General features: G+C 49.4%; 3 protein-coding genes across 4 annotated transcripts; all 3 read right to left on the reverse strand.

The window, feature by feature from the left end:
* Positions 1–7,236: 7,236 nt before the first annotated feature.
* On the reverse strand, positions 7,237–15,636 carry CENPA (centromere protein A). The gene is made up of 5 exons (XM_031466731.2): positions 15,402–15,636; positions 9,948–10,039; positions 9,354–9,431; positions 8,892–9,047; positions 7,237–8,516 (listed from the first exon to the last, which is right to left on the reverse strand). Exons 1-4 carry the CDS (start codon positions 15,490–15,492, stop codon positions 8,913–8,915), a joined length of 396 nt encoding a protein of 131 aa, XP_031322591.1. The 5' UTR covers positions 15,493–15,636; the 3' UTR covers positions 7,237–8,516; positions 8,892–8,912.
* Positions 15,637–18,568: 2,932 nt separating this feature from the next.
* On the reverse strand, positions 18,569–32,240 carry SLC35F6 (solute carrier family 35 member F6). Of its 2 annotated transcripts, none has more exons than XM_010991214.3 (6): positions 32,046–32,240; positions 25,005–25,077; positions 24,135–24,306; positions 23,663–23,875; positions 22,782–22,892; positions 18,569–21,464 (listed from the first exon to the last, which is right to left on the reverse strand). In XM_010991214.3, exons 1-6 carry the CDS (start codon positions 32,120–32,122, stop codon positions 20,995–20,997), a joined length of 1,116 nt encoding a protein of 371 aa, XP_010989516.2. In that variant the 5' UTR covers positions 32,123–32,240; the 3' UTR covers positions 18,569–20,994. The 2 variants fall into 2 exon arrangements, with proteins under 2 accessions (XP_010989516.2, XP_010989517.2); XM_010991215.3 differs by lacking the exon at positions 25,005–25,077 and adding an exon at positions 25,113–25,290.
* A 20,748-nt stretch (positions 32,241–52,988) lies between these two features.
* KCNK3 (potassium two pore domain channel subfamily K member 3) lies at positions 52,989–88,056 on the reverse strand. The gene is made up of 2 exons (XM_031466719.2): positions 87,715–88,056; positions 52,989–54,669 (listed from the first exon to the last, which is right to left on the reverse strand). The coding sequence occupies exons 1-2, from the start codon at positions 87,995–87,997 to the stop codon at positions 53,747–53,749; spliced, it is 1,206 nt and encodes a 401-aa protein (XP_031322579.2). The 5' UTR covers positions 87,998–88,056; the 3' UTR covers positions 52,989–53,746.
* Positions 88,057–132,501: the final 44,445 nt, after the last annotated feature.

Raw genomic sequence — 132,501 nt, forward strand, 5'->3', positions numbered from 1 at the left:
AAAAAATATATATGTATGTGTATATATATATATATATATATATATATATATATATGTATGTATGTATATAAACTCATCTGTCTTTATCTGATTTTTTGATACTCTTTTATGAAGTCAGCCCTTCTGTTGAGCTAATTTTCCCCCTGTAGTTGCATGAATCAGAAGCTCTCTAAATCAGAATTCAAGCAAATATTTATTGAGCATTTCCTGCATATTTTATGTACCTTATTCATTTAATCCCCACAGCAGACCTGTGAGAAAGATACCATGACACCCAGTTTATGGTGGAGGGAAATAATATTTCAAAGGCAATTAAGTCACCCAAGGTCAAACAGCTCAAAGGGGCAGAGCCTAGATCAAGACCCTGATCTGACCCCAGGATCTGTGTTTGTTCCACCCCTAGAGTGCAGGGATGTAATGCAGCGGGACAAAGGAAGAAGTTCAGGAAGCAGGTGGCCTGGAGGGCAGGAGAGGGGAGCCGCTGAGGGTTGGGGGTAGGGTGGGGAGGATTAACCTTGGGCCAGGCTTATAGTGCAGCACCAGCAAGAGGTACTGTGGCAAATCAGGAGAGGCACCAGCTTTAGAATCAGATTGTTGTGAACCAGATAGTGTGAGCCTCAGTTGCTGCATCTGTAACCTGGGCTAACAGTACCCATCTCCCAAGGTCATCTAAGGGTGGATGGCACAGTGCCTGCATCAGGAGACCCCTCGATGTATGGTGGTTATTATTGAAATTGACAGCGATGCTTGCTGAGCAGCTGCAGCGTAGAGTGAAGGTGAAAGTCCTCCGGTAGGCTCAGGAATATGTGGTGAGAAAAACAGAAGAAACCACTGTCGATAGCCCGGGGGAAGCTTGTCAGGGAGAGGAAGGGTCGGGGCTGGGGTGGCTAGGAGGAGGGGCAGCAGGGTCAGGGGAAGAGTTTTGCAGCTGCAAGGACATGGCCACATGTCCCAGCCCCAAGGACAAGCGAGAATCAGCCACATGAAAGCCTTTGGAAAAGGAGGATTCTTGACCAATGTGCTCAGTCTCTTTGTTTTTACAATTATTTTCTAATCTAAATGCCTGCATAGATGCTGCCATTGTAACAATCTAATTGTTTTTATTCCTTTTTTAAAAAATTGAGGTATAGTTGATTTACAATGTTTCAGTTGTACAGCAAAGTATTTCAGTATATATCTATTCTTTTTCAGATTCTTTTTCATTATAGGTTATTATAACATATTAAATATAGTTCCCTGTTCTATGCAGTAGGACCTTGTTTATCTGTTTTATATGTAGTAGTGGGTATCTGCTAATCCCAAATTCCTAATTTATCCCTCCTCCCACTTTCCCCTTTGGTAACCGTAAGTTTGTTTTCCATGTCTGTGAGTCTATTTCTGTTTTGTAAATAAGTTCATTTGTATCTTTTTTTAGATTCCACATGTAAGTGATATCATATATTGTCTTTCTCTGTCTGATTTACTTCACTTAGTATAACTTCTGGGTCCATACCTGTTGTTGCAAATAGCAATATTTCATTCTTTTTGTGGCTGAGTAGTATTCCATTGTGTATATATACAACTTCTTTAGCCAGTCATCTGTTGATCGACACTTAGGTTGCTTCCATATCTTGGCTATTGTAAATAATGCTGCTATGAATACTGGGGTGCATGTATCTATTTGAATTAGTTTTCTCTGGATATGTGCCCAGAAGTGGGATTGCTGGATCATATGGTAAGTCTATTTTTAGTTTTTAAAGGAACCTCCATACTGTCCTCCATAGTAGCTGCACCAAACTACATTTCCACCAACAGTGTAGGAAGGTTTCCTTTTCTCCACACCCTTCCCAGCATTTATTATTTGTAGACTTTTTGATGGTGGCCATTCCGACTGGTGTGAGGTGACTGGGGGGTTTCTTTCCCTTCAGGTTTCCTCCTGGGCTGTTCTTGCCTCCTTGGAGTTTGGAGGTGAGCCTGAGTGTTGCAAATCTCTCTAATCCTGATTTTAAAAAAAAACTATTAAATATCTTTCTATGAACTTTTTTTCTTTTTCATTGGGAAGATATAATATTACAAAATTTGAAAAAATATTCTATTGAGGGTTTAGAATTACAAAACTAATATTCTTGTTGCAATATATTTGACAACAGAGAGGAAGAGTTAACAGTCACCACTTTCTTTGCCACTCCACCTCAATATTAAGTTCAGGTTGTATCTTCCTACATTTCTCTCTATATCCTTGCAAACATTGACAAACACAAATTTTAAATTATTAAAAAAAATAATATATTCAGAGTTGTGCACCTACAGATGAGAGTTTTATTCCCTCTTTTTTGAAAAAAAAAGTGCTTTACACTATATCCATCATACTTTATAATTTGCTCTTAAAAAGACTTATTATTTCATGAAAACCCTCCAGGTCAATAGATTTATTAATTTTAATAGCTACATAATATAGATATGCCATATTTCATGGTATGGATAAACCACACATTATTTAACCATTCCGGTAGTTTCCAGTTTTTTGCTATAGCTAACAGAATAGAGAGTGTGCAGAAATAGGCATAAGAATTTATGGGAACTTAATATATAATAAAAGAGGCCTTCTAATTCTATAGAGGAAAATTCCAAAGACTGTTTATTTAATAAATGATGCAGGTATAATTTGCTAGTTTTCCAGAAAAAAAAAATAAAATTAGACCTGTATCTTGTACCGTATCTACAAATCATGGTCAACCATCATTCTACTTTTGTCCATGACTTTGACTACTCTGGGTACCTCATATAAATGGGATCATATAGTATCCGTCTTAGTGTGTCTAGCTTATTTTACTTAACATAATGTCCTCAAGGTCCATCCATGTTGCAGCATGTCACAATTTCCTACGTTTTCAAGGCTAAATAACATTCCACTGTATGCACACACCATATTTGGCTTACTTCACTCTTCTGTCAATGGACAGTCATTGCTTCCATGTTTTAGCTACTACGAATAATGCTATAATAAACACAGGTGTACAAATATCCCTTAGAGACTTTGCTTTCAATTCTTTTGAGTGTATCCAGAAGTGGAATTGATGGATCACATAGTAAATCTATTTTTAAATATTTTTAGGAACTGTCACACTGTTTTCCATAGTAGCTGAACCATTCTGTGTTCCCACCAACAGTGCACAAAAGTTATACATTTCTCCACATCCTGCCAACAGTTGTTATTTTCTTCTTGATACTTAATGGATGTCAGGTGGTATCTCATTGTGGTTTTGATTTGCATTTCTGTAATAACTAGTGATGTAGAGTATCCATTCATGGGCTTCTTGGCCATTTGTATATCTCCTTTGGAGATATGTCTATTCAAGTCCTTTATTGATTGATTGACTTTTTATTTTCTTATTGAAGTATAGTCAGTTTACAATGTTGTGTCAACCTCTACTTTTGAATCACTTTTTTTTGTTGGTTTTAATTCTCTATATACTCTCATATTAATCCCATATCAGATATGATTTGCAAGTATTTTCTCTCATTCTGTGATATTTGTCTCATATATATCATTATATATTATATATACATCATTGTTATTATATATCATTGTTATTTGTCTCATTATATGTATCATTGATTACATACACATCATTATGTTATTATACATATCTCACTATATATATGTAACAAATATTTGTATTTCTGCCTTTTCCCTCTGTTGATAGTGTCCTTTGAGGCACAGAAGTTCTTAATTTTCATGAAGTCAAATTTGTCTTTTTTTCTTTTACTGTCTGTGCCTTTAGTGTCATATCCAAGAAATCACTGCCAAACCCAATGTTGTGAAGCATTTGCTCCATGTTTTCTTCTAAGAGTTTTATAATTGTCACTCTTACATTTAGGGTTTTGGTCCATTTTGAGTTGATTTTTCTATACAGTGTTAGGTAAGGTTCCAACTTTACTCTTTTGCATGGGGATATCCAGTTTTCCTCAACCATTTGTTGGATTGTCTTTTCCTCATTGAATAGTCTTGGCACCTGTCTCAAAAAACATCTGACCATACACGCAAGGGTTTGTTTCTAGGCGTTCTATTCTATTCTATTCCACTCCATTCCATTCCATTCCATTGGTCTGTCTATCTTTATGCCAGTGGTCATTTGGACCACTCTCCCACTAAAGACAACTAAAAAAGTTGGACAAATACATATTTTTTCTTAAAAGCATTAAATTGCTAACAAGATAGTGATTACTTATTAGTTATTACTGATCCGAGACCAAAGGGAGAATGGAAATCTAGAGGTGAGCTTAACAGCAAATTAAGCCTAACCCTTTCTCCTGGTGATGTCTGCCAGTCCTAAAAATGTAGCTGAGAAATGAGCTAAGCTTTTGGCAACCTTGTAGGGCTAGGGAAACAAAGGCTGAAGTACAGGCCTGCCAAGGTAAGTGTGATAAGCAGAACTTGGAGGGCTGGTTGTACCTTAGAAATAAAGTGAATGAGAAGCAATTTCAACCTGACACTGCACCTTGGCTTTGAATCATCTGGGTGGCTCAGAAAATCTCAGACCTAAAACTGAATTAAGGTGGTTCTGAATGTCTAGTGCCTCCAGGCACCTGGTAGAAAAAGCCCAACCCTACCTCGAGGAAGATACCATTCTAGGCCTCAAGTTACTTCCTCACATAGATGTGTCAGGCATCACATCAAATGTAATCAACACCAAAGAGAAAAACACGTGAGTGCGATTCAACAGAAACCACAAATAGAAACAGATCCACAGGGAGTCTAAACATAAGCATTAACAGACACAGTCTGTAAGCAACTACGCTCACTGTTAAAGGATAGAAAAGCTAAGTCTGACATTTTCAGCAGGGAACTAGAAACTATAAAAAATTTTCAAAAGAATCAAATAAAAATTCTAGAACTAAAAATACAACCACCAAAGTTAAGAAAATAGTCTGGTTTAAAAGTAGATTAGACATAGCTGAAAGAAAGTCAATGGATCAGAGGGTAGGACATGAGAATCAAGGACGTATGCAGCACTGACAGAATAAGGATGGAAAATAGAGGAGGGAAAGAAACATCAAGGATACAGTGAGAAGGCCCAGCAGACAGATAACTGGCATCCCAGAACGAGGGGAGAAAGAATGAGAAGAGGCAGCATCTGAAGAAAGGATGGCCGAGAATTTTCCAAAATTGATGAAAGACATCAGTCCACATCCAATAAACCCAATGAATGCCAAGGAAGATGAATGCCACTTAGACACAGCAGGATGACACTGCAGAATACCAAAACCAAAGAAAAATCTTTTAAGAAGAGACAGTCAGAGAAACAGCATTAGCTTCAAAGGAGCACCCGTTGGACTGACTGCTGACCTCTCAACTGCAAAAACAGAACCAGAGAAAGGTGGAATCAGCTTTCTTACGTGAAGAAGAAAGTAACTGCCAATCTACACAGTAAGAAACTCAACATAAATTCACAAGGATGAGGAGGACAGGAGAGGAAAAAAACAATGATAAAAATCCTGGAAGTTAAGAAGGCATATGGACAAGTAGGAACTGACTTCCAAGAGAGTGGAATCCTAAACTAGTGGTGAGGAAAGCTGAGCAGCGTGACAAGGTACTGGCAAAATCTTTCTAAGGCCCAGGAACAAAGAGTACCAAGTACTTCCGCAGCTGGGTGTGAGTGGGGTTGGCTAACATAAAGAGGATTGGTTGAAGGCTGTTTAGGAAAGAAGTCCCCAAATGTTCCTCTCCTACCACTCAATCACTGGGTGACTCTCTTCCTCCCATCCCAGCAAAGCCTGGAGGCTGATTCTCAAGAGAAGAGAAAATCGAGTCTCTGGGCTTGGGGAGGCCAAAGCCAGGGAGATTAAGGAAGCTTATGCACCGTGAGCTTTGAATGTGGATATCCTCAGAGCTCCTCCACTCAGCTCCCAGACCCAGCTAGGCCTCTGCTGTCCAACCTCCTGCTTGGACTTGGCTGGGGACTTGGCTGGCCTAAGAGAGCAGGGGCTCCCCCAGAAAAGACCCACCTGACAATTCTACAGTAAAGCTCCAACAGGCCCCATCAACGTGCTCAGAACTACCCATTAGCCTTTCTCTCCCACTCTTAAACAAGAATTGTTAAACATGAAAGGAAAACCTCCTAAGTGAAAGGGAGACTTGAGCACGAAAAACAAAAACAACTTAGAGGAAACAGGATAAAGCAGCAGAAAGAAGACAAAAACTGTAATAAAAATAAAAATAAAAATAAATATCCTTAAAATGGTATTGCATCCATGAAACAAGAGTGGGATGTGATAGATCACATTTTTCAGCTGTCTGAGCTCCACTCTCACCCTTGCAGGGTCACCTCCATGACACAGGGAGGTTAGAAGGCGACCAGCTGGGCTCCCAGACTCCCTTGCAGGTGCTTCTGACCAGGTGCTGCAAACGGAACAAGCGGCGGGGCCTGGAAGGTGGGACACAAAGGAGAAATTTTTCTTTGGTTTTGGTAGCGCCTTTGGCAGCAGAAGCAGCAACGGAAGATGGGTGCTTCCTCCCTGTCAGCGGTGGTTGCGGCAGCACAGGCCGGAGCGGGGGCGTGATTCCTGCTCAGTAGCAATGGTGTGGTTCTAACGCAGTGGCAGCAGGGCCGTGCTTCCAGCCCAGCAGCAGTGAGTATGTGTGGGCTTCTGGCACTGGAAGCTTCTGATCTTGGGGGGGGCATCTTCTCTTCCTTTTTGCTCTTCCAGACCTCTTGACATCATTTAATTGATCCCTTCCATCAAACTCCACTTTGCTTGAAATACGCAAATTGGTTTCTGGTTTTTTTTTCTTTTTTTTGAGTAAACACTGACTGACTGGGATGCTATAAATAAAGAACCATTCAAAAAAAAAAAAAGAGAATTCTTGGGTATTAAAAATGTGAAAGCAGAAATAAAAAATTCAACAGATATATATATATATATATACATATAACTGAATGATTTTGCTGTACACTTGAAATATTGTAAATCAACTGTACTTCAGTTTAAAAAAAGATAAACAAGAGAAATATTAATCTTGAAAAAAAAATTCAATAGAAAGGTTAGAAGATAATGTTGGTGAAATCACCCAGAAAGCAGAAAGAAATGAAAATAAAACTCCAATAACATCAGCAAGGGTAAGTGCTCAAAGTTGGCAGTAAATTGTAATAATATCATATAACACTATCATGTATAAATTCTCGATGATGCTGAGAGCACACATCCCGCATTAGAATGTGACATGGCTACATGTGTAGTCGGGTCCTGGTGAACACAAGTTTAGGAGAGCAGAGAAGTATCAATTTAAAGAAAACTAGAGGAAGGGTATAATCTTCTAATGAATAACACTCTGACAAGAATTTTAAGTATATGCATAGATAGAGAAGCTTTATTTGAATGTCTATGTAAATATGAGCTGATGTCAAATAGGAAAAGGTTTTTCCAAAGGGTTAAAATTTATCAAATTTTAGTTTGGTTCTTCCCTTTAGTTTGCCTCTGAATTCAGCTGGCTGACACTTCATTATTATTAGTATCCGCCCTCACTAATCATTTTCAACGCATACAAAACCTAGAAATCTTTGGGTGACACTTCTCATTTCTCTGGAAATCTCTTAAACTGCTTTCAGTTACAACAGAAGGGCAAAGTTTTTATCCACTCATACTCTGCTCCACTGGAGGCAAAAACACATCCCTCAATCCTCTTGTTTAAATTGTGGCTTTTAGCAACGTGTCCAAATGACGAACTTGACGCTAACACATAAAGAACACAGTATGATCTCTGTGCAACAGTACCTTCAATTTTTCTCATTAAAGAATTATTTTTATTTTTATTATTTCTCCACAAAGAAGTTATAAAAATACCTATAAAAACATTGAAAAGGCACTTTAGAAGCCTGGAATATAAAGTATAAATTATGATACATCTTCTATGGTTTGCAAATAAGAATAAAATAAATTCTACAAGCTAGAATTTCTGAATGATTTTGATAGGAATCTACTCGAAGGAACCAGAACAACACATCACCTTAAAGACTGTCTATTTTCATCCCAATCGAGTTTTTAAAAAGCTATAATCTGTTGACAGGCACAATCCACACAGGAACTTGCTGTTGCCACTAATGATGAAATTAACCTGAAGGACAGAGATTTGTATGTGAGATGTGCCAGGCTCTTCTGTGCAACTGACTGAAGGAGTCTTCTCTTACTTTTCCCCCTTCTGTTTTAAATAAAAGTAAATATACATATGGTAAAAAATTTAAATGGTACAGATAGATCTAAAATAATAAGTAAATATCCTTTTCTCCCGTAACCTAGAAAATCTGATGTCTTCAAAATCATCAAACAGTCACATGAATAATTTGCAAAGTGAAGTCAACCTTGGAGTCTCTTCATCTGAAATGTGTCCATTTTCTCATATATTACCTCTGTTACAGAGGAAAGCCATGCAGTCATCTCTTTAAAAAAAAAAACTAATTACAAAAGCAACGTGCACACTCCGCTCAGAGACAGCAAGTCCAGGCAGCACCTCATACTCCATGGATCTGGTCTCACCCCTGAAATTTAGGAATCACACTTACTAACAAGGCATTTTCAAACATCAGAGCTTTAACTTAATCAACATTAAGTCATCGGATCTTTGTAAATTGGAGAAGATTAACTCTGCCAGAGATTCAGCTTGTCTGGTCACAACTTAATTGAAAGATATCTTTATTTAACATTGTGCAAAAGGGCATGAGCTGTAGAATCCCAAGCGTTCAAGTTAAAACTTGGTCAAATCTTTTCTAAAGAACAGAGGGAAGGTGAGGCATCAGAGGACTAAGGATGGAGAAGGAAAATTCCTTCAGAGAAAATCCCACCCCAGTGATGAGAAGCTGGCTGTTCTTTCCCCCCGAAATGCACTCACGCTCTGGTGAGCAGGAAAGGCTTACAGAGACACAGGCGACAGGAGCTCAGCCGAGCCCTTCCTGAATGCCTCGGATCCTCCTGGCCAGTTGCACATCCTTCGGGAAGAGAGTAACACGGCCGGCGTGTAAGGAGAGGAGGTAGGCGTCCTCAAAGAGATGAACCAGAAACGCTTCCGCTGCCTAAGGACAGAAAGAGGAGAAAGACTGACAGACGAGGTGTCACGGGCTGCTTTTTGCTTAGAGACATGCTCAACTCAGTCTCTGAGGGCTTGAAGGACTATAGGAAAGACAAAGGAGACTGAACATTGCATGGGAATTCTGCTACCGCCAAATAAGAACCTGGCCTCCATGCCCTGAGTGTTCCTTGTTGCTCTTTTTAAGGAAGTGAGATTCAGCCTGACAGTCTACAGTCAGCCACTCGGAGTTCCAGAATGCCTTTCCCCCATACTCACCCCTCACCCAATTGTACCTTGGCCCCCTTCTTACCTCTTGTAGGGCCAACAGGGCTTGGGCTTGCCAATTGAAGTCCACACCACGAGTGAATTGAACACATATTTCTCTTGCCTGTGAAGGAGTGGGGATGGGAGCAAGGGAGAAGGGGAGTGGGGAGGAGCAGAGAGTAAAAGGAGATTCGAGAGAAGACAGACTCCCTCCACAAGTCTCCATGAATCTTCATTTCCGTTATTCCTTCCTGGCCCTTAATCTTAGGACTTAACTAGTAACTGGCATCAAGTCCAGGGAGCTTAGAAATCGGCAAGTCTCTTCTTTTTTTGGTGGTGGGGAGAGAAGGAGACAGTCTCCTGGGGCAGGACAAGGGATGAAAGGGTGGCTGGATGAGAGGGTTCCTGTTTACACAGTCAAAGAACACAATTTCAAAGGTGGTAGTTATTAGAAATTAATTCTGTAAAGAACTGGAAGGTGCCCTTGGCGGGCTCATGTTTTCAGAAAAAGAAGAGTCCCCAGCCAGGTTAGAGACGAGGTCCTTTGCCCTTTGGGCAAGAGATGACAGGGCCCCAATACCTGGGAAATTTATAGACAGGAGGCCACACGGGGGTTGGCAGGGAGCTTCCTGGAGCTTACCAGGCGGCAGAACGGGGCCTTCCTTAACAATAGGTGTGTGCTCTTCTGAAGAACTCGGATCTCTCTCAGTACCCGATGTCTCCGACGACGAACTGGAAGGGAGGAAGCGCCTGAGCAAAAGAGTCGGGTCATAGGGGTAAAATGCCACGGAAAAGAGGGGACGCACTGTACCCTGGCTGTCAAACTGCCAAAGCATAGGCCGTAATAGGCTCCACAGACATAGGGCTTTCTGTCTGCTGTAGTCACTGCGGTTATCTTCAGCAGCTGGAGAACAGCGGACAGGTGCTAAATAAATATTTGGTAAATGAATGAAAAATGATCCTCTGAAGGTCTTATTTTAAATGCCAGCTCTTCCATGCAGCCTTTCCCGACTCCCAATCCCTTCCAAACCGATGGGTCACCTCCCTCCTCTGGGCCCCACAGTACTTTGTGTATCTCCTCTTATCTTTCCCACCGAGATTGGAAACCGAGTTATTTTGGTTTTAGGTCTTTTTTTAAGAGCTGGAAGGAATCTGAGAGATTTTCTAGTACAATTCCCTTGCCACGGTTATCCTGAGGCCCCGAGAGGTGAAGACAGTTGGCCACAGCTCATTAGTGGCCGAGGTGGGACCTCAGAAGTGGCATAACTCAGTGCCAATGCCTTTGGGCCCTGGAGTCAAAGCCTAGTTCCAACAACAAACAAGAAAAAAAATCTGAACAGCATTTCCAAAAAGTAGAAATCAAAAAAGTCAAACTCTCTGATCAGAAATTAAAAACACAGGAATAAAAAAATAAGAATTTTTCTAACTCTTGATACTTCATTGAAATTAGACTACTTAGAAATGAATAAAAATTAAAAGTCTACATCTCAAAACTCAAGAGATAAAGCCAAACAGTACTAGAGGAAAATGCACAGCCTTGAGATCTATCTACTAGAAAATAAGAACATTAAAAGATAACTTGGCTAAGTGTTCAACTCACGTATTTAGAAGAGAAGAGAATTATTAAAATAAACCAAAAGAAGGTAGAGTAAAAGTAATATTAAGGGTAATAAACTAAGTTAATGAAAAAAGAGTACAAAACCCAAAACAGTACAGTTGCTCCATAAATTAAACCAAGAGCCTATAAAAATGAATGGACTGCTGATAAGTTGACCACAAAAACTAACATTTTGAAGAATAGAATTTGCTTCAGAAATGTTATTCATGGTCCAGCCAAGAAGAGAACCCACACCAAGTAGCTGAATAGAAAAAATTTAATACAGTGAACTAATTACCAAGTGTGAGAAGAGGTACCAGAGTGAACGGGGACAGAGAGGCAGGGCAGGATGCCCTGGCAGTGGAGACTTTATCCCAGGACCAGAGAAGCAGGGCAGTGTCCAGGGGACGTTTTAGGAGGAAGAGGAGAAAGAGGGAGGCCCCATACCCAGGAGATGAGTCGCTGGCACCTGTCTCCCTCCTCATCACCCGCCTGCAATCCACCATCGCTGGAGGCAGCCTTTATTAATCAGACAGAGCAGTCACAGAAAGTGTAATGAGCACAACTAAAGATCACCAAGCAAGGCCAACACCATGAAAGGACAGGAACAAACTCAATACACAAAACAACCAGTACAAGAGGGACCTGTGAAGAGAGAGAGACTTTGAAATATACAGAATAACCTCAGAGGGATAGGGGAAGATGTGAAGTCTATGACCCAAGAACAAGAACAAGAACAAGTGCTTATCTACTTACAATAGACACAACCTAAATGTCTATCAACAGATGACTGGATAAAGAAGTTGTGGTATATTTATACAATGGAATACTACTCAGCCATAAAAAATAATAATGCCATTTGCAGCAACATGGATGGACCTGGAGAATGTCACTCTAAGTGAAGAAGCCAGAAAGAGAAAGAAAAATACCATATGATATCCTTTATATATGGAATCTAAAAAAAAACAAAGACAAACGAATTTATTTACAAAACAGAAACAGACTCACAGACACAGAAAACAAACTATGGTTACCAGGTGGGGAAGTGAGTGGGAAGGGATAAATTGGGAGTTCTAGATTTGCATGCACTAACTAATATACATAAAATAGACATAAGGTTTATACTGTATAGCACAGAGAATTATATTCAATATCTTGTAGTAACTTATGGTGAAAAAGAATATGAAAATGAATATACGTGTTTCTGTATGACTGAAGTATTGTGCTGTACACCAGAAATTGACACATTGTAAACTGACTATACTTCAATAAAATATATTTTTTAAAAAAAAGAACAAATGCTTATGAAAAGCAACCAATCAGAGAGGTCATGGGATGGAATGGAACTGGGATTAAATTCAATAGTTGGGTCTTGAAGTGCTGATATAAATTGGGATTTAATTCCAAAGTGATAAGAAGCCACAGAAGAGCTTTAAGCAGGACAAAGAGATAATCCATTTACATTTAAAGACCATTCCAGCTGCTGTGTAAAGAAAGAACCAAAAAGGGCCAAGAGTGGAAGTGAAGTAGTAGCTGGGTTAGGATGCTGGGGGCTTGGATTAGGCAGTGGGGGTTGAGAAGGCAACAAGTGGCATGCTTAGGATGCGATCTGGAGGTAGGACTGCCTGAGCTTACATATGGATTGGATGAAGGTAGGGGTAAGATGAAAAAGCTCTCCCAGGCTTCTGGCTTCAACAACTCTGTGGGGGGCTGTGCCATTTCCTGAAGTGGGGGAAGTGGGGATGAAGAGGCAGGAGGGGAGTAACAAAATGTTCAGTTTAGATGTGTTTAGTGTGGCAGACCCAAGAGTTGTCAGGTGGAAAGGCAGTTGGACACTGGTACGGGGGTCAAAGGGGAGATCTGGGCTGGAGATATAATTGTGAGCGTTATCAGTGTATGCGTGGTATTAGAGTCACAGGAAAGGATGAGCCCACCTGGGGAAAGGAAGGAAAGGAAAAGGAGACCACAGAAGTCCAACTTGCTGAAGAGACGTAGCACAGGCAGCAAAAATGCCGAGCAGAAACTGCAGAGTACATGTATCACAGAAGCCAAGGGGATGGTGTGTTTCAAGGAAAACACGGCCCGCTGAGTCAGATCTTCTGAGACTGGGTAAGAGAAGGACACAGGCTTGTCTGGAGTTGGCAACATGAAAGTAGCTGGTGATCTTGACAAGAGGAGTTCAAGTAGAAGTAAGGGTAATGGTTGTGGGAGTCAGATTGGAATGGGTTGAAGGGTGGCTGGGAAAAGGGGAAACAGACAGATGTGTCAGACTTAAGTCTGGCTATTTTGCAAAGAGTAGCGATGTAAGTGCACACGATAAAGCACAATAAACAAGTTATGGCTGTAACGTTCTTATGCAACCCCCCCCCCAAAAAAAAACACCTCTAGTCGAAAACTCAGTTCAAAATAATAAAATGCAGTTTTTGGACTACTTAATAAACTTGTGTCTAAATAACAAGTGAGACAATAATGATGGTATGGGGGAAAATAAAATCATATTTTTACTTCACACCATACACAAAATATCAATTCCTGGTGGACTGATAACATATGAAAAAGGCAAAATTTAAAAACCTTTAGTAAATAATATAAAAGAATATATTTTAAAACTTGAAGTAGGGTAGGACTTCTTAAACAAGATACAAAGTGTACAAACCAAAAAAGGAAAGATGCATCAATTTGATAAAAAAAATTAAGAACTTCTGTTCATCAAAAAATACCATGAAGGAAAATGACAATTCCTAAAAAAAATTATGATGAGCTTGGAGGGGAACTTTCCAACGACTACACAAGAGCCCTTTCTTCGGGTTCATATATATCTGTTCACCTGTATCCTTCAAGCAGGGACATTCAATGGTTATAATACCATTTAATTCATACCATCCTATCTAAAATATTGTCACTGGAGTTGCATATCTGGATTTCCATTAAAAAAAAAAAAAGGTAGCTATGAAGGGCAGTAGAGAGAGACAGGGAATATCAGGGAGGCAAGGGTGTGGGAATAAGGCAACACTCCTGCCCTTTAGATCAGAAATAGCAGAGCACATCTGTCGAATGCCAAGGAAAGGAGCATGAATTTAATTCTAAGTGCAGGTGGAAAGGATAACAGAAAGCCCCTGGGAAGGTGACAAAAGAATATAGCCAAGAGCTCATGGAGGAGGAAGAGGAGGACCTTTTGATGGAAAGGGGACACCAAGCTTCTCTGTCATGAGAAGATAAAGGGGAATCCAGTCTGGAGGCTTCTATTTCCTCAGGGAAGCATGAGGCAAGGTCATCAGCAGCCCAGAGTGAATGAGGGGACTGGAGTTGTAAGGATGCTTCTACATCAGGAAACAGTGAACATCATAATTAATATTCCCATTAAAATTATGAATGAGACAAAGATGACCAAAACCCTGCTCTTATTCAACACTAGTCTCAGGGCCTCACTAATACAGTAAGAAATAAAATGTATAAAAATGAAAAAGAAGATTCAAAAATCATTATTTGCAGACAGTAAAATAGCCTACTTAAAATTTTAAATTAAAGTAACTGTAGGACTATTAGGACTAACATGAGAATTCAGCAAGTTAGCTGGAGGCAAAGGTTATTTAGGTTTAGGAAAGGAAAAGAATCCCAGTCACAAACTGAAACATCTATAATCGATAATACTTTTTTTCACCCGGCTCTTAGCTACATAGCGGAAGACAAGTAAAGCAGCTGTTGCCACAGTATACAGTTCTTATTCCTGGGTCTTCCATCCACCAGACCACCGCACAGAAACTGAGGACCACAGTGGGGTCTTCTTTCCCAGCACATCACCTCTGGAAGGAACAAGGTGAGAGCACTGCTTGATTAGAGCACTTTGGTTAAGGCCCAACATAGCCATTCACTGAAGGAAAAAACCAAACCAAACCCCAAAACCTGGAAGGGCACTTTCTAAAAGTAAAATTGTTGTTTGAAATTGTCACAAAAAGCAGCCAATAATTTTGCAACTTAAAGTAAACACTTATTTAAAAAAATCCTGTGTCTGTTGGAACAAGCTGTGTCACTTTGTTCAAGATATCACGTCTGTCTGCGCCTCAGTTGTCTAATCTGTAAATTGGGCACAATATAAAGTTGAGTTAATTCATGTAAAGAATTTAACACAATGTCTACATAGCGGTAAGCACTCAACACATGCTAGTAGACTCAAGAATGAGTCTTTGGAGACAGGTTGTCTGGGCCGTCCTTTCTCATCCTCGGAACTGCCTTCCCCAGTCCCTCCCCCGGCCTTGGAACTTGGGCAGTTCGCGAGCAGATGCTGGACGGCAGAACCGGTTTGCGCCCCTGCAGAGGATGGCCAGCGGACCGAGAGGCGGGAGCTGGGGCTCGATCCCAGGCTAAGCAAGCGAGCCTCGGATTTTTGTTTTTTGTTTGTTTTTGCCTGTGAAATGGGCAGGCGGACCTGGCCGTGCCCACCTCACAGACGGGCTGCAGGGAGGCCGGCGCGGAGGGAAAGGGATCGCGGCGGGTTACCTAAGGAGGGGCGCGGCCGGGGGGCGGCGGGAGGCGGGCTCGCGGTGCGCCTCCTTGGGGTTTCGGGCTTGCGGCTCCGGCGCGGGCCCATGGCGGGCGCGCAGGGTTGCGGCCCCGCAGCTCCTTCTCGGCCTTCGCAGGGGAAGAGGCTGGAGTGCAGGGGAAGGCCAGGAACGACCTGGCCGCGTGCAGCGGCTGGGTGGTGTTCAAATTGCCCGCACAGAGGCTGACTCACTGCCGGCGTTTTTTAAAAACCGAATTCAGAGACTCCCAGTGGCTGCTTCTGGAACGCTCCTAACGCAGAGCGACTGCGGAGAGGACCAATGAGAGCACAGACAGGGAGGCTCACGGGGGCGGTGATAGGAGGATACTGCGGGGACATGGCGGATCGACGGTAGGAATCAGCCAATGGGGACTTGGAAGAGTGAAAGGAGGCGGGAGCTGCTCCTGCCCTCTGCTTGGTGGAGGAGCTCATCGTTGAGTCAGACCCAGGTCCTCCGGTCGCCCCTACTCCAAAAAGGAAACCTCGATTCTGAAGATGTAGATAGATGGTGCGTGTGCGGAACGCGTTTCTCTAGACGAATCACGCTGCGCACTTAGTGTTTTGCTCTACCTACCCCGAACCCCGAGGTGCTTTTAAAGATGAAGGAGACCCACAGAGAATGTGACTACCCTGTGTCTTTCCTGTGACCAGGAACACCCCACGAATATGACTCAAAGGTCAGCTTAACTGCATGAACATTATTTATGATTAGGGTCGTGGGACAGCCAGGATGAGGGCTGTAACCATGAGGTCAGGCGGGGCTGGCCTGGCTCTATATTTGGATCACATGCTCCAGTTTTTCGATAGAATCATCCCAAGGGAAAAGACCCTTTCCCTTCCTGTTGGAGATAATAATACATTCAGGTCAAATGTAGAACTAGGTGATTAGAATAAAGGGGATTTTATTGTCTACACTTTGCTTTTCTGCATTTTCTGATGTTCTACAGTTAAATGTGTACTGTAATCAGGAAAAATGTTACAAAATCATTTTATGGAATCCTTGTTAACTGCCGCAGATAATGCAAATGGTGCAGCCACAGTGGAAAACAGTATGGTGATGGATGAAAAAAATTAAACATTGAATTACTATATGATTCAATATTTCCACTTCTGGGTATATATTTAAAAGAATTAAAAGCAAGAACTTGCACAGGTATTTGTACAGTAATGCTCATAGTAGTGTTATACACAATAGCCAAAAATGAACAGATAGACAAAATGTGGTATATACATACAATGGAATATTATTCAGCCTTAAAGAGAAAGTAAATTTTGATACATATTAAAGGCATTATATGCCAGACACAAAAGGACAAATATTGTATGATTCCACTTATAGAAGGAAGGTCATCCATATCATTGAAAACAGCAATATTTCATTTTTTATGCCTGAATAATATTCCATTATATACAGATATATATCTCACAATATGCATATATATCACAATTGGGAGATATATCTCACAATTGGGAGATATATATCACAATTGTGAGATGTATCTCACAATTGTGAGATATATCTCACAATTTCTTTATCTATTCATCCATTGATGAACACTTAGGTTGTTTCCAAATCCCGGCTATTGTAAATAATGCTGCGGTGGATATGAAGGTGTTTATACCTTTTCTTGTTTTCATTTTCTTTGAATACCTAGAAATGGAATTGCTGGATCACATGGTAGTTCTATTGTTAATTTTTCGAGGATCCTCCATACAATTTACCACCAGCAGTGCACAAGGATTCCTTTTCACTAATGGCTGCACTAATTACTCCCACCAGGGCACAAGGGTTCCCTTTTCTCCGTATCCTGTTATTTCTTGTGTTTTTGATAACAGCCATTCTTACAGGTGTGAGCTGATGATAGCTCATTGTGGTTTTGATTTGCATTTTCCTGATGCTTAATGATGTTGAGCATCTTTTCATGTGCCTAGTGCCCATCTTTTTATAAGCTGTTTCTTCCTCCTAGAATATTCCTTTCCTGCTCACCTTGCAATACTGGGCTCAAGCAGAGCTGACAGCTCTGGGCAATTTGTCCGTCTCTCCCTACTACCTGCCCTGCCCCTCAGACAAAGGCCTCTCACTGCACACCATGCTGAGCTGGAATTCTTCCTTTACATATTCACTTCTTCTGTTTTCTCTGATGGAGCCAGTTCTTGGAGCAGTTCAGTTCTCAATAAAGTTTGCTGAATTCTAGGATAGAAATCCCTTATGAAAAATTTTCTGGACCAGAGCTGTTAATGAAGAAAGGCAGTTTATAAACTTTTATGGCTACAGAGGGAACCTCCTGCTGACCTTGGGTTTTCCAAAGATGTAGTCAACAGAAGGCCAGAGGGGTCTTAACCAAGGGAAATAGGAAAGAATGAAATCATAAGCATGGCAGGGAAGTGAACACACTGAGGAATGCTAAGAACCTCTCTTAGTAGGCAGCCAAGGTCTTGAGAAGTAACCTCTCTTGTCCAAGGTCACCCAGTCGAGGGAGAGGCGGGGCTGAGGACACAGCTCGATGACTCTGGATTCTGCTTCTTTACCCCACACCACGTGGCCGTTTGCCCCACTCCTACCGTCCTCTCCTCTCAGGGTACTCTGACCTCCTTGAATGCTGTTTGCTTGTTCTAGTAGAGACCTTTGGACAGAATGAAGGCCAACACAACCACCTGGCAGGATCCTAAATCTCTCTTGTGGGCAGCTTCCTGGCAGAGGAGCCTGAGGGCTACTCCAAGCCTGGACTGTAGTCCTAGATGAAGCCCCTACCCCAGGGTCCCCCAGGACCATTCTGGAAGGGGGAGGGACTGGCCAGTTCACTGCAATGCAGATGGTCTGAATTGCACTGTATGTGAACCAATGTTAACAGAAGTCTCTTATCAGTCAATTCTAATTTGGGGTCCAGACCCCCCTTACTCCACTCAGAACAGTAGGCCACAGCTAGACATTCCTCACAACCCTTTACACTCAGCGAGAGACTGGAGGTCCTTAACCTCCCCATCCCTCCCCCAAGGGACCAGCAAGACACAGCACAGGCTCTCAAACTCACGCTCCACAGCAGCCCAGACAGCAGGATAGAGTGACCACATCTCCAGGGTTTGAAAGGGCACCTAGAGTCAAACATAAAATGTTCACGAGGCATCATATTTTCTCTTATAATCGATGTGAGGTTTATGCTCTACTCCACAATTGTATGTTTGAACAACACATTTCTTCCCCTCCAAGCAAAACTCATGCTCCTCCCCAGGGCTCTGCTGGGACTTCAGCGCTTGACAGACCACCCTGGTGGGCAGTGCAGCCTTACATGGCGCTTCACTGTGCACTGGAGTTTACAGGCACCTTCCCTTTAGTATCTTAGGTAATATTCACACCCATCCAGTGAGATGGAGGCTTTCCCATTTCAGAGATGTGAACACCCAAAGCTCTAGGAGGTAAAGCAAGTTGCCCGAGTGGGTGACAGGCCTGAGTGAGTCCCCCCTCGCCATGCTGTGCCCTCACCCCTGAAGTCCCACTATTAACCCTCAACCCTTCAATGTTAAAATCCACAGTCCCTTTGGCAGCACTCAGAGGGCTACGACTTTTGCACACCTGAGTATAGAGGCAAGGGTAGCCCACGCAGAGCAGTCCTGGACCCTTGGTTAGGGCTCCTGGCTATGCTTCTATGCAAGAATGGGATGGGCAAGGACTGAGAACCAGGACATCTGGCTTTGCCAGTCTCTGGCTGTGTGTCCTTTGGAAGTATCTTCCTCTCTGGGCTTCAGTTTCTTCATCTGAACAATGCGTGGGGAACTTAGTGGTTTCTATGCTTTGGGACATTCAAGCTTTTCCATTCCAGCATTCTAGACTGTACCTCCAAGAATGTCCCAACCCTTGGGCTCCATCCCTCTTGTTAAAAAGATGTCCATATTGCCAATTTCCCTTTTCTTTGTAAAAATAAAGCCTGAAACAACATTGTAAGGCTCCAGCTTTCTGGACAAGGCAGCTTGGTCCCCACCACCCCCATTCTCCATTTCCCCCTTTCTGTGGCACATTCTGTGGCCACAGGAGCTCAGGGCTCCCTGGGATTCAGAGCTGACGGGATGGGAGGCCCTCCGATCCCAAAAAACTGTAAGAACCTGCTGGAACCCCGCAGCCCTGGGGCTTTGCTTGTCAGAGATCCCTTCCCCCAGGATCTCCTTTAAGGAAGGCATCTGGTGTTTTGTTTCATGATTGAGCTGCCCAGGAAAATGGTCTGAGGCTCCAGAAACTGCCAGACGGAGGAGCACTGGGACAAGGGGTGCTCAGCTCCCTGGGGTCCCTGATGCCAGCCCCCTCGCTTCAGGGTGGGTTTACTGGGAGGGCAGCAGCACATGATGCTTCTTTCTCCAAACACAGATGGGAAAGTACTTTGGAAGTACGCCCCAAAGATTCCAGGAAGTACGCCCCAAAGATTTGGAATCGGGTAAACCCCACGTGGGAAACTGGATCCATAAGGAAGTCACTTAACCTTCTCTGAGCCACAGTTTCCTCATCTGCACCCACCTGTGCAGGCTGTTACGCACAGAAAGCAAGCTAAGCACTGAATACAACACCTGGCTACCAGAAATCGCTCTATAAATAGTAGCCTCCTGGTAAATCCATCACCCTGGAGGGTTCTCCATGGAGTCGAGTTGCTGGGGGTGGGGCTGAGGCCCAGGTGTGCTCTACACCCTAGCCTGCTGCCGGATCCGGGAGCCCAGGGCAGGAGAGCCCTTTTGCCAAACTTACAACTCTGGGCCTCAGTTTCCTCATCTTTAAAATGGAACATGGGGAGTTCATAAAAGCAGCTATCCAGGGCTGCCTAGAATTTCCTTGTAATCTCCCCCAGGTCAGGAGGCCTTGAGTGTGTAAGCAAGTTCGCCAAAGCAGGTGAGGGGAGAACACCGCGGGCGGGGAGCATTTCCAATAAATGGGCTGTTACTTCTTCCTCGGGTTGGTCAAAACCACAGGCCCACAGAATGGGCCCAGCTGGGCTGGAAGGCACTGAAGCCACACCATCAACACCTTCTGCTTTACAGAGCAGGACGGCAAGGCACAGAGTGACTCATACAGGGCCAGGGAGCACACATACTAAGTCTGCAACAAGGCAATGGCTGAAAGCAAGGCCTCCGGACAGGGTCAGGGAATATCTTACAAGTTTTAGAATATACAGCGCTTAGTTCTGCTTGAATTTGCTCACTGACCTCTCTCCTTGGGAGAACCACATTCAACTCATGATTTGGGAGGCCCTCGAGCTGTTGGTTCCTGTGATTCTGCTTCATGTTTCAGCTCCAGTGTTGCAGGAGGGGACTCAGGGGCTGGGGGAGCCTGGTGGGGGGTGGGTCACTGCACTCAGGCCTGTCGGGGCTGGGTACCACTTCTCAGCAGGTGGTGGTGACAAAGGAGGAGCTGGGTGTTATGTTTTCTGTGGCAGCAGCTGCCCCGGGGGTCTTTGGGGAGGGGCAGGGCGAGGCCTGGGGGACAGGGCACTTGGGGTTCACCAGCCCACGTGGCCTCAGCCTCAGGGTGAACAAGGAGTGTCCTGGGGCAGCAGAGGTCCCACAGGAGGCTCAGCTGCCATCGTTGATGGGAGTCCGGGAGCCCCCCAGCAGTCTCTCATGCTCGCCCTCCTCCATGGGGGGCCGGCCCCTGCCCAGGCGGGTCAGCAGCGGGCGGTGCAGCCCATTGTAGAGGGCGGTGCCGGTCAGGAGGATGAGGAAGCCGAGGATCTGCAGTGGGTGGAAGGCCTCCCAACCCAGCGCCAGGCTCACTGCCCAGATGACAATGGTCCGCAGGCTGTCCAGCACCATTCGGGTGGTGGCACTCAGTTCCTTGGTGACGCTGATGCCCGCAAAGTTGAAGAAGGCGATGCTGCTGATGTTGCCCAGCAGCGCCAGGGCGATGAGCGGCTGGTGGCCCACCTGGCAGAAGGCGTCCAGCGCATCCTCCAGCGTCCCGCGAGGGCTTCCGCTGAAGGAGCCGGCAGGGATGTAGTACATGGGCACCAGCAGCAGGGAGAGGATCACGAAGCCAAAGAGGCCTGCGGGAGGGGAGCAAGCATGTCACGCTCTCTGCTGGGCCCCCAGCCTCCCAGCACATTCCGCCCAGCAAGTCCGCTGATCTGCTGGCCACCCCTTCCTAGAGGCCCTCCCCCCAGCCCCTTCCTTTCAGATCCTGGAGCCGTCTTGCTTATCAGGAACTCATAATGGCCCACAGACTGGGCTCTGGCAGCCCCAAATTCACCTTCATCCACATTTTTCTTACTGGACCCAAAATAAGAAATACATTTTATCCATGACCAGTATACGTGTGCACAGACATGTACATACACTTTCACAAAATAGCTACCCTTACGATTTACAATGCTCTCTGACACTTATAAATTCTATTCTTTTCATTTACAAAAGGATTGCTAGTGGCAACCACAACATGGCTCTCCCAAGTGGAAAAATGTAGCTAATTTAATGCCACTGGTCTGTGACAAGGAGTTGGGCCAGAATGTAAATCAATGTACTGCTTCATTCAGAAATCTCTTTTCTCTTGCTAGGGAAAAAAAATGAGGGGAAATAATCAGTGTGCTCAATGACGCAGCTGACTTAGTTAACATTCTGCCCTCCATTCACAGTGGGCAAGGCACAAACAGCTCCCTGACTGGTCCATTGGTCACACGTTGGTAGCACTGCTCTAATCCACCCTGCTAGTTACATATTTTTTTAAGCATAATTTTGATTTACTTCCCTGCTCAAAAACCTTTGATGGTTCTTCCCTACCTGTCATTTAAAGTTTAAATCCACTAGTCTGATGTTCAAGGTTCTCTACGATATGACCTGGACATATTCAATTCCTGGTCATTTCCCCAACATCAAACCTGTATCTCACCCAATCTTTTCCTCAATGGTTTCCAAGTCCATGTCCAGCTCCCCATGTCTTCTCTCTGGCTGGAGTTCCCTCCTTCCCACTGTTGCCTATTAAACTGTGCAGCTCAAATGCCACCCTCACTGTGCCAAGACACTCAGATATGCTTGGCAAGTGAAGTGTCACTTAAGCAAAAATGGTCTGAGCTAAAATGCACTGCCTAGTCCTTCTTGCTGGTCAATTTCTCTAGAGTGGGACTTGCATCTCATTTTTCATTGTCCTTGTCCTCCCTTAGCTCCTGGCTGCGTGCACAGCAGGCGTCAGAGTGTTTGTCAACACATACATGGTGAAGAGAGGAAGGAAGGGGGGCAGGAGGCTCACCCCACCCAGAGGTCCCCAGCACCTTGCCCTGCATCCCTACTTGTGCATTCACCCCACGTGCTACCCTGCAGTGAGAGCCCCGGCCCAGTGCCCTCCCGCCGGCCCGTGTGCTCACACACACCCTCAGTGCCAACTGCCCGCAGCGGGTGCACGTTGTGCTTGTAGACGAACTTCTCCTCTAGCACCATCTGGATGGAGACGATGATCTGGGCCATAATGATCAGCAGGTCCCCTATGGGAAAGAAGGGGCCCAGGGTGAGGCCTGGGCTGCACCAGGGTTGGGAGGCAGGGTGGCAGGCCCAGGGCTGAGGGAGACAGCTCCCACAGGGACATATAGCACCCGAAGCCCCTGACTCTGTAGGGCACCATACAGTCCATGAGGCTAGGTCATGACAACCTGGCACCTGATCTCCCAGCCCCTGGGGGGTGGGGCAGGCCAGCAGGGCAGGCATTATCACCCACTCAGGGCTGAGGTTCCAGAAGGTCCGGGGACCTGTCTGAGCCTGAGAGCTGCACAATGGAGTAAGCAGATCTTCTGAAAAGTGACAGGCTTTCAGATGGACATTTCGGGTTTAATCCTGCCTCTGGGCAACTAGGGTGGTCACTTCACTGTAAAAAGGGCTGCAAGGCTGCCTTTCTGGGATGGTGGGGATGGCTGTGATGACAAGCACACAGCGGGTAGCAGGGGGTGGGCCCTTGGGAAGTACTCACTCTGTATTCCTGTCCTCTCCCAGATCCAGCAGTTTGTGCTGGAAAGTATATTGCAGCACAAGCCCGCTCCCTCCTCTGACCTCCCTGCTCCTTATGTACTCCTCCCTCCTGCTGCCTGCCCCTCTCAGCTCCTCCCTACACTCTTTCCATCACCTCGAGAGCAGGTGCATGTCTGCATCAGCTGGTGCCCGCCACACCCTCCCCCAGGGTTTGGTGTACGGCAGTGCTTGTAAAAGTTTGGTGGTGACTCTGTGCTGGGCAGCCCAGTGGGACCTCCAACCCCGGCCACACCTGTGATCACTTCGCTGAGCTTGTGCTGCCCATCGTGCTTGCTCAGAAGGTCGGCCAGGCCCACGACCACCAGCCCCGCGATGGTTACCAGGATGCCCAGCCACTGGCTCAGCACCAGCCTCCGTCCCAGGAAGGCCACTGAAAAGAGGCCAGTGAATATGATCACGGCTCCCCGCAGCATCTGGAAGCTGGAGGCACTGGTCATGTTCAGCGCTAGGAGAGGAGAGACGCGCAACATTAGCTCCTGAGGGCCAAGCTTGTCTATTCCCTGAAGTGTCCTCAGGGCTGAAGACGTGCCCGGCACATAGTAAGTACTCAATAAATCCTGGATCGGGGTGTGTGTGTGTGTAAAGGTCAGTAGGGAGGGGCAGGGATACTGAAGATGCTCTGGGGTAGGGGTGGCTCTTTCCCCAGCAGCCCCCGTGGGCCACAGGCTTCACTGAGCCCTTCGCAGCCTGGCCTGGCTACTCACCCACATACATGATGCTGGTCCCAGTCATGTCACAGAGGGCTGGGGGCAGGAAGAGGAGGGGGTTGAAGGGCTGCTGGGGGTCGGCGCTGGGGTCTGGGGTCCCTGCTAGCCTGCACTGGAGCAGGTAGAAGGCAGCCAGGCAGGAGAACTCCCCCAGGAACATGCCCACTGCCTGCAAGGAGAGAACCATAGGAGTTCAGAGCCAGAAGGGTGACCACCCAGAACAAAATTTTTAAAACGCAACCTTTCTTTAAACAAGAGTTTATCTATAACCCCAACACGTAAAACAGACAAAGGCAGAACTGCTGTGTCAAACATCTCAATGGGACCCTCAGGCTGCAGACAGCCCGGTCTGAAAAACCACCAATCTGGGCCAATCCCTGTTCAAGTTCCAAGTGGAGAAATCAAGGCCCGAGAGGCTCAAGAATTTATTTTAGGTCACAAATCAAGTTGTTGTCAGAGCGGAAGCTAAAATCTGAGTCTCTCACTTTCCAGGCTAGCAATAAGGCATCTTCCATTTATGGTGTCTGCCCTGTCCCAGGGGGGTCTGGGCTCCCTGGAATTGGAGAGCAGGTTTTACACGGGGCTTGACTTTTCCAAATGTGTCCTGACTTGGCCATGGTGAGGGTTGGCCTCACGGTGCCCAGGGCGTGACCGCTCACCAGGACTTGTGCAAGCCTCCTACAGGGGACAATGCCCTTTGCTCCCATCCGGAGGGCACTGCATACCCGGCCTCTGCTCTGAGACGGGAGAGAGAGAAGCGAGTGGCTCCCAGGCACTCCACCCCTAGGTCAGGAGATAGCAGGGCCTTACGGGGCACCTGTCCTATAAGCCTGGGATTTGGGAGGTAGGGAAGTCAGGGACAGATACCTGGAGAAAAGGATGCTGGAAGCTGTGTTCCTTGCTCCCTCCACAGCCTGGGGCCACAAAGTTGTCTGCCCACCTGCAGCAGAGAGAGAGGAGGTCAAACCCTCCTACCTGGTCCTGGGGCCTGCGGTGAGCTCACTCCTCGCAAGGCTGAGAGGCCAGACTCAGGGGACTCTGTCTGGGGCGGGGCTCCCTCTCCAAGGGGCCAGTCTCCATGACAAGGAGCCTTCATCTGAGATTGTGGACAGAATGTGGGGGCCTGGGAAACTTTAGCTGAAATTTCATGAACCTGCAACAGAAATTGTGCATTTCCTCAAATTATGAAGGTAGTACTATGGTCCCTGCAACTTTGTCACATGTGGAAATCACAGCTATTGTCATGATCACATTAGAGTCCCTGTAGAAACTGTGAAGTCATCATTTATAGTCATCACTACTCCAAAATTACAGTAATTAGACCCAATGCTTATAATTTCATGGGTTAAGAAATGCACGTGCACACACATGCACACTCCGATATCACAAACTGGCCTTTTTTTAGTTTTGATAACTTTATTTCAACATAATTGCCTTCTTCTGTAATTCTTGGTCTTTTATGTGTACATTTAAAAACACTACTCTAAGCTTCACCAGGCTACAAAGGGAACGATGGCTCAAAAACATCAAGTCCCTGGTCTACAAGGTCATGGAAGCCCTGGGAAATGACTGCCTGCCACAGACCACCCGGTCACCTTCACATAACCCAAAGGATCTGGAGGGTTTCTCTAGCACTGGCTCTGAAGCAGGTGGCAAGCACACGGCACTTGTGGAGCGGCCTGCCATCCAGCGCCCCGGCAGATGGGCCTGACTGGCGATGGCATGCTTCCCTGCCGAGCCCGGACCCCGCTGGGGCCCTGCTCTGGGCAGCTACCACCAGCCCTTCTGCACTGACCAGCGTCTGCACTCAAGCTCCCACCCCCCGAATTTTGGCTGGGCTTAGTTATGTCCCTGGGATCGAATCTGTCTTTAATTTGAAAGCCCGTCAGATATTTAGAGAGGTTTTCACCTTCAAATCTGCTCCTCTGCTGGGTAAGCAGCCTCAGTCGTTGCTAACCCTTCACTTCCCTGGGTGTTGACTTCGGGACGTGCTACGGTGGGCCCAGGCCCACAGCCAAGGGCAGGTAATCTGGTCCAGATGGAGGCTGGCAAGACGGATGTCCCTCCCTCGTGCTGGACATCCTGCTTAGTTCTGGCTCTCGGCTAGCGGGGCAGGACAGGACAGGGGAGGTGGGTGAGGACCACATGCCAATGGTATGGCTCACATAGGCTGGTCTGCTCTCCGGCCCAGACTCCCTTTTACAGACAGAGCCTTCAGAGAGGGTCTGGGTGAGACAATTGAGCAAAACAGAGAGAAGTGAGGAAGAGGGAAGAGGTCAAGCTTTACCAAGGGCACAGAAATAACTGCCCTGGAGCGAGGGCAGGTCAGAGAGCTAGTTCCCAGGGCTCTTCTAGGAGGGACAAGGCAGGTCCTGCCAAGTTCACGAAGGTCAACCAGAAGCTTGGGGCAAGGGCTGGTGCGGAAGCCCTTTCGTCATCCTGGGGCCACAGCCAAAGCACAGACTGGCTGGCTCAAGAAGACCCCTGATCTAGTAGTGGGGCCACCTCCTGGTCCCCCCGGGCCCCTGCCTACGCACTTTACAATCATGACAACGCACATCTGTATCACTTTCTGGTTCCAGTCATTGTCACTTGAGAGGGTGTGAGCTCAGCATGCAGCAGCTTCCCCATCTCTCAATCCCCTGCTCCTGGCACATTATCATACAGAAGTGCAAACATTTTTCTGTTGAGTGATTGGGACCTCCAGACCCCACTGGACAAATTTTAGGCAGGTACTACAGTCCATATGCAATGGCTCCTAATTTCCCACCTGGTCTGAGGCGCCCCCTGCTGGTAGGACCAGCTGGGTCTGTCCTTCCCTAGGGAGGCAGGGGAGCTGGCTAGAGGGCTGAGCTTCCTCCCCTCCCTCAGGGCTGTCTTTGCTTTCTCCAAGGGTTGGGTCTGCCTGAACAGGCTGGGGCTGGCAAGTTCCCAGCAAGGGAAATGGAATCTTTTTGTATCTGAGGGACTGGGGCAGGTTTACAGCCCCAGGAATTGGGTGTCAGAACAGGCTGCCCTGCCCAGCCTCTGGCCAGGGAGGAGTTCAGGCTTGCAGTCACTTTGGGATAGAATCAGGCTTCTCATTCTGCCCTGGGAAAGGCTTTGGCTCACTGTGCAATCACAGAAGGACCCCACGTACCACAGAACAAGAGCCAAAATCCAGCACCAGTTTATCTGGGGATGACAGCAATGACCCCCACCTCCCTACCCCACCCCAGTGGGATAGCACTTGTGTCTTTGCAAAATGCTTCATTAACATGTTTTTTACAAATGTTCAACTCCTTGAGTATTGACTTTGTACAAAGCCTGTGCTGTGCACTTCATGTGGGTCGTGTGGTTTAAGCCTCACAACCAGCCTCAGGGTGGAGGGGTGGAGAGAGCCAAGTTCAGGCTCATATAGTTAACAATAGGCAGATGCTGGGCCAAACCCATCTGCTTGGATTTATTTTCAGAAAAGGCAGCAGGAGACACAGAAAACTCAGACTTTTGAGTCTCATAGGTTGGATAGTTATAGTTTTCTCACCTATAAAATGGGGTAATAATGCCAACACTGATGAATTGGCAAAAGTAATAAATGAGACATATAAGACCTGGCACATGAAGGTAGTCACTGAAAGTTCGTTTCTGCCCTTTCTCCGTGTCTCCTCTGTTGAGCAGGAGCCATCGCCCTGTGTGTTGCGTGGGCATGGCCCCAGCTCTGCTCCAGCCTGAAAGCTTCTGGGAGAGCATCCATCCTCTCGGACCCACCCTGCGGTTCCCCAGAGCCGCAAAGTGCTGAAATAGGAGAACACACTCAGCCGTGGTCTCAGGAAGCTCCTTATTTGACAGATGAGAAACCCAGGGGCCAGAGAAGGCTTGAGGGATACAGGGAAGCCCTATACCCAGAAGCCTGCACCTCCAGTTTCAAGTTTCCTCAACACCTATCATCTTCTTATTCCAGGCTCTTCCCACTCTCCTGGCTGAGGTGGGGAGGTCAGCCCTGCAGATGGGCCCTCCACTCTCTCTAGACATTGTATCCTGGGAAAAGCCATGGTCTCTAGGGCAGGAGGCCAGTAGGCCTCAGAGGGTGATGGGTGGTGCCCCTTGCGGGGTGTAGGGGTGGGGTATTGTGTGTGTGTGGTGTGTGTGTGAGTCACCCTCACGTGGCCTTGCCCAGCCAAACTCAAAGCTCAGCATTCTGAGAGTTGTGTGCGTCTATGTGTGGGCCGAGGTGGCGGACAGAGACTGAGGAAGTGGCTGATGTAGCTGCCTCGGACTGATTAGCTGTGTGTCCATTCCCTGCAGAATCTGTGCCATTTCCTTTCACATCCGGAGACTGTCAGTCCCAATGCGTCAGCTTTTCTCTCCTGCCTGGGATCTTCAGAAGTGCCCTGGGGCTTCGATGTCACAGCAAGTGGCCTGGGCTCACGTGGTGATAAATGATGACAAGCCCTCTCATCTCCTAAGTATTAGGAAACCCTCAGTAGAGCTTACACTGTGTACAGGAAGAAGGTGGGGCAGGTATTATCAGCCCATTTTACAGATGAGGCTTGGAGATGCCCAATGACTCATCTAATCCCACAGCTTCTAAGCCTCAAGCTCCTTCCACTACTACACTGCCTTCCTGACTTAAGGCTTTCTCCAGCTGGCCTAAACCCCTTTGAAGCAACTATCCCATCCCAGCTCATGGAACCTAAGGCTAGGGGAAGCGGCAGCTGCCAAGGCAAATGTTAGAGCTGGCACAGAAGGCACAGTGAGAGTCCTTCCCTAATGGAGGCCCAGTGATCCCAGGCCTCTCGTCACCTTCCTGGCAGGGTCCCTGGACCCAGCAGGCCTGACTGTTGGAGAAGAGACCCCCATGACTCCTTGCTGGCTGGGTGGGCTTCACAGACTGCAGAAGTTTAGGAGGGATGGGATCTGAGCCTTACTGAGTGAGTGGCCACCTGACCCTCACTCTTTCCATGCAGAACCCCCAGCTGGATTCTGGAGAAGGGGGCTGTGAAATGGGCCTGGTTCAGGCAGACAGCGCTAAGCAGCGCCACAGGAGGGCAAAATGTTTGGTCTCCATCAGGTGCATCAGCAGAAGGCCTGGTGGGGACGAGGAAGCACCCACTGAAAGGAGCTGCTCCACAGGAAGGGTCCCTCTGCCCAAGACCCAGGCACAGGGCTAAAGGGCCAGCCTGCCTGGTGGCTTTCCCTCTTGTGGGTAGGTGAGCCCCAGCCCCGGCCCCAGCCAAGGCAGGCAGTCTCCCTGCAGCACAGCCACCCTGCTGAGTGGACCGTGACTTCCTGCAGCAAGAGATGACCTGTGGTCCCAGCAGAGCGGGCAGCACATGCTCACGCCCACTTCCTCATCTGCTGTCTTCAGCCGTCCCAAGAACCAGGGGAGGGAAACGTTATGCTCATACTACAGGCCAAGAAACTGCAAGAGGCTACTAGAGGCTCTAAACCTGAACCCTGAGTGACCTCTGGCTTCAGCGGCGGAAACTGAGCAATAGCAGGATCTCCTGGGCTGGGACAGGGCTTCAGGTGTTTGCCACCGTCCCAGAGGGAAGGTGCTCCGATGGCAGGGAGGGGAGATGCCACTATAGGATTGCAACTTCCATGGGCACATGCTTGTCTGTTCTTGTCTGGGGAGATGTAGGAGGAAACCCCCAAAGAAGAGGGATGGGGGGCACTGCAGCTGTAAGAGAACAGGCCTGGACTAAAACGCTGACACCTAGGTCTGGGCACCAACCAGCTGAGTCACACACACAAACTTTTCTTGGGACCTTGACTGTAAATTGTGGGGATTAGAATCGATGATTTCTGTTTCTAACAACTCTAAATGCCCCCAAGAATGACGACAGAAGTCCCCAGCCTCATCCATATTGGAGGTTAAGAGCATGGATTCTAGAGCCAGACTACTTAGGCTCAAATATAAACTTTGCCACTCAGTAGCTGAATTGAACTTGGGTAAGCAAGTCCATCTTTCCAGACCTTAGTTTCCTCATCCAGGGACAACTGGATACGTTCATCTATCTCATAGGGTGGTTATGAGAATTCATTAAATTAACTCATGAAAGACAGCCAGGGCAGGACTGGGCACCTGGAGCTCTCTGTGCATTAGCTGGTTAGCACTTGCTGTGGTCACATTTCTGTCTGTCTGTCTGTCCCTGCCAGAAACTGCAGGTCAGAGTGACTGCAAATCAATAATTCCCATCAGGATGTACACAGCTGCTCGCCCACATCCTTTCTCTGAGAGCGTCCTTTTCAGAGTCTGGCCTCAGACTGTTGAGGCTCCAGTGCTGGGGCTCATCACAGGTAGGGAGGCTCCTGAGAGGCCCCACATCAGGCTGCAGGGCAGGGAACAGGACCAAAGGTGGGGTCTCCACCTGGGAGCCTCTTTCTGGCCTCTCAGGCAGCCTCCAAGGGCAAGGCCTCCTGGGGCTGAGGATCCCCTGGCTTCTTACCTGACCCGCTTGGAGCTTTTTAAGGAAGGAGCTGAATCAGCACAGTTCACCCCACTAGTAACTGGCAATTTCAGCTCTCTTTGGGGATGGCAGCGCTGGCAGACCACTGCCACCCTATAAGGACCAGACTGAGGCCTTGGCTTGTGGGACAGACGGACAGGTGATTCATTCTGCTGCATTCAGATCCTAACTGAGATGGGAGCCTTTACAGCTGAGGGCTCAGCCAAAGGAGCAACTTTCAGGAAGCCTCAGGGCCCAGGAGCCCAGCACCAGACACAGACTCAGTTGGCCAGAGCCCAACCAGAAAGGCCCCACCCAGAGCTCCGCTTCCCGTGGAAAAGGGAGGACATTGTGATTGTCACGCATGTACACATCTGTCTCCTCCATGGCAGGTTCTAAGCACGTCAGAGGCAGTCCCAACCTCCTGAGGACCTTCTCTTGGTCACTTCTGTCTCCTTCCCTGAGTTCAGACAGTGCCTCACATAGCACCCAACCTCCTGAGGACTGTCCTCACTGTCCCACAAGCACCTCACCCTCTTACATTGGAGCTGAACTGCCCCCCTACCCTCCCTGTCTGGTTTAATGACACTTCTGTTCTCCCAGGCAGAAGGCCAGGAGTGATTATTTGATTCCGTGGGTCAGGCCTCGTGGCTTCATTCTGCACCTGGTCTCTCCCACCTGCCCCTTCCCTTCCCAGCTCACTGTCAACTCCTGGTTCCCCTCATTTGCTATGCAGCAGCCTTGGAGTGCTTTTCCCTGCACAAAACTACTCTCCACTTTGACCACCAGGTTCATCATCACTTTTAACATGTCACTCCCAGGCTCAAAAGACTCTCTTTGATAACAGGATGAAATCCAGGCTGGGCATTTGGTGCTAGTTACAATTCAATTTGATCTGGCCTTGCTGTTCTCCTGCCTCGATGTCCCCACCACATGTAGAAATCCTACTGAAGCTTCAAGGCCTAGTCCTAACCCTTCCTCCAAGAGGGGCCCATGGGCACCTCCTTCTCCGTCATTGCAGCCCTCCACCCTCACTGGTCACTCGGCCCGCTGGGCAGCTGTTGTAGCCCTCCCAGGTCCACAGCTCCTGGAGAGCAGGGCTTCTGATGCATGCTTGTGAGGGGACACGGAAGGGAACTCCCTCCAGTTTAAGGATGAGGAAATCGAGGCGCAGAGTCGGGAAATGACTCGTTGGGATCAAACACACAATCAGAGCTGGGGCTTGGATCCTCCAGCGGGGGACAAGGCCTCGTTCCGCATTTTCCGGGGCCTCGCACCTCTTGGGTGGTCCATAAACCGCGTGAACCAATCAGAGAAACTAGGCTGGCTGGTGAAGCCAAGAAAAGAGAGCCGAGTAGAGGCAGGGAGCGGAAGGTGGGCGGGGTTCCCCAGAGCTCCCGCGGGCCGCCGAAGGCCCGGCCGAGCCTCCTCCCATCCCGGCCAGGCCCCCTCCCCTCCCGGCCAGGCCCGGACTCACTTTGCCGAGAGCGTGTTGATGGAGCCGGTGACGAGCATGAGCCCGGCCAGGAACAGCTGGTACTTGGTCCAGGCCATGGCGGCGACGGGGGGGCGCGAAACTAGAGGGACCCCCGCAACCTCCGCGCTCGCTGGTGGTGGTAGCTCCGGATCTGGTCACCTGGGGGTCTCCGGCACGAGCGCTTCCGGGCCGGGAGTCACGTGGACCACAAGGACCCGCCCCGCCCTGGCTCGCTCCGCCCCCAGGGAGGGGGCAGCGCCTAGGTTTCTGAGCTCGAAAGAGTCGCGGTGCCAGTGCTGTTCAAGCCTGGAGCCAGGGAGCGCTGATCCCCACAGGGTGACCATGGCAAGTCACGGAACCAGGTCCCCCCATCTGCAAAAAGGGCTGATGGGACGATGCAATGTGAATGCATCGTGGATATTAGAGCGTTTTGTAGACCCTTTAGAGAGATGGAGCTGAAAAATATCAGAGGCGAACCACAAACTAGAAACGTCCAGCGTGGGACTCTCCTCTCTACAGGGTGCTTGGGGGAACTCCCGGGAGGCCTGGGACGTGTCCCTAGAGACGCCAACCCACGTGTTGCCCACATCTTCCAGAAAAGTAGGAATCTAGTTCCTGCTCCCTGGGAGACCATTTTATAACTAAGGAAAACATCTGAATTGAGAGAAGCCAAGTGATTTGCTTATGATCACACTAGTGAGTGATGGAGCAGAGGTTTGCACGCAGATTCTTCAGTTTCCCCTAAATCTGTGCCTTCTGCTCAGCCCCTCCACCAAGCTCACCCCACCGCTCCTTCTGGGATTCCCTGATGCTGCTGAGAAGCATCCACAGCAGAAAGACCCAGGTTTGTGTGCAGAGGCTTTCAGGCTTTAAAATCCTACTCCTAGTTCTCAGCCCTCAGCTGTCCTCTGTCCTCATCGCTAGGTCTCTAGTCTGCACCCCATGTCCTGTCACCACAGGCTGGAGCACCAGCCCTTGGAGGACCTGCTTCAGACACAGTGAGCACATTTCCCCATTAGGGCCAATCTTGTTGCTGGGGGTGCAGGGCTGGATGGGGCCTGCCTGTCAACTCCTCCTGCTTGCCCTAACACTGCCTTCACCTTATGAAAATGACCAGTGTTGAATCAAAAACACTCTCAAGGGACTGGACCAGACCCTTTTATTGCAGGAAGACTTGATAGAGGTGTATAAGTGGGGTTCTGGACAAAAATGGAGGTCACAGGATAGACAGAGGAAGGGCTGTCCCAGAGGGGGAATGGCAATGCGTGGCACAGAGTTATGAGTGGGCGTGGAGAGTGTCTGGGACCCACAGACCATCCAGGAACTTTCTCACAATGTAGCCTGTTGTTGTCAGTCAGTGGGGAGTTGAGAGACTCAGAAAGAGGTTTCTTCCAAGCTTCTTATCCTCAACACCACCACTAGTTTCTTATAAAGGAATTAATTCAGTTATGCAAAAATATTGACTGAGACACTGGGGCCTGTAGAGATGAATGAAACACAGCTTCTGTCCTGAGGAACAGACCGACAGGGTCCACACCAGCTGCATAGCTCCACCCCTATTGGAGGCACTTCATACAGCACAGTGACACACTCAGTGGGGCTCTGGACCATTTTCCCCACATGTGTCCAAGCCAAGGGCACTGTCCTGAAATAAACATTACTGATGATTAGTGGTGTCACCAGCCCGACATGATGTCACTAGCAGCACAGTCTTTGTCTGTCTCCAAAGCCACATCATAAAATAAATTTTAATTTATCACGGTGTTCTGACCATTCATCAGACTGCTGTCTCTGGAGCCCAGGAGACAGAAGGATTTATTAGCAAATACATATGGAGTCCACTAAGTGCCAGGCCCAGAGCCAAGAATGGGACCCCAAAGACAAGCAGGACAAGGTCCCTGCCCTCAAGGAGTTCGGGATTCTGTGGAGGAGAGGAGTGAGCTCACCTGTAACCACGCAGCCAGGTGAGGATGTGTAAGAGGCAGAAGGAGTTGGGAAACGGGTGGGTTCCTCACAAGGGTGGGAGCAAGGGCATGACAGTGACAGTCAGAGCCATTCTGGATCAGGCACTCTGTCCGTGTCCTCCTGTGCTAGGATGCTTGATCTCTGTGACCTCAGTTCTTACAGGAACCCCATGTGCTGGAATTCAGGGGAGATATGAGGAGGGGCTTCAAGGAGGAGCAGGACTGCTCCAGGTAGAGAAGGGGGTTGTTCTGGGCAGAAACAACCATGTAGACACACAGCGGTGGCCAGCCAGCCCTCACACTGGGGAGTGACCTATGATGGAGGTCCAGGTGTCTGCCAGCCTGGCTAGACTGCACTTTCCAGGTGAAAAGCAGGGTTGACATTACTGTCCTCCATTAACAGCAAGGCATGGGGCCTCAGGAGACTCAGGAATTCTGAGAAATTAGAGAGGAATCAGGGTGGATATAGTGGACAAAGAACGTCACCTGCTGTTTCAGTAAACAAAGGCTGATGTCCTTAAAGCCATCAGCCACTGAAGCTGCCCCCCTGAGGGGATTTAGGATGGAAAAAAACTGGATACTGACCCTAGGTAGTTAAGATGCATATCGAAGGAATAATTTCAATAAGCCAACTCTTGCATCTCTCCGTATGAAGAAAAGCACTGAAATCATTAACTTGAGATGCCTGTTTTGTTTGTGTGTGTGTGATTTAGCAGTAATCTTTTAATGTTGAACCACATTTTTTTCCCCCAACAAAACCTCCTGTATATCCTGGCCCCTTCCTTACCTCTTAGAAACAGTTCCTCAGAACTATCTGAGAGGCTGATTCCTCGGCTATACTTCTAAGATCATTGAATAAAACATAACTGTCAACTTTTAGGTTGTGCGTTTTTTTTTTTTTCAGTTGACAAATGTTCACACGCAGGCTTTGCAAAAATCCTTCAGATTGTTATTTGATGAGATTCAAGGATAGAGCTTAGGGTATATGTTGGAACCAAATTTGTCTCATAATTTTGGTAGTCCTGATTTCCTGGGTTACATAACATGTCCCCAAAACAGCACAAATGTTAATATTTTGTACTTGGCCTGGATGTCTGCCCTCTTAAATTCCTGAGGAGATCTGGTGTCCTTGAGGATTCTGTCCAGGGAAGCCAGTGAGGACTTTGGTGGCTGGGGACAGTGGAGACCATGGGTAAGGTAAGGTGGGGCAGGGAGATTCTGGGGGGCTCCGGGGCCTCCTCTCTTCCTTTCTGAACCTTTACAAAGTCAAAGGTGGGCCAGCCTTCTTTGTATGGTGATCTTGGCCTTCAGAGGAGTGATTGTCACCTAACTGCTCAGTTTTGATTGTTCTGATTAAAGACTGCAGCTTGCCCAAAGATCACTCAGAGTCACATGAATGGGAGCAAATGTAGCATATTTTCAGCAAAGGGAGGAAATTTACTTAGCGTTAGGGGTGCCAGAGCCGCAGAATTCCCATGTGTGGATGGAGTGGTGGGTAGAGAGAGGAATTTTTTCATGTACCCCTAGGAGTGTAGAATCTTCAGGAGTCGAATGACATGTGTGCAAATTGTCTCAGACTAGGGAAGAGAGAGAGGCTGGATCTGCCACTTAGAGCAGAGGGGCCGGGTTCAGTTGCTTTATCACTCAGAGCCCTACTTTCCTGTCTGTAGAATGGGAACAATAACCTTCTCAGCTTGTTGCGCAAAGGGAAGGAGGGCAGATGTGGGAGTGCAGCGGGAGGCATGGGGAGAGCCAGTTCAGCTGCTGTGAGGTCAGGGCCCGTGTAACAGAGAGGTAGGTTCCGAGAAGGATATTAGGCTGTGCATTAAAAGGCACTTCTCATGATTTGCATAAGCACATGATCCAGGCTCTGGGCCTTTTCTCCCCAAGTCTGGGACATTTTGAACAAATTTGCATGCTACCTCCAAAGAGCCACTCATTCCCAGAGTCAAATCAAATGCATCACTGCGAGCTCCTGCATTTGTATTCACAGCTTACTGCCAGCCTGTGGCTTGTCTGAAAGATTGAACACTTTCCCAATCAATTTAATCACATTTTCGATTAAGAGAGTTATTTTACTCCAGGAAGAATAGTGATATGTGGACAGACGTGTTTTGATTTGAATAAGTTTTTGCTATGTGTCCTTGGGCTGTTTCCATCTTGTGTAGCCTGTCTCCCTGCTAGAAGGTGCCCTTCTCGTGGGCAGGTGACCAAACCTTAATCAGGCTCTCGAACCTTCTCCTAGGCCCATCTGTGCACTTTCTTAGAAAATCTAGTTTTATGAAGAACCCTGCTAAGTCAATTGAACAAATGCTCTGACCCTCCATATCTCATCATCGTGGCTGTCTGGTTCAGTTTCTCATCCTCCACCACCCCCAGGGCATGTCTGATTACCCTGGCCTGTCTTCAGCAAGAATCCGGTTAAGTCGGCTTAGCCAGAATCCCCCTCACCCCTGATGTTTTCTCTTAGTAATTTTCCATCCAGTGACCTCCCCCACCGACCCTGCTGCTAGCTACATAAATTCCCACTTGCCCAAGCTGTATCTGGAATCGAGTCTTGTTCTATCCTGAGGTCTCTTCCCCCTTTTGGAATAGTCCTGAGTAGAATCTGTTTTTATCACTGCAACTGATGTCTGGCTCTGGTTTTCTTTTCACACAGGACTGAGTATCTAGTTGCCTATCTCTCCCAACAGGGTGGGTGTTGCAGGGCAGCCTGTGGCTGGAAAGAGGAGGAAGGGGTTTGGGAGGAGGAGAGCAGTGTTAAATCTCAGCTCTCTCCTTGGGGAGAAACTGAGACAACAGAACCAGGCCTGATGGGATCTAACAGGGAAGGGAATGTGAATGGTCTATACGGGTGAACAGGGGGTAAATGTTCACCAGCTCTTTCCAGCTGACTTGATAGTTGGTTTCTATGGTGACCAGAGATGATTAGATTAGGCGGCACCTGCTCTTTCCAGCTTCAGGCCCTCATAAGGTCATTGTCAAAGCTTCCCTCTTTGCCTTTCTGTCTTAACATCTTCTTTGGCTCCTAACACCCCTCCCATAAGTGCTGATCACTAGCCTTGGAGCAGGTCCCTGGATCCTGGATGCTGGGTTTTGGCTCGGTCCTCAGGAAGCAGGATCCAGATAAAGCATGGACACCTAGTTAAATCTGATTTCAGACAAATGATGAATCATACTTTTTAGTATTTCCCCAATATTGTTTGTTGATACACTTATACTAAAAGATGTGATTCATTGTTTATCAGAAATTTAAATTTCACTGGGCATCCTGTATTTCATTTGCTCAGACTGGCAGCCCTGCTGGCCTGGCACCCAGCTCAGTGCCTTCACTTTGAAAGGGTGAACCATGATGGTGGCTGCATTGAATCGGTGTGTTTCATGCAAATGTCCTTCTTTAAATGTGCTGTTCCGTAAGTGCGTGGTATTTTCCCTGTCTGACTCTATTAAGTCTATACTTTGACACCAGCCCCCTTGAAGGTGGGTCTCACACTTGGGAACCCTGTGTTTAACACCCTTCTGACTAGGGCTGAGGATGGGTGGCATCTGTAGGAGATTCTGAGGCAGACGGTGTTGAGAACCTTCCCCTCTTTTGCACACAGTTTCACGGTTTTCCCAGATCCCATGAAGCCCAGACATGGATTCCCCCAGAGGGAACATGTAATCTAATCCAACTCTCTTGCTTTTCAGGTTAGGAAGCCCAGTCCCAGGAAGGAGGCAGCTCGCCCAGGTCAGTAGTGAGTGACTTATGCATTGAACTTAGTTGCTATTCATGTATGTATTTATTTGCATTCAGTGTTTATTAATTTAGTTTAATTGGATAGTAATAAATAAATGACTGGCCCTATAAATGCTTAATTACATTTAAAATAATACAACTTCAGAACAAACTAACTGAAAAAAGATATTTTTGAAATATTCAGAAGAAACTGAGGATGGTCTTGACAATGAGTCAATGGTCATTTTATGGGGTGTATTAGGTTCCTATTGCTGTTGTAACAAATTGCTACAGACATAGTGGTTTAAAACTACACAAGATTTATTATCTTTCTGTTCTGGAGGACAGAAATCTGAAATGTAGTCACTGGACTAAAATCAAGAACTGTGTTCCTTCCGGAGGCTCTCAGGGAGGATCCATTTCTTTGCCTTTTCCCCCTTCTAGGGGCACCTGTGTTCCTTAGCTCCTGGCCCATGTCACTCTGATCTTTGTTTCTATAGTTATATCTCCTTCTCTGAATCTGCCCCTCTTGTCTCCATCTCATAAAGACAAAATCCTGTGATTATGTTGGTCCCATCTGGATAACCCAGGATACTCTCCCATCTCAAGAGCTTTAATTTAATCACCTCTGCAAAGTCCCTTTTGCCACGTAAGGCAGCATATTCACAGGTTTTGGGAATTAGGACATGAACATCTTTAGGGGGGCCATTATTCTGTCTACACAGTTGTAACAGAGGTGCCTTGATTATCAAAAAAAAAAAAAAGTCCTTAGCTGATGGAGAGTGAAGAAATTATATGTGAAACGACTTACTTGAAAATGTTTCTCTGGCCTGAATGTTTATGTCCACCCCCCAAATTCATTTGTTGAAAGCCCAATCCCCAACATTAGGGTGTTGGAAGATGGAGGCTTTGGGAGGTAATTAGGGTTATAGTAGGTTAGAGGGCGGGACCCTCTTGATAGGATTAGTGGCCTAATTAGGAAAGAAAGCGGGGGGCTGTCTCTCTGCACTCACACACACCAAGGAAAGCCTGTGTGAGGACATAGTGAGAAGTCTGTAAGCCAGGAAGAGCGTTCCCACCAGGAAGCAGGTTGGCCAGCACCCTGATCTTGGACTTCCCAGCCTCTAGAACTGTGAGAAATAAATGCCTGTACCTTAAATTCCCCCGTCTATAGTATTTTGTTATGGCATCTGGAGCAGATTACATCTCTAGAAAAAAAAAAAAAGAAAGAAGAAAGAAAGAAAGAAAGAAAGAAAGAAAGAAAGAAAGAAAGAAAGAAAGAAAGAAAGAAAGAAAGAAAGAAAGAAAGAAAGAAAAAACAAACAGGAGACAAATATGGCAGAAAGATGATGGTTGTTTAAACTGAGTTTGGGGTCCATGGAGGCTCCTTATACTGCTTTCTCTAGTTTCTGCATGTTTGAAAATTTCCATAATAAAAATGTTAAACATGCAATCTTTATGGTACCAATACATGAATAGATAGATAAGAAAATGGAAACAAATAAGAAATCCAGAAACATACCCAAATGTGTGTAGGAATTTAATAAATAAAAACAGCATTTTAAATCAGTGGGGATTATTTGAGTGGTATTGGGACATTGAGTAGATATCTGGAAAAAAAGATTTGGATTCTTACTTTTTGCCTACACCAAAATAAACTCTAATTTGATAAAATACTTGACTGGAAAAAAATTAAACCATAAAATTGCTGGAAGAAAACATGGAAAGTCATTAAAAAATTATCACAGTTCTGGAGTGAGGAAGGCCTGAGTATGATACAAAACCTTGCACTGGGGGAAAAAAGCATAAATAAAATCAAAGGTATATGACAATCTGTGAAAAATATTTACAATTCATGTCACAAAGGGCTAATTTCCTAGACATATACGGGTCTCAAAAATCAATATCCTAGACATTTCTCCAAAAGAGTATACAATTAGCTAATAAGCACATGAAAGGCACTCAACCATGCTTAACCATTAGAGAAATGCAAATCAAAACCACAGTGAGGTATCACTTCACACCTACTAAGATAGCTATAATAAAAACAGTGGAAAAATAACAGATGTTGGAGGGGATACAGAGAAATCCCACCTCATACACTGCTGGTGGGAATGTAAATGGTGCATTGCTTTGGAAAACAGGCGGTTCCTCAAAATGTTAAGCATAGTGTTCCCATAAGACAAAACAATCCACTCTGAGGTATCTCCCAAGGAGAAATGAAAACACACGTCCACCCAAAAACTTACGCGTGAGTATTTATAGCAGCATTGTTCATGAGAGTCAAAAGTGTGAACAACCCAGATGCCCAGCAACTGAAGAATGGATAAACAAAATGAGGAACACTCACACAATGGAATAGCAATCATTCAGCAATGAAAAAGAATGAGGTGCTGATGCGTGCTACGCCACAGACAAACCTTGAAAACATTACGCTAAATGAAAGGAGTCAACCACAAAGTACTACATAGCATATGAGTTTACTTATGAGTAATGTCCAGAATAGGTAAAACTATGGAGAAAGGAGATTAGTGGTTGCTTAGACCTGGGGAGGGGGCGGGGGAACGGGGGTTGGGTGAAGAGTGACTAATAATGAGCCCTAGGTTTCCTTTTGTGGGGGAGATGAAACGTCCTAAAATTAAATTGTGGCGATGGTTGCACAACCTTGTGGATAGACTAAAACCACCAAACTGTACACTTTATATGGGTGGACTTTATGGTATGTGAATTGTACCTTAATAAAGATATTAATAAAAATTCAATACTGACAAGACCAGAAACACAAAAGGAAAATGGACAATGAATTTCCAGATAATCCATGGAAAAGGAAGTACCTCTTAGACCTATGAAAAGATTTTCAACCTCACTTATAATAGGAGAAATAAAAAATTAAAGTCTAATACATACCATTTATAGGTGAACCTATTTGAGTGGGAAATTTTAAACAAAGTATGATAATATGATGCTGACCAGGCTGTTGGGAAATACCTTATACGCCGATGGTAGAAATCAAGACAGTGGAATCTCTGAGGAGGGCAACTGGGTAATATCTATCAAAGCTACACATGCACACTTTTTGTTCCAGCATGGAGTTCCTACGTGCCTCTGAACTATCTGCCTCTAGACTTGTTTTACATGAGATAAATTAAGTATTTTCTGCCTGAGAGCTGGGTTACGGTCCTGGAGACTGAACACTAACTTGCTGTGTGCCATCAGGCCGGTCACTTCCTTTCTCTGAACTTCAGCTGGACCGCCTGACAACCTAAGGGCCTCCCAGAACGCCGGCTCTGCTCCGGCAGGTTGGCCAATAGGAGGTTCACCACATGGCCACTAGATGGCGTGCTGCGCCTGCTGCTAAAAAAGACATGCGTGGGCTGGGGCCCACCTAGCTTTTAGAAAAGACTGTGAGTCACCTGAGGAAATTTTAACAGCAAAAAGCAACCCCCCAGGAGTATCTTGGGCATTGTAAGATGGGTGACTCAGGGAGATGCAGAATAACAAAAAGAGGGGCTGAAAGCTCTGCTTCTCTTGGGGTCACACGGTGGAGGATGCAGTCGAGTGACCCCAACCGCGATGGCAGGGGGGCCTGCTTAAGAGGTTGCCAGGAACCCAGGCCTAGTGCAAGGCTTCAGACTCCCTGTCAGTTTAGGGACTCCTTGGCTGGGGCCGAGATCCCTGAAGGGCGTGGGCTGGAGAATCAGTGGTGTTGGTCAGCAGGTCTGTTGAGCTCTGTGAACCTCTGTTTCCCATCTGCAAAATGGGTATAATAGTCATAGCTACCCTATAGGGTTGATCTGGCAAATAAACTATTATATATAGTTCTCTTGGTGGTCTCTGCCCTTGACACATCAGGAGAGCTCAGAAAATGTAGCTGGAATGTGTATAAAGAGTGGGGATTCAGCTGCCTCTACAGAGGACACCTTCTCCTGGGGACTGATATCCATGGCTCTGAGCCCGGATGGGAGGCCAGAGGGCTTCTTGGAGGAAGGAGTTCCCCAGCTTGAGGCAGCAGTAGTCCGAACGATTTTACAGATGGAGCTAATCATTGCTGGACTCCGAAGGCCCCTAGCCATCCAATGTAGACGTTTCCCAGATTTTACTTTTTATGGGGACATGCGAGGAAAGTGCTGCCTATCTTTGCTGAAAAACGGTTCTGTTTAAATGTTATAAAATGTAAACGCTATGGAATAAGAAGGGAGGATGGCCTTTTAAAGAAGTTTTTGGACAAAGCCAGCATGAGAAACTGCTGGAAATCAGTAGGGCTATTAATGTGTACTTTTTAGAGACTCCAGGCAAAGGACCTTTTCTCCACAGCAGAGGTGGGTCTTAGCTGGTAGGAGGCAGGCAGGGCGAATGTGTCAGGGGAGGACACGCCTCTGAGTGAGATGAGACCATGTGGGCGAGGCATCAACACCTCCCAGCTCTCTTTCCCAGCTGAGCTGCTCCCCAAGCTGTGGAGGTGTCTGGAGGAAGGGGCATCCTTTACCCCACACAGTGGGGATGTTTGTGCTTCCCAGAAGGGGCTCCTTTTTGATTCCACCAAGGGGACATCCCAGCCTACTTTAGCCCTAAGAGAGTATAGTAGAAATAGGTTTTCCTTTCTCCAACATAGAGAGACCTAGGAGAGATCTTTACTGAAATCAGCAGATCCTAGTCTTTCTTTCTTTTCCAAAACAGTGCTTCCAGAAGGTTCCTGATAAAAATGCAGACTCCCAGGTCCACTACCTGGAGATTCTCAAGGGTTGTGTCTGATGAGTCAGTCCTGGCAGGCCTGGGCTGCCTCCGCACTGTCTAGGGGATCCTGAGTGAGGGGCCTTGGGGCAGGGGCTGAGGTCAGCACTGAGTGATCCCAGAAGCATGGTCGGGAGGGAGCCAACTGAAGGACTGCAGAGTCCCTATCTCAGGGTTGCTGGCTGAGCAGATGAGCTGGGGCAATTCCCTCCTGAAGCGAAGAGCAGAACCATGGCCCAGGCTGAACAGGAGAGGGGATGGGCTGAGCCTGTGCCCCTCGTCATTCTGCCCATGCACACCCCTCCCCCTGCCAAGGACTCCCTGGGCCAGCCTGTCCAGGCCTATCCCTGAATCTTAGTCTCTCAGTTCAGAGTGGCTGAAAGCACAGGTTCCCATGACTCTTTCCTTGGTCCTTCTCAAGCCTCAGTTTCCTGATGGGTGAAGCAAGGCAAGTTGAGATGCCTTTGAGGTTCCTTCTAACTCTGGCCAAATCTTGTGCAATGATTAGTTCTGCCCTCTGCTGGCTAAGGCAGGGAAAGGCGAGCCCCACGCCGAGCCACTGAGCTATATCCATTCTACCCCAACCATTTTTTGATGCCTGTTAAGTGTAGGTACCTGTGAAACTCCAGAGACATAATTGTGAAGGAGATAGACACAGAGCTTCCCTCCTCTGCCCCACATCCTCCTCTTTCCAAGGCAGCCATGGGCTCTTCCTATTGTTCTGGATTCTTCTGAGAGCACTGCCTTGTCTGAGACTTCGTTCAAGTTCCTGCCTCTGCAGTGCTGTTGCTGTTTGCTGCATCCCAGCCTTCCTTCCAGCCTCAGTCAGGGCCAGCTCCACCCCACATCCGCCCCCTCCCCGGCATGTGTACATACATACTGTGAAACCATCAGCAAGGTCAAGGCCCAAACCTTTCCTGTGCCCCTTTTTAATGCCCCTCCCGGCGCTGGAGTCATCAATCTGCTGTCTGTCTCTCTAGATCAGTTTACACTTTCCAGACCTTTATATGAATGGAATCCTACAGTGGGTCTTCTTTGTCTGATTTCTGTCACTCAGCGTGATTGTTTGTGACTCCTCCATGTTGCACACATCACTGGTTCATCCCTTCGTGTTGCTGGGTGGTAACTAGTCCTCGGCATGGAAATACCCAGTTGGTTTACCCATTTAACCTGCTGGCGGGGCGTCTGGGTCATTCCCATGTGACATTCTCACTGTTACAGTAAAGCCGGCAGGCCCTGGCTGTGTCACCCACTCCCTGTGTGCATCTCCCCTCTCCTTGATGAGCCTCAGCATTCGTTTCTAGGACATGAAGAGGACTCATGGGTCCTAAGTTCCCTCCTGCTCTGACAGCGCTGTCTGTAGGGTTCCGCATTGTTCCGGCACCCAGCGGCCCGGCCCGCCCACCCCGCTGTGCTCATGGTGATGGGAGGGCCAAGCCTGGGCTTGGTCAGGGTCTGGGTGCTCTGAGCACTGTGCTGGAGCCCCGAGAAGGAAGTTCCTGCTCCTCATCAGGTCCAGAGGTCTCAGGCTAAGGACTTCGGAATTAGAAAGAACTGCCAGACCTGTGCATGAATCCCCTACCGTGCTCATCCAGGCTCTGCTCCAGGGACTGAGCCTGCCTCGTGTGCAGCCCCACCCGCCGCTGGCAGCAGAGAGCGCAGCTGCCTTGAGGGGTGGGGGCCTGGGCAGGGGAAGCGCAGGTGGGTCTGCCCCTGCTCTCCCTCTCCGGCTGACCGGCTCCCTCCCTGCCTCCCGGCAGCCTCAGCAGTGCCCTACTTAGACCCCGGGGAGGGGTCTGCCCATCTGTTCACCGCGATGAGCTGGAGGGGGCGGGGCGGCAGCAGATTCATACCGCATCTGTGGTGCCCGAGCTGGAAGATTAATCCCAAATCATTCAGGTCTCTGGAACACTGGACTCGTTTCCCTGCAGCCTGAAGCCGCCTCTCCCCCTACCCGCCCTCAACCTGCTGCTCCCTTCCCTGGGGCTCAGAAAGGGCTGTGCTCAGGCTCACCCAGCCTTCCAGAGGCTGCTGAAGCAGCACCCAGGTCCCTAACTGCCTGGGAGGGAACTTGGGAAGGTGAGAAAACAGCCACAGCCTCAGGGGCAGAACCTGGTTCTGCCACTTACTGCTTGGTTGGGTGACTTGAGGCAAGTGATGTGACCTCCCTTACCTCCTCTCCTCACCCAGGAGATGGAGATTGTTGTTGTGATGAGGATCAGGTAACACACCTAGCCCAGCTCCTGGCACTTGTTTAATAAATATTCTCTGCTCCCACCCCAGCCCCAGCTGACCTAAGGGTCCTGGACGTCAGCGATTTCCTGTGGCAGATCTTGACTCTTGGGGTCACCTGAATGCTCCAGTGACCCCCCCCCCCGCCCCTGCCTGCAGGAACAGACCAGTTGCCTGAGAGAGGAGCTGAGTAGGAGCCAGCTGGGAAGGAGATGAGATGGGCTGTGCTCAGCTCAGGAGCTGCGGCTGGGTGTGGCTGGGCAGAGCTGAGCTAAACGGAGACGAAGGCGCCCAAAAGAGGTGGAGGGGAAGAGGGTGAAGGCTGAGCTAGGCGAGGAAGCACCTGCTATTTTCAGCAAGCCCAAATCCCCAGCCCAGGTCACTGACATCGTGGGAGATTAGGGAGCTATGGACTGGAGCCCAGTCACCTATGAACACTGATTAACAGACGATTTTAGAGCACAGATAAAAAGAAGTGGTAAGTAGCTGGAGCCATAGCAGTTCAACAAGAACATGCTGGAGTAAATGGCACCCCAATTTAATAGTCCTCTAATGGGTCCTGCTCTTTTTGATATTTTCATCAAAAGTTTGAATAATGGCACGGAAAGTTGGATTATCAAATCTGTGGGTGACTTGGAGCTGGGAGAGAGCAGGAGTAGATTTAATAGTGGAACCAGGCTTCAATACCTGGAACAGCATCAAAAACCTGGAACCAACCAGATGAGATCTAGCAGTGCCAAGTCAGTGGGATCTTGCACTGACATTGAGAAAAGCAACTGCTCCGTGCAGTGCAGGAAAGAGCTAGCTCAGAAGGTACATAACAGGCACTGACTATTTCGCTTACCCTGGCATGTGTTACCTGGCATATGCACAGTCAAGGGCAAAGAGAGGTCCTCAGTCCTCCCCGCCCTGCATAAATAAGCAGGAGATCAGAGAGGGGAGGGAGGATCACATTAGTTGTGAGTTGTCAGTCTGGGGGAAGAATTCTGTGGTTCCTTCCTCCCCGGGCTTAGCCAGGTCGGGGTAGCAGGCTCCCAGGAATCATGCATAGAAATTACAAGAAAGGGAGATGGGATCTTCTTCTCAGCTTGGATATCTGCTTAGAAATGAACTTACTGCTCCATCCTCTGCCTATCTGAACAAAGGTGAAGAGTACTGGGGAGACGTGGCAAGGGTCCCTGGGGGCTCTTTGCCCTCCCACTATCTCACATGGCCAGGATGTGTGAGTGTCCTGTGGGCCAAGTGGACACTGGAAGGTGGCCGGGCCACTTTTGGAATTTTACAGTATTCTACCCAACAGAGCAGGCCGTGGAAGCCAGGGGAGGCTGTGGGGGGACCTCCAAGGGCTAGAGCCCCATGGGTTGCCCCTTTCTAAAAACCCCACATGGGGCCCTAAAGAACCAGTGCCTGGAGCCAAGTCACATGGAGGGCTTCCATCGCCTTTTTAGTTCCTCTTCCCCACCCAGAGACTGTGGAACGGCCAGAAATAGGAGGTGGGGGTGGGGGAGAAGAAGATGCTTCCTCCCCTTTCTAAGTCTCTTTGGCTGAAGGATGGTCTATTCTGGGAACAGGGAGAATACGAGCATTAAAATGGATTTGATGTTAAAGTTTTAAACTGGACTAGACTGGAGTTCCTTATGCCTGAGTGACCACAAAGCTCTGGGATTGGTCCCAGCTGTTATTTGAAAGACAGGAATGGGAGATTCAACCTAGTGTTGCTAAAGGCTGGAAGGCAGGAAAAACAAAGCCATTTCTTCCTTGGGGTCCACCAGGTTCAGACAGTGCAATAATCCTGTTGCAGGAGCCTGAGGGCTATGGGGCTTTCAGCTGCCGATAATGGAAAACTGACCTGGGTCTTTTACCTTCTGTCTCCTATGACAAGAGGGCGTGAGGTCAGGGGTTCCTGGGGCTGCTCAATGTCCCAGTGACAAGTAAGCTCTCAGTCTCTTCTTTCAACCATCCTCACTGTGTCCACAATGCCTTCTCTCATGGTCACAAAATGGCTGCCACTATTCCAGGCATCACACACAGACCTGGCAAGTTCCAGTCAAAGTAGAGTGGCATTTCCTCCCATCTGATTCATTTTAAGAAAGCCTCTCCCAGTAGCTCCCAACAGCTCCTGGAAGACTTCTCTGAAGAAACTATTAACCAGAATTGAGCACACTTATACCTAATCCAATCTTTGGAAAGATGCTTGAGGTTACTGTGATTGGCTTAGTCCCTAGACCTGGGGCTGGGGAAGTGTGAGTACCTGAGGAATGTCAGCCCCCTGCCATCAAGGCAGAAGGCGCAGGGATGGGTCTTGATTAGGTACCAATGGTGTCTGCCACAGTAGTTCTCGTGACAAACTCCAGGAGAGTTTTGCTGGGCTGCAAAGCAGCGTGAGGTACTGCCCATGAGTCAGATGCACTCTTAGCCTGCATTGGTAGGAGCGTCCAGAGCAAGGGAGGGGATGGTCACTGCCTGTGTATGGCTGGACCACACAAGGCAGATCAGGCTCCTGGGGCAGAAAGAACCTGAAGCTCTTCCAGAGAAGGGAGTTGTGCTGGTGAGAGGTCCAGATGCACTGTCCACGGAGGTGTGGTTGGAAGAATAGGACATTTAACATGGAGAAGACTGAGATGTACCTGTCCACGTAGGGAACCATCCTGAATCCTTAAGAGCAAAGTAATTTCCTGTGGCTTCAGAAGGCGCAGCCAGAACCAGAAGCAGTCCTTGTCTCAACAGCAGGAATATGGTCAATGTCTCCATATGCTCATTAGAGCTGCTGCTCAGTGAAGGAAGAGGCTGCCTCAGAGAGCAAGGGTCCTGTAATTCGAGGCTATGTGACCTGGCAGTGAAGACGTTGAGGTGATTCTTGTTTTATGGGGAAGCTGGGCTAGATATATTCCAGGCATGGGTGTGTGCTGGAAAGTGCTTGGTGCTTTAGAGTCAGAGGGTCCTGGGTGGGGCTTTGCCCCTTACTAGCTGTGTGACCTTGGGCAAGTCATTTAACCTCTCTGAGTCTTACCTTTCTCATCTACCAAAATGAGAGTAACAGTACCTGCCTCACAGGGTGGTTGTGAGATTTGCCATTTGCAGCACATAGTAGATACTCAATACTAAACATATCCTTAATTCTCGGGCATGTCTGTTACGTCTGGAGAGAAGCTGGCGCTATCTATCTAGTACCTCCTGGCAGCCAAAAGCTTCCTTAGAACTTTTTCTGGACTGCAATGAGGCCAGAGTTTTCATGACAAATGTGAGGACAGAGCACAGCATAGCCCAGGCCAGGCTCCCTGCCCCTGCAGCATCCTGAGTCTCCCCAGTTGGACCTGGGCAATCTGGAAGGCCAGTACCTCTCAAAGCCTGATGCTGGGTCCAGTGAAAGCCCTGGGATGTGGGCCTTTTCCCTGCCACTGTAGCCACTGGTCATGTGCTCCTTCTTCAGGGAACAGGAACAGTGGAACAGTGGTGATTTAGGGAGTTGACCTGAGTTAAAGGCTTGACCTTTTCCCTGGAAGCCTTTGGCCCCTCCGGCTGAAAGGCAGGGGTTGTTGGCTGGGTGTTCTGCTGCCCTTAATCCAAAGTCCAGGGCTCTGGGCAGAGTTTGCACAGGGCACATGGTGAAGTGGGTAAAGTGTTCATGATTTCTTGTCTTCTTCTGCTAATGAGTTCTGTGAGCCATGTCCACCTGGGGGCTCCCCAATCCATGGGAACCAGCCTGGCACACTGTGTGGGACACTCAGAGCCCAGACATATTAGGGTGGAGCTGCAGCCCTGGTCCAGCCCATCCATCACCAAGGAAATGCCAGTAATCTGCTCAGCACACAGATACGGAGTGAATGTGGAACAGTCCTGGCTCTCAGGACCTTGGGCCTTTCTTTAGTTTTGTCATCTGTAAAATGGGAGTGTTAAATCCTTACCTAAATCACAGAGTTGTTCACCAAGCAAATGAGAGCATGAAGTGAGAGAGCTTTGTGAATGGAAAATGCCCTAAATGTGGATTTTGGGAGAGTACTTGGCCAGAGAAGACCACAGAGGTCAATTCCATCATAGCTCCCGTCCTCAGGAGGGCGGCACCGCCCACAAGGCCCTCCCCTGCAGCTGGGCGACTGAGGGGTGGGCGTGTGAGTCTCCTGGTGTTTGTCCAGATGCAGATGTGGGAAATTTCCAGCATCAGAGTGACTCAACCTCAGAGATTAGCAGCTTTTATCTGAAATCAGAGTCAGAGAAGGCTGGGCCCCTACTCTGAGTGGGTGTGTGGGAGCAGGTGGGGAAAGAGGCTATCTGGAAACCAATCCTGGCTACACCACTATCTTGTTAATGACCTTGAGCATCTCACTTCCTCTCTCTGAACCAAAAATCTCTTCCTCCCTTCCTCTGGGAAAGAAAAGCTGGACCAAGAATCTAGAGGAGTGTGTGTGTGTGTGTGTGTGTGTGTGTGTGTAGTTCTTTGCAATCTTTGACCAAGGTGATGCTGGTGTTGTTTCAGCATCATTGCCGCCTGGGCAAGAGGCGGGGACTGTGTCCACTAAAGACTGGGCTGTCTGGGGGACCCTCGGGAAACAGAGTCTCTTAGCCTTCTAGCCTGAACCCAGCTTTGGGAGTGAGAGGGGGCCTCAGCTTCGTTCTGCTCAGTGAAGATGAAGAGCTTCACCCTGGGTTGGGGAGGCTGGTGTGGTCAGTGTGGGCTGCTGCATTTTCCTCTGACAGTATGTCTGTCCTGAAGAAGTTCTTCCCTGGCCCTGGACACCCCTTCCCTGCCGTTGGCTTCCTGGGATAAGTTGTGGGGACACTGTTGGCCTTGGTGGGGGCAAGGCTGAGCCTATCAAAAGAGCTCGAGGGTCCTACATGTGGGAGTGCAAGGACCTGAGGTGGATCAGAATTTCTTGGCTCCTGACAGATCATCAGGATCTGTCATCTCTGAAGGGTGACATTTTTGGTTACAGCCTCCCCTCTCACCATGGTTCTGAATAAGAAGTGACATGTCTTTAACAGCTCTGTGACTTCCGCCAAACCTTTGCTGAAGACATGGACCACCCTGGGGATGGGATGCAGTGAGGTGTCCGAGAGCTTATGCTTTGGAGCCATCGGGCCTGGGCTCAAATCCCAGCTCTGCCACCAACCCCACTGCCTGATTTTGGTAAATGAGCTGCTCCGAGCCTTGGTTCGAGTTGATGCCTAATGGGGAATAAGATATGTGTTTTGTAATGTCACAGGCTTCAGTTCCAGAAGGACTGCTATGTTAGACTCCTTTTAGAATTTATTGAGGAGGAAGGATCAGCCTTCTCTCTTCATCAGACAGAGATTTCACTAGCTCAGCATTTCCCAAAGTGTGCTCCGTGGGACCCAGAAGGTGAGGAGACCTCATACAGAGGGTCTGATGCTGGGAGTGAGTTTGGGCAATGCTGGGTTAAGCACAGGTAAACAGCTGTGTCTGCTGCAAGCCTTTTCAGAGCCTTCCCTGAGCTAAGATGTCTTAGGAAGCTCCACACATGAGTGGTGTGTGCACATTTCCCCAGATTTGTCTGACCAAGGAACTCTTTTCCCACAAGGCATTCCATGGGACCCATTTGGGGAAGAGTTAACACTGCATGCCTCTTTCTCTCTTGGCTCCCAGGGAGCTTCTGTCTCTATTTGAGGCTCACCCAGAGTCATCACATCAGCCGGGATCTTGGTATATTTATACCCCACCCCACTCTGTGGTGCTGGTTTTCTATTTCTATTTTGCTGTACGTATATTTTTCCATGCAGGAGGCTTTAGACGCTGGGTGGAAGTGAGGAGGGTGGGGATGGCATCATCTGGAGATAAAGAGCCCACGCTGGGACCATGGGTGCTGCTGAGCCCTGAGGAGCCCTGAGGGCAGGGGCTGGGGTGCAGTTCACCACTGCCATGATTCTGATCACCCGTCAGAAGACTGAGATGAAGGTAGCCCCTTGGGAATTCCTTTGAATTCTGATTATTTTGCCCCAGGCAAAGAAGAAAAGAAAGCGAGTGTCAGCAAGTTTATGTCCTGTAGGAACTGCTTAAGAAAGTCAAAGCCACCTTGTACTGGTCACTGCAGATCTCAGAAATGACATCAGAAATAGCGTTTCACATGAAGGCTGGCTGTGTCCTGCCTCCTGCAGGTGCCATCAGTTCTTACTTTGATCCCTGAATCAATCCCCAGGAAATAGGTCTCTCTCGGTATCTTTCAATTGACCTATGTGGGTAGGTGGGAGGACTGGGATAAAGTGCCCCTACCCCAACCCCTTTATTTCTCCAGTGTATTTCCATCTGCAGGGAACACACCATTAGCGGGGAGAGAAATCAGTTTAGTGGGTTGTGACCAGCACCTTATAATGTGAATAGAGTAGAAAGTATGAGAATGCATTGACTACAGTAGCGGTTAGGTATTGTTTCATGATAGACAGACAGGAAGACAGACATGGGTTGTGGTGTCAAAGGCTACTGTGGGATGTACTCAGTGACATCTTGAAGCCACTGGCTAGCTGATTTCAGGCTCTGGCACCAGCTGGGCAGGGGGCCTCTGCTTCTGGGTCTGTCCTGGGCTCTGGGACCCAGCCCCGGGCAGAATTGTCCCTCCACACCCAGAGGAAAATGTACCCTAAAGAGAGGGGTCTGTGATGTATCTCACACCTGAGTGCACCTGCTAGGTGGGTCTGCAGATCCCGGTGGGGCATGGCCGCTCCCCGGCAGCGCCAAGGGTATACAATAACAGAGGCAGCTGAGCCTGAGCCTGGTCTCCATGGACAGCATTTATTAGGCGCCATTCTCAGTGTGAAGACAGATAGGCAGGAGGGGCTGAGGGGAGGCCGTGGCAGCTGCGGCCTTTGGGGTCCAGGGGCTGCCCGGGGTGAAGGTGTGGGCGGGGGGGCACGTCGCCCACACGTATTGCATATTCTGTGGCAGTGTGCCCAGGCATAAGGCATTGGGGAAGCAGAAAGGCTGCCTGCAGTGGGAGGAGGGGATGGGGAAGCAACACTGGCCTTCCAGTTCCCTAGGAAAGACCCGGCTGGAGACCGAGCAGTCTGCCATGCTCTGTGAGGGCTATTCGGCCTCCCTTCCTGCCACCTCCTTGCAACTTTGGTTGTGGCTCCCTCGGGACTGACGGGACAGGACCCCTCGAGGGCAGGGTCACATGGGACAGAGGCAGCTGGCACTGCCCCTCACCCCAACATAAACACAGAGGGCACCCCTGGGGCCTGGGCCCTGTTCTCTGTGGCACCTGGGCAGCCAGCTCCTCCCTGCTGAGATGGGACTCACACACTGGCCAGGCCAGACTTCTTCCCTCCCAGGGGGGCCCAGAGGTGGGAGCATATGGCGGGGGTGGGGCTGAGGCTGATCCCTGTGTGAGCACCCCTGCCACCACTCCAGCTTCCCTGAATGCCAGGGCCAGCCTTGCTCAGCAGTGTTAAGGAGCTGACATAGGAACAGTCAGAGGAGTCAGTATGGAGGGGGAGAAGCCCCTCACCCACTCCTCGAAGCTGTCCTGAGTTACGGTCCCAGCTCCTGCTGTGGTTCCCGATAGTGGAACCAAGGGTCTCACCTCCATCTGCTGCTCTCCATCTGGGCTTCTGGGTTGCAGAGGGGGAAGGCAGTGGGCACACCTGGGAGGGGTGTTCCTTGCTGCAGCTGTGGCTTATCTCTAGCTACCTGGAATGCAGGCATCAATGCTGGCTGTGGAACCAGGGATCATGTCCCATAGGATCTGCCTGCCGGCTCTCTAGGCTCCTCTGCCCAACTTCCAAACTCCGAAAGCCTTTCTTCCATGAGCCCCAGACCTGTTTATTTGGTCCCAAGGACTTCCTGTTTGTAAGAGGCAGTCCAGGTCCTACCCTGCCTTGTGGCCAAGTGGAAGAGAGGCTGAGCTCGGCACTGGCTCAGACCTGGGCTCTGGTTCTCGTCTAAGGCCCAGTGGCCCACACAATGCCAGGGTGTGCAGGCCAGGAACTCTGCTTTTGAGAGTGGGCAGAGGAGTGAAAAGGAAAGAGCACTTAGGCTCGGAACAAGCAGCCTGGGTTCTTGCTCCCTGTTGCCTTTTGCTACCTGTGTCACCTTGGGCAAGTCACTTCACCAGTCTGGGTCTCAGTGTCATCCGTCAAATGCAGATGAGAACTCCTGCCCTGGTGACCTAACTGGGATGTGGTGAGAATCAAACGAATGGGTAGTCTGGACAGGGTTTTCAAACTCATTCCACAGATCTAAGAGTGGGGAATTATCAGCAGCGGCCAGAGATGGCAAGTAGCAATTTTCTGTTTGATTCCAAGGGCAGTGTCTGGAAGGCTGGACTCCCCACCTCCCACCCACCCCCGGCCCCCCATAAGGATGTGACTGAAAGCCAGTTAGCTCTCACCTACCAGGGGAACCTTCATGCAGACAGCCACCCTCTTCCCTTCTCCGCCCCTCCTGCAGCCTGCCTATAGGTACTTCCATCTGCCTGCCCTCTGGGGACTAGCTTTAGGGACTGCTGGGTTTCCATTTCCTTCATAACTGCAAAGCCATGCAAAACAACACAAAAGGTAGTGGGAGACCGGGAGACACAGTTTGGGGATCAGGAAGGGGAGTGGGGACTGAGTGGGGGTGACCTCGACAAAGACACCCTGGCTTTTGGAGCCAAGGGAAGGTGGGAGACCTGGCAGGACAGAGGTATAAATAGAGATGCAAACTTACACGGAACACGAAGTTCCCTCCGGAAGGAGGAGGGGGAGGGGGTGGGTGTCTGGATGCCAGCAGGGCCTCTGCGGACTGAGGAGCTCCTTAGTTTTCTAGAGGGATGGGATGCTCCCAGCTTCTGCCTTCCTTCCCCCGATTCCCCCCTCCCCCCAAGTTTCACATTTCTAGGAATTTGCAGGGCACAGATGGGGGCTCCAGGGGTCTTCAGAGCCCCGGCTCCTGCCGGCTGGTGCAAGCAGGCACAGTCGGAGATGGGGGGCTGGGAGAGGGGGAGAGGGGTGTAGAGGCGCCCCATGGAGCCGAAGGCCGCTGGGGCAGCCTCCCCGCTGACCCCTGCTGCTCCTCTGGGCAGAAGTCCCCGCCCGCGCTCCCAGGTGCTCCAGGCCCCGCGGGGCGTTCACACGGAGCTCCTGCGCTTCATGAGGCCGCGGAAGGTGGACAGGCTGTGCAGGCCCGTGGACACTGAGCTGATGGCGGAGCGCTGGGCCCCGCTGCAGAGGCATCGGTGCGAGGGTGTGTCGCTGTAGCGACCGCCCCCTCCCGGCGACGAGTGGCTCTGCTCGACGCACGTGTCGGACGTGGAGAGGTCCCGCGGGATGATCATGGGAATGGAGTACTGCAGCTTCTCGCGGCTTTTGTACCAGAGGCACGAGCACATGGACTGGAAGTGCAGCACCTCGGCATAGACATTGCGGAAGCCGCCGCCGCCGCCGCTGCCCGCCGCCGCCGTGGACGAGGCGGTGTCCGTGGTGTGCGCGCTGCCGCCGCCGCCGCCCGCGCCGCCGCCGCTGCCCGCCTGCCCGTTGCGCGTGAGCAGCGCGCGGTGCTCGGCGTCGCGCTTCTCGTCCTCGGCGTTCATGGTCATGAAGCGCAGCACCACGAGATTGAGGAAGGCGCCAATGACCGTGAGGCCTGTGAGGATGTAGACGAAGCTGAAGGCCACGTACTGCGGCTGCGTCTGCAGCGCCTGGTCCTTCTGCAGCGCCACGTAGTCGCCGAAGCCGATAGTGGTGAGCGTGATGAAGCAGTAGTAGTAGGCCTGGAAGAAAGTCCAGTGCTCGTAGTAGGAGAAGGCGGCGGCGCCGATGCACAGCGTGCTGATGCACGAGAAGAAGCCGATGAGCACCATGTTGGCCATGGACACGTCGGCGCGCCGCATGCCCAGCCCCCTCTTGGCGCGGTGCAGCAGGTACTTCACAAAGGTGTTGATGCGCTCGCCCAGGCTCTGGAACATGACCAGTGTGAGCGGGATGCCCAGCAGCGCATAGAACATGCAGAACACCTTGCCACCATCGGTGCTGGGCGCTGCGTGGCCGTACCCTGGGGGAAAACGGGGGAAGAGGCAAGAAAGCACACGCTATGGGGCTGCCTTTTTGGAAACTTGCCTCCCTTCCTCTTCTCTCCCCTCTCCGCCCCAACCTGGCAGAATCTGGCTCTCTTTCCTTTGCCCGAAGGTGGAGACCACACACAGTTATGGGTGCATCCTTGTCCCCAGGCACTGTGCTAGTTCCTTACTGTTGATTTCTTATTTATTCTCGTGACCATTCCATGGGGTAGGTAGGAAGGAAAGAGGAAACAGGGAGGGTTAAGTAACTTTTCCAAGGTCAGACTGTTTGGAAGCAGAGCAACCTACATTTGAATTAGAGTCTGTTTGGCTTCAAAGACCCCACCGTTTTCTATACCCAGAGAAGGAGCTGACTCATACTGCCGCTGGGAACTTCATCCTGAGGCAGCATGGATTAGGTGAGGGGTACTGGCAAGTACTCAGTTGGGAGACCTGGATTCTACTTCAGTGTCTGTGGCCTTTGGACCTGTTACTTGTCCTCTCTGGGCCTCAGCCTCTTTGACTATAAGAGGTGGAAGTTGGGCTGAATGAGCCCTGACGTCCTGTGATTTCAGTGTGAAGGGAGGGAAACTGGGGCATGGATGGCTCCCTGATGACTTTCTTGCTGCCAGCCAAAACTTACGGGTTTAGTTGGCAACTGGGGCCTTCCAGCCTCCCAGAGGCAGCTGGCCCACTAGTGTCAGAAGAGGAGAAAGGAGACAGAGTCCCATACCCCTCCATTAATTAGTGCTCTAGGGTCCTCATTAGACCCAGTCTGGAGCCTTGGGGTCATCCTCTGTGCCTGGCCCCAAAGAAGGGTCTGTCCTTATGACATTGCCTTAGTCAAAGCAGGAGCCTGGGTGTCCTTCCATGTGTTACTGTCACCAGTCAGACAACCTCAACTCCTATCATACCCCACCCTGCCCTTCAGCCCTCACTCAGCCAGGAGCCAGGCAGGGGCAAAGCCTTCCTCCGAGTCAACCATCAAATGGCCTAAGTCCAAAGTTCTACTTGGAGACCTGGAGGGGAAAGGACCTGTGAGGAGAACTCAGAAGCCCTAGGCGCAAGTTCTGGCCCAGTCACTAGTGGCTGTGTGACCTGGGGCAAATTACTCCCCCTCTCTGAGCATGTTTCCTCATATGTAAAATGACATCTACTGGTTTTGGCCCTGCTTCCTTCACTGGGCTGTTAAGATATTTATCACTTTTATTAACAGGATTATTATAATAAAATAGTGCTGACAGGCTTTCCATTTTCCCCTCCGGTCTAAGCCTTATCAAAATGTAACCAAATGCTTCTTCTTCCATGCAGCCACCCTGGATTGCTCACAGCTGGAAGTGATCCCTGCTTGGAGTGGCGCTGAGCATGGTCAGCTTTGAAGTCCTGGGCCATGATTACCATCCCCTGCTCTGTCCCTCAGGGCCCTCAACTATGTATGTACAACTAAACACTAGCTTGGGGTGGAAGGTTGGGCACTGCTGGATGTTGTCATATTCTTCCCTAGTGTCCGCCTCCACATTGCCAGCCATGCCCATGGGGTATGTCCAGAATATGTTTGATGAGTTGATGGCAAGGCAGGATACTGACTGTTTTGATGTCTGATCAAATCCTGACTCTGCCATGGACTGTGTGTTTCTTTTTTAACCTCTCTGAGTCTCAGTTTCCACATCTATAAAATGGGCTAATAAGTAGAACCTGCATTACAGGGCTTTGGAAAAGAAATAAATGAGATAATGTGTATAATACACTTAGCCTAGAGCCTGGTACATATCACGTGCTCAATAACAGCTCACTATGGTTAGTAATGAATGAAGTGCCAAATTTCCCTCACATTTCCAAGAGATCCCCTGGGCTGGGGGATAGCTCAGTTCCAGTAAAGTTGGCATCTCTGTTAGCCCAAGGCCATGTGAATCTTAACACACAGGGAGGTCTGGGGACTGCTGCCTAGGGTGTGTGAGGCTGTGGACTGCCCTGAGAATGGGCTCCCCTGTCCCCTCACTGTGGCATCTAGCTGGTGACTGTGTCACCCTTTGCTAGGGGTAGGGATAGCTGAGCTCTTGAGCTGCTGTGCCTGGCCCGTCTGCACCCCAGCAGGGTGAGAACAGATTGTGCCTGCCAGCTTGGCCAAGGCAGCCAGACCACAACTCACCTCGACAGCTGGGCAGGCTCCGAGCCACAGCAGTTTCTCGTCCTGTCCTTCCCGGTCCCTCAGGCCAGCACCACGTGGGGTGTGGGGGAGGGCAGGGCACTGTGGCCGGGGCTGGACAGGGATTGGGAGGTATGGACCAGTCCCAGCTTGACCGCTTGCTGGCGGTGTGACCTTGGGCTGATCCACTCCCCTCTCTGGACCTCTCTTGTCTGGTCTGCACTCTAGGGGATTGAGCTACAGCTGTTAAGCCCCACCCTGGCTGCCACTGCCAGAGCTGCCGTCAGGAGTAAAAAAAAAACTGGAGATAAAAGTCCTTTAGAACCTGTGGAGTTTGTGACAGAAGTAGCAGTGATGGGATCTCATGGGGGATAGTCGGCCTGAGGGTGCAGTCCTAAGGGCAGGGCAGTCTTTGTGGGGTCTGGCAGCCGTATCCCATGATCAGGAAAACGGATAGCCTCTCACAACCACTGCCGCCTTGCCCTGGGTTTCTTCTTAGGCTGTGACTGCTCCTGATCCACTATCCTTTAGGAAAACCCAGTGCCTGCCTGCCTGGCAGCCTCACTGCCCCCTGCAGGCTGCCCACAAGCCCCCCAGCTTCAGGAAGGCCCTCCCTGATCTGAATATAGCCCGAATCCCAACAGACGTGCCGGCCCCTTCTTCCCCTAGTGCCATCCTCATGCTGTCCTCCTCCCTGTCTCTGTCTGTCCAGATACTGAGTGCCCACTTACTTTCCCTGTCCCCCAGCCAGAAGTGACAGCTCTGTTCTCTGCCTACCTCCTGTTGAATTTAGTGATTTTTCAAAGCAAATGGCCCATGCAGGCTTAACCAAATGCTTTTAGGCCACAGCCTCCTGCCCTGTTATAGTCAGTGTCCTGTCCAGGGTCCCAGCCTGGACATGCCTCACCCTTCAGGTCAGATGCCCCCTCGGGGCCCACCCTCACTTCTTTACCACAGGCTGAAGCTTAAGGTCTTATCCTTCAGATACATTCTTAACTTTAATGCTCAAAAATTTCCTGCAAGGCCATTATTATGACTATCTCCGTTTTATAGTTGGAGCAGTGAGGGCTGGAGAAGCGCGTGAGTTGGCCAAGGCCACTGGGACTTTCTGACTCATCGCTCATTCTGATGCCTCAGAGCCAATTTAGCTCCAAGGAAGGGCAACCAGGATGGGAAACTGAGGCCCGAGGGGAGAGCATTCCACCTGGAGCCTGGTCCTCGGGCACTGCCCTGAGCTGGAGGTGGCACAAGTGGTGACAGGGATGTGATTGCCCAGGGAATCAGATGCTACTCCTAGCTTCAGGCCTGGGGTCAGCCTGCCCTCCCCGCCTCGCCTGCTCTATTGTCACTGGGTGAAAGGGCAAGGGAGGACCTGCTGACGTGGGCGCCCAGTTTGGAGGGGCGCCAGCTGGGGTGGAGCCACTCCCAGGGGGCCCAGGAACTTCTGGGAAGCAGCTGGGCGTTTGGCAAGGCCTGTCTGCCTGCCAGTAGGCCTGCTGCCTGCCGGGTGCTTGCCCACATCAGGCTTGGGCTTACGAGGGAGAGAGGGCAAAAGGGAGTCCCCCATCCTCTCCTTCCCACCCAGCCCTGCGTGCCTCTGGGTGAGGGGCTCCCTCTGTCCTTGTGTGTCCCTGACACACACAGAGGCTGGGCTCTGGAACTGATTCTCTGAGGACCCTCCCTCACAGTACCTGATGGACTGAGCAGCCAAAACTCATGCCCCAACCATGAGACTCTCGCCCTGCCTTTCAGAGCACTGACAGGGGCTATTCTCAGCCCCTCCTCCCAGCTACCCTTCCCGAATCCACCACAGACTTAAAGATTCTCAGAGCCAGAAAGGTCCTTAGTGATCATATGGTCCAGTCCTTATATTATACAGATGAGGTACTGGAGGCCCAGAGAGGGAGGGGGACCTGCTCAAGGTCGCGCAGCTAGTGAACAGCACAGCCAGGGCTATAACCCAGGATATGCCATCCCAGACTCAGTGCTCTGTCCTCTGCCCTCTGGCTCAGCACAGCCAAGGTTGACCTGTTCATGTAACCAGAGCCCAGCAGCCCCTGCTTGGGACCAACTCAGCTGAGATGACCCTGAAACCTGGCTGGCGCCTAGAATTTATCTGAGGATGCCAGGTGGCTGTACATAAAAATTATGTGACTGGATGTAAATATGAATTATGAATATTTTGGGACAGCTGGAAAAATTAGAAGTGGAATGGGAACCCTTGGCCTCAGTTCTTCTATTTTCCTCCCAGTATCACCAAGGTGCTGAGAAACTGGCTGAAGCTCTGTTTTCCAGGGAGATGCAGAGGGTTGGGGGGAGTCTGGCCTTCCCTCTTATTGGATTTTCTCTCTCTGTGGCTGGCCTAGTTTCTTCTAGTCAAAGAATAAATAACCAGTCTGAGCCCTTGGTAATGGCCTTGGCTGAATTGGGCTCAGCTGTTGGCTCCCCATTGACCTCACATGCCTGCCAGCTTGAGTTTGTGACCTCCCACCCCTGGCCCAGCTGGCCACAAAGCTAGAATGCTGGCCACAGCCTTAGGTGGAGGAAAGAGCATGGGGCTAGGAGGCAGGAGATCTAGGGGTCTGACCTGGCCCTGACTGTAACCAGCTTTGTGCCTTGGGCAAGTCCTTTTCCCTCCCTGGGCCTCAGTTTCCCTCATCTGTGACATAGGAGGATAGGGCAAGATAAAATATCCTACCTTTTTTTTCCCTGCTTTAGATGCCTTCTAGTTTTTTCTGTTCACCCACCCATTCATAGTCTAAGTTTGGAAAGATTTTATACATGAAGTACAATGTGTTGATCAGTGTGGTGTAGCTACTACCTAGAACAGGCACTGAAGAGATTATTGTGAAAAAAATATTTTCCCATCAAAATTAATTAGGAACACATCTGCTGATCAGAACTTCTGATTAGCATGGGATAACTCATTCTATGAGATGGGATTATGTTATTGTTATGCTTTTGAAATATTGAAAGTAGACATTTCTGTTTTCTGCAGGGATCTTTAGTGGTGTAGGTGAGAGTACAGCCTCTGCGGTTAGGCAGCTTTCCACTTTGGCCAAGTTACTTAATCTTCCAAGTGCCTCCGTTTCCTCATCTGTGAAATGGAAATAATGATGTACTTACCTCCTAGAGTGGCTGTGAGGATTTGATGGATTAGTTGACTTAAAATGCTTAGGACATTGGGATCAATAAATACTAATTTTTAGTATGACTATTTGGGGGGAAACATCAAGATTAGATGGTCTTTAAAGCTCCTTTCAGCATCAACTTTCTGAGATCAGTGTTTCCCAGAGTCAGTTTCCTGGAATACCAGTTCCATGTACTGTTAATAACTTTTGGATGAGAAGAGGGTTGCTTGGTTAAATTAAATAGCGGGAATGCTGAATTTAACTGAATTTGTTGTCATTCGATTGAAGCTGAGACTTTATCTGAGCCATACACATGTTAATGAGCAAGGTCAGTCAAAGTTGGGAGAAAGTGCTGAAGTTTTCCCACTTACATGACCTTCGAATGCTTTTCTCACAGTGCGTATTGCTGGGAAAGTGTTCCTTGGAGCACAGTTTGGGGAACGTTCCTCTCTAGCATCAAGGACTCTAAGGTCCTTCTTCCAGGTCTCTGACTTTGAGATTCTCTAATGTTTTGTCTCTGGTTGGCCTAGCCCTTCAGTAGATTAGAAGCTTGCAGCCCTTGGCAATGCCTAGCTGCAACCTGTTTCCAGGTTCCCTGCAGAGCTAGTTATCTAATGTAAATACTGTCCTGGCCAGGCAAATGTTTGCCCTGAGAGAAGATGGATGAGGTGACCCATGGCTAGAGGTGCCCAAAGGCTGTGAACTCTGGGCCAAGCTGGGCCGATGCAAAGCTGAACGTGGGAGGGGGTGTGATCTCAGGGTGCTGCCTGGGCCTGGTGGGGCAGCCAGAGAGCAGTGGGGGCTTGAGGGAGCCAGGGCAGCTCCAGGGGACTGGCTGTGAGACACAGGCACCCCCAGAGGGAGCCTGGCTCTCCTGCTGGGCCTGTGGACAGTGCCTCAGAAAGGCCCACAGAGGATCCTGCCTCCTCAGGGGCCTGAGGCACAGACAGGGAGCCGCCCCCTTGGTCTGGAGGTGGCAGCAATGTGAAGCCAGGAAGTGGGACTGTAAGAGCCTAATCGGTGTGTTAAAGGAGATGAGGCAGAAGGAAGCTGGCAGGAGAGCCCAGGTCCTTGGGAGGGAGGGAGGAAAGAGGCTGTGTGGCTCCATGGAGATGGGGAGGGGAGTGCAGGCCTTCTCCTTTCCATTGTCAGGACCCAGCTCAGACACTGCCTTTCCCAAGAACCTTCGGAGAACCTTTCCAGAGCTGGAGGGGCCTCTCCCTCTGCCTTGCTCAGAAGCCTGGCTTTGTTCTGCAGGGCTCTGAGCTCCTGGAGGGCCTGCAGGTCTCCTCAGTGTTGGCACCCACAAGGCCTGGTGGGTGCAGCTGCTCAGCCCAGACAGCCTGAAAGTATGAGATGCAGACAAGAGAAACCTCCTCTTGACACCCAAAAGGGGGAGGGGAGCAGGCCTTGGCAGGAGGGCCCTTTGTGACTCACAGCTCCTGCCCTCCCTGTGGCCCCCAGGCCCCTGCAAAATGAAGCCAGCTTCAGGGCCCAGAAGGAATCCCCCCTGCTTTGGGCCTGGCCATGGCCTGAGCTAGGCCTGGGAAACCACTGTGGCCTCAAGGACCTGGGCTGGGGGGAGGGCCAGTGTGCAGAAGTGGGCCTGGAGTTTGTCCCCCTCCAGGCCAGAGCTCCCGGGAAGGCCAGCTCTGAGGTACAGCCTCTCCCTCCCTCCGCCCTGCCCCTTTCCAGGGCCTCTCTTCCCCTCTTCCTGGCTCCTCTCTCAGCTTTTGTCCCCACTGCCCACCACAGGTCCTCCCCCTCCCCCAGCCTTCTTCCCTGACTTCCCATTTGGGGGCCCACTGCCCTCTCCTCTTTCTTTAGCTGTCTCCCTTTCACAGGTGCCCCTATGACTGATTCACGGTCCTTTGGTATAGGACAGTGCCCCTCCTCCCATTCCCCCTCCCCAGGCCCACATGGGATTAGGGGGAGCTGAGGCGGGGGTGCTGGTGTCATGGAAAATCCCCGCGGCAGCCAAGGTCAGTGTTTGCAGACACAGCCTGGCCTAGAGCCAGGCCTGCCTCCCCAGCCAGCTCCCTCTGGCCTATCCCAGAGACTGGCTTTGCACAGGGGCCCTCGGAGGCACCCCAGGGCTGCTCTGGGTACCTGGGGCCAGGGGCTGCTGGAGCCATAAGTCCGGGAGTGTGGGAGACTATGTAGTTCAACTTGCTCATTTTGTAGATGGGTAAACTGAGGCCCAGAAAGGGGCAGGGACAGAACCAGGACAGGAACCCAGCATGCTCTGCAGAGAGGAGCAGTCTTTTCTGGTAGGACAAGGAATAGGGAAGGCTGTTGTAAACTTCCACTAAATCCAGGGCTAGCTGAGGTTGGCCTAGACTTGAGAGGTTGGTGATGGGGCCAGGAGAAGCAGAGCCAGGTGATCAAACCACAGTCCTTGACCTCAGAACACTTTCCGTCTGAAAGTGAATCAGATGAAACATCTCAGTGAAGCACTTTGAAAACTTCAATGCCCCATACAAAGAAGAGGTTATTATTGCACAAATTAAAATGCAAGGCAAAGGGCAGAAATTAGGAAGAATTTAAGACGAGACCTGAGGGAGGCCTAGTAGTGAAGAACTTCGGTTCGGGTATCAGGAAGGGCTTCACGGAGGAGGTGGCATTTGCCCTGAGCTCTGAAGGATGGATGGAAATGCAGGATTCTGATGGAAGGGAGATGCTGAAACAGAGAAACAATGCTAAGGAGACACTCAATGTGTTAGAGGCAGAGAAACTCAGCCTGAGGCTGATGGGCATTCTCACAAATGGTGGGGTGGAGGGGGATGGGCAGACTCTCTCAGGAAGGCAGCTACATGATACACATCAAGAACCTTGGAAACGTGTCTGCTGGTGACCCTGCAGTGCCACTTCTAGGAATATCTCCTGGGAAAATAACCAGAGATTGGAACAAAGATTTATGAACAAGGATGTTTATAGCAGCATTTTCATTGTGAAAAATTGTAAACAGTCCAAATGTTCACCAATAGGGTTTGGTTAAACATATTAAGGTATATTTATGCAGTGGAATATTGTGCAGCCATTAAAGTGCTGTTCTTAGGAGTCTCTTAATCACACAGAAGGCCACCATAGAACGTTAAATACAAATAGTAGAATACAACCCTTTGTGTATAATGGGATCCCACACTAAATATACAAATATGAAAAATGTAGCTATACACACAGACACACATGGAGAAAGAGAAGCTGGAGGAAAATAGACTAAAAAGCTCGTAAGAGTTTATCTTTGAATCATGGGTACATGATTACTTTTAATTTCCTTTTATAAAGTCTATATTTTCTACAAAAGTCTATTACTTTTATAAGTAGAAAGCGATTAATGTTGTAAACCTAACAACAACAACAATTCTAGTTTTCTTGGAGTAGAAAGTTCACATGGGTAGTGAAAGTTGGGGAGGTGAGCAGGGGCTAAAATGTGCAGAGCTTTGAAGGGTGGGCACAGGAATTCAAATCTTAACTTGAAGGCAATGAGGAGCCATGGACAGCTCTAGAGTAGGGAGGTACATGCCAAAGAGAGGTCAGGATGAGTTTTCCTGGCATCCCTATGTGTGCGGGTGGGAGTGTCTGTGGGAGACAACAGGCAGGAGGATGCATCAGGGGGCCTCTGCCCTGTCCCATTGTCAAGTGCTCAGGTCAAAACTAGGTTCACGAGGGGAGAGGAAGGAGGCGAAGGGAGGAGAGAGGAGGAAAGGGGAGGAGGTGGGAGAAAGGAAAGTGTAGATACACAGTGTGTGAGATGCTCTTACATTTGTGGGTTTAAACTCTAAGCCCCGCGAGGGCAGAGATTTTTGTCTCTTTTGTTACTACTAGTCCTCAGCTTGTAGCTGGCACTTAATAAATCTCTGTTGAAAGAGTAAATCAAGGAAGGGAGGCATCAAAGATGAGCCAGGGTTGAATGGGGTGGAGCCAGGGAGGATGGACAGGGCATGAGGCCCAGAGTGGGCAGTGTCTCACACCCAGGGCAGCCACCCGGGGGGTCCTGGGAAGGGTACCGACCTTGGGGGCTATGGGGTCTGTTCTAGGCCAGCCACTGCACCAGGTGGCCACGGGCCAGGCCTGGGGCCTGTCTGCATCCTGTGACTAGCTGGACAGAACATGTGTGAGCTTAGAACTTCTAACAGATTGGATCTGTTGGGGTTTTAATTAAATGAATCCACCAGGGACAGCCTGGCATTGAGAAAAGAATTCTACAGCACAATTTAAAGTGGACTTGGCCATCTCAGCAGATGGCTGGAGATGCCAGTCCCCCCTCCCCCAAGCACTTCTTGAAAGGCTGTGTCTGTAAATCTGGCATCTGGCTGGCCTGAGTCCTACACTTACACTCTCCAGCTCTTCCTGTTTTGCCCATGGAGAAGCAGGCACATGTCGGCATCTCCTTGTCAGACTCCCCCAAAAGGGACTGAACCGCTCCCAACAGGAAGCCTTGTTGGGTCATGGGGGCAGCAGTGGCCAGCCTGGGTGTTCCCTGTTGGCTGCACCACGTGTCCTGGAGCTGAGCCTGCCCGGAGCCCGGCCGCCTGAAATCACATCCTGCAGGCAGCGTTCATGGGGTGGTGTGGGGCCTAGAGGACAAGTGTGCACGGAGTTAAAGGACATCCAACCAGGAGTCGGAGGCCTGGCTCCCATCCTAGTTCTGCCACTGCCCCACTGCAGGACAGGAGGTGATGAGTTTTTTTCTGTAAATGGCCAGATAGTAAATATTTTAGGCCCCACATGCTACATGGTCTCTTGCAACCACTCAACTCTGCCATTGTATCAAGGAAGCAGCCATAGACAATATGTAAATGAATGGGCATGGCTATGTTCCAATAAAACTTTATTTACAAAAATAGATGGTGGGCCAAATTCAGCCCACAGGCCCTAGTTTGCTGAGCCTGCCGTGGGGCCTTTGTTAAGGCATGTCAGCGCCTGAGCCTCAGTTGTCTTATCAAATGGGAAGTTAGATTAGAAGGTTATTTCTTCTCTGACAAGTTACATTTTAGGATTTAATAAATTGCTAGCTCTGCCTCCCTGTTCCGTGTACCAGGCCCAGGTGCCGAGGAGAGGGGTGAGTGTTAAGCAGGGCCTGGAGTCCAAACCTGCATATGGGATTGGTATCTACAGCTCTTTGGAGGCCATGGCCGCATTTCCTCATTTCTGGACATGGTACATGTTCTTTCTTTCTCCCTGATGGGCTTCTACTCTCCCATGAAAGTCCATCTCACAAGTCACCTCCTCTGTGGAGCCTTCCTTGACCCCACCCACCTAAACAAATCAGTGCTCCTGGAGCCCTTTGTTCATCACTCACCATTCCTCAAACATTCATCCATTCAACCAGCAGGCGTTTTTTGAGTCCTTAATATATGCAGTGCTCTAAGTTCCAGAATAATAACAATTCCCATGTTGCACTTTTGCAACACTTTGTCATTTACAAAGCAATTTCTCTATGTTCTATCGTTTGAGCTTGCACAGCACTCTTGTAGAGGAGGTGTTTATTGTTATTATTATTTTCTGTTTTACAGATGTGGAAACTGAGGCTCAGAGAGGTAAAGTGTTTTATCTCAGGCCATAAATACTAGAAGCAAATTTGAAGTTCAGAGTTCAGTTCTCTTTCCACTGTACTCAGCTGCCCCAGGACTCTCCACAGTGGGATGGAAGTCAGGAGACCTGGGGTCTGGTTCCAGCTGTGCCTCTGTGTGATTGCAGGCAAGACCCTGCCCTTCTCTGGGCTTGGAATTCCTCCTCTGGGAAACCAAGAGGTGGAGGAGATGTTCTTGAGGCCCTGACATTCTTGGATTCTGGGCCTACAGAGGGGCAGGGTTTCCTCTCCTACAGACAGCGGAGAAAGCAATGGTCTCAGTGGAACTATTGGGTCCCCAAAACAACGGCCCTGAGCTTCAAGGTGCACATTAGACCCACAGCTGCTGGGGTTCTTTGCAGAGCTGTCGTGGTCTGTGTTGAGCAGATGCTGTGCCTAGGGTGAGAACCCTTGGGCTGTCACGGGAAGGGGGATCGCTGGAGCTGGGCTGGCCTAGCTGAAGCAGATGGACAGCCAGAGCTGACTCTTCGGAGATGAAACTGCGTCCCCCACCCCACCCCCATACAGCCTTCCAGTGCAGGAGGCCGCGGGGAGTCAGGGAGAGGGTGGTCGTGTGTCCCTGCCTTAGTCTCCTGGGCCAAGATGGGCAAGGCAGGCTGGAGTACTCAGGTTGTCCCTACTGACTGCTGAGCCCTGATGGGCCCTAACCCCACCCCCGTCTAGCTCTTGGGACCAGTCTCCTGGGGCCTTGAGCTTTTGCTCCTTTTTGCTTCTTTCTTCCCTCTTCCTTTCCTTCTCCTCTTCCTCTTCCTCCTTTTCGTCTCATTTTGTCCTCTCAGTCTCCTCCTGGACTCTGAGGACAGGGATGGTGTCTTATACTTCTCAGGAGCTCAGTGCCTGACACCAGTAGAGCTAATGGTCATGATGGTGGTGGCAACAGAGTAGCAGTAGTGGTCGTAGTCGCAGTGGTGATAGTAGTAACTGTAAAGCTCACATTCATTGAGCCTCTGTGTGCCTGGCATTGAATGAAGTGCTTTACACACATTATTTCATTTTGTATTCTTGAAAACTTTGTGGGATAGACATTATTTCCATTTTCCCGATGAGAAAACCGAGGCACAGAAAGTCTCTAACTCATTCAGGACCACACAGCTAGCGAGTGGCTGAGTCAGGGTCCAGATTCAGGCTAGTGGCTTGGTGCCACCTAACCGGTGTTGGTTGATGAGATGCTGCATCTGGAAGGCTGGTGCCCTGGTTTAGAGTGAGGGGACTGAGCTGAGTGGCTGGGTGACAAGGCCACACAGGTGTACAGCAGAGCTGAGTCTTGCTCTCTTCTTCCACTTCTCGGTGGCTTCCAGGGTCTCTGGACTGGGGTCAGGGATCAGGGTCCGTGGCCCATCTCAGTGGGACCTCCATGAATTGCTCTTCTTCAGGTTGTTCTGGGAAAGTGGTAGCTAAGAGAGGACAGGTGGCACCTCGTTCCCTGGCTATCAAAGCAGGTGCTTTCTCCGGCTACAATTCTTCCTCTTTTCAGGCCCTTCTCCCAAGAGTGTGCTGAAGTCTCCCCAGATTCCTCGAGTCAGGAGGCAGTGGGGGAGCTCAGAGCCAGCCCTAGAAGAGAGAGGGTGGCACCTGGGGAGGCAGGGTGGGCAGCGGGGGCCCCGGGAGGGCTGCAGCACTTGGCTGGTCTTGAAAATATCAGCTTGAGAATCAATAAGGTAAAAATGCTTTATTCTCTCCTGGCTTGTCTTAAGTAATTAATTGAACAAATATTTCTTAAACACCTACCACCTTGTGCCAGGCACTAGGCTAAGTGCTGGCAGAGGATTTGGAGATGAGAATGGCTCGGTCTTGCCCTCTGGGAACAGAGATGAGCCAGTGGGCAGGTGAGAGAAGACTGTCCCTGAAGTAAAGAGTTACCCTCGAATGTGCTGAGTCTGTGTCAGAGGGGCCCTTCCAGGACGGTGTGACTGTGGGCACCCAGGAACCAGAAGGAGGTCAGAAGGCACAGCCATGTCGCCAACGCTCCTGTGGCTGGGAGCATGGCGTGCTCTGTTCTCTGCGGCCTTCCAGGATGTCGCTGGGCACCTGGAAGCTTTGTTCAGAGGATGCGAACACCTGGCTAGTGCACAGAGCTGCTTGGCCCTGGTTGTCACTAGAGATGGGATCAAGGTCACTGTCTGAGGCCATACTCTCTCTCTTCCCCTTTCTTTCTCCTCCTCCTCTTTCTTCTCCTTCTTCTTCTCTCCTCCTCCTCCTCCTTCATCTTCTACAATTTACTATTTTTTAAACTACACTTTTAATTTTAGACCAATGTTAGATTTGCAGCATTATTGTGAAGGCCTGCCTTCCTTTTTTAAACACTCACCGCCTCTGGTGATGCGTTGCTGGCTGCTGTGTTCCTGCCCCATCCCCATCGCCTTCTCCCAAGAAGCTTTCTTCTTGTTCTGGGCTGCAAGCATACCCTTCTCTCAGCTCTGCACACAGCATCCATCTCTGCCACTCACTTGGCCTCTCTTGGCAGATGCTGCCTGGTGTATTTACTCATCTCCTTACGTACAGCGATGCCTCTGTGAGCACAGCTCCTTTTAGTCAAGTCTGCCTTTGGAAGGCAGGCTGGGGGCGGCTGGCCTGGGGTGGTGCTGGACACTGGACAAGCCTCTTGAGAGGTAGTCAGGGAGCAAGTCTGGTCCCCTGGATGGGGACCCGCCTCCTACCTCCCCTCTGTGTAGCTGGGTCCAGGGTGGCAGGTGGGAACCAGGAGGGGATGGATTGGAAGGAGAAGGAAGGGGAGAGAAAGGGGGGACGTTCACAGGTCAAAACACAGCCTGTGCTTTCTCTGTTCTTAGTGCCTCCACTAATAATGGTAACAGTTACCAGGTAACCCAAACAGCCTTTCAACAGTCTTCTCTAATCCTCACCATGACCTTCAAGGTGGGCATGATTAACTCCATTTTGATGAGGAAATCAAGGCTCTGGGAGGTTAAATACTACTGGCCCAAGGTCATATAGATGAAAATTGGAAAAGCTAGGATTCAACCTAGATCGCTTGGCCTTCAAAGTCCAGTCAACTTCAGGTGTCCCCTGGGACCACCCACTTTGTTAACAGAGCATGGAAGATGTGTCTCGCAGGTCATCATCTTCAAACCGCTGTAAGCCCCTCAGGGTAGGATCTGGGTCTCGGAGTCTTAGTGCTCTGGTCCAGCCTGATGGCATCCTGCTGAAGACCCTCTCTTCTGAGCCCCTCCCCTGCTTTCTGCCAGACTGATGAACCCTGTAGTTGAATGGCCTGTCCTTTCTGTCCCAGGGTGACGCTCCTTGGAGATTCTCTTTGGAGATTCCTCGGATACTTCAGTAAGGTCTGGAGCCAGACAGAGCAGGAGGTGAAGAGAGGGGAGCTGGAGGGCAGGGGGCCAGGGCCCGGAGGTAAGCCATCTGTGGTGGACATACTTACTGCCTTCCTGCCTCTTTGGAGCTGTCCTTTCTGCAATGCTAGTCAAGGATGGGCCCAGGTGGCGCCTTTGTACCATGTGATCCTGGCTCAGGCCACTGGGGATTGGACTAAGGATGGACACTTGATCCAAGAGGACCCAAACTCTCAGCTGGGTAGACCAATCAGGTTGTCTCTCCCAGGGATTATGATGAGGGGCTGAGGGGCAGGGCAGCTCGGGCAGCTGAGCTGTGGAGTTACAAAGAGTTGGGTTCTAGCTGAGACCAGGGTGAGCCAAAGCCACATGCAAGTCTGGGGTATAGGGGAAGAGAAGCCAGAGGGAGCAGGAACAGCAGAGACAGGGATGGTGTGGCCCAGGAGAAATGGAGGGAAGGCCTGGTCTTCTGACTGCTGGCCTTTGATACCAGCTAAGCAATGCTGTTTTCTTTCTGAAGTCCCCTTTTACTCACACTGGTCCAGGGGTCACTGTGTCCCAGCTAAGCTCCTGCCACTCCAGATGGAGAAGCCAGGCTCCCAAGCACTGTGTCCCAGGTATGTCTGCCAAGTGAGCAGCGCAGCAGAAGGGCCCTGGCTGGGTTTGGGGAGACCCACGTGGGCACAGCACTCTATAGTGTTTAGGAACATTCCTGTTGAATCCTCACAGCATCCTGTGTGGCCCACTGAGCAGGGGTGGTCTCCATTCAATGGCTGGGGACATTGAAACCTAGAAAGGTTGGTGTCTCGCCCAGAGCTGGACTTGGGACCCAGGTCTCCTGATTGCAGGCCTGCTGCTTCTCCCATATTCCACACTGTCTCTCTGATCCCCTCTCTTATTAAATAGCTGGGGACTTTGGGGTTAGAAATACAGTGTGTAAAGTACCTGGTACAAGGCCTGGTGTGTGGAGGGTCTCAGGTAATAAGAGATGTTATTAATATTATTTTTTAATGTACAACTCGGAGCTGCCACTCACCACGCAGAAGCCTTCCTTAGTTCCCCAAATCCACACAATATAGTCTAGGGGTTTCCTGGCCCAGCACGTAGGCTATCCACAACCCCCAGCCTGGACTGCTCTCTCCTGACTCCCCCAACACTTCCGGCCCTCTAAGGGTTCCCTGCACCTGTTCCATGCCTCACCTCTGAGCACTTGCTCAAGTTGTTGGGCTGCCTGAAGTTCTCGCTCTCATCTCTTCTGTCCTCCCAGGAAGGACAGCTCCAGGGCTGCCCTCTGGCACACCTTCCCCGTCCCCCTGTTGGAAGAACAGTACCTTCTTCTGCCCCTGCCACTTTCTGCCAGGTAGTGGGGTTTGCCTGGAGGTGGGTGCCTCTCCCACTGGCCCATCTTGCCCAGTGTTCACGGTGAATTCCCAGCAGATGCATAAAGCTAGTCTGAAGGATGGGTTGGGTTTGGCGGGGAGGCCTTGGAGCAAGCGTGGCCCCTGTGGGCACTGTCTCCATCACCTGCTTCCCACTCTCCTTTCTGGTCATGGCTAGTGGCCCAGACAGCTCTGGGCTGGCAGGGAACTTGGGAGCAGATGCCAGGAGATGTGAAGGAGGCTTTTCTTAGGCTCAGCACCCTCCCCAGGGCTCAGGAGCTCAGATGGTGTAGGTTGGCATAGTGCCCAGGAGGAGAGGGACTCCAGGCAACAGGGACTTCAGCCTGGAGGCAGCTGCCAGGACCTTCTCTCCCTCTGAGCCAGCCTGCAGACATGGTGTTCCCACCCCCACCACTCACACACCCATGCGTGCGCACACAAACATACGCACATATGCTCACTCCAACACCTCACATGCCTCCCCACCACGGCCTCTTGGCACAACTCTGTCCACCACCCAGGGCAGAGAGTATAAGGACCAGGGTTTCTATTAGGTGGGCACACCCTGGAAGCAGGGAGCACTTCAATAAAAGGAGAGGGAGCCCCCCTCCACCTCGGCCACAGGACCCAGCCTCTGAGCCCCCACTCCTCCTTCAAGTTCTGGGCCCTTATGGATCTAAAGTAACCACCAAACGCAGCTCCTCCTCCACGCAGGCCTAACTGGACAGGAGAGGCTAAGATTCCACTGCTCTCCATGGAAACACACTTCACTCAAGCCTGGGCCTGTCGGAAATGCTCCTTCAGTGGAATGAAATGACCAAGGCGCAGGCCGTTGCTTCCCAGCCTGTCTTCAGGGGAGACAGCAAGCAGCTGTCCCCATCCTTGGGGACACTGCCCTTCACACAGAGACATGGAAGCAGACGCTCACCCCTCAGCCTGCCTCCCGCTGCCTGACTCATCCGGGGCTTGCCCCCGTTCTTCTGACCTCTGATTCCCCAGCCTTTTCAATTATGTCGGCCCACCTTGCAGGCTCTCCATCCACACTGCTGTTCACAGCCCAGAATCGGATGAGAGCCTGGCTGGGCCCGGGTATAACAGGAGAATGATTTCATAGGCTCCCATGGCCTATAGAGGCTGCCTATTCATGCATGGGTGTCCTGAACTGGCTTTTTATGGTGCCAAGAGCTGCAAGCTGGGCAGAGTCGCCAGGACCTAGCTCTTTACAGCCACTGCTTACAGTGCTGTTGTGCCTTCTCCTCCATCCCCCCACATCCCCAGTGTGGAATCTGGGCAAGCTGGCTGCACTTGACTTTATTCAAACTATTAAATGCCTCTGTCACTGCTCCCTCCTCCCTAATTCAAAACAATATTAGCTGAGCTTTATATAGTGCTTACTGTGTGCCACTGCTCTAAGTGAGCTAATATGTGTACTTCTTTTCACCCTGTAACACCCCTATTCTGTAGGTGCTATTATTATTCCCATTTAAAGATGCTGGAACTGAGTCAGAGAGGTTAAGTGATTTGCCCAAGGTCACACAGCAAGTACTTGGCAGAGCGAGGCTCTCCCCATACTACTTCTCCTGCTCTCTCTGGGCACTTTGCTCCTTTCCCCCTTCCATGTCAGAGCTGGTGAGGCCTCCCCTCCCAAGGCCAAACCCCTAACTGCACTCTACCCCGACCTTGGGCTTTTCCTTCTGACTTTGCTGCTGGAGGCCCCCCCACCTAATGGTATTTTCAAACCGTCCTCTGTTACCTTCTCACTATTGGCTTCAGGTCTTCAAAAAATGGAAGGGAAGGAGACAGGGAGGGAAGAAGGGAGGCCTCACCGTGCCCTTTCCTTTTGCCCCGAGTGTTCAGACCCAATGCTTCCCCACCTCACGCATCAGGATGCCCTGGCTCCACCCGCTAAGACTGCTCTCCCCAAGAGCATCAGGAATTTCCTGAGTACCAGACCCTGTGCCCCGTGGGCAGGGCTGCTCTAGCTACATGGCACTCTGCAACCAGTTAGGAAAATAAAAACAGGCCCTTCTGGGTGGATGCAGCCGCTGGGAGAGTGCATGGTAAGCAGGCTGGACTTCAGCAACCCCACACCCAGATTATACAACCTGGACAATCATACATGGCGATCTTGGCTGCTGGGATTCTCATTTTCCTTCATATTCTGGCCATGCTCAGCCCTGATGGTCGTCCTTTTTCTCTCTGGAAACCCTACCCTCTTGCTTCCCACTGGTCCTTTGTGGTCTCCCCTGCTGCCTCTGCTTCCTCCTTCTGCACCCTGGTTTCAAGAGTGGGCCAAGACTGCCTGGGCTGTTCTGATGCTGGTTCCAGGGAGGTCTACAGGCTTTGCTTCCAACTCTACTCCACAGTATGTCTCTACCCCTCAACTGGCTGAAGCACCAGCACCCAAGCCTGGCTTGGCCACCTGAACCCATCACTCCACACATCATGGCCTCTCTGTACTGCCTGGTTTCTAATAATGTCCTCATTCCTCAGTCAACCAGGCTGAACACCTTGCCTTCCTCTCCCCTTCTCTCCCTGTACCTAGTCCAAGTCATTTCTCTTTACCTAGTCCTGCCCTTTCTTTCTGTTCCTGCAGCTACCAGCATAGTCTAAGCCCTCACCCTTTCCTGTCTGGACCCGGGCAGATGTTCCTAACTGTCATCCCCCAGCAGCTTCCTAATCTTCCTCACACCTACTTCCAGATTACACTCCACTCTGCACTTGTCACCTTGCTCAGACCCTTCCATGACTCCGCATTGCCGTCAGGGAAGGAAGCCTATCTCTCAGCGTCCTTCACCATATGCCCCAATGTTCTTCTCGGGCACGGGACCCGAGGAAGGGGTTTTGGAGCTAACTTTTGGCAGTGCTTTTCCATAGCTAAGCTCTCTGGAAGGCTGCCAGGGAGGAGGTGGTGGGGTGGGGATGGTTCTGCCCTCATCCCCCGCCCAGTGCAAGCTGGAGCCTCTTAATGGCCACTAGCAGCCTGACAGCTGTCCTTCACCCTGGGCAGCCTGGATTAGAGTTCAGCCAGACTGAAAATGTGGATGGCAGGTCTCAGTGGGTGGTCAAAGGATGAAGGGAACAGAGGAGCCTCTCACAGACTAGGAGTCACTCACCCGGGAGACAGGCATGACTTGGACGGGGTTTCACAGGACAGTAGGGGCAGCATGTCTGCTGGAGGAGTTAATCCCCATCCTCCCTTATGTTTGTGCAGTATTTTAGTTTATTGCTCACCCTCGAGTATTTGACAATGGGGAAGGCAGAAATCACTCCCCTCACTGAGAAATGAGGAAGTGGAGGCTCATGCAGTTGAGGTGACTTGGTCAAGGTCACGAAATGTGAAATTCCCAGAGGCAGAATGGGAGTTTTGGGGTGGGGTGGGGTCTTGCCTGCCCCAGGATGGACCCAGGCTTTCTGCACAGCGGGCACCTCCCTTGCCATCCAGTGAGGGGTTGGTTAACTCCAGCATTTGGTGTGGAGCCCTAGGGGAAGTCTGCACCTTGCCCTGCTCCATTACTGGCCTGAATTGGCACCAGCACCTGGGAAGGGCAGCCGGCCAGCCACGTGCCAGTGTTACTTTAAAAATAAACCAGAGAAGAGCGTGGCTTAAAAATAACCATGGGGGGTTGTGTGAGGGGCTAATTACTGCAGCCCCCTGTCAGGGCTTTGGGGAGTGCACCTGGGCCCCGTGGTTCTGGTGGGTCCACTCTGCTCATCTCTTCTAGTTGGGAGCCGGGTCCCAGGCCCTCCCAGAACAGCTGGGGGCAGACAGGGCCTCAGAATCCTGAGAGTAGGAGCTCTATGGAGGGGATTCTGGGCATCTCGGGTGGCCTCCTTCATCTTGACCAGGACGGGGAGGCGGTGGAGGGAGGGGAGTACCCCGACCCGGCAGAGAGCTTTGACGGGAGTCTCTGGGCCTCACCCACATCTTCCCGCTGGATTCACCCTGGCTCCAAAAGGGACTTTGAGGTTCTGAGTGTCCCCCTTCTTCTCTGTTGTGTATATGGTGGTGGCAACCAAGTGGCTGATTTTGCCAATCACAGCTCCCTACTTAGGATTCCTAACCCCTATTCATCATTTGTACTGATCTCCTGAGAACTTTGAGATCCATCTTGGCCCCTCAAGGTTAGAATGCATGGCCCTTCTGGCTGCCCCCTCCTGGCTGCTTCCACACATCCTTGGCCTGTGAGCTCGCATCTCTGGACCCTCAGTACTGAGCGGGGCCTGATTTGCAACCCAGCCAGGTCTGAAGAGCCCCCAGGCTCTTTCCCAAATGGTGGGGAAGCAGGAGCCACACTCCCATCCCGCAGGCCCAGATTCCCCCAAGGCTCTCAGAAACTTTTGCAGATCCCCCACCTTTGGCATATCCTGAAGCCACAGGGAGGAGAGGACATAGGGCCCAGCAGAGGATGGATGTAGCTGAGGACAGACGTGCAGGATCAAAGGGAAAAAGCAGAGCTTTCCTGGAGGAGGGAGGCAGAGGCCAAGACTGCTGGAAGCTGACAGAAATGATCAAAGGACAAGGATGGATGGGAGGGGATGTGGGAAAGAGCAGCCAGGAGAGGCAGGCAGAGCCGGCTGTTGGGGGGTGGGGGTGACTACATGACGACCAGGGCCTTTGGGGTCAGACAGGCCTGGACTCTGGTCCCTGGCTGGGCGCCCTGAGCCAGTAATCTTGCTGGGCCTTGGGCCTCATTTGCATAATGGACATAATGATGACTACCTCATGGGCCTCTGCAAGGGGAGGTTTGTGAAGCATTTATGAAAAGGCCTGAAAATGGAGAGCTGTGATATTATTTGTTCTCTCCCCTGCCTCTCCTGGAATCTGGCCCCTCTGTTCTACCTCAGGCTCAACAAGTACAAAGGAAGCCCCTTCTGCTCTCCCCTTTTCATGTTCCCGAGACAAGCTGTTGAATGTTACGCTATGTTTTCATGGTCCACGTCTCCAGTGGTCACCGCGTTGCCAAACACACTGGTTGTTTCTCTGTGGTCATCTGACTTGATCTCCCAGCAGCAGCTGGCACAGTTGACAGTTCCCTCTCTCCTGAGACACGCCTCCTGGCCTTGGGACACCGCAAGCTCGAAGTTTCCCTCCAGTGTCCTGGCAAGTCCCTTTCCTTGCTGGACCTCCCAGTGCTAGAGGAAGGGCCGGCCCTGAGCTCCTCTCTCCCACTCTCCCCTCTCCCCAGCTGATCTCATCTAGCTGCATGACTTTAAATATTATTTCCGTCTGATAACTCCTAAATTTATATCTCGGCTTTGACCTCTCCCTTGAGTTGCAGACTTGTCTGTCTAACTGCCATCATGGATTTGTAACAAGCAGCTCAAAATTAACCTATGTGTCTAAAACAGAAGCCTTCATTCTCATCTCTTTAACAAGCCTATTACTCTCTGTGTTTTATTTCCTAACTCAGTAAAGGCTTAACCTTCCACTCAGTTGCTCAGGTCAAAGACTATCATTGATTATTCTCTTTCTCTGACTCCCGTAGCCCTCTTGCTCTCTCCTCTTCCCCAGTACATACATCCTATTCATCAGCAGGTCGGGCCAACTCTGTCTTGAAAACTCACCCTCAATCCATCTCTGCTCTCTGCCTCCATAGTCTCCATCTGAGACCCATCCACCACCACTCTCTCTTTCAAGTTACTGAACTGCATCCCAGCTGGTCTCCCAGCTTCCCTCTGGTACTACAATCATCTGACCTCTACAGAGCAGCCAGAGGGAACTGGTGAAAATGTAAGTCACATCACACCACAACCCTGCTTAAAGCTTTCCAGTGACTTCCATCACACTTAGAGTAAAATCCAAATTCTTGACCATGGGCCATTCTCTCATGGCCCTGCAAATCCAGCCCTTCCGTGTCTCCATTTCCTCTCCCAGTGTGCTGCAGCCACCCTGCCCCTTCTGCTCCTGTTCCTCAAACATGTCACACTCTGGCCCGCTGGACTTCCGAATTTGCTGTTTCCCCCTTGAAGGCTCTTCCTCCATCTTCACATTACGCCGGCCCCTCCCCGGAAGGCTCTCACAGACTCCCATTCCCCTCTCACCATCACACTCTGCCCATTCTCTTGTTTTACTGACTCCCGGCACTTGTTACCATTGAGATGATGTTGGTTTTTCAAGATGATGTTAGTTTATGACTATCTGCTTCCTCTGAAATGTAGGCACCGTGAGGACAGGGGCTGAGTCCCTGGGGCTTGGAATGGTACCCCAACACGTGGGTGATGCTCAGAAAAAGAAAGGGAATGGAGGAATGACTGTGTGCATGTGGGGAGTGGAAAGAGTCAGAAGACTTGGATTTGAGGACTGGCTCTGATATCTAACTGCTGGTGGCTAAGGCAGGCCAGCCCCATCTCCCACTGAACCCTGCCCTGGCTGTCTGTCTCCACATCTGGAGGAGAGAAAGCCTGGACTGAATCAGTGATTCTCAAAGAATCCGAAGGACCCCAGGAATTGCCATAATGCCATCCACTGCCAAGCTGTGCCCTTATACTGCATGGGCAGGCCGGTGTCAGCATGAACTGACCCTATTCCAGCCAAAGGCTGAGGAGGGTGCCTGTGACCTTCAGTTGGCCTGTGTATGCTCTGCAACAGGTATAATGTCCCATGAATGTTTTGAGATAGCAAACCATTGTGAGGACCCCTGGGGTTAACCCTGCCGCTCAGAGGTCTAGCAGGTCACTGGTCTAGGTGGGATGTCGAAGGTTGGTCCACGAGCAGGACCTTAGCCCCCAGGGTCCCGGAAGCCTCTAAACTAGCCTAGGGCCTGGACTAGCCACCAGCGCACTTGTCTTGGGCAGGCTCAGGTCCAGCAGCAGTCCAGGAAGAAAAACTGACTACAGCCTCTCTCCTGACTACCCCCCTGTTCGAAAGTGCTGGCTGGGGTCAGCCTGCTCTCAGCACCCCTACTCCCTCCCACACCCCATCCATGAACTACTGTGGGAGGCACCGGCTATTAGTGGGCCCCCCTTTCCGGTTAGGAGGCTCCAGCATTCCAGCTGTCCCAGGGGCTGGGGCAGTGGACTTGCTCTGCTGATAAGCAGGGCTTCAGCCACAGTCAGAAATGCTCTTTCCAGAAAGGCGTGACTTGGAGGTCCTGGACAGAGCTCTATTCTTGGGACTGGACATGGAGGAAGTCTCTGCAGGGCTCAGCCATCATGAGGTGAAGTGGGGACAAGAGTGTAGTCCTGGGTAGTGTGCATCTCATGAGTGGCTGGAAGCAGAAGCCAGGATTAGGTCCCACAGAGACCGTTGGAGCTGTAAGGGGCTTGGATACCTCCAGTCCAGTCCCTCGTAGATAAGGCCAGGGTGGGATGTGACTTGCTATGGGTCTCACAGCCGGAGCAGGAAAACAGTGGAGGGGTCTGTGTCCCCCACTTCCCTTACCTCGGCTGTGGTAAGTCATCAATCAGAGCTCCGAGACATAATGTGTAGCCCACCTTCCTGAATCCAGCGGCCGATTGTAAGGGGCAGACAGGGGATATCAGGGCCTCTTTGGTGTCCAGGGAAGACACGTGCTTAGGACACTGGGAAGGAGGACTGCCACTGAGTTTCGGTCCAGGTTTCTCCTTCTCTGGCCCTGCCTGGAGGTGGACCAAGGACCAAGAGTGGTCCTAGAGAGTCGTCCTCTGTGTAACCCTCATGGTAGAAAATCCATGATGCAGCGTCATGCTGAAGAGGTGGGTCACACTGGCTCAGCTGAGCCAGAGGCTCTGACTTTGTTCTCAGGTGAGTAATGCTCACACAGCTGAGGGGACCCTCCTGGGATGACCCCCTTTCCTGGGGTCGTTTGAGAGCTAAGCCATGGAGGAGACACCTCCTGTCCCGGGACCCCCACTGAAACCTTCTCAGTCCCTTCTCCTACTGGAGCAGTGGGACCTTTTCCTGGGGCCTCCTGCTATGTCTCTGCCACCTGGCTCACCCAGGAACTTTGGCTGCTGAACTCCAAAGACTCTTCCTCAGCTGCCCCTTGACTGCTTCTCGAGTTCCAAGGAAACCCAGAAAGAAAATGCTAGCTGCTGGCTGGCAAGTGGCCCAGCCTCCCAAGTACAGCACACTGACTTAAATAAGCTCTTCTCTCTCCTGTGCTTCCTAAACCCGGCTGCAGGTTCCCTTCGCTAGGGGAGTTTTAAAACTCACAGCCTCTGGGGCTTAGCTTAGGCTGGCCGAATTCACTCCTAGGGGCTGGGCCTGGCTATCCATTGCTTTGGCTCCAGACAGCTACTGCTGTGGGGACCAGCTCCCCACTTAGCACACAGAGGCCATCTCCCCTGCTCTTCCCCCACATACCCAGAAGCAGGTGAGTTGCCCAAGTCACCCAAAACCAGGCCCCTCTCACTCACTAGCTACGCTTAAGAACCATCACTCCACTCTCATTTCTAGTCTCAGGTTTCCATCCTGTTCAAATGCATGGAACTAAGGCCACTCCGTGACGGCTGCCCCCCACAGCACTGCCCTCTTCGCCCTCCATAGGCTGACATCTACTCTGATGCCCACAACATCCATACCATCCAACCCATCTTCAGCTACAGGGGATGAGAGCACTCGTCGGGGGAGAGCTTGGTTTTAGGGTTGGAAGTTCTGGATTTAACTCCACATTTATTGGCTCTGGGTCACAGGACTTATATTCTAAAGTCCAGTTTCTTTGTTGATACCTACACCTCTGGGTTGTCATGAGGCTCACAAGAGATACTGTATGACCAAGTGCTTTATAAACCGAGTGCTGGGCCTGCTTTACACATCCCTGCTCTGTCACTTGCCAGCAGCATGCCTGTGTGTGCATCCTCTGGCCCCTTGGGGCCTCAGGGTCCTCCTCTGTAAAACAAGGATTATAATAGTGCCTCCCTCAGAGGGTGGCTGTCAGGATTAAATGAGGTAATTCATGGAGCGGGCTCAGCCCAGAGAAACCTCCCAGGAAATGGCAGCCTGGTTCACTGTGGAAACTGAGGCAGGCTCCGTGGGGAGTGGAGGCTTCCTGTCAGGTCTAAGATCTGGACAGAACAGATGGAGGTGAGAACAGATCTCAATCTGAGGCTTACTCCTGCCTGGAACCGCCTGCCCCTGCCTGTTCCCTGGAGAACTCCCCTGCACTGGTAAGAGGGCCACCCCGTCCTGGAGGAGAGGGCCGTCTCCTGTCTGAGGGCCTGGCATCTCTCTCTCTGGGCTGCTCCACTAGGGCCTGACAGTTGGGTCTCTGGAGGGACCCCTAAGGTGGTCCAGTGGCCAGTGGGCTGGAATGCACCTCTCCGCATGTTCTGAGATGGTGATTCCTGCATTGGAACTGTGGTCAGGAGAGAACCTGCGCATTCCTGACGAGGGACACTGAGTCCGTGCCAAGCCGTGGAGCCTCAAGCAGAGATGAGGGGGTCCAGGAGCAGGGGCTTCTGGTTGTCTATGCAGAAAATATCCCCACAGTGTTGGGTGACAGTGTCATCTCCTTTAGCTCAGCATGGTCCGGGGGGCTCCTGAACACCATCCATTAGCCTGGGTTTGGTCTAGGATTCAGAGTGGACCTTTGACCCAGAAAAGGAAAGCCACTTATTGCAGCCCCAGAGTGATACATGGGTTGTGTGATGATTTTTTTTCTTTTTAAAAAATATTTTGTTTTATTTATTTCTTTTGTTTTGGGAGGAAGTAATTAGGTCTATTTATTTACTTATTTATTTTAATGGAGGTACTAGGGATCGAGCCTAGGACCTTATGCATGCTAAGCACGTTCTCTACCACTGAGCTATACCCTCCCCCGTGGGATGATCTTTTCGATGTGTCCACTTGGCCAGGCTAAAGCTCTGAGTTATTCAGTCGAACACTGATCTAGGGGTTGCTGTGAAAGCATTTTGTAGATGTGATTAAAGTCCATAATCAGTTGACTTTAAGTGAGGGATATTATCCTAGATTACTGAGTGGACCTGATCCAATCAGTTGAAAGGCCTTAGTGGTTAGCTGAGGCTTCCGTGAAGAAGAATATACTCTGCCTGTGAACAGCAGCTTCAGCTCAAGCTGGAGAGAGTTCCAGCCTGTCCTTCTCAATGTCCTGCTCTATAGTTTTCAGACTCACCTAGCCAGCCACTACCATCACATAAGCCAATTCCTTGCAATCCATCTCTTAATATATATATCTCCTGCTGGTTGTATTTCTCTGATTGAACCTTGACTGTACAGGTGACCTCTAAAGCTGGTTCCTCTGGGGCAAACCACAGCCCTGCTTCAGCCTCAGAGGGAAGTCCACCAGCTCTGAGGCCAATGGCTGTGACATTCCATGACCAGATTCCTAAGGATTTTTCCAGCTGTACACAATCTTTTTCCTAAAACCACAGTCCCCACTCATGTCTCTTCCCAGAAGTCAGGTCTCCAGGTTACATAGATCCTTGCTACTCAAAGTGTATACCAAGGATCAGCATCATCAGCATCCCTTGGGGGCCTTATGAGAAATGCAGAATCTCAGCCCCCAACCCAGATGTACTGATTCAGAGTCTGCATTTAAGCAAGATCAACCAAGTCATTTGAGAAGTGTTAACGTAGAGAATTACGCATTGATGAGCTGGCCTCCAGTTCCCCCTGGGGAACATCTCCTCTGTAGATATGTGAAGACTGAAGCCCACCAGGGAAGTGCCTGTTCTGCCAATGAGTAGGGTAACAGAGAGAGAGGGAGAGAGAGAGATAGAGGGGGAGAGAGAGAGAGAGAGAGAGAAAGAGAGAGAAAGCAAGCTGGAATTATTTGTCCTGGAGAGAAAGAACCCAGTTTCTAGCTCCCAGGCCAGGTTTCTGCCTTGTACTCCCCACATGCACGTGCCCCCCACCAGCCCCCACGAAGGGGTCCCGGTGTGTCACTGGCAGAGGCAAGAGTGGGAAGCAGGAGTGGTAAGGTGAAGAGGGAGCTTTGGTGAAGAGGGAGGGTAGGAGGTTGGCCCCAGAGTGATAAGGATCCCAGGACCAGAGCTGTTGGCTCGAGGCGGCAGCTGAGCCCAGCTCTGGAAATGGGAAAGTGAAGGCGTGATTGCTGCCATTCTGGGGCGGAGCAGGTCTCTGGGAGCCACCTAGGAGCTGCCTGGGCATGGGCAGTTTCTGGACAACAAGGAAGTGTGGACAGACTGGGAGGCAGCCGCATCAGCTGGGCTGGTGACTGCTCTCTCGACTGCCACAAAAGGCATTTGTCACGCGCTCTCTGAGGACCAGAGGCTAACAGAGGGGTCAAGAGGGGGCCCCAGGCAAGCAGAACAGGCTGACTGGCAGCCTGCTTTCTTCTCTAAGAGCCTGGCGGTGGGAGGAGGGGAGGGGAGGACAACACGGAGGGAGGGGTCAGTAAACAGGGCTCCCTTCTTCTCCAATCAGAATTGTAGTTTCCACACTGTGAAATGAAAGAGTTGGAGTTACCATTCTGGTTTCTCTTTGGGCTGAATGCTCTATCTTTTGTCCCGAGGATGTAGTATCCTGTAGTTGAGGTCACAGCTGAGTGCCCTGAGTGACCCTGGTACCCACCCCCCATTGTTTGTGACATTCATATAGAAGGGACTGCAGAGGCTTTGTAGGGGGACTGCACGACTCCTTGAAAAGATACTTCCTACAGCCCTGGGTGTAAGCCCTGTTACTGTCATATTTGTAGGATCCTGGGCCAATTTGGAACCTCTCTGAGCTTCCGTTTTCGTGACCATAACAGGATGATAATGCCTGCCATCCCAGGGCAGTCGTGGGAATGCAGGCAGTGAGAAGTGCCCCTGACAGTGCCTGACGTGTCATAGACACATGTCAGTTCCCTGCATCCAAGGTGGGGGTGGAGCGTGAGGGGGTGCCCATCCTGAGTCTCTGCCGAGGTTTGCCTGAACTCATCATGATCTCAGTCAGAGCTGGGTCTCTTTCCTTGCTGCTGGCTGATGACAGGGAAGTCATTTTTACATTTTTTTTAAATTACAAAATCAACTCACAGATTTACCGGTTGTGCTGCCAGCTGAAAGCTGTTTATAGTGGTGATTTGCACTACATTCATCTGTGCTTGTTTATATTTTCTTTGAAAATACTTATTGTGTTTGTCCTGTCCCCACTATGGCCAGGCATGTGCTTTCTATTTCTGTCCTATTCTCGCTCCCACTCCCTCCATGTCTCGAGCCCCCAGTCATGATATGTGGGAACTGGACATGCAGGCAGGAGGCATGGCAGCCAAAAGGACCTCTGATCAAATACATCCACTTTGTAGGTGAAGAAACTGATGGTCATAGAGGACCAGCAACTGAGCTAAATGGAACTGGAACTTTTGCCTCCTTGCCCCAATCCAGGATGGGTTCTCCTAGTGCACTTCACTCTCCCTGACTGGTTTTCTGCAGGGCTGGCCTGCTCAGAGGAGAGAGCCTTGTCCCTGAACCTAGATGTCAGGCAGACTCCAGGCATGAGTGGGGATCTGGGAAGCCTGGGATGGAGGAGTGGGATTAGAAGGGTAAAGAGAAGGGTGTGGCAGCCTCTGGTCCCTAGCCCCTCTGTCCCCACCTGTTAGGAAGGAGTAGAGGTGCTGTGGTCATAATAATCCTGGGGAAACAGAGCAGTTCCCTTCTGTAGGGAAAGTGATAATACATGAGCAATAATATTAATAACATTTATAATTGCAGATACTGCTTATTAAACATGTACTCTGTACCAGGCACTTTTTTTACATCATCCTGTCAGTCCTAGGAGAAAGATATTACCATCCCCATTTTCTAAATGACAAAACAAGCTCAGAGAGACTAAGTAACTTGTCCAAGATCACACAGCTAGTAACAGGGGGTGAGGATGGCAGGTGGAGACAGGGTTTGAGAGATGAACCCAGGTACCCAGGCTTCCAAGCTAGCACCCACGTTCCTACACCACCCTCAGAAAAGGCTGTGAGGTCGAATCAGAGGGGTGGTCTGTGAACAGGGAGGAAGGAAATGCTGACTGAGAGTGGGCAGTGGGACTATTCCAGGCTGAGCTGCCTCTCCACTGACCCAGGAAGTCAAGAGAGGACTGGGAACAGTCAAGTGATAACAGACAGAGGCCCTGGTGCTAAGGGAGATGGGAGGTCATGAGGGGAAATAGACTGGAGTGATGGAGAGATCTATGACTTGCTGTGTGAATTTGGGTTGTACCTGTGACTTGCTGTGTGAATTTGAGCAGCCACTCACCTCTCTGGGTGTTTGTATGAGACCAATGTCTCCTCTCACTCTTTGAGGACTCTCGGATTTGGGGTTGGGGGTGGCAGGTCACCTCTATCCTTTCCAACTTCTTGGAAAGATGTAAAAAGTACAAGTTCCCTCTTGAGCCACCTGGTTGAATTCACAATCTAAGGACTCCCAGGCCATATGATGGGTGATGGGAGCCTGCACTGCTGAGAACAGGCTGGAAGCTGAGGAGAAAGCAGAACAGAAGGTTTTCTGCCCCAGCTCCCACAGTTAATCAATTAACTGGTCTCTCGTTGCCTTAGAGCCACAAGGATTCCAGAGACCTGCGGTGGGAGAATGGGCACCTGTGAGCCTGCGGCAGTCTCTGAAAGGACCTGGTGCTGGGTGCAGCTGTGGCACTTGGTCTGGGTAGGTCGGGGGCCAGGGTGTGGGAGAGCTGCAGGCTGGCCGTGGTGTGCTGGAGCAAGAGGCTGTCTCTTGGGGAGGGCTTTGCCGAGGGAAGAGATAAGCCTCGGCTACTTGGCATCCCCAAAATACAGAGGTCTGGGCTGGGCTCTGGAAGTGGAGAAAGAACTGGCAAAAAAATCTAGGGCATGGGATTCAGAGAGGCTCCATTGAATCCATACTTTCAAGTCACAAGGCCATGGTGAGTCATTTACACTCAGAGCCTTAGGTTCCTCTGCTGAAAAATGGAGATAATAATGCCCATCTTGAAGGATTGAGAGAGAGTTGAATGAGGGAATACAAATGAAGTGTCTCGTATACAGCCTGCCAAAGAGTAGTTAATAAATGGTGGCTGCTCTTATTATTGTTGCTGTTGCTGCTGTTTAATAATAATAATAATAATAATAATAATAATAATAATAATAATAATAATAATAATAATAATAATAATAATAAATAAAGGGCAGCTTGCCCAAGGAAGGAATGGGGGCCTGGGAGTCAGGTTTTGCTACCCTTTGACTGTGTGATTCCCTTCACCTCTTTGATTCCTTCTGGGTAAGAGGAGGGGGTGGCACCAGCTGATTTCAAGGTCCCTTCCTGCTCTGACAGCCTCTGGGCTATGAATAGATGGGGCTGGGGCTGGGGCCCCGGAGGAGTTTAGTGACTCAACAGCCAGTGAGGTTAAGCTTTCCCAGAAAAGAGTTTCCGTTCTCATTTGATGAACTTAGGGCTCAACAAAGGAAGGGTTTCCTGACTAGGAGACCAGGGATGAGGGAGCTGGAGGAATCCCTGCCGTCAGTGGAGACTGTGACTAACCAGGTGAATGACTAATTCAGACCCCACTGACCCTCAACCAATCAGGGCTGCCCACAAGTGCCCTGCAAGCTGGCATCACTGAGTCTTGGCCATGCCAATCCCAGCTGGCTCTGGGCTTCACAGCATATGGAGGCAGAGGAAGCAGCCAAGAAACTGGCAGGGGAAGAAACACTGGGCTTGGAGTCAGAAGTCCCAGCTTCTTGCTCTAACTCCGCTGCTCACCAGCTGTGTGACTCTGGGGAAGTCCCTTCTACTTCCTGAACCTCCATGTCTTTATCTGCAATGGAGCTAGCAGTACCTGCCCTGGCAACTTCCCTGAGCTATGAAGGTTGAGACTCAAAAAGAGATAAGATGAAAGTGCATTGTGATCACTAAGACATTGAATGAATGGGAAGTTCTGTCATTATTCTGTCCTAAAGGGACTTCTGGTGCCTCAGGAGACCCATGATGGATAGAGACTGCTGCTTTTGGGTTTTGGGTCGAGATCAGTCTAATAAAGGGCCTCTTCCAGCTGTCTGATCACAGCCCAGACAGGTCTTTCTTGGACCAGAGCCTAGTGGACAGCTTCTAGCTAGGGGGCATAGCCAGAGTGAGAGGTGACGAAAGTCCAGGGATGGTCAGGTAGGGCAGAGAGTGGGCAGTGCCAATCTGGGTCCCCCACAGAACTAGGGTGGTGCTTTGATTCTGTCTTTCCACTTGCCTAGCACCTTATAAATAAATAATCACCAGAACCACACTCTGTCTGTCTCTGCTCCCAGCTTTTAGCGTCTCTCTTGGTGAAGACTACAAACACTTTGGGAAACGGCAGGGATGGAGGGGAAGGACGATGCCCTCTCATTCCTGCACACCTTAAACCCATCCATAGCATTCTCTGAGTGCTCATGTACCACTGGGTACTGTGCCAGCACTGGGAGCACAGAGATGGGAACCACAGGGTCCTGCCCACATGAGGGCTAATTACACTCCCTGTAGTTAAAGAGACAAAATACACCCCCTGAAATGTAAATAGCTAAACAGCTTACACTGTGTCACCCAGGTCATCCTGACAGTAAGTCCTGCAGCTGTTAAGAGCAGTGGCCTAGGATGGTCTGGAAGACTTCAAGGAGGAGTTAAGATTTGAACTGGACTTGGAAAAGTTAGCTTAGACAAGATAAATAGAAGACAGAGAAAAAGGTATGCCAGACAGGCACACTTAAGGTGTTCTCAGCGGCAGTGGAGGAATCATGTCAGTAAGAAGTGAGAAATGAAGTCAGACACAAAGATGGAAGCCAGCAGAGAGCCATTAAGGACTTCTGAGAGGGGTACTGGTATGGTCAGAGCTATACCTTGGGGAAACTGTTTCTGGCAACATTAGCCTGGGGAGCTTGCCCTGAGGGGAAGTATGGCTGGAAGTAAGGAGGTCAGTTGGGAGGTTACTGTGGAGCTGGGGACCATGGGGCTGAGAAATATAGGGGCACATAACCAGGGGTGTGATGTGTGGGAAGAGGGAGAGGGAAGGTCTAAGGATGTTCAGTGCTTCAGAAACACTGGCAGGTGGTAGGGAGGTAGGAGATGGAAGGAAACCCCAGACAAAACCCAGTCTGGTCCTTCCCAAGAAAGCAGGCTCCTCTTTGAGCAGACCTGAGTCTGACCATCCTGCCCTAAACCCACAGTCAGTAGGACCCAGAGGTGCCTCCACTTGGGCCACATCCACTCCTGGGGCCCTTTCCTTCATCTTCTAGAAACCATATAGTGTAGCTCCCCATGGCCCCCAGAGAACATCGGGACCTTGGGACGGATCCCTGCATTGGATAGACTGCAGGGATAGTGTCCAATACTGTATTTTACCCCCTCAGCTCCTGTTGCCTCTCAGGAAAACACTGTCATCTTGCCATGGGCTATGCCAAATGGCAGTGAGCCCCTGGGAACTCAGCCAAGGCTAGGAGGGGGACCAGGGAGAGGAGAAGGAATGGGAAAGATGGAGGAAACAGCTCCTGGAGGCATCCCAATGGGCTTCAGGGGAAGGTGGGCTGGGAGTATGTCAGGACTGGGAGGAGCCCTTGAGATCATTTCACCTCATTGTCGGAGGTGAGCTTAAGACCCAGGCAGCAGAAGGGACTTGCCCATGGTCATACCGAGGGAGAGGTGATGGAGCTGGGCTGGAGTCATGGAGTTTGGGGAGTGTGTAAGGTGTTTATTCCTCTTTGGACACTTTTGAACAGCACATCAAATGCCTCACTAGGGATTCTTTCCTTGATATCCATTTGTATGTTTTGTGTGTGTGCCCGTGTGTCCTGTGTGCGCACCTGTGCCTATGTTGTGAGGGAGTCTGGGTATGTAGGTGGCCTCTTACACAGTGGTCTGCCCTGGTTTGAAGAACTGGGGCCATTCCTGTGAGGTGACTGTTTTCCTGGGACAGCAGTAAAGAAGGCAGACAGGGCTGGATCTGGCTTCCAGTACCAGCTCTGCTGCCCTAGGAAAATTAAAGGCACTAGCTGGCAGAGCCCAAACTCCTGAAGCTGGGTACACACACACACACACACACACACACACACACACACATAGAAATACACACCTCTCACCACAAAGCGGTACTCATAGCCACTGTTACTGGGTGTTTCAGGCACCCAGAATGATCCGGTGTGCCTTAGAGTGCCGAGTACCTGCATCCACACGTCTCCCTGGAGCCCCAGCCGGTGTAGACACGCTGGGGTGCGGGAGCCCATTTGCAGGGACACGGAGGAGTCCAGCGCTCCCCACCACTTACACTCGGCGCCCTGCTCCAGGGCCTGGCCCAGCCACACCCCTCCTCCCCAGCCTCCGCCGGTCGTTCCTGCCCCTCTCACACACTTAAGAGTCCCCTGGGGCCCTCTCGAAGCCTGGCAGGGACAAGTTAGGGCTGGCCCTGTCGGAGAGTCAGGTCCGGAGCCAGGATTCGACGCCTCCCCCGAGCCCTGTCCCCGCGGAGCAGACAAGCCAGGCTAAACTCCGGTTTCTGGGAGCGCGGTTCGGCGCCTAAACCCTCTCCGGGGAAGCCGCCCAACCCCAGCCGGCTCCGGACTACCCCAGAACCCAGCGCCAAGCCCCCGGGTTTCCGCCCCCCGCCTGGCGAGTAGTTACCGATGGTGGTGATGACGGTGATGGCGAAGTAGAAGGAGCCGGCGAAGCGCCACTGCACGCCGGCCTTGTGCGGCTTGAGGCGCAGCACGACGCGCTCGAGCTCCTCGTAGCCGCCCTGGCTGAGATTGTAGCGCGCCCGCAGCTCCTGCTGCCGCAGCTCCAGCCGCTGCCGCTCGATCATCTCCGGCTCCGACTCGAGCGCGTCGAAGACCGCGGCGCCCACCAGCAGGTAGGTGAAGGTGCACACGATGAGCGCCAGCGTGCGCACGTTCTGTCGCTTCATCGTCCCACCCGGGCCGCCGCCGGCCCCCTGGCGCCCCCGGCCCGCGCCCCGGCCCCGGCCGCCGCTGCTGCTGCCCCGGAGGCGGCCTGGGGCATGGCTGCGCTCGCCGCTCCCCGCGCCGGGCACCCACTCCGCGCCCCGGGGCCGCCGCCGCCAACGCCGCCGCCGCCGCCGCCGCGGAGCTGTCCCTTCAGCACCACCCACCGCCCTCCTCCGCCCGGCCCCGCTCCCGCCCCCCGCCCCCCGCCCGCAGTCCTCCTCCTCCCGCCAGCCCTCCCGCCCAGCCAAATAAGGACTGGGGAGACGCGCCGAGGGAGGGAGGAGGGAGGCTGGGGGAGGGGTGGGGAGGGGTGGTTAGAGAGCGGGAGAGCCGCGGAGAGACCGGGCAGGACAGAGAACAAGCGAGAGATCGAGAGAGAGGGAGAGACCCAGAGAAAGATAAGTAGACAGAGAAATGTATGTAACTACAGAGGAAGAGAGGGAAAAAGAGGCGGGGAGGGGGGGTGTGACAGACAAGGAGATAAAACCTGAGGTAGACTCATAGACACAGAAAAGGAAGAGGCAGGCAGAAAGATACAGACCAGAGAGGCACAGACTGAAAGAAGAAAACAAAAAGAGCGGGGACCGTGAGACCTGGATAGCTGGAGATAAACTGATGATGCAGAAAAAGAAAAGCAAGGAAAGGGAAAGGAACAGGCAAACGAAGGCCTCCCACCCCTCAGTCCTCCTCCCGCATCCGTCCACTAAAATCACAACATGCTATAGCTGGAAGGGACTTCAGGTCTTGCTGTTCTGCCTTGTACTATGTGGATGAGGAAACTGAGGCACAGAGAGGTCAAGTGATGTGCAAGGGCACACAGTGGGTTACTGTCAGCATTCAGACTCTGTCAAGCTTCCCCTCCTCCCAGGCCACATGCCCTTCCTTGTGCCAGGCTGCCAGCTGTCTTAGAAACAGGAAGGCACAGCTGTGAACCTGGGAACACATGGGCCAATACCCAAGGGAAAGCCCTGGTCTTGTGAAATGTGTCTCTTCCCAGGTCAGCACAGCTCCTGGAGCTGGCTGAGGAGCCTAGGCCAGGAGCACCCAGTCCCAGGGTCCCCTGCTCTGCTCCCCAGAGGCCATCAGGCTGTCTTGACCTCTATGGCCTCTCCCCTGCACCAGCTGGCCAGGCTGGGCTTGGGCTGGGCTGCCAGGGACAGCACTGGACATCACCATGGAGCATCCCAACAGAACCTAGCTGAAAAAGGGGAGGTGGAGGGCCCAGATCAGGAGGCTCACTGACAGACTGGAGGAGCCGGGAGACCTCTCATGCCTCAGTTTCCTCATTTGTCAACATGGTATGGTGGTGGTGAGGAGGGCAGCCTGTGGGGTCGCAGGCGAGGCGTCCCTGCCCCTCTCAGAGTCTTGCTTCCTTATCTCCTCAATGAAGTGCCATGGCAGATGATTCCACAGGCCTTGCTTAGCTCCAGACAGCTCCAGACTTGGATGGGCTGAGTGAGCAGAATGATTGGAATGCAAATCCCACTGCCAAGGAGGGTCAAAAAGTCTTTCACAGGACCCTGGCATGGGCCACGAGGAGAGACATGGGAGAGGCCCCAAGGCCCCGGACAGAGGAGGATAGGCTCAGAAGGCAGCCAGCCAGAAGCAGGAGCACAGTCTGCCCACATTCTAGGCTGACCTGTCACTGCCTGATACTAGACTGCTTTTCCCAGGAGTGCCACCAACCCATTCCTGCCTTCCACCATTCATTCAACAAGTACGAATCAAGCATCTGCTGTGTGTCAGGCGAGGCATATTACATTCATTATCTCTAGTCCTTATCACAGTCCCGAAAGGAAGGAATGGTTATGTCCATTTTATAGATGAGGAAACTGAGGCTAAAGAAGGCAGTGCAGTGAATCCCCCAAGGATGTTCAGCTGGGAAGAGACAGACTACCTCCTAAGCCTATGCTCTTCTTTACGATGACTCCTTGAACATCCTTTTTTTTTTCACTGTAAATGGGATAGTTAATTATACTGGCTCTTGAATAGAGTGTTGTAAGGGATCAAAGGGAATGGCATGCATGTAAATCAGACACTACAAGGTTCTATAACGACTTCTTCTACCCTAGAACTCAGGTCTCCGACCAGATTGGCACTGACTGGTGGTGCTTTGTCCCTGCCCCCTCTCACTATAAGATGTTTTGATTGTGTCAGATGCCTTGATCTGCCACAGACTTTCTGGTCCTGCCCTTTTGGCCATACACTCAGCCTATTGCAAGCTTTCCCTCTTGGCATCTTCTGGCTTTTTGGCAGAAAAGCGCTGCCTTTCCTGACTTCCCAGGGGTGGGGGAACAAGTTAGATCCCGTGTTCCTGGCCACAGACACCTTAGAAGCCAGTTCCCCAAAGCCAATCTAGAGGAGCAAGTGGTTCACTAGGCCTGTTTTTCAGTGTAAAAGGCTGTGTGTACAGGTCTGTTCATCTCTGGCTGCCAGGCCAAACTGCTGTGCAGATGAAAGGTGATACTATGAGTGAAAGAGCTTTGGAAAAAGGAAAAAGCTCTTGTTAGGGGCAGGGCATTTATTATTAATTATGATAAAGCTTGTTCTTACAGCATTTCAGAACTGGAAAGACCTTTAGGGATCATCTGGCCCAACCCTCTCATGTTACAGATGAGGAAACTGAGGCCCGGAAAGTAGGAAGTGTGTTTCCCAAGGTCACACAGTGAATGAGGCAGGGCCAGGACTCATGTGCCATGGCTGGGGTCTTTCCTGTTGTTCCTTGTTATACATGGGATCAGGATACCCACCAGTGGGGTCTCCTCCTCCTGCCATTCTTCACTCCCTTCTCTTAAGGAAGGGGGACCGGTGGGGGAATTGTGCAGGTACCAGTCGAGATTTCTGAGTAACCCCGGGAACTTGTGGGCAGAGGTCCCATGAGCTCGCCCTTGGCCTGGGTGGGATTATGACAAAGACCTTGAAGCCTATCCCACTCCCTTCCATCCAGGACTCTGAGGACCTGCCTGTACCTCCCAGCCCCCTGATGGGGATGCCCCATCCTCTGCCCAAGGCCAAGTGTCAGAAAGCACCTGTCTTTTATAGATGATAAAAACTGCTCAGCTGTGGCTTCTCCATGTTCTTGTATTTCTTCCAATCCATTGGTGACTTCTGTGGGGGAAGCTCTGGGTCAGAAAGAGATTTTTTTCCATCTTTCAAATTGTTATACCGATCAGCCTTCTGTGTGATGGTTTTCTGAAATCCTGTCCAGTAGAGAACACAGGGTGGAGAGTTGGAAGGCCTAGGCTGGGGTCTGGCTCTGCCACCTGCTTGCTGTTGGCCAGTCACTCCTCCAGGGGCCCTGGTTTGCACAGCCATAAATGGAGGGGTTTGGATCAGGGCATGACTACTGCCTTCATTTATAACATCCCATGACCTTCCTGGCCTGCTTCTGCTTCCCTAGTTCTTCCAAGAATCAGGAGAAAAGAGGGTATAGTCACTGCTTTTAAGACTTTAGTTTGTGAGGAAAAGGACACAATCAGAGTTAGGATAAATGGTACAAAATTCAATTATCATGAGTTGCTGCATATTATTATGCACTAAACATTATACACATTATTTTCCAGTTGTATATTCTACTCCATTCCCCTCTAAGCTCTAGGCACATCCAAGTACTTTTATGTTTCACTCCTGGCTCACATGGCTCCCATAAGCTGTGATGTTGGTACCTCCTTGCCTCCTTTGTTTTCTATTTAGTGATCTCCTATTCAGGCTTCAAGACCCAACTGAAAGGCCACACCCTCAAAGAAGCATTTCCCAATTGCCCCCAATCAGAACCACTGGCTCCTTTGTGCTTCCACAGCAACCTGTCTAAACATCAGTTTAGTAGGCATTGCTTCTGCCTTGTAGATTAGTCAACTCTTTTAATATTTATCTTCTTCACTGGCTCATTATCTTCTCCAGGCGGAGACCCTTCTTACTCACGTTACACCTCCCACAGTGGGGACACCCACTTTGCACATCAGTGTGCAGTGAAGGCTTCAAAGCATCCTCACCTGCTGGGTTACAGCTCAGCAGTGTCAGTGGGGCGAGGGGCACAGATGGCAGGGAATGGGGCAGAAAAACCCCGGGCAATCTGCTTCTGTGACTCTTTACAGACAGTTACTTCTAAGGCTGGATAAGTGCCGCATGTTTTAAAGGAAGAGGATAAAGACAAATGTGAGTGTTCAGAGGCCCGAGGAAGCATGTGGGGAGGGCATTGAACTGGGAGTCCAGGTCCAGGGGCTTGGTCCCAGTGCTGCCACCGACTACCAACTAGCTGGCAGGCTTGAGAGAATCACGTTGCCTCTCAGTGCCTCAATTTCCTTTCCCACAGGATGAAAGGATCGACTATCTTGAAATGTCTCTTCCCTGCTCTGATGTTCTGTGATGTTAATGACAGAAGGAGCAATGTTCTGTTGATGTTAATGGCTGTGTGAGCAGTGCTCATTCTATGATGGCCAAGAATGCTGTCTGAAAGATGAGGGGCCCAGAGCCCTCTCTGTCCATTACTATCCAGCCCCCCTTTATTGGCCAGTTTGACTGGGGGATGAAGGCAGGGGGCGGTGGGGTAGGGAGAGAAGGAGCTGACTCCCCAGTCAGACAAACGCAGATTCAAATCCTGACTAGCAGTTACTAGCAGGACCAGGGCTTCCCATGAAATTCTGGGCCAGACCATAAGCTCCTGCAGGGCGGGGATAGGGCCTTCCTCACCTCCGTGCCTCACAGGCCTTGGTGGAGACCTGGCACAGAAGTCACTCTGGAAACACTCCTCCATCCGTTCCAGTAGACCTGGCTGGGCCAGGTGGGTTGGCAGGGCCTGGGGCCATGGTTCACCACAGGAAGGAACATCCAAGGCTATCTCAGCATCAAGCCAGGGACTGGCCTGAGAAGGGGGAAGGGCCCTGTGCACCAGGAGTTGTCTCAGAAAGAGAGCAGAGAGCCGCCCCAGGGATCCTGGCCTCTGAGGGCAGGTTGATGGGGTGCAGGGTGCTTAGGCTATGACGGAGGGGTTTCTTGGTGTATCTCTGCAGGGAGGGACATGGAGAATTAGTCTGGATTTACAGAGCATAACCAGTCCCAGTGCAGCCGGCTTGCATTTGTCAAGAGACACTATTTGTTTAACATCTCAAGCCCAAACCAAACACAAAAGGCAGCTGTTCACAAAAGAGAGGTGCTGGGAACTGTTGGAAGGAGAGTGCCGCCCTAGGAGGCAGACACCTGGCTCTGTTCTCAGTCCTGCCCAGGATGGGTTGAGTGTCCAGCTCAGGACACAGGGTCTCCTGCTGGTGAGAGTGAGAACCAACCAATCTCCATGGAGTTGCTGTCGGGGATAGGCTTGCTTCATTTGTTAGCAGAAAGCCTTAGTCCAAAGTCTGCACCTACCACATTGGATGGATCCCTTCTTCTAAGACGGCCTGTTTGGTGGCCTCCCTCTCTGACTCTGAGTACCACACTGAGATGAGCAGCCTCCTGTGTGTGTCTTTAAGGACCTGCAGGGAGTTCCCACTGGGACGCATTCCCAGAAGTGTCATGGTGCTTATGCCCACTGCATGGCACTAAACGCTGCTGGGCTGTCCTCATTGTGGCTTTCTTGGTTTTCACTCTCCCTAGCAGTGCCTGAGATTGCCCACTTGGTCCTCATTGACACTGGTGTGATTCACTTTTCTGTTTTTGCCACTTGTATGTTTTGCTCTTTTCTGCTAATTTCCCCCTCTCTCTCCCTTCTCTTCCCCTTTTCACATCTTCCCCTCCACTTACTGGGGTCTCAGGCAGGCCAGCAAGTGATAGGAGAGTAAGATCTGGGAGAAAACCAGCCACTGTCTCCAGCCTGGTGTGTGTGTGTGTGTGTGTGTGTGTGTGTGTGTACACGTGTGTGTGTAGGAAGCAGCAAGCCTGAGACTTTCAGCTTCAGTCTTGGTCTTCTCTTCTCTCCTTCGTCTATCTGCCAGCCCTTGTCCTTCTCCCCTCCACTCACATTCTCCTTTGTGTTTGGCCAAGGCTCACAGAATAATTAAAGCTAGAGGAAATCTTAGACCCAACAGTGCTGATGAGGAAACTGAGGCCTGGCGAGGGGGGGTCAGACCTCCAAGCCTCACAACTTCCCGGGCCAGAGCTGGGGCTGGAGCCCAGCTACTCTGCCTGACCTCCAAACCTTTAGCTGCAAGGTAAGTGCACTAAATGCTCCCCCTTCACATTGCTGGAATTAAGTCCCTTAAGCCTGTCCTCGGCAGAGATTCTGAAGCAGCCATGACCTGTATTCTCTGTCAAACGTGTTGCTGCTAAGGAAAAAAGTGAGCCTGGAGATCTAGTCAACAGCCTCACAAATCTTGAAATCCTTCATTGCAGGTTTATGGCTTCTGAGAAGCCAGCGGAGGCAGCCTGTTCTCAGCCCCGAATGCAATAATTACAATAGCACTTGCGATGATTAATCAGCCAGTGAGTATTGAGTGGCGCCTGTGAGCATGCATGGCATTGTCTATGTGTGTCCATCTGGGTCGGGGAGAGGACAAGAGAGGTGGATTTATTCCCAACAAGCAGGTTTTAGGTGTCCTTCCCTCAGTGGAGGGGCTGGGTCGCCACAGTGGCACTCCTTGGATAGAGTCCTGATCTGCTCGGCACTGCAGCTCTTTCTGCTGGGGAGGAGTCCTGTCCCCTGTGGTTCCAACTGCTGGGCTCCGGACCATACTGGGAGAGAGGAATTGATGAAGAGAAGCAGGTTCCAGGCTGTCAACCAGATTAACGGGGGGCCTCACCGGTGTGATGTCCATGGCACAGTCAAGGAACTTGGGGTATTCAGTCTGGAGAAAAGATGCAGAGGACGTGTGAGCTGTCACACAGAGGAGGGGTTAGCTTTGCTCTGGGTGGCCTAGGAGGGGCCCGTGATCTGTGAGGAAGTGCTTCAGTTGAAAGAGCTTTCAGCTCAAAATAGATGGAACGTTCTCCACGCTGCTGCAGAAGGAATGAACTGCCCAGGACGAAATAAGCTCCTGGTCAGTGAAGGAGTGAAAGCACAGCCTGATTGATCCCCTGGTTCAGGCTGTTTTGTTTTTTTAAATCTTTTTTCCTTCCAGTTTCATTGAGAGATAATTGACATACAGCACTCTGTAAGTTTAAGGTGTACAACTTAATGATTTGACTCACATACATCATGAAGTTTTTACCTCTTAAGTTTAGTAAACATTCATCATTCCATATAGATAACAAAGAAAAGAAAAACAATTTTTCCCTTGTGATGAGAACCCATAGGATTTACTCTCTTAACAACTTTCATATGTAACAGACAACCGTGTTCATTATGTTTATCATGTTGTATATTGCATCCCTAGTACTTATTTATCTTACAAGTGGGAGTTCATATCTTGTGACTGCCTTCATCCAGTACCATCTCCCTCCACTCCCCTGCCTCTGGTGACCACAAATCTGATCTATTTTTTTTTCTATGAGTTTGTTTGCGAAGTATAATTGACCTACAACCCTATGTTAGTTCCTGGTGTACAACATGGTGATTTGATTTTTCTATGTATGACAAAATGATCACGTTAAGTCTAGTTATTGTCTGTCACCATACAAAGATATTCCGTTATTAATGGCTATGTTCCATACACTGTACATTTCATACTGGCGACTCATTTATTTCATAACTAGAAGTTTACCTCTTCATCTCCCTCACCTATTTTAGAAGGATCCAAGGAGATAGTACAGTGCCTGGCACACAGTAGGTCTGCAAGAAATGCCTTTTGATTTGCTTGCTAAAAGTACTGAATTTGGGGCTAGACTAGATGTGCTTTGTGGTTCAGTCAGGCTCAGTTCACCTTCATGGAGAATTTCCTCTGTGCTAGGCTCTTCTACCCTTCTTGAAATGCTGCAATTCCCCAGCCCCAGGGAGGGTTGCCCCTGGAGTCCTGGCTGAGCCTTCACAGCCCTGCTTTCTCCCAGCTCCTCCCATCCCCTACCTGCCCCAAAGCCCCCACAATTTTACCCTGCAGCCTGCTGCTTGCAAAGGCCCAACACTCACAGGTTGGTGTAAGGGCCTACAGGCCCACGGGCTCCTGCAAAGGAAATGAGCCTCTGGCAGGCTAATTACTGGGCGCTGATTCTATTAAGCAGATAGCTCGCTCTAGGCAAAGCAATTACATCTAATCAGCCCCTTGCAGCAGTCCAAAGGGACAGCCGTTTGAGCCAGACACATGCGTGAGTAGGAGCATCAAAGCAGCCTGTGGCTCAGGCCTGGGCACTTTTGTTTCAGGCTAAGGGTTGCTCAGAAAGTGGTCCCCTGGCTCCTTCCCTGGGCTGCCCGGATCTCGGCCACACTCGTGCTGCAGCTCTATCAAAGCAGAACTGAATGGAGACTCAAAAGACCTGTGATGAGACTTGGCTCTGCCACCAAGGAGCTGAATTTCACTGGGGAGAATACTTCTCTGACCCAAGCCTCAGTTTCCCTGTCTGTCTAATGGGTAGGATGGACTAAAAAGGGCCCATTCCAAGTTTGAAACTGGAGTCCATCTTGATATCGTATTGTATATTTAAGAAAGTCTTAAGAGAGAAGATCTTAGTAAAGGGTTCTTATAAAAATATAATAACAATAATAGTAAATAAAGAGGCAGGAAGAAACTTCTGGAGGTGATGGATACGTTTACAACAGGGGCTGTGTGCATGGTTTCATACCTATCTCCAAATGCAACAAGTTGTGTATATTACATATGTACAGCTTTTTGTATGTGGATCATATCTCGATGTGGTTTTAATTAAAAAAAAAAAAAAGAGAGAGCGAGAGAGAGACGCTAGCCTATCTAGTCCACATGGTTTGGATTCTAGTCCAGGCTAAAATGAGCTGACCAGCTAGAAAAGAACTTTTGAAGTCCTCAAACATGGAAATATGTGCTGCAGGATCTAATTACTCAGACTATTTTTTTTAAAAAATAAGGGAAATAATGCATTTTTAAAAACTATGGATGCCCTCCTGACATTTTTGCCTCCAGAAATTTAATGAAATGTGCGTTCCCCAAAAAACAGCCAAGATTTTTTTGACCATGATTTAGTGGCTTCTGCGTCACAGATTCTTTGAGGAAGCTGGGTCATGTTAGCAGGGGAAGGAACAGGAGGTCCCTGGAAGTGAAGGGGTGATGAGTAAGGTGGAGACAGGAGAGTCCTTGGGCCATGGCAGGGTCTGTTTGATCTGTGCTGGTTCTTTTCCCAGAAGAAGAACTCCCTGAAAGCTTTCTGGACACTGTCAGAATGCTGAGGAGAGATTTAAACATTAGTCCCTCCCATCACTGAAATTCTAGGATTCTGGCATTAAGCAGCTGGAGTGACCAAAACTCACCATACTGGCAGCCTAGTGGAGGGAAACCAGAAGGCAGGAGACCTCTGCAGTGACCAGCTGTGGGAGCAGGGCAAGCCACGGCCCTTCTGTGAGCCTGTCTTCTCCTCTACAGCACGGGAAGATGAGAGCATCTCCAAGTAGTCCCCCTCACACAGTGTTTGCAGGACTCCAAGTGAGATGGTGAATGTGAAACTAAGACTAATTAATTAATTCTAGTAAAAGGTGAGAATGTAAACTGAAAAGCTTCGGTACAGCAAAGGAAACCATCAACAAAATGAAAAGGCAACCTATGAAATAAGAGAAGGTACTTGCAAATCATATATCTGATAAGGGGATAATGCCCCAAATATATAAAGAACTTGTACAGCTCAATAGAGAAAACCTAAACCATTCAGTTAAAAAATGGGCAAAGGATGTGAGTAGACATTTTTTTAAAGCAGACATAAAAGGATCAACAGGTACATGTAAAGATGCTTAACGTCACTTATCACTAAGGGAATGCAAATCAGAATGGCAATGAGCTATCACCTCACATCTGTTAGAATGACTATTATCAAAAAGACAAGCAATAACAAGTGTTAGCAAAGATGTGGAGAAAAAGGAACTCTTGTGCACTGTTGGTGGGAATGTAAACTGGTTCAGTCACTATGGAAAACAGTATGGAGATTCCTTAATACATCAAAATAGAACAACCATATGATTTTGCAATTTCACTTCTGAGTATTTATCCAGAGGAAGCAGAATCACTATCTTGAAAAGATATATGCACCATGTTCACTGCAGCATTATTTACAATAGCCAAGATTTGGAAACAACCTAAGTGTCCATCAGTGGATGAGTGGATAAAGAAAATGTGATACAGTTATACAATGGACTATCATTCAGCTATAAAAAAGGAGGAAATTCTGCCATTTGTGGCAACATGGATGGATCTTGAGGGCATTACGCTAAGTGAAATAAGTCAGGCAGAGAAAGACAAATCCCGTATGATCTGACTTATGTGTAGAATCTTACAAAAACTGAGCTCATAGATACAGAGAACAGATTGGTGGTTGTCAGAGGCAGAGAGTGGGAAGTGGGTAAAATGGGTGAAGATGGTCAAAGAATACAAGCTTCCAGTTGTGAGTCCCAGCAATGTCATATGCAGCATGGTGGTTATAGTTAACAACACCATATTGTGTATTTGAAAGTTTCTAACAGACTAGATCTTATAACAAGGGGAAAATGATAACTATGTGTGGTGATGGGTATCAACTATTATTGACAAATATTTGACAAATTATTGACAAAATCAACTATTATTATTGATTATTGGGGTAATCATTTAATAATATATACATGTATCAAATCATTATATGTAATATATTGTTCTATGTCAATTATATCTCAATTAAAAAAAGATGAGAATGTTATTATTAGCAGCTGGGACCCAGGTCTCCCTCTCTAACACAGCCTTTCTCTCTATTTTGATTTTCATGACTGTAGCTTTGACAGCAGGATGGCCTTGCTGGAACAGACTGAGGGTCACATGACTTCCAGCTTTCCCTGGCCTTGGTGATCTCAGATGGCTGGTGCCCATGTAATCAGACCAAAGCCTTGGTCTGTCCTCAAAGAGGAGCTCTGGTGCTGATTGGCAACCAGTGGCCTTGCTAGTCTCTGCATAGCCTTTGGGCATTTGCTGGGGGGAGGAGAAGCAACCTTGATTCAGACACTGGGGTTGAGGAGAGCCACTTCCCTGGACCAGACTGGCAGGGAGGGTTGGGGGGAGGATACGGGGGTCAGGGGCACCAGGCAGGCCTGGATTGCCCTGCTCATCAGCACCCCGCATTAATCACTTGCCAGGAGAAAGGCTATGAGGAGAAAGCCGCGTTATTCCCCATATTAGTTTGAGAGTGGTGGGAGGGAAGGTTGGACCGGGAAGTTGTTGAGAAGCCTGGAGTGCCAGCCTAAGAAATTTGCCCTGCTCCTTGGAGGCAGTGTAGAAACACAAAAGGTACTTGGGCAGGACTATTCCACCAAGAGATCATGGCCTTCAGATCCAAGCCTGCATCCCTCGGCATGGGCTCCTGTCTCGTGTGATCCGCCCAGCCTGCTTCTCTGGCCTCATCCCCTTTGCTCCCCTTTTAGGGCTCTCTGCCCCAGCTGTGCTGTGCTCTTCACAGTCCCTCCAAATGCTCCAGGCTCTTTCTTGCCTTTCTGCTGGAAATGCACACTCTGCCAGGTACAGATATGATTGTACTTAGTTCTCCCGACAACACTTGGAAGGCTGCATTCCCATTTTACAGATGAGAAAACTGAGGCTCATGGCAAAGCCACTTGGCTAAGCTCTTACAGGTAAGTGGACAACAGATCCAATATTAAAACCCAAATCAGTTTGACTCTAATGCCTATGCTTTCACTTTTCCACCACACTCTCTTGCTAGAAGATGATTAAGGGCAGAGCCTGGCAGCAATAGAGAACTAGAACAAAAGGTGCTATCCACACACATAGCTAGAGCTTCAAAAGTACTGGTTGTGTGAACGAATGAGCAGCTCAGAGAGGAAGGCTGTAGGAAGGGCCAGGATGCAGCACCTGGCTTTGTCCCAGGAGGGACAGAGGCTTGACTCTGAGTAGGAAACAGGACAGAAGTGTGGGCAAATGACTCCAGCTTGCAAAGTGACCGGGAGACAAGACTGTCATGAGCGAGCTGAACTCAGTGACTGATCTGATGTGAAGAGGAAAGAGGAGGCCGAATTGTCCATGGCCCAGCCCTAGCATGCTGTCCTAGCACCCAGCCCAGGCAGGGATGCAGAAGGGTCTCCACAGCTATGCACAGATCAAGGATACCTTTGAGGCTTTGAGCTGGGTGTCTAGGAGAATGGCAGTGTCTCCAGCATACCGAGCAATCTGAAGGGGTAGGGACCATCCATCCACATGAATGGCGGTTGGTCCTGGCTCTGGGTCACCATGGGGAGGCACAGGCAGGTACCTGGCTCAGATGACTGAGAGATGGCACAGTCCAGTGATTCATGGACTCCACAGCATGTCAGGGAGGTGGAGATCAGCCGGGAGGCAGTGCTCTGGCGGAAGGGCACCAAGCCGTCAGGGAGATGGAAAAAGTGATGTCGTTAAGGAACAATGTGGCCAAAGGAATGAGCTGTAACTTGCTGGATCCAAAAGGACAAATGGGAAAACAGCTGCCAGAGGCCCAGGGGTGTCTGATGATGGCCTGACACGGCCCTGGGGGAGGGACTGAGCCCCAGCCCAGAGGCCAGAAGGGATCACCCCATAGGTTCTGTGGACCTTTTTTGTCCCCCAATACCTTGCCAAACAAGCCCTCTGGTCTATTAATAAAGGCTTGATGAATTGAGTCAAGGCAGACCTCCTGGCCAGAAAACTCAACCCTGTTTCAAACGAGTGGATCTAAGGAGGCTGTGAAGCAGAGGAAAGAGCACAGGTTCCAGGTGGGTCCCACTCCTGCCCAGCAATGTAGCCCACCTTCTTAAAATGGGTTAGAAGGAGTAGGTGCAATACAGGAAGTCCCAGTTCTTAAGTCTGGACTGGCATGTCACAATGCTTCCTTCCCTTACCTCTGTTCCCTCCTTTCTGGATAAGTGCTGGGGAAAACCAACCCCACACCATGGCTTAGGGAGGAAGCCAGCTGTAAGGCTTAGGTGACCTGGTCGGGGAAAGGAGCTTCCTGGGTCTAGCCTGGCTTGTGTGGGCCGTGGAAGGACTGAACTGATTAGAGGCAGGCCAGATCCTCAGCAGAGACTCAGTGGAAATTTCGAGTTTTGAACTCAGTTCCAAAGGGAGTGTGTGTGTGTGTGTGTGTGTGTGTGTGTGTTGTGGTGATGGAGGTCATCTGGTCTAAATTCCCACTCAACAAGGTGCGGAAACAGAGGCCCAGAGAGGGGAAGGGTCAAGGGCATGTGACATGATGATGATACTTAGATCTTGATTGAGTTCTAATCCATTGCTGTCTTTCCTACTAAGAAAAGTCTCTGAAAAAGAGATAGTGGGGTTCCAGGCAACGGCCAGGGCACCAGACTTTAGCGGAAGTGCTTGTGTGGACCTTGGGAATCTGGAGGAACTGGAGACTGATTTTTATTGTAGTCAAAATTGTTGAGAACCCAGTGAGCCCTGGGTGGGGCTGTGGCTCACCTGCTACGTGGGGGGGCCCAACTTGCTACAGAGGGGTGTTCTTTCCTGGTGGTTTTGGGTCACGGAGCTTTGGGGTCTGATGGGCTGGGGCTCCAGGAGGTGACTGATCTCCAGAGGCTTGAGAGGGGCATACACACGGTCACACCAGGGTCTCTGTCTGCCCTGCCAATGGTGAACCCAGAAATACACTCTCTTGTTTGCCCCAAAACTCAGTCTTGAGAGCACATCCATTGCATGTGTGGTCCCACTGTCATGTCCATTTTTCCAAAGATGAAGGATGGCTCCAGGGTCCACCCAGATGGTAAATGGGGGCAGTGGGACTCCTGGGTCATTCCCCACACACACTACGGCATCTTCTTCCTCTGTCTGCACACACCTTCCAAAGCCTTCCTCAGGGCTTGTGATTCTCCTTAGCTGCCAGGCCAGGCCCCTTGAATGTTTTCAACTGTAAATCCTACTTCTCACCTCCTGTGTCTGAGCCCTTTCACTCTTAGGCTGGACCAGCCTTCTCCACAAGATTGGGGGCAGGATGCAGAAAGGGAAGTCCCATGCCCCTGTACAGAGAGGGAAACTGAGGCACGAGGCTGGCCAGAGCCAAGGCTAGGATCCAGGAATTTCTGTCCCCAGGTCCCGCAAGAGACGCCCAGAGCTGCAAGGAAAGGCAGCAGGCAGAGAAACGCCATTCTGTTTTCTTTAGCTTCCCAGCTGGGACTGAGAGCCCTAAATCCTCTCTGAAAAAACAGAAAAGGGATTTAAATAAAATCAAGATATTAACCTTCCAAAATTGGACACCCCCCTCCATAGAGAGATTAACTTCTTTCCTAAGCACTTTTTTTCATTTCTATAAACATCTTAATTCACACCGACATCATGGTCAGCATGGATTATGGATGGATGGTCTTGTCTCAGCCACACATGCACACGTGTGCAAGCACACACACACATGGAGCAGCAGAGAGAGCACTGGATAAGGAGTTAAAGACCTGGGCTTTATTTCCAACTCTGCCACTGAACCTGGGACCGCAGGTTTCTCGCCTGTAAAAGGGGAGGCTGATTTCCCAGCTCACTCTCTGGCACTGCCCGGCAGCATAGTGTGGCTCCCCTTGTTTATTTCCCACTCTCCCCCTAACCCCCTGCTTCTCAAGGGCCCTGCCTGTTTCTCTCAGAACCTCTTTGACAGCTCAGGCCTGAACAGCACGCACTCCGGCTCTGTGTGGGGGTCAGGGCTGCTTGTATGGTTATTTCAGCTCTGCTGTAAATGCAGAGTCACAGGTAAAATACCCAGCACAGGATCTGAGCTCATGGTAGGGGCTTCCGGAAGCTCATTCCTTCCCCTCCCACCTCCTCTTTTTAATTCACCTGGTCACTCATCCCCACCTGTGGCCATGTTCCCTTCCTCGGCCTCAGCCGCTCGAGAAGCCACATCATTTTTTTCTAGTTTCAGGCTTGGCTTGTCCGTGTCATGTGGCTCCAGTATGAACTCCCGACTGATTCCTGCTGCTTTTAGGATGAAGACCTAGACCCTCAGCATGGCCTGCAGGGGGCTCTCGTGGATCCACACGCACCCCACCTCCAACCTCTCCAGCCTGGCCTCGGGGATCCACTTGCCCCACCCCTCTGGGCTTTCAGAGCTTTCTTTCAGGTCCCCAGTCTTGTCATGTTCCTTCCTTCTTGGCCTCCCCAAGAATCTTACCTCCCCCTGGACTCACCCCTGTCACCTCTGGGCTCACACCTGCTCCTGTGATGGTCCCTTACCCAGGAAGTCCTCCTTGACCACAGGGAGGTAAGGTCCCTTGGTCTATGGTCCTCTGGCTCCCCTCTCCTCCCAGATGACAAAACACCATCCTAATGAAAAGAATGGTTGTACCTCAAGCATTGGATGTCTGTCTCCCCCGCTGGACTATGAACTCCAGGAAGGCAGGGACAGGTCGATGTGTCTGTTTGGCTCAACACTGTCTCCCCAGCACCTGCTCAGCATCGGGGCGCTATAGCTACTTGTTGGGTAAATGAATGAGTGGCATCTAAAATTGCTCTTTTTAAACACACCTGAAACCTGGCTTAGCACCTTCCATGAAATCCAGGCACAGCATTCTCTAAAACAGCTTTGTTCTTCTCTAGGTATCTACTTAACCTCCCCTAGAGGTTCCCTCTTTTCCCTCCTGATGCCATAGATTCTCAAAACCTCCAGTTTCTTTTTAAACGCACCTCCGACCTGCTGACAGCTTCAGTCCAATCAAGCAGCAGATTTCGTATCCACGTCAGTTTCATCCACCTTCTGACAAGCCTAGTCATTGCCAAACCTTGATTATGTCCTGGTTCTTGAGGCTGCAGCCAGCTGTGGTTATTCTCAAATCTTGTCGCCGGGGAGGAGGGTGGATGTGGGCTAGACCTGACTCAGCGAGGACCAGGAGAGAGATGCCGAGTGTCCTCAGTGGCCTGGGTAGGGGTGGGCCACGGCAGTGGTCTGGTTCTGGTTGGAGCAGAGGTTGTGTGAATCCCTATTTGACTGTCATTTTGGCCAGTGTTCCTTAAAGAATGTTCATGAAACAATGGTGCCTTGAGATGTTTTGCAAAAGAAAAAAAATCCTGTGCTTTAACACATTTGGGAAACTCTGAGCATCACTCAGAATTAGTTCTTGTTTGCAAGCATCAGAAGCCAACTCTGCTAATTTAAGCTTAAAAGGGATTTATTCTAAGGATTTTGGGTGGCTCACAGAGTCTCCTGCAGGGTCAGAAAACCAAAGTCAGAGGCAGAGCAGCCAGGAACAACATCTAAAGTCATATTGTAGGACTGGCCCCAGGAAGACCCCACTGCTGCCAACACTGAACTTGTGCTTCATGCTTTAGCTTGTGCCACTGGCTCCACCAACACCAGAAGCTGCTTTTAGAACTGCCACTACTGTAGCCTCTGGAAGCAGATTGGAGTTGCTGCCACCACCCTCACCAGAGTGGGATCCTTGCTTCTTTGAACCATGGGCTTTGGATTGAAAGCCTGGGGAAATGCGTCTAGTGGTGGAGTGAGGTCATGTGCCCGCGTGCTAGCTCAAGAAAGGCTGTGACAATGTGAATTTCCCATTTCATTTTCAGCTTCTGTACTGGGAGGCAGCCTTTGCTTGAAAACATAGGGGAAATCTTTAAACATAGAAAGGGAGGGCAGATGGTGATTGGTCCAAAACAATGACAACTGTTCTCTATGCTGTGGAGCCTGGACACCTGCCTTGCGAGTGAGCTGTGCTCTAGGACAGGGTCTGCCAATCTCAGTACTGTTGGCGTTTTGGGCCACACACTTCTTTGTGGTGGGCTATCCTGGGCATTGTAGGATGTTTAGCAGCATCCAGGCCTCTACTCACTAGATGCCAGTAGCACCCCTCCAGTTGTGACTGCTAAAAACCTCTAAATACATTGCCAAGTGTCCCCTGGGGGGATGACTTTGCCCTCAGCTCAGAACAACCGCTCTAGGAAATCTGCAGGACATTTGTAATACGTTTGAGGAAGCAGGGTTGATTTAACCTGGTTTCCCAAACTTATTTGACTACAGGAACATTTTTTTCCTCCAGCTCCCTTTGACTTTATTTCACAGAACTTACTTCAGGAAATGCTGGGGTGGTAACTAGGGGCCTCGTTCTACACGGTTCATGGAGGTAGGAGGTTGTATAGGCCAAATGGCACTCCAGATCTCCCTGTCATCACCTTCCCCACCTGTCAACCTCCCCGAACAAGGCTGGGGCTCCTTGATGTCTGGCTTTGTGCGGAACCACTCTCTGGGGAGTTAGTTGTTACTCTAGGAAAGACTCCCAGGGCCCCAGGGAGGAGCCTGCAGAATATCATTCAACGTGGAGAGTCAGTCTTTCTCCCTTTGGCTGTGAACCTGCCCTGAAGGCACAGGTATTGCTCCAATCACCTGGGACACACCTCTGCCTATGGCAAGTGGTCCACTGCAGCCCCCTGCACTGTTTGACAAAGATCTCACAAGATTCAGGCTCAAGCCCAGTTGGTCTCTAATACGTAGGCCCAGCCTCCAAGTCTGTATCCCCAACACGTTCACAAGGTCAAGGCCCTTATTACTGCCCAAAGGATGCCCTGGACACAGGGTCAAGTCTGCTCCAACCCAGGGAATATCCCCACTATCGTGATGCAGGATGGAGGTCCAGGCCCCTGAAAGAGGGGGCCACCACCCACTGGCCTTACCCTTGGGAAGGAAGTTTTTGACCTGCTCCTGCCAGGCTGGGAAAAGGAGCATAGGGAAGCATGTGTCCTGGGCGACTCGGCTACCCATTCTGGGGACTTCTGTGATCTGGCAGTTTCTCCACACGGGTGGCTCCGCTCCCACATGCAGCTTCACATTTGGAGCCTCCTCACGTGGCTTACAGTGTCTCTCAGTGACCTTGGATCTTAACCTTGGGGAGCTGGTACTCTGGAAATAGAGTGGCATCAGGGTTAGACAAACCTGTTTGATCTTGGTTGCACCACTTAATGGTGGAGTGATCTTGGCCATGTCACCTTTCTTTCAGAACTTTAATCTCATCATCTGTGTAGGTTTTTAAAAGTACTTTTCCTGCTCCTACATTTAAGAATTCTAGATTTTAGGCACTAACAGGTGGCTCCTGGATGGGGTTCCCCAAAGCCTCCCTGAGAATTTAGGGACCCAGCCTCTGGACCCCAGGGTGCATCTTCGTGGGGCAGGGGAGACAACTGGAATGAAAGAAAAAAAAAAAGGCTTAAAATGTCTTGGATCCCAACCAGCCAGAGGATGCGCAAATGGAAAATTCCTGCTGTGTGTCAGAGGCCCACCTGGCCCGGGTGACAGCCCGCGAGCCAGACACACAGGCCCCACTGCGTGTTTAGACAGCACTTTCCTGCCCTGGCCAGCGCTCACCCTGCCCGTCACCAACACTGGTCCTGGGGAGTGGGGAGGAACGGGGGTCCTCGCTCAGGCCCTGGAGAGCTTCTTGTGTCTTAATATCTGAGCAGGGGCTGGGGAGTGGTAGTGTGAGCTGTAATAGGGAGAATGGGCAGTGGGATGCCCAGGTCTGGCCCCCAGTCTGCCCTGAGCTCGTCTCTACAAACCAGGAGTCCCCGTGTCCTCATCTGTGTAGGGTATGGGGTGGACAGGGAGGTCTGCCGGTCCTCATCAGCCCTGACACCTTCCACTGGCAGAGGCCTACATTCTCTTGGAGATTCCACATCTGCCTTGGGAGAGGCCAAGGCCCCTTTCAAGCTGGGGGCAACTCTCAGACGCTGCCCTCAGCCTTAAGCTCGCGTCCAAGGAGGCCATTGTCTGGAACTACGGGGCTGCTGACTTTGGCAGCACTCTCAGCGCCCACTGAGGTTTGCGGTGGGAGGCAGGCTCAGGGTGAGTGTGATGAAATGGACTCACCCCACTCAAAGACTGGGGGCAGAGGGGTGGGGATGTTAGACCAGGGAGAGGCCGAGAGGAGACCTGAGCCATGGGGGCAATGTTTGACCAGCATTATTTGGAGGGAGAGTCCCTGAGTCTAGAAATGCTCCAGGGACCAGATCTCATACTCTAGTGTGGCCTGAGAAGGTCACTGGGCCATAGCAGGGCCAGGATGGAGAGGCCCTCAAACTCTGCCCACATCTCACACTCACAGCCTCAGCTGTCTAGGGCTTCAGGACCCTGCTAGGGCAGCGGGTCAGGGTACGGATTTTCAGAGCCCTCCCTGAGGCCAAGGCTCATCTGCAGTTCCTGACTCTTGGGAGTTTGATTGGCAGAACTTGGGCCAGTGGGTTGGACCAGTTCTAAGAGCCAGACAGAGCCTGGCCTGGGATAATGGTCAACTCACCGGGGTGATGCCTCCTGGGAGGTCCCTTCTTAACTCAAGGTCCCACAGAGAGACTCCCTCTCGGTGCCTGTCACCTCTCCCCTGGATGCCAAGAAAATGTGTGACAAATTTCAACCCAGGCCACCACTGCTTCTGAACACTGTCCATCCCCAACCTGTCTCTGCCCAGACCACCCCTCAGGCAAATACTTAAAGGACAGTGCTGGAATGGCACTGCACACAAGCCAGGGCAAAGACAACCCTGGCCCACGGGACTCACTCTGCCTGGCTGCTCTACCCTCCTCCTCCTGGCCTGCCCTGCCCTTGCTTCCCTCTCTCCTTCTGCCTAAGGCCAGAGCTCTTTCTCTGAGCTCCCCTAGTCACTCAGAAGCAGTGTTCCCTTTCTCAGATCCTAAGTCAGCCCCTCAGCATCAGGGCAAACCTGCTCTCCCCCATCTGCTGGTGCTGCCAGTGACTTATTCCAGGAAAGGAGTACTGACCTGAGGTCAATTCCAGGACTCTGTCCACTCAGGAAACCCCTTCTCCTGTGTTTTGTTTCCTCACAGTTTCCAGCCTGTGTTTTGCCCTTCTGCATCCCTACATGCTCCCAGGAATTCGGGTCACCTGGAAATCTCTTTCTTGCCTCTGGGAGGACCAGAGTCAACATCACAATGTACATCTCTGAAATCCGAGAATGCTCCAGGATGGGTATAGATGAGAGTGTATGCACGTGTGTGTGTGTGTGTGTGTGTGTGTGTGTGTGTGTGTGTGTGAGTGAATTCGCATGATTTGGGCATAGGCTTGGTCCCCTCAGAGAGTGCAATGTCGCCCTCTTACAAAGGAGGTCATAGACCTTCTGCCTCCTCCCTTCCACGTTAGCCAGGCCAGGTGAGGGCAGGCTCTGAGAGGGCAGCTGAACTCTCCTGTGGGGCATGCCACAGAGCAGGGCATGGTTTCTAGGAGCTTGAGCCCTGCCTCAGGGCTCTTTCCACCCTGCTTGAGTGTTAAGAGAGGGAGGTGTGAGCCCAAACACTTAGTAGCGGGTGGTGCTGGAAGGCAGCTTAACCCTGGGGATGGGTCTGGACTCAGTGAGGTGTGGGATGATGTTTGGAAATGATCATCAGGGGATTCACTCACTTTTCCAGAGCATTCCTTTGGTCCCATAGCTCAGGATGCATCCTGATTTATGAGGCGCAGGATTCCAGCAGCTCTGAGAAGGTTCTGGTTTCTGCCCTGCTTGAGCTCCGAGGAGACGCGGAAGGGAGGGGCTTGCGCTGGAATGTTAGGAATTAGGAGCCTGTGGTAGGACTGAAGCAGGCACCCACTGGAGGATGGAGGATGCTTCCACCTGCCTTTAGCTACAGACCCTCGGGCAAAAGGAGGCAGAGCCCCAAGGCCTGTGGGGAAGCAGAATCTTCAGAGCAGACAGGCTCTCTGGACGGGCAGCAACTCCCCCACCGGTCCTCTGCATGGCTGGGTGCTTTTGCTTGGAGACTGAGCTTTTCTTTCACAAAGCACAGCAGTGTTCCTTGGAGCCACAGAGAAGACTTGTGTGCTGTGAGTTTGCTTCCATTTAACAGAGGAGAAGATTGAGGCCTTTGGTGAAGAGAAGCTAAGTGCATCTGGGTCTCACAGCCAGAAAGTGGTGGAGCCAGGCTCTACCCTGACGTCTTCTGATTTTAAGTTCAGTCTCTTCCCAGGAGCAGGGACGGCCTCTCGGAGCCCTCCATTAGTACTGACTGTATAAATTGGGGCATGTTTCCCAAAGCTCAGTTTTCTCAGAAATAAAGCAGATATAATCAAGAATGCACTGGAGCCAGGTAGTTCCACCTCCTGAAAGCCAACTGTGTGTATTTCTTGCCAGTTCTGTATTCAGTCACCCGAGGCTGGTTAACTTGAAATGGGCCATGGCGGAGTACTTTTACCACAGAAATGAGTAGGCCTACAGGTCAGGGCTTTTCTCTGCGGAGGTCTTGTTCTTAAGAATCTACCAGAACATCACTGGGGATAGTTCTCACCCTACAGGACAGAAGAGTGAATCAGATAAATTATGTCAAGTTCTTGCCACAGCGTCTGGATTGGAGCAAATACTCACAAGTGATTAGCAATGGGAAATGTTTTACTTTCTCGTCCTTATCATGTTTTGTCCCTTTATTCACTCAGGAAAGTAATTTGGGCAAGAATCACTTTCTTCTCAGAGAGATGAAGACATTGAGGCCCCGAGGGGGTAGGTGATTGAGCACAGAGGTGGTGAGAGGTGAGCCCAGATTTAAGCCCAGATATTTGTGTTCCTCACCTGGGGCCCTGGCCACTACCCTTGGCTGTTTTCCAGAGCCAAATGATTTAAGGTCTCAGAAATCTGGGGATGCTAGAGTCAGAAGAAATGTTAGAGATCATCTGTTGGCAGTTCAAGTCCCTCGTGTCACAGATGAGGAAACGAAGGCCCGGAGAGAGAAGGGCCTACCCCAGGTCACTCCACCAGTCACAGCCCAGCTGGAACGGGGATCCCAGGCTTCTGGATTCCCCATCTACGTCTCTCTCCACTGGACCAAACTGCCTTTAGATCCCTGAACTGGGGTGGGGTTATCCTACCCAGAGAGCATGGCTGATGCGCCGGATGAAGGGGGTGGGATGGCTCTTAGGAAGACCACCATGTGTTCCTTCCGGGGAGAGGGGATGTTAAAATAATGTTATCTCTTCTGCCTACACCACCAACTTATGTGAAACTGTCCTGTACGTGCTGAAGTGCTTAGAAATGAAAGTCAGTGACATTTTGTCAATCAGCAAACCTTTAGGAGCCAGAGGCTCCCACAGGCAGACTTTTGAGCCTCTGTGGGCAACAGGGCGCTGGCACTGATGGGCCAGAGCTGGACCCAGCTCCATTATCTCCATGGCCCTGCTCATTCTCCTGCTCCTCCTTCCATCTCTTCCTCCCTCCCTCCCTCTCTCTTCTTTCCTCCCTCCCTCCCTCCCCTCCTTTCATTTAACAACTATTCACAGATTTCTAGCCTTCTGCCAGGACCCCACTTGGTGCTAGGGAAGCAAAGATAAATAAGGCAAAGCTTTACCCTAAAGAATTTCACAGAAGAGAAAGAGGAAACAAACATGAGAAAGCCCCAGCAGGAATCTGTCCAGGGGCCAGAGGGGCTCAAGGGGCACTGTGATGGTCAGTTGTGCGTGCGTGCGTGTGTGTGTGTGTGTGTTTGTGTGTGTGTTGGGGTGCAGGCGGTGGAGAGAAGGGATGTTTCTTTGCAAAAGAAGCAGCTTCAGTAGCACTGAGGAGGTGTGAAATAGCCTGGAGTGTTCTGGAAATTGCAAACATGGGCTTGGGTTTAAAGCCTTCGTTTTGGCCTGGAGTCACACCCAGTTTGGAAGCCTGGCTGTGCTGTGCATGATCTGTGTCAGCCTAGGCAACTTTCCTCATTTGGAAAATGGGATGATAATTTTTACCTCCCAGGATCATTGTGAGAATTCACTGAGATCATTTATTGAGTAAAACATATTCTGGGCACCCACTACGTGCCAGACACTGTTCTGGGTATGAGAAGCCATAGTGAATAGGCTCCCTGCCCTTGTGGAGCCTAAACTCTAGTGGAAGCGGATGGGCAGTGAACCCATCCAAACAGCCTGGTGTCAAGTTCCTGTAAGTGATGGAAAACAATAAAGCCAGTGTTTGGGTGGTTCCCCGGGCGCAGTCCCTGAGATGAGGATTTGTTAATGGCGTGGTCCCAGGGAGAGTGGTGGGGTGAGGAGCGGACAGGAAAGCGAGCAGGCCAAGTTGGACACAGGCGAAGTCCCGCAGAGGGCAGCCTCAGCCTGATGCCGTGGGGCCTCTGGGGGTGGGGTCTCAGCCTAGATGAGGGAGAGATTCCCTTAGTACATGTTAGTATCATGCCTGGTGCACTTGTTAGCCATCAAATGAATGCCCCCGTAGCCTAGTCAGTCACTGTCTCTGTACCGCCTCCCCTGCCCCTTGCCCCCGTGTGACTCTGTGATCCAAAACAACCTGTAGCTTCAACCCTCCACGTCTTCTCATGCCTGGGTACCTCGGGCCGTGCTGTTCCCTGCTGGAATACAGCCTCTCCACTGGAAAATTCTCCCTGGAAATTCTCAGTCATTCTTCAAGTCTCAGCACAAATGCTGCCTCTATGTCTGTGAAGCCTCTCCCAGGCCACCCTGGGGGCTTTCTTCTGCGTAACCTCTGGATTGGCGAGGCAATAATATTGCCTTAAAATTGCCTGTTCATGAGCCTGTCTGCCCACTAGGCTGGGAGCTCCCTGATGACTGCAGACAGGTTTTTTGTTTTGTTTTTCAGCTCTGGGTCTCAGGAAACATTTGCTAAATAAATAAATGGCTCCACCACTTAGGAGCCTTGTGCCTTTTGGCGAGTCAAATAATCTCCCTGAGCCTCAGCTTCCCCATCCGTAATTATAGCTACACCTAATCATAGTGATTTTAGGAGGCCAGATGAGGTAATCAATGTAAACTCTGAAGTACTATCCAGATGTGTTTTTGTTTTGTTTTGTTTTGTTTTTAGATCAAAAAGTAGAAGAGAAAATATCCATTCCGGAGCTCAGCAGTGGTTGTGGGGACCCAAATGGCTCCAGAAGGCCTTGGGTCAGTCTTCCAGTAGGAGAGGTCTGAGCAGGTGCCAGGTTAGCTCCCTGCCTTCTCTGACACTTCTTCTGCCACTAGCCAGGGCTTGAAGCTCTGGTTCTGGGAAGGAGATATAACCCTCGTGGACCCTCACTTTTTACTTGCAATAACTCAGAAGTAACAATACACACCCAAGCCGGTAATGTGGAGAGGAGCTGAAGCTCCATCCTGCAGGCGGAGGACTGATGAAGGGAACCTTGCTAGTTGGACACAGGATTCATCTGTGGTCACTGCTGCAGCTGAATCTTGCATAGGGACGACTTGACTCTGTAAACCTTGTTGTAGCCCACATCCAGGCTCTTCCAAGGCTGTTCTTCTTTTCCTGACTCTCTGAGAAGCCTGTCTTCCCTTCCTAGTCTGACCTTGTTCTTCCCTAGTATCTGCCAAGCCCTCCCTCCGTTATCCTGGTCGCCAAGGAACCAGAAACAGGATCCTTTCCTCCATTCTCCCCTGGCTCTAGGTTCTCTGGAGTCCTCAGTGTTGTTTCCTCTTTCAGTCCCATCTTGATGCCACCCAGAAATTGGGGGTCTTTTTAGTTACATCAGCACATGGAGATAGCCTCCTCATGGAAGAGCTTATGACTCCAGAGTCCCTTCTTTAGCCACAGTATATGGCCTTTTACATGTAAGATGGTTATTTATTCTTCAATGTATCATCATCAAACCACTCCTTAACTCCAGGTGGCCTGGCTTGCTTTCTCATCATTTTGCAAAAATTTTCTCGCTTCCTCTAAGACACCAATGAGCTATTCTTCGCCAGCTTAATCAGCTGGTACAGCCCTGTGCCTTCAAGCTTCAGGTCTATCCCCAAGCCATTTAGCCATTCCCCAGTACCAATGAGTCCTGGCAAAGATCCAATATTGTGGAGACATAAATTCTTCCTAAATTAATCTATAAATTCAGTGAAATCCCAGTAAAAACTTAATAAGAGTTTTAAAAATGGAACTTTACAAGCAAATTCTAAAAGCCATCTGGAAGGAAAAACGTACAAAAATACCCAGGCGAATTCTGACACAGTAAGAACAACAAGAAGGAAACAGCTCTCCCACATATAAACATTCACTATAAAGTGGTCAATACAGAGTGATATTGGTGTATGAACAGATAATCCAAACAATGGAATGGGTAAAGAAATAGATCCATGGAAATCTAGTGTGTGCTAAAAGGGCATTTTAAATCACTAGGGAAAGACTGACTACTCAAGAATGGTTTTGAGACATTAGATTACCCACTTTGAAAAAAATTAAGTTAGTATATTGGTGATGGTTTTACTTTCTGAAAAGAGAATTCATTCTAGCCATTTTGGTCAGAAAGAATTTATGGAAGGCATGTATAGCTGCCAGAATTGTAGGGAGTGTTGGAGGAAAAGATTTTAGGTTGAACTTACCAGGACAACTTCTAAAGCCACAGTGCAGAACTGAGCCACTGAAGGAGATGTCATTGCTGCAGTTTGGAAGCTTCCAGACAGCAGGAAGCTTTGCTATGGAAGCTATTCCAAAACTACCACCTCTGCCAGGATCTCTGCTAGTAAAATGGAGGCTGTGCTGTCTTTTTCTCCATGTAACTCAAAGCTTCATGTGAGTTGTATCTGCTTGGGTCTTCTGGGAAGTAGACACCAAGATGGACTTAGGGGGGCAAGAGATTTGTTGGGACCATGCCTATAAAAATAAAGGGGATAAGGAGCAGGAGTAGCAGGGAAAGCCTTCAGACTATAATACAGGTGTGACATTTGTGAAAGGAAAGGGAGGGGAGAAGATTGAGTAGAAAAAGCTTCAGACTGCAGTGTAGCATTGAGGAAGTCTTGGCCACTACAGAATTGTCCTTGGAAGAGTTCCTCTCTGTGGGGCAGAAATGGCCATGACTTAGTTTCTTCTTCATACTCAGTCACTGGCTTGGAGCTGTGGAAGATCCTGAAGACATCCAACTGGGGAATCTCCACTACATCTGGAAATCAAGAAAAGTCTCTGCAATATGGGAAGGCACACCAGAAGGGCACTGATGTGAATTTTGATCCAGCTAATCTATAGTGTCTATTTACCACAGACCCCTACCTCACAGCACATACAAAATAAATTTCAGATGGATGAAAGAAGTACAGGTAAAAAAACAAACCTATACAATTATTAGGGAAAAAAAGGAAAAAATAGGGACACATTTCTGTAACCTTGGAATAGGGAAGGCCTTTTAAAGCAAAACACAAAATCTAGAAAACATAGAGACATATTTCAAATTAGTTTTTATTTAATTCCATGTTTTAAAAAAAGTAATGAACATTAACATACTTAATGGTGACAAAAGATGCTTTTCTTCTAAGACTGGGGACAAGACAAGGATATCCCTCTCACTAGTCCTGGTCAATACCATGCTGAGAGATTTAACTAATGCAATAGGACAAGAAAAGGAAATAGGATATACAGAATGCAAAGGAAGACAAAAACTCTTTGTTTGCACATAACATGATTGTCTGTGTAGAATCACAAAGAATTAATGAAAACTCCTGGAACTAATATTGTGATTATAGTAAGGTTGCAGGATACAAGGTTAATACACAAAAATTAGTTACCTTCCTGTATACAGGCAATGAATAGTTAGAATTTAATATTAAAAAGAAAACACCATGTATATTAGCACAAAAAAGAAAGAAACAAAGAAAAACAAACACAGAAACAATGAAAAAGAAAGAAAGGAAAGAAAGAAATCAATCAATCAATCTACCAAAATGTATGCAGGATATATATAAAGAAAACTACAAAATGAAAAAAGCAAAGAATATCTAAATAAATGAAGAAATATTTCATGTTCATAAATAGGTAAACTCAAAATTGTTTAGATACTGGTTCTTCCCAACTTGATCTCTAGATTTAATACAATATCAATCAAAATCCCACCAAGTTATTTTGTGGATATCAACAAACTTATTCCAAGGTTTATATGGAAAGGCAAAAGACCCAGAATAGCCAACACAATATTGAAGAAGAACAAAGTTAGAGGACTGATACTACACGACTTCCAGGTTTACTGTAAAGCTATAGTGAGCAAGACAGCATGATATTGATGAAAGGATAAATAGATCAGTGGAACAGAATAAAGAGACCACAAATAGACCCATATATAGTCAAATAGCCAAATATAGTCAAATAGACTTTGACAAAGGAGCAAAAATTATACAATGGAGTAGTGTTTTCAACATATGATACTGAAATGATTGGACATACTTATGCAAAAATCAATAAATCTAGACACAGACCTTACATTCTTTACAAAATTAACCAAAAATGGATCATAGATCTAAATGTAAAATTAAAAATACAAATTTTCTAGAGGATAACATAGGAGAAAATCTAGGTGACCTTGGGTTTGACAATGATATTTTTAGATACAACACCAAACCTTGAAAGAAAAAGTTGCTAAGTTCAAATTCATTAAAATTAAAAACTCTGCCCTGTGAAGGATACAGTTAAGAGATTGAAAAGACAGGCCACAGGCAAGGAGAAAATCTTTGCGAAAGACATAGCTCATAAAGGACTTGTATCCAAAATATATAAAGAGCTTTAAAAACTCAATAATAAGAAAACAACCAAACCAATTAAAAATTGGGCCAAAAATCTGAACAGATACCTCAACAAAGAAGACATGCAGATGGCAAATATGCTTATGAGGAGATGTTTAACATCATATGTCATCAGGGAACTGAAGATTAAAACAATAGTGAAATACAAGTACTCATCTATTAGAATGGCTAAAATCCAAAACACTGACAACATCAAATGCTGGCAAGAATATGGAGACACAGAAACTCTCATGGGAATGAAATGTGGTGCAGCCACTTTGGAAGACAGTTTGGCAGTCTCTTACAAAACTATAGACATAGTCTTCTATGCAGTTCAGCAATCCTGCTCCTAGGTGTTTACCCAAATGAGTTGAAGACTTTGTCTATGCAAAAACCTACACACAAATATTTAAAGTAGCTTTGTTCATAACTCAGTAGTTGGAAGCAACCATGATATCTCCCAATAAGTGAGTGGATAAACAAACTATGGTACATCCTTACAACAGAATATTATTCAGTGATAAAAAGAAAGATGCTATCAAGCCATGAAAGGACATGAAGGAATCTTAAATGCATATTGTTAATTGAAAGAAGCTACATACTATGTAACTCCAACTATATGGTATTCTGGAAAGGGCAAAACTATGGAGACAGTTAAAAAAAAAAAAAAAAAGCATTGATTTCCAGAGGTCCCAGAGGATGAAGGGAGGGACTAATAACAGAGTACAGGCATTTTTAAGGCAGTGAAACTCTTCTGTATGATACTGTAATGGTCGATACAGGGCATCATGCATTTGTCAAAACCCATAGAACTATACAACATAGAAAGCCAACCCTAATGAACTCTATGCATTTTAGTTATTAAATGTATCAATATTGGTTCATCAGTTGTCACAAATTACCACACCAATGCAAGATGTTAATAATGTTAATAATAGGGGAACGTTCTGCTCATTTTTTCTACCTAAAACTGCTCTAAAAATAGTCTATTAAAATTTAAAACTAATTAATATACTTGGAGAAAAATTTGGCAGCAAATGTAACAGATGATAGTATGGTGGCTATACATTCTAGTTTTCTGAGGACAGTTTTGATTTATACGTGTTGTCCTGGTGTCCCATCTGCTTTAGCATTTGTCATTCTCAAAGGTGTCCTGGTTTGAATGATAAATTATATGATCACCCTAGACAAAAGCTTATTATATACAATAAAAAAGTAATTTTATATATATTATATATATATATATATAATATATATATATAAAGGAGATATGTAATGAACTCCTATAAAGCAATAAGAAAGAAACACTGCCCGAGAGACTAATGGGCAGTTTATGTGAATATGTATATTAGTTTGCTAGTGCTGCCATAAGGAAATACACAAATTGGGTGGCTTAAACAGCAGAAATTAATTTTCTCACAGTTCAAGAGGCTAGAAGTCCAAGATCAAGGTGTTGGCAGGTTTGATTTCTTCTGAGACCCCTTTCCTTTGTTTGCAGATGGCTGCCTTCTCACTCTGGCCTCACACGGTCTTTCTTCTGTGCACACACAAGACTGTGTCCTAATCGCCTCTTCTTATAAGGACACAAGTCACATTGGATTATGGCCCACCACATGACCTCATTTTACCTTAATTACTGCCTTAAAGGCCCCCAACTCCAAATTTGGTCACATCTGAGAAGTTGGGGGTTAGGACTTCAACATATTAATTTGTTGGGGGACACAATTCAGCCCATAACAATAGACAGTTCACAGAAGATGTACAAATGGCCAATAAATATATGTCAATATATTTACTATCATAATAAACTAGAGACATACAAATTTAAAACAGTAATAACTGACAATCATCCCCAATAGAATGACAAAAATAATAAAAGGAAATTGATTCTATCCAAGGTTGGCAAGAATATAGGGAATGGCCATTTGTTGGTGGAACAAACTGATACAGCTTTTTTGGAGGGCAACTTGGCAGGCTCCATCAAAATTAAAAAGTACATATCCTTTGGCCTAGAAGTTTTACTTCTGAGACTTGATTGTACAGTGAGTACAGAAATGCTCACTGAGGCACAAAGAGGCATGCATTAAAATGTTAATTGCAGTTTTTTGGTAATATTTAAAATTGAAAAAACATTTAAATTTCTATTAATAAATAAGCTATGGTACATCCATACTATGGGATGCTATACTGGGGTTAGAAAGAATGAGATAGACCTATGAGAAAATGAATTTCATATGATATGCTATGAATAAAGTAGACCTATGATAAAATGGAACCATAAAACACATTAAGCAACTCAAAAAAGAGGAAATTGAGACTACAGAATAGATGTCGAGACACAGACACAAAGAGCAAAATGGTAGATTTGAACTAAACAGTATCAACAATCATATTAAATGTAAGTGGTCTAAATACCCCACATCTGATAATTTTTTGGCTTTTTGATTGGTTGTCTCAATAGGGCTCCCATGACAAAACTTTGAAATCAGCTTTCACTCAACCTCTCTCCTTTTTGTTCTTTGTCCTGGAATTATAAAATTACTTAATAGTGAGTTTATAATAAGTTTTTTTTTTTAACTGGGGGGAAATGCCATTTTAGAATTACAAGCTATCTGCCTTTTAGAATGGAGACTAAAATTTGCTTTATGGAAGACGTTCCTTTATTTTCAAATGTACCACTTAGGTTGGCCCTTTTAGCTGTGCTAATATAAAGCAAGGACCTATTAATCTTGGTGAGAATGGGAAGGCACTGAGGGGACCCTAAAGGACATTTTTTAGTCTAAAATGTTAATACCCTTTAGTAATATACATTGAGTGATTTGTGGAATTCTGCCTCTGAGCATTGTTTTATTTAGAGCACCACCATGCCCTAATTTGGAATCAGACAACCCTTAGCCTGAAACTGGTGTGTTCCTGCAAAGTGGTGTGTGTTACTCTGGGATCAGTTGTTTGTACAAGATAAGGAGCTGAGATGGAGAAGAATGTGGGAGAGAAGTGCTCACTTCTTCAGCTGAGACTGGAGAAAACAACTGTGCAAATAACCCAGACTGGACGTGGCACAGCCCAACCTAGACCTGGGAACTGGTGTCCCACCCAAGGATGCTGTTTTAACCTGACCATCCCCCCTTTGGGGAAATGTCCTGGCAGGTGTTTTGTTTTGATATTCCTATTGTCAGTAATGCATAGAAGAGGCAAATTCCCTGGCAGGACAAGAGAGCTTGGGAGGCAGATCTTAGCTGTTAGTGAGAGGGAAAACCTACCAACAGGAGCTGGGGTGGGGGTGGGGTCATTGCTTAGACCTGGACTCCAAGGAAGGGGAATACTTGCAATACACCTGGCTGTGGAAGGGGATTTATCCCTGGCCACATGGAGGCAGCTGGCATGTGAGGTGGGGAGAGGGCTTATAAAGGACCTTGAAGTTAGCTCAGGGTGGTGGGGTCTCAGCAGAGCCACTCTGAGAACAATTATAGGGTGCTTTCTGGTATATATTTCCCTTTTTCTCTCTAAGATTTCAGGCAATGCTGTTAACTTGTCTTTCGCTCTGGTGTAGGGAATTAGGAGAAAGCCTGGCTCATGCCTGGGGCAGAGGGACGGAGGTCTGCCTGGCTCTGGCTGTAATGGTACCTTGGGGAGGGAGCTCGACAGAGAACTATAGGAGCTGCAGCCGAGCAGCGAGCCAGGGGCACAGCATGCAGGGCTTTGTAAGTCACTTGAAGGAACTAGTTTATCTTGTAGGCCCTGGTGACCCACTGAAGAATATTAAGCAAGACGGTGATGTGATCCAATTTACATTCTATAGAAAGAAAAACATCCCAGCATGTCCCATACCTTTGTAGACAGCTGGAGTGGACGCTTCTGTCTCTGTCTGGCCAGTACCTCTTCAACCCTCCTGTGGTAACAGATCCCTTCTTTTCTGTGGGAAATCTATTCTGTGTAAGTGGGGTAGAGCTGATTGCAATCTTCTTGAAGACAGGGAGTGTGCCATTCCTGGAGCCTACATAGTCCTCCCTTTTACATGAGCCAGTATTTTTTTGTTCTTATTTAACCTAATTTGCCATGGTTCTCTTGCTCATGAGAAAGAATTCTTACTAACAGTTGTGCGTCCTCTCTGATTTGCTCTTCCCTAGACTCAATATCCTCAATTCATTTGACATTCGAGATGGTTTCCAGATCCCTCCCTGCAAGGTCATTCTCCTCTAGACAGAGATGTGCATACTAGTGTCTTTGAGGGGATCTTCTGTCTAAGAGTTGTATTACAGTCAAGTACATGATGGGGTCTTCTCTGGAGAAATCCAGACAAAAGGTTGATACCCATGGATCAAGTGCTGGGGAGGACTTTTGGGGGACCCTGGTCATGGCAATATATGATTTGAGGTATCTACACTTTATAAAGAATGAAAAACTTGGTTTTACCATGGGGTGTTCTCAGAAGCCAGCACCTTGAATAACTTCAGTTTCTAAGTGGAAGGGAAGGTAGAAAGGAGTGTGTCCTCAGTATTGGCCAAAAGGGTCCCAAGGGCTTCCCTGAAATGTAAATGGAACCACTCAGTCATCTTAACTGGCCATTAAGAGCTGATCCATAATATAAAAGAGGCTTCAAGAAACATCAAGGGAAAGGGGGCAGGGAGACACTCGGGCCACTCCTGTCCTTATCATTATCTGAAGGGGTGTGTGTGTGTGTGTGTGTGTGTGTGTGTGTGTGTGTGTGTGTGTGTGAATAGTAAGCCCACTTTCTTCCAGATCCTACAAGGGTTTCCATAACCCTCTAGGCTACAGTGAGCTGAGGACCTACCTTCAACAGAACAGGACTGGATTTAGACTCCTGGATGATGGATCGCCTCAAGTGCCCTTCAGAGACTGCTCAGAACCTCACCAAGTCCTGCTCAGTTTCTTGTTCCTCATCACTCAGTAAGTTACACACAAGATTAAAACCTTATGTCCACCACGGTGGGTGTTCCCAAGTCCTATGACCTTATAGGGTCATCTTGCCTCTTAATATCCAAGGGAAAATGGATCAGGCCTTCAACCCACAATAGAGGGAAACCCAGGGCTTCCTGCAGGACTTCTGGGGGGTTTTCCTAATCCCCTCTTATCTATTTCTATTGAATTAATTTCTTTCCTTACTTCCTCCCTCATTCTTCCCTCTCTCTCTCCCTTCCTATGTTTCTTTCTTCCTTTCTCTCCCCATCTTTCTTTCTTCTTTTTTATTCTTTTGCCCCTGAAATTGTTTTCTTCTCTTTGCCCTGTGTCAAGACAACTGTAAAACATAGATCCTTTTACTTGATTTCGCCAAAGTAGCCCTGGCATGGGGCATATGTAACACATTCCCCCACATATAATTGGGAGAGACGCATTGCATCTTAGCACAGAAAACTCCTTAAAGGTGAATATTGGCTATTCCCTTGCTCCACCCCCGCCCCCGCCCCCTGCAGCATCCACCATGTTTCTGGCCCTCTTGCTTCCCTCCCCGCCTCCCCACACACAGAGCCAGCCTCCCACAGCATCTTTTCTCCTACAGAGCAGCTCATTCCCGCTCTCTGCCCAGACGGCCTCAGGGCCAATCTCTGCCAACCCAAAAAACATTAAGGGCCAGTTCTGAAATTACTTTTTCCCTTAACACAATCAAATTATTGGTCTTAGCTCCTTCCCCTACCGGTCTCTACAGGCACACAAAGATTTATCCTTCTTCCCTCATTATACCACCCCCTTGGAAAGCAGAAGTGCCAGAATAATTTTGATGGTTGTTTAAATCACAGCTTTTTCTTTCCTGCTGCTCAGGTTTAGCTATAGCCCAGAGATGTTTCCATTGGCCCCACCTGCCTAGTTTGATACATCCTTTCCCCTCTGGCTCCACTCCTCCCTTGTCAGCACCTCCCTGGCCCCACCCTACGTCCCGAATATGGGAGCCTTCTTGAAACAGCCCAAGCCCTTATTTCCTGGGCTTGCTGCCTGCAAGCTGGAGTACCTGCCGTGGGGACCATAGGAAGGCCCTCTTCCGCCTCCTCCAGCGAGGTCCTAGGAGCCCTGCTGTCTGCCTGGGGTCATTCTGTCTCTACTCTGTCTCACAGTGTGTGATCCAAAGCCTAGAGCTCTACATGTTCAGAGAATGGTGAGCCTTGGCAAGTCCCAGCACCCCCTGGAGCATCCAGCTGATGTGAGGCAACAAGAAGTGTTCCTTGTCTAAATCAGAGCTCCAGCACCTTCTGAGCCCTGGAGGGAAGCAGTCTGAATGGTATTTGGTCCCCCAAATGTTGCACAAATGGTAGACCTGGCTCCTCTCTATGCCCCAGGCTGCCTCCGATGGCCCTGACCCGGCAGCCGGGGGAGGAGAAAGGAGCATTGCCTTAAGAGTCAAAGCATAAGGCCTCTGGGCTAGTTCAGCCATAAATTCATTTGACTGTTGGACAGCCCCTGTGTCTGTCTAGGCTCTGTCTCTTCATCTGAGAAATGAAGCATTGGACCACCTGAGGTCCAGAGACCTGGAGCCCAGGCCTGGGAGGGGACGATGTCACCTCTTAGCTTTGGGCAGATGCTCACTGTGGTGCCTGGGCCAGCCTCACCTGCAGGGGCAGAGGTCTTGCTGGTCTAGGACACTGGGGTTCTGAGGGGCTCGAGGGAGGCCGGTGCGGCTGGGGTACAGTGAGGGAGGGAGAGTCACTCAGGATGAGGCTGGAGAGATGGGCAGGGCCTTAAAGGCCATGGTCAGGAAAGTCACTGGGGAGGTTTTCATTGGGGGACCTGGCCTGATCTGATCTATGCTTTTAAAAGACCACTCTGCCTCCGAGTGGAGAATGGACTAAGGGGAAGCCAGAGTGGAATCAGGGGGACATGCTGGGAGGCTAGCGTGGTGGTCCAGGTGCAAGAAGGTGCCTGAGACCAGAGTGAAGCAGTGGAAGTGGAGAAACAGGCAGTGGTGAAGCAGGGTATGTTTGGATGCAATCAATATGGCAGAGGTGAGGATGCTGGACAGTCTGGGTCCCTCAGCTCCTGGTTTAGGGCTGTCCTCACCAGCACTCAGGCACTTCTTTCTGGCCATTTAGACGTCAGTGGAGCTCAGCGAGCCTCCAATGAAAGGATGTTCAGGGGGACAGAGGGCTCACTAAACTTTGCTGCCAGCTTAGTAACTGTGGTAGGAGTCTCATGCTCCTCCTCACCCCAACAATGATGCTCGGAAGGGTAAGAACTGGTGGGAACAGAAGGTGGAGGAGCCTGTGGCAAGGGGGATGGGCTTGGCTTCCCCACTGGGATAAGCAGGGGGCAGGACTCCCCAGATGGCAGCGGTCTCCAATCCTTGAACCATCTTCATTAGCCGCCCATTCTCTGCAGCAGTGAGGAACAGCTCCCAGCTGGCCGGCCCGTCTAATTTCAGGAACCCTCTCTCCTGAGAGTTGGTTCATACTCAGCTTGGTCTGCTCCAGCTCCCAGAGGTCTTTGGTCTGATTTCCTGCTTCAGAGCTCCACTCTCCAGGTCTGGCAGGTGGGGCGACTCAGTCAGCTGGGTTTGCCTGGTAGGAGATTGGGGGCACTCTTTGGGAACGGAGAAGGAGGTAGGGTCACGTGGGACAGGGTGAGAGTGAGAATAGCCAATAGGAGCCTGGTGTGAGAGGGTCGGGCCATTTGCTAAATACAATTTAAATCTTTGCCATGTTTTCTGCCAAGAAAAGAGAAGTGGCTGATGAAAACCACATGGCTCTAAGTAAGTGGAAGTGAGGAGCCTGGCTTTGTTGTGCGAGTATGTTGAAGATGTGGCTGTTGGTCTCCCGTGCAATGGAAAAATCTCTATTTTAAAGAATACAATGTTAAGAGGCACTCTGAGATGAACCACATTTCGCAATTAAGTAGTTTACAAGGTCAGCAAAGGAAGGACAAAGTAAACCAGCTGAAGAAGATCTTACTCAATACCAAAATTTGTTTAAAAGTTCAATGCTAGTCTGAAACTGTAATATAGGCTTGTGACGTAGTGTTACAAAAATAGCCCCAAAGATGAAACTCTTTGGGGACGGAGAAGCAATTAAAAATGCTTTAAGTACTGGTGCAGGTATTGAATTTCTTCATGTTTGAAAAAAAGACATTTTTTTAAAAATGCAAACTCCCATTTTTTCTACTTTTTCTAAATTGACCGTGAGGCAAACTCAACCCAGAGACACAGACAAACAGAACTGCTGTTCACTCTTTGCAGAACAGAATTCTAATTTCTTCAAGTTCCAACATAGTGTGGTTCCAACTGGCCTCCCCTGAATTTTCTGCACGGAATGCTGCCGAGGGCCCTGCCAGCCCCACACCCTGCCCTCCGTCCTGTTTGCAGGCTGCCACCTGCGGGGCTTCATGGTGCACTTACCTGCCCCTGGGGTGCCCTTCCTCCTGGCTGAGTGGAAAAACGTTAGCCATTCATCAAAGATACTAATTACCAAATTCTATCCATGCCTCTGTAACTTGCCTTTGATTCTTTTGCATCGATTCCAGTTCTCTGGTAAATTCTCCATCTTGTCATCGATTTGCTTGACCTTATTAACCACAGTTATTTAAAAGTCTGTGTCAGATAACTCCAATATCTGGATCACCTGTGGGTCCGTTTCTGTTATGGAGATAATGTTTTTGGCTCTGGCTGATGTTACATTTCATCAGGGAGGATTTATTTTGGTTTTCCCCAAGGCAGTTCAAGTGTCAGAAGGCCATCTCACTCCAGCCTGGGGTTGAGCTGGCTTGAAGCTGGCAGTCAGACTTTGAAGGCTGCTCTGTTTCTGGCTCACCCAGGCTCCTAGTGCCTCACCCTTCTGGGGTTCTCACTGGGAGTCTGGGTTGTTCTCTATAGTCCTTCTCTTTGGTGGGCCTTTGATTCCCAGTTTGTTTACTCAGCCCCATCTTACTGCCCAAAATCTCCGCCCAACTTCCCAGCCTCACTTTCGGCTAACGCTTCACCACTTGGGAGGATGCTGCCTCCGACTCGGCAAATGCCTTCAGGGAAGAGGGCCTGGGGATTTTGAACTAACGTACTGTGGTCCTTTTCTCTGTTCTTCTTGACTTCTTGGCCCTCAGGTCCTGCTTGCCTGGGGATTTTGAACTCTAGACTTGTCCCCTTACCCTGTGAGATTTTCACAACCTCTAACGCAAGTTCTCAGCTTCTTCTCAAACACTTTTTGCTTGGTTTTTAGCCCCTCGGCCCCATGCTGCTCACAAGTCAGGGATACCTTAAGGGGAAGAGTAATGCTGAATGTCACCGCCATATGCTGCCATCTCTCAGGATCCTGACCTTTCACATCCTGGCTGCCTGCCAACGGACAGCTTTTGGAGTTTGTCCAGCTTATTCTCAGTGAGAGAACAGGTCTCTAACAAGCCACTCTGACTATAAGAAGTGGGATCCTCTATCTGCTCCATTAGAATATAAGCTCCCTGAGGGCAGGGAACTTGTCTCCATCACCACCGTGGTCCCCTAGTCCCCGGCCAATCTCATTCACACTTTAATATCACCTGCTCCTGGACATTTCCAAATGTCTGTGTCCAGCCCGAAGCTCTGTTCTAAGCTCTTAGCCCCCATGTATCTAACTACCATGTCTCATCTCCAGGGGCACAGACACTCAACATGTCCAAAGTCATGTTCTTCCCCCCAAGCCTGTCCCTCTGCCAGGCTCCCAGCCCAGGAAGAGCATGTCCTCCATGTCAGAAACCCCTGAGTCACCATCGACAATGCCCACCCCTCCCCCTCCCATGTCCAATCTCCCAGTGCTGCTGATTCCACCTTAAAATGTCACATGAACTCATCCAGTTCTCTCCTTCTTGCCACCACAGCCCTGTCCCAGCACCGTTTCCCTCCCCTCAGTTACTCAGCAGTCTCCTCACATTCCTCCCCAAAGCCAGGCTGGCCTCCTTCCAGCATGTTCGCCAGCCACCCTCTGCGCAGAATGACCCCTTGAAAACAAAAATCTGATTATGTCATTTCTCAGCATAACACCCTGCAATGACGTCCATGGATTTCAGGAAAGCTTTGAAGATAAACCCTCCAGGAGCCACCAGCCCTGTGTGTTCTACCCCAACCCCCTTCCCAGTCTCCCTTGACTTGACTCTTGCCCTCGAATCACATTCCGTCCTTAGGGCCTTCTTGGCTCTGCCAGCATCTTTAACGCCTTTTTCCCTGGGGGCTCTGCTGTTGGGAGACACCCTTCTCTGCTCCTGTCTGCTTCTCTCCTGTGCATCCTAAATGTCCCCTCTTCAAAGGGCTTCCCTGATCCCTAGCACTGGTCAAGTGTTGTCACTGTATCCTGCATTCTGTCCATAGCACCAGCACAGAAGGAATTACATAGTTAATCAAGTGATTTTTTTTTCTATTTTTTAAATTGAGGTATAGTCAGTTTACAATGTTATATCAGTTTCTGGTGTGTAGCATAATGTTTCAGTCATACATATACATACATATATTCATTTTCATATTCTTTTTCATTATAGGTTACTGCAAGATACTGAGTATAGTTTCCTGTGCTCCACAGTACAAACTTGTTATTTATCTATTTTATATGTAGCAGTTAGTATTTGCAAATCTGTTACTCTCATTTTATTCCTTCCCACCCTCTTTCCCCCGCTTCCCCGCCCCCATAACTATGTTTGTTTTCTATGTCTGTGAGTCTGCTTCTGTTTTGTAAATAAGTTCATTTGTGTCTTTTTTTTTTTTTTTTTTTTTTAAGATTCCACATATGAGTGATATCACATGGTAGTTTTCTTTCTCTTTCGGCTTACTTCGATCAAGTGATTCTTGAATATGTTTCTTCCCTACTCAATGCTAATCTCCTTGAGGCCAGGGCTGTATTTGTCTTGGTCACCACTATATCCCCAGTGCTAGTGAAGTGGCTGAGATGTCTTAGCAGACTGGTAAATAATTTTTTGAATCAGTGAATAAAAGATGAAGGACAGCCAGCCCTCTCCACCCTCCCAGCCACACAGCAGAAAGCAGTGTGGAGAGTGCCCAGCAGAGAGAGGGAGGCTGGCGTGGGGTTTCTAGTTAACAAGTGTCTCTGAGTGTGACTCTGAAAATAAGGAATTGTGAATTGCTGTTGAATGCATCTTCTTATTGCTGGGCTTACGGCGCTGGCCGGGGAGCCAGCAGATCTGGGTTGCGGTCCCAGGCCTGGCACAAATCATGACGAATAGCATTTTTATAATGCTTCACAGTTTACAAGACATTTCCACAGATAGGATCTCATTAAACTGGCACAGTGACCTCCAGCAAGCAGCTTTTAGAGGCCTGCTGGGAGGGAGGAGACCTGGAATGAGCTGGGTTCCAGATCCTGCTGTGCCTCATCTCCCCACGTGATCTCAGAAGTGCTTCCTCTCGGGCCCTGCGTCTACTGTAAAATGAAGATGTACGGCGAATGATCTTTAGTGTTTGTCCATGGGAATTTGGAACTAAAATTTCAGGACTAGTTCAATCAGAATGCAAAGTCTTTGCAATGTCCTTTCTTCTCACGTGGCTCGGCAACACCCCCAGGGGCTCCTGACAATGTCATGGGTGCCCCAGCGAGGTGTCAGCAAAAGCAGGACTGAAACCAGGATTTTGTGCAGGTGGTTTACTTGAGAGCCGATCCCAGGGAGCAGGATTGAGGGGCTGGGGAGAGAGGAGAAGCCCAACTAGGGGTGTGTGTCTAGATCACTCTGACTCAAAGGGCTATGACCCCGTCAGGCCCTGCTGGGAAACCACAGAGCGCCTCCCAGAGCTGTCGCCCAGAAGTGTGGATGTGGGAGCCTTTCTCTACCAGTTTTCACCCTCACAGGTGGAGGCCCCCCGCCCCTGGGAGTGTCACTTGGAACTTCTGGGCTGTGCTTACCCACATGGCAAGGAAGCTTCTTGGTAGAGAAATCCTGGGACAGAAAACACAAAGAGAATCCTTGGGGCAACACTCTGAGCTGGACCAACTCTCCTAGACTGTCCTCGCAGCAGTGCTGGAAGTCAGGGTGGGACCTATGGACCCAGGGCATCTGATATAAGTTGCAGAGGGGCAGGGACATGAGAGAACGGGTGCTGGGACCTTCCTCCCATACCCCTACCAGTCCTCCACCCTCTGAGTGTCCAGGCCCCCCCCTCCACCCTCTTTTCTGTGGAGTTTGTTGTGTCCCGGGCCATTGAAGATGGGGTGGGGTGGGGTCTGTCCATCTGGGCAATTCAGATGGTGTTCAGCAGAGCCTTGGGAAGCAAACTGCTGTTCCGCTGGACGGTCCTTGAGTGACAGCTGGACTGGACCTGAGATGGAGCGCCTGCCCCTCCGACAAGGAAGTGGATCACTCATGTGGCTCCTCCCTCTAGGCAGTGAGTGGTGCTCCCCCAACGGTTAACAAATGGTTTGTCTGCAGGCTTGGGCCCCACAGGCCTGGCAGTGGCAGTGCCCCGAGTGGGAAGTTGGGAGATCCTTGCCAGCCTCCTTGGTGATGTAATACTTCCTCTCTGTCCTTCTCTTATAAACTCTGGACCCTGCTTCCCTCAGCTTTCCCTCTGGATTCTCAAAAGTCTGATTTGTTAATAAAAAAAGGAACATTGGCTTGCTTCTAGCTCTTTTCCTCTACTATAGCAATTTAACTTCCCCCCCAGGCAATGTGAATGAGAGACTAAAAAAAAAAAGTCTCTTATGAGAAAGTGGAAAAGAACACAAAGATTTAAATTTCAAGGTATTAGCTGTCCATGTTCTGCCTCTGGGTGAATCTATTTAAACCCCAAATAAATTTCACTCTCCTCTGGGGAGGAGGGGGTCTCTTTTCAAAAGGTTGGATCTAGTTCTCTATTTCCCTAACTGTACCCCACCCCAGATTTCCTAGTGCTGTGTAAGAAAGAATTCAGATGGCTTATTCCCAGGCTCCTAGGAGGTAACCACTATATCCTTGGGATTTCCCAAGTGATAGGAGTGTCTTAGCTACGCATGGTGGGCTCTTCAGATCAAATCTGAGTTCATGCTAATGAGATGACTCAGGATGGGGGCTGGCCGTGCCAGAAGGACCAACCATGCAATTAGAGGCTTGAGTTTTGAGCCAGCTGATGTCAGCCTGACCTCTGCGGAGGGGTGGAAGCCCGGAGATTAAGTGCAGTCACGTGACTGATGATTCACTCAACCATGCTCACAGGATGAGACTCCAAGAAAATTCTGAACTCAGGCTCGGGTGAGCTCTTCCTGGTTAGTGTTGCATATCCATGGTCCAGGAGGGTGATGCATCTTGAAGACACAGAAGCTTCACATTTGAGACTGAGACTTCCCATGATGTGTCTCTTCTTTGGGCTGATCCTGATTTGTACCCTTTTTCATAAAACTGTCATCATACGAATAGTGCTTTCTTGATTTCTGTGAATTGTTCTAACGAATCACCAAACCTGAGGGGATAGTGGCCACTTAGTAGAAGCGCAGAGGGCCTGGGAACCCCAGAACTTGCAGCTGTGTTTCATGCCCTTGAGCTGAGCGTAGGGTACACCTGGCCAGAATCCCCCAACCTACCCTCCTTCCCTCACTGTCAGCGTCCAGGCTCCAGCCCAGCTCATCTGGCTGGTGAGGGTCACCAGGGCCTGCTGGACCAGCCCTCCGGGGCCTGGGCTCTCCCTGGCTTCCTAGGCAGGCCCCCTCCAGCTGCTCTGACTTCAGTGTTCTCTTCCTGGCCCGGCCATGGAGCCTTTCCTCGGCGTGCAAGGAAAAGAGAGTTTATTCTCTAACGCTGCTCAGATCTTCCTCTCAAGTCTCCACCCTTAGACTTGTCGTTAATAATATTTCATTTTCTTCTAAGTTGAATGATTTCTTTCCCGTACAAACGTTCCATCTATTTGAAGATTTACTGTCTGTTTCAACATCACCACCCTCCGCTCTAACAATCCTTCTCTTCCCACAGACAATGTAAATGGGAAACTGAAGAACTGCTTTAAATGGTCTCTTGGGGTGAGCCAGTCCCTTTGTGTAAATATTCAGTGCTTCAGGCTTTGTCACTGCTCCTGTACCCCAAGTCGGTATCCAGGTGCATGAGGGGGGCTCCCCTGGCCATGGGGAGGCATCCTTGGATCTGTGCTTGTTCTCTGCATTTTTGCTGGGGTCCAATGAGATCTGACAGTCACACCAGGCCTTCAGGGTACTGTGCTGACATGCACTGTGGGGGTCCATGGTGTCCCATTAGTTCCTGGGAAAGGGCCCTGCTGGGCTCTGCATCCTGGTCAGGCCTTTGCTTGAGCGCTCAGCCCCTCTGATGTTCTCCCTGGGGCATGTGGGAGCTTCTGGGTCCCCTGCACTGCAGGCAAGCTGGGAGCCCTGCCATGGTCCCACTTCCCCTGCCGCTGGGGCACCTGGGCTTCGCACTGTGCTGGAAATGGCCGAGATTAGAAGGCAGACCTCTAGAGGTGGGCAGTACCCCCGACTCCCCTCGCCAGTGAGCCTGGAGAAGTACGACTCAAGCTCTGAGATTCCCAGCATCCAGGGATGTTTCTAAAATCCTGACGCCCATCTTTGGGTCCTGAGCACATGACAGCCCAGCTTCCTCACTGCCTTCCTCACCCCCTCTGTCCCTAAGATGGAAGGGCCGGCCTTCCATCCCTTTTTTTCTTGCCTGCCAGGATGCCCCTGCAAAGAACAGGATCTGCACCGCCCCCCGCCCCTAGACCTTTCTCTTGCCACATCAAAGGAACTTAGAAAATCCTCTCTCCAGACAGAGTTTGGTTTTCCAGTCTGCTCAGTTGCAGGGAATTCAAATAAAAACCTAGTTGATGTTCAGAGCTGGGCAGTGACTTTCTCCAGCAAGATCTACCCTCACCTCAGCACTGAACAGCTGCAGTGGGGGGATCCCCCTTGGGCTACAAGACTCATAGGCTGAGGAAGTAGATCGGAAACAAATTCAAAATCTGTTATCTCACTTACACATTCCTTTAATATTTATGGTGGCCCTACTATGTGTCATGCACTAAGTTCGGACATAAAGCCCTCTTGAAATTGTTTTCAGTAAACACTTTATTAAAATATAGTTGATATACTATACGATTCATTAAAAGGATACAACTTGGTATTTTTTCAGTGTATTCACAGAGTTGTACAACCATCACCACCATCTAATTTTAGAATATTTTCATCACCCCCCAAAGAAACCCCATATTCATTAGCAGGAACCCCTCTCCCCCAGACTCCCCTTGCCCTAGCTCCTGGCAACCACTGATCTACTTTCTGTCTCTACAGATTTGTCTATTCTAGGCATTTCATATAAAGGAAATCATACAGTATGTGACCTTTTGTGAATAGCTTCCTTCATTTCGTGTAACATTTTCAAGCTTCATCCATGCTGTACCATGTATCAATACTTCATTTATTTTTATTGTCGAATAACACTCCATTGTATGCATACATCACCTTTTATTTATACATTCATCAGTTGATGAAAACTTGGGCTGTCTCCACTTTGGGGCTGTTGTGAATAACGCAGCAATGAACATTCATGTACCAGGTTTTTTTTTTAATGTGGACAAATGTTTTCATTTTTCTTGGGTATATAGACAGAAGTGGAATTGCTGGATGATAGCTGTTAAAAACCAAAATTCATCTGTGTAAATTTTAAACTTCTCATTGGCTTTATTCAATGATTCATGAATCAAAATCTAGCAGATAGAGAGGAACTCTGAGGACCTGCACAAAAGGAAAAACTTTTACAGGCACAAGCGAGGAAGAATGAGGAAATTATAGTAGCAAAAAGCAGATTGGTTGTTCCACAGTCACTTTCCCTTAAGGGTTGGCAGGGGTCTGTCGGGCAGACGACCTCACTAGCGCTGATCAACCAATTCCTGGCTGACTGGTTTTACGATTACATTTCTGGGAGAGCTGAAACTAATTAAGTTAAGTTTTGGTTTGGTGATGTAGGGCTTAGCATGAGTGACTCCATTTTGAGCCTATTGTCTTGTTTTTAATATATGGTAACTCTGCTTAATATTTTGAGGAGCTGCCAAAATCTCTTCGAAAGTGGCCTCACCATTTCACATGCGCACTAGCAGTGTATGACGGCTCTGATTTCTCCACACCCTTGCCCTCCTGGTGGATGTGCAGCGGTATGTCACTGCAGTTTTGATTTGTTATCTCCCTGATGGCTAGGATGGTGAGCATCTTTTTATGAGCTCCTCGGTCATTCATAAATATCTTCTTTGGAGAAATGCCTCTTTAAATACTTTGCCTGTTTTTTTAAGTTGGGCTTAAAAATTTTGTCTTTTTATTGTTGAGTGGTTAGCATTCTTTATGTATTCTGGATACAAGTTCTTTCTCAGCCCTTTTTGAATTTGAAGAGACATCTAAATCAAGGTCAGAGTAGGGGTTGCTGTTTGAACAGTCGATGGAGTTCATTGCCAGGTGATAGAAACTTTGCAAAAATGCATTTCATGCCATGCAGAGGGTTCATGAAGGGACGTACCCTGGAGGGGAAAGATGCGGAACTGTTGGGGCAGGTCTGGGCCTGCTCTCTGTTCAGTTACACCCTTTTCAGAATCCCTGCCAAAGAGGAGTTTGAGAGATTGTAGGCTGGAGGTGGGTAAGGATGCTAGCTGGTTAGTGTATTGAAGGCAGAATCATTTGGGGAATTTTTTTCTTTTCTTTTTTTGTAAGGAGCATGGGTTTTTGTTTCTTGAGCAAATGGGAAGGCACATAGAAAAGCATTTCGGAATTACAAAGAGCTATGCAAATGTAAGGTGATATTCTTTTTGTTACTACTGTTATTTGTGGGAACCAATGAAAACCCCCTCCAGGATGAAATCACAGAGCCTGTGTGTGGGAGTGGAGTGGGCAGAGGGTGAAGGGAGCGATATGAGGGGATGGAAACCAAAGGAGAGAGGAGGGTAGCAGAATTTGCCAGCCTTGGTTACCTGTGTGTGAGATGAGAGAGAGACAGCTTTGTGGCTTCTGGCATATTCTTTTACCACCAGTCTAATTATTTACTTAATATTTTTCTTTATATGGGCTCCTATTTCTCTTCATCAAACAGATACACGTATAAAGGAAATATGTCACAGGTATAAATGGCAAACCTGCATCATTTTCAGAAAGGAAGGAACTATATA

This window comes from Camelus dromedarius, chromosome 15, assembly GCF_036321535.1.
Source record: "Camelus dromedarius isolate mCamDro1 chromosome 15, mCamDro1.pat, whole genome shotgun sequence".
Lineage (NCBI taxonomy): Eukaryota > Metazoa > Chordata > Mammalia > Artiodactyla > Camelidae > Camelus > Camelus dromedarius.

Excerpts from the sequence above, each read along its gene's own strand:
- CENPA (XM_031466731.2), bottom strand. The coding sequence starts at position 15,492 with ATGGGCCCGCGCCGGAGCCGCAAGCCCGAAACCCCAAGGAGGCGCACC. Across the intron at positions 10,040-15,401 it reads CCGGCCGCGCCCCTCCTTAG|TTCGTCGTCGGAGACATCGG; the intron begins GTAACCCGCCGC and ends CCTCCCTTCCAG. Across the intron at positions 9,432-9,947 it reads AGGCCCCGTTCTGCCGCCTG|GCAAGAGAAATATGTGTTCA; the intron begins GTAAGCTCCAGG and ends ACTCCTTCACAG.
- SLC35F6 (XM_010991214.3), bottom strand. The coding sequence starts at position 32,122 with ATGGCCTGGACCAAGTACCAGCTGTTCCTGGCCGGGCTCATGCTCGTC. Across the intron at positions 25,078-32,045 it reads ATCAACACGCTCTCGGCAAA|GTGGGCAGACAACTTTGTGG; the intron begins GTGAGTCCGGGC and ends TCTCTGCTGCAG. Across the intron at positions 24,307-25,004 it reads TCCAGCATCCTTTTCTCCAG|GCAGTGGGCATGTTCCTGGG; the intron begins GTATCTGTCCCT and ends CTCTCCTTGCAG.
- KCNK3 (XM_031466719.2), bottom strand. The coding sequence starts at position 87,997 with ATGAAGCGACAGAACGTGCGCACGCTGGCGCTCATCGTGTGCACCTTC. Across the intron at positions 54,670-87,714 it reads CACCGTCATCACCACCATCG|GGTACGGCCACGCAGCGCCC; the intron begins GTAACTACTCGC and ends GTTTTCCCCCAG.